The following is a 118581-nucleotide window of genomic DNA, read 5'->3' as shown; positions in this document are numbered from 1 at the left end:
ATTTTCCACTTATAAAAATTAAGGATTCAATTAAATGAGTTAAAAAATAATGTGAATAAAAATATCCCTTAACAAATGTATTTAAAATTCATGTTTAAAATGTGGCCAAATTTGACAAAACAAATCACTTAAAGAAACCGTTCACCCAAAAATTTAAATTCTTTAATCTTTTACCAATTCTCATGCCATCTCAGATGTGACTTTCCTTCTGCAGAACACAAATTAAGATTTTTAGAATATCTCAGCTCTGTAGGTCCATACAATGCAAGTGAATGGTGGAAAGAACTTTAAAGCTCCAAAAAGCACATACAGGTAGCATAAAAGTAATCCATAAGAATCCAGTGGTTATTACTAGTTTCTCAACGCCTATGAAAGTGTTTACTTTCCAATTTAATTAAAAGTTGCTGCACGGGAGGCTTGGGTAGCTCAGCAAGTAAAGACGCTGACTACCATCCCTGGAGTCACGAGATTAAATCCAGGGCATGCTGAGTGACTCCAGCCAGGTCTCCCAAGCAACCAAATTGGCCCGGTTGCTAGGGAGGGTAGAGTCAAATGGGGTAACCTCCTCGTGGTCACTATAATGTGGTTCGCTCTCGGTGGGGCGCGTGCGTGGTAGTTGTATGGATGCCGCGGAAAATAGCGTGAAGCCTCCACACGCGCTATGTCTCCCCTGTAACTAGCTCAACAAGCCATTTGATAAGATGCGTGGATTGACAGCCTCAGATGGAGACTGAGATTTGTCCTCCGCCACCCAGATTGAGGTGAGTCCTCCACGAGGACTTAGAAGCGCATTGGAAATTGGTCATTCCAAATTGGGGAGAAAAAACAAAACAAAAAAAAGGTGCTGCACAGAAGACAAGCTGAAATTACCAGTTAAAGTATTATTAATTATACTAAAGGCAATAAAACCACCACATAATTGCTTCATATTAAACAACAGATTTTATTTACATAAAGAACAGAAGTATGTGTGTGGACTGTTGTCATCGCATTAAAAAGCAGTATCTTTTCCTCCTATAGAAAGCAGAAATTTACAAACAGTTATTTTTTTCCCAAATAGTTTAACCAAAGACCAATCATGGTAATTGAGACAAAGCCTTTATTGATCATTTGTGATGTTTTTGCAAACATTACCATCCCTCCCGCTTTTACTAAAATCTCACTATTCATCATTCACCTCCAGCCCCTTTCAGCCGTTTCGAAATAATAGCTTAAAGGAAGAAACAGACAAATGAATATTTATGCACTGGACTGTGACAGACACAAGAAGAAAAAAAAAAAGCACACAATGTTGGAATTTTGAGAGTGCAATTAGTACAGTGATGGCAAGATAGATAAACAAAACTAAAACAGAATATCATACATTTGTATACAAAAAGAAATATTACCCAAAATCTCCCTTCTTTCTAGCTCTACCTTGCCCATAGTCTAAAACATAAATCAAATCTACGTAAGGGTCTCTGTGTTGAACAGTTGAACCATTTCCCTGGTGAAATTACATTTTGAATTTTGGTTAAATCTTGCGTCTTTTCCATTTTAGTGAAACTATATATTCAACTAGGTTTTCTAAGAGGGCAAGTCTGCAGTTTGACAGAAAAGGTGCTCTAAATGGGGGCTAATCTGCTGCTTCTTATTAACAAAGAGCAAAAAAAAAAAAAAAAGGTTAAAAGAAATATAAAAAGTTACCCCCAGAAAAAAAAACAAAACAAATGTGACAAATTACAGTCAGTTTAATGCATGCTTCATAGCAGAAGTCTAAGGCTGCCTTCCCAACCACTGTAAAAGAAAGCCGTAGGAGTCGATCATCTGCCCATGCATCTGAACAGCAGTGAATCTGGACAAAGACGTTTTTTGTACTAATGTGCATTTAAAATCACAAATTGTCTGCAGTTCTCTTTTTACTTTGTTAATATATTCTTTACAGTTTGTTTTATCATAATTGTTTGTTTCCTAAGACTGTGGCAGACTGTTGGAACATGGAGTTGTGTTCACTCTTGACTTCCATTTTTTTTTGTCCCGCATACATTTTTAGACTTCAATATTGTTTCCGGCATAAAGCCTGGTCCATGTTCGGGCTGCAAAAGAAAAACAAAATTCAGGGTTAATAAACTTGCCCTCTACATCAAAGTCATCTGACAATCATTTTGTTCTTGGAAAGCACATAAGGACACCTCAAATTATTCTCTAATGCGTGCCAAGTTTATCACACTTAGCCCCCTGAGGCGATCAATTATTCAGAGTACCTTTGGCATCCTTGCCTAAATCAAACTATGTGATCAATGAGGGTGTGGTTTTTGCACTTGCAAAATCAGTGTGACTAATAAAAATAATTTACTTGGCAGGCAGTTAAACGTGATAAGAACACATTTTTGTGAGGCCAATCCCTCTAAGACTAAGGGGCTGTTTACACAGGACAGAGCACACTGGAACTTAACAAATGGCCCATTTATAGTTCTTTAAATCTACCTTTGCAAATATTAACACACTTTGTTCATAAGTACATATACAGTGAGGAAAATAAGTATTTGAACACCCTGCTATTTTGCAAGTTCTCCCACTTAGAAATCATGGAGGGGTCTGAAATTGTCATCGTAGGTGCATGTCCTACCAGCCGACTACATGATAGCTTTTTCCCCCAAGCAATCAGACTGTTGAACACTTGATCTATCAGGATCAATAATTAGCACTGCACTTTATTAATCTATAATCTCACACTGGACTGTCAACATATTCTCCTCAATATACTACTTCATATATATATATATATATATATATATTTCATATACTCCTTACTTATTGTATTGCATATTGTGTATTCTATATTGTGTGTATTGTATATAATTATCGTGTTGTGTAAGTATGTGTACATTTGATATGTAAATTGTTTTGTGTATGTTGTTTATTGTAACTGGTATATGTCTCGTCACTGTCATGACTGCTATGTTGCTCGAAACTGCACACAAGAATTTGACCTACTGTTGCACTTGTGTACATGGTAGTGTGACAATAAAGTGATTTGATTTGATGTCCACTGTGAGAGACATAATCTAAAAAAAAAAAATCCAGAAATCACAATGTATGATTTTTTTAACTATTTATTTGTATGATACAGCTGCAAATAAGTATTTGAACACCTGAGAAAATCAATGTTAATATTTGGTACAGTAGCCTTTGTTTGCAATAACAGAGGTCAAACGTTTCCTGTAGTTTTTCACCAGGTTTGCACACACTGCAGGAGGGATTTTGGCCCACTCCTCCACACAGATCTTCTCTAGATCAGTCAGGTTTCTGGGCTGTCGCTGAGAAACACGGAGTTTGAGCTCCCTCCAAAGATTCTCTATTGGGTTTAGGTCTGGAGACTGGCTAGGCCACGCCAGAACCTTGATATGCTTCTTACAGAGCCACTCCTTGGTTATCCTGGCTGTGTGCTTCGGGTCATTGTCATGTTGGAAGACCCAGCCTCGACCCATCTTCAATGCTCTAACTGAGGGAAGGAGGTTGTTCCCCAAAATCTCACAATACATGGCCCCGGTCATCCTCTCCTTAATACAGTGCAGTCGCCCTGTCCCATGTGCAGAAAAACACCCCCAAAGCATGATGCTAGCACCCCCATGCTTCACAGTAGGGTTGGTGTTCTTGGGATGGTACTCATCATTCTTCTTCCTCCAAACACGGTTAGTGGAATTATGACCAAAAAGTTCTATTTTGGTCTCATCTGACCACATGACTTTCTCCCATGACTCCTCTGGATCATCCAAATGGTCATTGGCAAACTTAAGACGGGCCTTGACATGTGCTGGTTTAAGCAGGGGAACCTTCCGTGCCATGCATGATTTCAAACCATGACGTCTTAGTGTATTACCAACAGTAACCTTGGAAACGGTGGTCCCAGCTCTTTTCAGGTCATTGACCAGCTCCTCCAGTGTAGTTCTGGGCTGATTTCTCACCTTTTTAGGATCATTGAGACCCCACGAGGTGAGATCTTGCATGGAGCCCCAGTCCGAGGGAGATTGACAGTCATGTTTAGCTTCTTCCATTTTCTAATGATTGCTCCAACAGTTGACCTTTTTTCACCAAGCTGCTTGGCAATTTCCCGTAGCCCTTTCCAGCCTTGTGGAGGTGTACAATTTTGTCTCTAGTGTCTTTGGACAGCTCTTTGGTCTTGGCCATGTTAGTAGTTGGATTCTTACTGATTGTATGGGGTGGACAGGTGTCTTTATGCAGCTAACTGACCTCAAACAGGTGCATCTAATTTAGGATAATAAATGGAGTGGAGATGGACATTTTAAAGGCAGACTAACAGGTCTTTGAGGGTCAGAATTCTAGCTGATAGACAGGTGTTCAAATACTTATTTGCAGCTGTATCATACAAATAAATAGTTAAAAAATCATACATTGTGATTTCTGGATTTTTTTTTTTTAGATTATGTCTCTCACAGTGGACATGCACCTACGATGACAATTTCAGACCCCTCCACAATTTCCAAGTGGGAGAACTTGCAAAATAGCAGGGTGTTCAAATACTTATTTTCCTCACTGTACTTACACAACCCCCTGATTCTTCTGATTGGTCCATTGTTTAAAAAACTGACATCACATTAAAAAGCTGAACTATTTTTAATCTGACTGGTCTTAAAAAACAATGCTTATTGGCTTGAGTTGCTAAAAATACATCAAACAGGTGCAGGTGCCAAAGACTTAAATTTACATCGACCAAAACTGTAAAAAAACTAAATTCAGACGGAACAAAAGAATGCAATGAGTGACTGTCAACAGATTCTTTCTTAGTACTACTGACTGGGCTCTTCAGACCTGGACAATCCATAGACAGTGAATTTAGATCAGTGTCTAATTCGATATCAATTCATATGGGTCTATTTCAGTTAAAATGTCTCTTTTTGTTTACATATTAAAGTCCCCATAAAGTGCCTTGAAAAGCACCGCTTACTTTACACTGTTGACGTATTTCCTACTGAAACATGAAGTTGGAGCAGGACTTGTTGAACGGCTCATGAGATTTTTTTTAAATAGCCAATAAGTGCAGTCATAGACACATTCTTCTGTCCACCATGCTGCTGTGCTGTTAGAGGGTGACATTTTACAGAAACTGAGTGATCTCAACCTAGTTTGGCCATTTTCCACCGACTTGAGATCCGAACAATGATCAAACTGACCCGTTAACCAACAAAAACAGCGCATCGGGGACTTCACGAATGACAAGGCAGGAGCTGCAGTGCAAGTCATGAAGATGAATCATAAACAAGCAAATAAAACATTACAACAAATCAAAGTTTTGAATCACACTACACTAAATAGAAAAGAAAAGATACTTGAGATGTACATCCCAAAAAACCTCTGAAACACAGCTGAATTAAATATAAACTCAAGACACTTTCGTCGAGTCAAACTCTTGCAAGCGCATTCCAATCAGTTGGGATAGTCCCTATGCCCTATTCCCTTCAAAGACAATTACCCTCCACTCTGAGGGCTTCACAGGGGTTAAAAGGTGATAACGGTCAGTCACAACTCAATTATACAGTGATTATTATTGGCAATTCTATTTGGAAAGACCCCACAACATGGATTGTGCTCTCTTTGAAGTGCCCTGCGAAGAAATCATCAGCGCAGGTGAGAACACAGCCATGTACGGAGAGCAGATTAAGGGGGCGGGTGCCTTCTCGTTCTAGAACGCAGTTGATTAGACAGATCTCTAGTACACTTTGGCCATCATAACTTTACTATGTCTTTCTGGATGGAAGAATGAGACTGCAGAATTTAAATGCTTTTATCTTCTGAAAATGCATTTTGTCAACCTTTAGAAGTGTACTGGCAAATAGATGACCCACAATAGATATGGACTAAAAGCAGCAAAGCCTTAATTTTCTTTAAAGACATTCTCTGCCAGCTAATGTTGTTATACATAGGCCCTTCAAACTAGGTACACTGCGATAATAAAATATTTAGTAATGATATTTTATTAGTTTCTCATCATTTGTCACATTTCAGCTTTTTAAAAAAGAACAAATCCATGTATTAGATCAATAAATATTAATATGCATATATATTCAAAAAAAATTGTTACATGTTTATTGTTTAATTGCATAACTTATGCTATTTTCGAAGTCTTTATATTGATTTGTTAAACATGTGCTAAAAATCAGTACCGTTTCTTTAAGAAAACGGTCTATTCTGTAAAGTGTGTTTGTAAATGAGCGCATTAAGAGCGCCTCGAATGCCTTTAATCTCATCCGTGCTATACGTGATAAGAATGAAATGTTTCTGATCAACAACTGACTGTAAAGAGCAGAAAGGGTATTAAAAGAGGATACACATTATACAGAACAACTTTTGCTCTCAACACCCAGTGAAAGGATTTTGCTGCTGAATCCTCCACCACTATTCTACACAATCACTGGTTATAGAAATCGGAACATTTAAAAGTTATTTGCTAAATATATACATTTAGTCATCAAATTTGTTTGCAAATGTGTGTGATTTCTTCTAATTGTGGTTGATGGTTGCGCAGAGAGAAAAAGATTGATCTTGAGATTAAAGAAATTATATTTAGATTGTTCAAATGAAGATCAAAAATAATTGTAAAATCAATATATTTACCTACCCCTACTACTAGTACCTTCTTGTTATATATTCTTCATGGCACCGTATAACAGTAGTAGCAGGCAGAGTAGGAAGTATGCAATGTGTTGGTAAAATGCATTTAACCAGCACCCACCTGTCTCTATGGCTTGAGCTTCATTAGACTTCCATTGTTCTGCGACATCATTTGCTAGAGGATCATCAGGGTTGGGAGCACTTAGTAATGCCTGGATTGATAGCAGCACTGTGCGGATCTGCAAGGCTGGAGACCACTTATCTGAATGACATCATGCCATCGAGAGGGATGAATAAGACAAAGAGCATAAGGAGAAAAGTAGCTGGTAGCTTCCTACTAGCGGTCCAGCACAGTAAAGTAGCATAGAGAGAGATCATTCTGAGGGGTCAAAAGTTTAATCTGAGATCCTCTTGATCTTTTAAAAGAGATTAAAAGGGCAAATCTCATATTATATACATGCCAGCAATAACAGGGAGCTATACAATTTAAGAGACAACTCCTATTAACATTCATTCCTCGAGATAAAGACATTACACACCTTTCCCAATAGTAGAAAACAAAAGAAGCATTCATAGAATATTTATTGTATAACGCTATTATTTAGCATATTGAAGGGTGCATTATAAAAGATTCAGAGCATAAACACATCTGACATATATGTCCAGCCAACAACATTTTAAATCAGTATAATCTTTAACTTCGAAAGGTATTCCCTTTGTGAATTTAAAGGGTGTTGGTTTTACAAGCCGTAACTCTGAGGATGGAATGAGATGGTCTCTCACCTTTCAAAATATCTAGACATATTCTTCCCAGCTTGTCTACATTAGGGTGATATATTTTGGTCATGAAGCGTACTTTCGGAGCTGCCATTGGATATTCTTCAGGAAGAAAGAGTTCAAGTTTAAAAGTTCCTCCCTCAAATGGGGAGTCTTGAGGTCCGGCAATGACCACGTGGAAGTAGCGAGCATTCCCCTCATCTGGCTCTGCCTTTATACCTGGCACTGGCTCTGCCAACAAACGCTGTGTTTCCTAAACACACATGGAAACAGGATCAATCAGGTTGGAACATGAGGCATCTCTATGCATTCAGCTAATTAGTTAGTGCAAAGCACTGGTACGTCTCAGAGGCAACATGTAATGCACAACAGGAAAAAAAAAAATTCTTCTTTTAAATAACATTTTAACAATCATTATTGGCCCGAGTACAATGCTTATGTTTTAGTTTAGCCTAATTCTTCTGGATCAGCAAAAACCAACCAGCAGAGCAAGGTGATACATTCACAGACAGGTCATGAATATTCAGGTTACTCCAGGAGGATCATTCCTGTAACTGAAAGTCACTTTGCTATCAGGGCGCAAAAACAAGGATTTTTTTCTGATGGTTCAGCAGTTCTGATTGATACTTACATTCCCAAAATTTTTACTAAGCCCCAATAAAATTAATATCAATGGAAACCTATTTTGGCAACCTATTTGTAAAAAACAACAACAAAAAACATACATGCATACATATATATACACATACACACCGATCAGCCACAACATTAAAACCACCTGCCTAATATTGTGTAGGCCCCCTTCGTGCCGCCAAAACTGAGCCAATCTGCATCTCAGAATAGCATTCGAAACAGGTAGTCAAGTATCTATATCCACAGTTAAACGAGTCCTATTTCGACATAATTTGAAAGGTTGCCCAGCAAGGAAGAAGCCACTGCTCCAAAACTGCCATAAAAAAAGACAGACTACAGTTTGCAAGTGCACATGGGGACAAAGATCTTACTTTTTGGAGAAATGTCCTCTGGTCTAATGAAACAAACATTTAACTGTTTGGCCATAATGACCATCGTTATGTTTGGATGATATAAAAGGGTGCGGCTTGCAACCGAAGAACACCATCCCAACCGTGAAGCATGGGGGTGAGAGCATCATGTTGTGGGGGTGCTTTGCTGCAGGAGGGTCTGGTGCACTTCACAAAATAGATCATCATGAGGAAGGTAAACTATGTGGATATATTGAAGCAACATCTCAAGATTTCAGCCAGGAAGTTAAAGCTCGTCGCAAATGGGTATTCCAAATGGACAATGACCACAAGTATACCTCCAAATTTGTGGAAAAATGGCTTAAAGGCAACAAAGTCAAGGTGTTTGAGTGGCCATCACAAAGCCCTGACCTCAATCTGATAGAAAATTTGTGGGCAGAACTTAAAAAAGTGTGTTGCTCGCACACGCCTGACTAAACACCTGACTAAACTTGTGGAAGGCTACCCAAAATGTTTTATCCAAGTGAAACAATTTAAAGACAATGCTAACAAATACTAAAAAAAGTGTATGTAAACTTCTGACCCACTGGGAATGTGATGAAAGAAAGAAATAATACTCTCTGAACAATTCTTCTGATATTTCACATTCTTAAAATAAAGTTGTGATCCTAATTGTCCTAAGACTGGGAATGTTTTCTACGATTAAATGTCAGGAATTGTGAAAAATTTTGTTTAAATTTATTTGGCTAAGGCGTATGTAAACCTCTGACATAAACTGTATATATATACACAGTTTTCAATAAGCATTTTCTTTCACAATTGTTTTTAATTTGGAATAATGACAAATCTGTCTACTTGCCTGAAACACTTCCACACTTTTTCCATGCAGGCCATCTCTATAACTATCTACTTAATTTTCATTTACAGGGAGATTTTATGAAGACCACCATGTAAAGTTTTGTGAAAAGATAATGATCTCAAATGATACACAAAGTTTTTCTTATTCTAAACATCAGCCAAGTTCATGCATGTTTAAAAATAGTTAATAATGTCACAGGATTACAATTTTTACAACAACCACAAAGATAATCAATACGCTTAACCATGTAAAACTTTTGTAAAGTTTGTGCTATATAATCACTGGAAAGGCACTAGAAAAGTTTCAGTAAACACTCTCTGCACTACATTCAAGACAGACAATACCACACACATTTGGATGGCATTTATCCTTTTAAGTATTTGAACTCATTATACCTAAAAGCCAGGAGTGCATTACTCAAAAATAGAACAAAAGAGACATGTTCCATTAAAATAAAAATGACAACCATTCAAATACATTGCACCACTCAAGTCTCTTTGTGTAGAAGAGTAAGAGAGACACAGGGCTGAACTGTAAGGCCCTTTGTAAACACACACCCATATGACTAATGAGAGAGAATCTGATATCACCTGTGAAATGCCTGTGTCTGGAAATGCTGTACATCTGAGAACTGCTGTAAAAAGCAACAATGGATTTCTATGAAGCCACTCACACCAGGAGCAAAGATCAGTGCATCGACAAACCAAGTTTGTTTGTTTTTTTTTAACGGTGTGCCAATTTTTTATTCCCGCGTGGCGATGAAATGCACTGAACAACAAAATATGGGCTTTGTATCACATGCCAGTAGCCGCTGCATTACCAAAACCAGCACAACCAGTGATACTAAAGCACAGAAATTTGTTTTGACTCCCAACATTAAACTTTAGGAAGAAATCCTGAAACAGCAGTGAGGATGTGCATTTCATTTCCATTAAATTATTATTTTCTTCATCTTTTACATCTATATGATATTACTGTAGAGCGCCAACATTTAATAAAAAAAAAAAAATTATAAAACAGGTAATTATGGATAATGAAAATCCTCGACAACAAATTTAATTATTGATTAATTGGGATATATGCGGTGAGCATACACTGTAACAAAAGACAATACAGTCGTTTTTACAATAAAATGTTTAAGATGTAAAAAGTATGATTTTCCTTTATAATTAATAGTAAAATTTACATTGTTTAACAAGAGAGTACATGTTCTTTTTATGGTAAATTTTTGTTAAAATTACAGTAAAACAATAATCAGACATTCCCACAATTCTCTGCATGACCCATCATATTTCATTATAGTTTATGGGAATAGTTATGTTTCTTCATATTTTTTATCTCAGTTACGCAAAATGGGGTGTTCTGTGTTATATTTAATGTAGTTTAGTTCATGTTTATTGCATAATTTTATTTCATGTGTTACCCGAATGGTGTTTAGCGTTTGTGTGAGTGCAAAGGAGCACTGCCTCTACAGGTTTATTGGTCATAGCTCCTGGAAGAATCATTATTGGTAAACTTCAAGTCATCATGTGCTCTTCTGTCATTTTTATACATTTACATTACATTTACATTTATGCATTTGGCAGACGCTTTTATCCAAAGTGACTTACAGTGCAATTATTACAGGGACAATCCCCCCGGAGCAACCTGGAGTTAAGTGCCTTGCTCAAGGACACAATGGTGGTGGCTGTGGGGCTCGAACCAGCGTCCTTCTGATTACCAGATTACCAGTTATGTGCTTAGACCACTACACCACCACCACAAGTTTAGGACTTTTTTTACTGTATATTCAACAGATTTATTTTTTTCAGTGCCAGCATGATCATGTAAATTACAACAGTTTTAAACTGTAAAATGTACAGGTTGTTCTGTAAATTTGTTTACATTTTTACTGTAATCATTCTAGCAACAGCAGCTTTTTTTTATTTTCTTTTTTTTACAGTGTAGAGAAGATCCATCTTTACAGCCCAGTAAAAAATACGTTGCATGATGAAACACATTTAGCAAACACTGAAAATTCTGTATCGCACATATGTTCTTAAAAGGCATCAAATACTGCAAAAAACATTAATAATAGGTGCTTGTGTTCCATTGCATGTATGTGACTTCACTCACTTCCTGAAGTCATAACCATCATTTCTAAAACATTTCTTCTTTGCCCTAGTGACAATTGGTTGTACATGACAGATTAAGAATGTCAATGTTATAATATGTTTTACAAGATATGATGCAAAGGGAACACAGTAAATAGCCTAAACATCCTCATCAAAAACTTAATTACACACAGTCGGTTATAGGCTTTGAATAAAAATAAAAAAAAACTGATAGCCTATTAATGATAATATCTAGGTTTTAGACATAGGCTATTTATATTGCACAAGAGTAAAACTCTTCTTCTGACAGTTATTTTAACACTGCAAGCATCATTCTCTTGCTGTCTTCAATACCTTTTTCTTAAATTATTTAATGCTCCGTTCCACAGTCATTATTGCTTAGTGATTTTTGTGTAGCTTCCCATCTGCAGCAGTTGCTTAAAGTCCATATTATTTTGTTTCTATACCACATCTGTAAACTCCTTTAAGGACAACAAGGGAAAACACCCACCTGTCTTTAGTTCTAACTCACATCCAGAGCAGAGATGTCTGCAGTTATATTGGAGGAATGGGCATAAGGCAAATACATGGTTAAGTCAAACAGGGAATTAGATGCAGCTTCTAATTATTTGCAGAGTAAAGTGAGTAACATAAGAAGAAAGCTTTTCTGGCATATGTTTTAGATACAAAGCAAAAACGGCAATTATAGATTTTGGTGACACTCACTTTCTCAGCCTTTCTACGCTTCTTCAGAACGCAATGACTAACGCTCTTTGCATGCACAGAAGTTCGGTTCAGAATACATGTGAAGCACATGTAAGGAAACATTTGTATCAAAATGCAACGTTTTGGGAACATATGAACAGTACATTCGGAATCTGCAATCAGAATTTCATTCGGATTATTCTGATTGACGTAAATTAGTGCATGTAAACAAAGCTAATGATGTCTCGTATTGCTTTTTAAATAGTTTTAGATGGTTTCTCTCCTCATCATGTAAGGGCATGTAATAAGCAGCGGGATGCAACTTTTTAGCATGATTGTACCATTAAAGTGTATATAACGCAGAATAAAATGTGTGGAAGTTACTCCAAATCTTCACTGTTTTTTGAATACATTAAAAAAAAGCCTTTTTTTTTGAGAGTCAGATAAACAGTGGGTGAGGAATTATACAAATTAATACAAAATTCTATTTGATATTATTTATATTTAACATTAATAATTTGTAATTGAAAAGATGGACACTGTCTGAGTGATGGTCACAATATACAGCTCTGCAAAAGACCACTGCAAAATTATCAGTTTCTCTGTATTAACTATTTATAGGTACATGTTTGAGCAAAATGATTTTTTTTGTTTTATTCTATAAAGTACTGACAACATTTCTCCTAAATTCCAAATAAAAATATTTTCATTTAGAGAATTTAGTTGCAGAAAATGACAATGGGACAAAATATAAAAAAGATGCAGTGTTTTCAGATCTCGTATAATGCAAAGAAAACTAGTTCAATATTCAGAAATCAATATTTGGAGGAATAACACCGATTTTCAATCACAGCTTATATGCATCTTGGCATGCTCTCTACCAGCCTTTCACATTGCTGTTGTGTGATTTTATTCCACTCCTGGTGCAAGTGGTGCAAATCCACACATTGATTGAACTGGCTGTGTGGCATGGAGCATTGTCCGGCTGGAAAAATCGATTCTCAGAGTTGGGTAACATTGTCAGATTTTCTTCCAGGATAACCTTGTAGGTGGCTTGATTCATGCATCCTTCACAAAGACATATCTGCCCAATCCCAGCCTTGCTGAAACACCCCCAGCTCATCACCGATCCTCCACCTGGTCGTCTAATGGTTAGACGGAGACTTGGAGATGCATTCAAACCACAGTATCACGCACCCACTGAGAAATTTGTTGGCGGATCAGTTTGGGTGTAATACGGTGGTGGATGCTCCGAAGCCTGTGAGTTAATGCGGCCCAGACTATTCCCTTCAAAGTCTTTACCATCCACTTGTAAAGTTGTGGGGCTCCAAAATAAGTCATTCAGAACACACTTTTTTTGAAACCAGCATGACTATCGTGATTGTTCATTAGTGCCCTTCGGGGAGGCTGATTTATCTTGATTAAAATGCAAGGTGTGATTTCAAGTAGTTCTTCTCATCCGTGATGGGCGAAGGGCAGACCAGCAGAAAGGGGCTTTGCGCCACCTAACGTACCGGGGTAAAATTGCTTGTCAATTAGCACCACCTATTGTATAGAGCTTGATTGTGCAAACAGCGATCTTTTGCCACATGTTTAATGTGAAGGGATATTCGTTTCACACATACTACGTTTACATGGACACCAGAAAGCGGCTTATTAGCAGCTTGAGAAAGCAGTTTTCCAGTTTACATACACTGTATAAGCAGTGTACTCTTTAATCCCGTATACATGTGGCTCCGTCAGTAAGCAGCTTTCTCCACAGCAACATCATTTTCCCTCGATGCTTGTGGAAAGAACACACATGGCATCCAAGAAAGACTTCATTATTTTAATCTCAGTTGATTCGCTACATTTCCAGAAATTCCAGAGTTGTTCCTGTGTTTGTTTCATTAACTTTCTACCGCAACCTTCAGCTGAATTGCGATGCAATGGCGGGGGTTTCTCTATTACACAAAACTCTGGGATTCACCCAAAGTACCAGTGCATATATGCGGATGTTAGGGACAGTGGCTATTTTACATTTGTGTGTATAAATGGGTATAGTTAACAGTATATGTGATCTTTCCTCTGTACTCCCAGAATGGTTGAATTATTTCTGCTGTGTTGACATGTTGTTGGGCTCCATTCAATGATGTCTGTTACCCCGGTCTGTTCCACGCATGCGCACTCTTCAAACACCCATCAGAATGGCACTTATGTGTTTACATGACAACAGTAATCTGCATTCTCAGAGAGAAACCTAGGTGTGTTAAACCACTTTCTCGTAATCCCTTAAACAGTGTAAGGAATTCAGCATTCTTGTTTACATGATGGTTCAGAATGGCACTTTCTGCTAAAACCCTGGAATAAACTGTTTTCTTAAGTCCATGTAAACGTGCTCATTATTGTGTCGACCTCTGGTGTGCAAGGCCTTAAAATTCCCTACTTGCCATCAAAGAACAAAATCTTTTGCCAAAAAAAGCATTTTACAATCTCGTATCGAACTGCAACAAACCTATATCAAAAAGCGGTCAAGTTATGGAACCACAGTTCAAAGGATGAATTAGGCCATTCATTGGCCAGAAGTACGGACATAATTAAGTTCAAACAATTTTACATCTTCAGTATTTATATACTGAATTTTGGTCCATATACAATGAAAACATAAACAATTCTAATCTACAACAAATTGAAACATTGTAGTCCAACTAAAGCGATTAAAAATGCCTGATTAGTTTTGCTTAACTCGAGAACTTTTTGCCAATAAATGGGTCTATTAAGTTTTTTGGCTATTTTATCTGTGGCCTCTCTGGGGTATCATCACATAGAGCTAAGACACATCGGAGTAATTATTGTCTTTTTGAGCAGCAGAACTCTCAACACTACATGTTGACCACAGAACGAAATTCCTGACATGTTTCAGAAAACCCACGGACAAAAACATTCAGAGAAATATGCATTCTGTCTGAAATATGCGGAGAGATGTGCATTCAAAGCAGTGATTGTATCAGGAAGAAACGTCTTCTGTCATGTCACGTGCCATAAACCAGTTCCCAGGCTAATTCAACGTTGTAAACGTGAAATCTTTCTTTGAGAAAGGTTAGAGGTTGTTATTTTATAAACGGCCGACCTAATCGTTACAAGTCATTTGATTTGACATCTCTGCTGTTTGGGGCCTGCTGTCATTAGCTCGTCCGGCAGCACAAAAAACTGCTTCCCTAGCGAAGAGGAAGCGAGCGAGTCTAATTATTTGGCTCATAATCGAGTCCGTAATGGCTAATCACCCAAAATGAACTAATAACATTTATCCTCATCTATATGCGAGTTGAGAGAAAATAGTATTTTTTTTACCACATGAAAGAGATGATTTGGTTTAGTGGTTCGACTGGTTGAGTTAGCTGGCCGTTTCTAGAGCAGTTAGCGCGTGAGCTCACACACAACAGCTCGCGCTCAATCAATGAATGACCGCAAGCGAACTCTACACTTTCGTTTTAGATGGTGGACTTCTGTCATTTCGAGTCGTCTTTAATTTGTTTCCGTTCAAAAAGTAATGAATTGGAGACAGGCCCACCGCCATCTTTCACTCACACCACAACGGTGGGTGTAATTTTAACCCACCCATAATCGGGATTCGAGCGATTGTACTGAAACGGATGTGGCTAACAACACAGCGCTCAACTATCGCTTCTCTTTGCCTGAACATTTCAATTATATTCGAGGACTGCATGGTGTTATGGTTTCAAAGGATAGACTAAACATGTGCAAATGAATCTAACTTCACGGTTACCTTAATGATCCTGCGGGGCAACCCTGCCATCTTGTCTTGAATGCGGTTTTGAGCTGGGACTCTGTGCCTCTTACTTCGTTTGCATTGACGGCGAAGACGCAGTGCAACACGCCTTCCGGCGCCTTGCGTCAGAACGGCCTGACCTCGACGCACGCGGAAACGTTTTGAAGTGAGGGAAGATTGTTTACATTGCAAACTATACATCCCCGAAACTGCATAGTATGTTGTCTTCGTCCTTCATCAAATGCAGTGCATTAGACTTTTATGCAGTGTTTATATTGCGAGTCTAATACAAAGAAATTGCTTTATAAAACTTTCTTACATTGCTTAAATATATTTATATTGAGTATTTTAAAAAAAAAAAAAACGTTTTATGCATGTTGGGCCATTTTTATGAAGTATTAAAGGTGCACTCAGTAACTTTTTGCTCGCGTCATCTTGGACTTACAGTGATGATGATGATAATAATAATAATAATAATAAAACATTATTTTCTTTTTGCGCCTTTAAAAGTTGCATCTCAAAGCGCTTTTCAAGAGAAACATAAAAACACATTAGAATAACTTAAAAATAATACAATAATAATCACAGAAAGCAACCCTAAAAAAAGTGAGTTTTAAGAGATTCAGGGGAAGAGATTTCCACAGTTTTGGTGCAAAAGAAGAGAAGGCCCTGTCTCCCATAGAACCCAGACAAGTAGGAGGAATAAAAAACACGTGCGGAGATCACGCATTGGAGTGTAGGGGGTTAAATGTGTTGAGGGTCAAAGCCTCATAGGTAAGCATGAGAAGTCTACACGAAACCTGACAGTGAACCAATGCAAGGATTATAAGATAGGAGTGATGTGATCACTTGTCCTGGTCCTAGTTAAGATTCTAGCAGCAGATTTTTGTACATACTAAACATTTAAATTATATTCGAGGGCTGCATGGTGTTATGGTTTCAAAGGAAAGACTAAACGTGCAAATGTGGATGCAGCATCATTCAAAATAAAAAGTTTTCAGTTACAGGTGCCATTGTAGAAATTCACTATTCACAATTAGCCATGATTTAGTTAATCCAAGCGTGAAAGTGTCCAATAACAAGATGGTTACTGAGATTAAGACAGTAGTATTCAGCTGGTCATGTGTTTCAAAAATGGCAGCCCCCATAAGGGCGCCCCTCCCCCGTGTAGAATAGTACCGCTTTTATAAGGATTTTGATATGACTGAAGTTCTTATCTGAGTGAGTGTTCTCTGTCTGTCTGTCTGTCTCTATCTATCTGTCTGTCTGTCTGTCTATCTATCCCTCATGGTCAGACAGAAATAAAGATTTATTCTCAATGAAAGAGGAAGAAACAGTAAAACTTTACAAATAATAACAAAATGACACTAAATGTCATTGGCACAGATCATAAAGACATTCTGACATATTAAAGACAACTTCAAATCAAACCATTTGGCATAGGCTGAAAATTCTCTCTCTCTCTCTCTCTCTATCTCTCTCTCTCTCTCTCTCTCTCTCTCCCTCTCTCTCTCTCTGAACATTGAAAATGGGGGCACTGTAGTTTTCGGTGAGAGTAGAGCCACACAGAAATTTGGACAGCTTCACAGAGTTGTGAAAACTGCGTCTACTAGCGGCTTACAGGACAGAAATAGGCTGTCCATCACAGATATGAACTTTCTGCAGACATTTACACCAGGTAAAAACTGTGTTTGTGCTAAAGAAAACTCTTTGTTTAATCACTATGATTAATTATCAGACATTTTGTTACAACAACTGTAGACCATATAACATTACTCTTTTGTTTGAATTAATATCCAGTAGATGCATTTCATTTATATTGAGTAATATCGTACATTGAGCAGTGAAAAATGTATTTTGTGAATATACAGTACTGTTGCATAACTGATCTTGAATCCAGATACTGAATGTTAGTCAAACAGGCCATTCAGAAAGGTTTTTTATTTGGCATTCAGTTGTCCATTTTGTGTATTGCATTAATGAATATTTGGGATCTGAGACAAGACATTAGTAAATGAAATCAAATATCAGAAAACTCAATATCAGAAATCTTGAAGCGTGATCCTGGGTATTTAAGATATTCATAGATGAGTTACAGTATATGCTGATTTAAAAACCCTGTTTTTAAATCAGCATATATTCCTTTAATCAATATAAAAAACCCTGTTTTTAAATTATCATTGATTTTGAAAGGGATTATATGGGTTCAATACATGTTAAATCGACTGCAAAAATACAACAACTTGAGTGTTATTTTTTGTCGTTTTTACAGCCGTTTTAGTGTTTAGAGTGTAACGTTGTCATGGCAACAAAGTTTTAAAATGTAATATAACTTTACAAAGAAAAGGTTAGTAAATTAATTTATCACACTAAAATCATGTTAACACAAATATTATTTACGTCCTGTGGCTATAATTTTGAAACTGATTGCTGGGCCCTTTCACTGATTTTTATTTTTTTATTTTGTTTTTTAAAGGAGGGACATTTTAGAAATTAAAAATGACATTTTGTGGCAATCAATATTATGCCACAATTGTGGTCGATTGAGCTTAAATTTGATTGAACAAAGCATATTCCTTTAATCAATATAAAAAAGCAAAAATATATAAGGTAGGTACGGAGGGTAGCCAATGTCACAATGTAATAACACAGTAGTTGTAGGAATTCTTGACTTAACATTTTATGATTGTCCATATGGGTCATTTGACACTATTTAAAAAAGAAAGTAAATACTACCAGTGACCCCTTGTTTACCGGTCTCCGGTTTTCTCTTCATCTTTTACTTACTGACTGGGTCTAACTTGACCATAAAGTCTCCCATGGATCTGCATCCATGACATGTTTCAGTCCTCTCTCCCAAATATGCCTTTGTTCCAGCACATAGGAGCAGATGAACCAATGTCTAATCTATTACCTTTAGCTAGTGCACATTGTGAACAGAAAAAGGCAGCTGAATTAGAGGGACTACTGCTCCTCTGAGCACTTGATATGAAAGGCAAAATCCATTCTGACAGGTCTAAACCTAACTTCCTAGCACGGTTTTATGCCATTTAACCAGTTCATTGCACATTACCAGATGCCAGGGGTGCAGGACATTGAGGCTTTGAAGTTTTTATAAAAATAAGTGAGTGACAAAGTGTGAGAAAAGATCAAATTAAAAGATAAAACTAAATATTAGTAGCAATCAGATAGTTAGAGGATGAAAAATATGGATTTGTCTTACACGTCCCACTGTAATACTTCATTCTGATTGGTCAATAACAGTATTCTGTGTTCAAATACTGTATGTATGATAATGCCTGCTAAATAGTATATTTGGCAGATTTAAAAGTTTCATGTCTTTTTTGTCATTTAATTCAGTAAGCAGCCATGTCAATAAGGAAGATAATGTACAGTCAGCGGGTCATTTTGCGAATTAAACCCCTTTAGGATGATACAAAATGTTGTCAGATTTTATTTGATAATGAATGGCTGATTGTACATTATCTCTTACTAATTGCACTACACAAAAATTAAACTGATCAATGTTGTCTCTGAAGGGCAAAACTTAATATTTGCTATTAGAAAAACCCTCTCACAATAGTAACACACTCGTGCACTTTTTAAGAGTTTTGATATTTGTTACGTTTTTAATGAAGCCCAAAAATGGCACTTGGTTTCTGACAAAAATGTCACCTAGAAATGAAAATTCTGTCATCCTTTACTCACCCTCATGTTGTTTCAAATCCAAATGACCTTCTTTCCTCCCTGTAACACAAAAAAAAGATGCAATGAAATGGCGACTAACATCACTACCTAATATCTCTTTTTGTGTTTTCTACAAAAGAAAGAAAATCATCCAGGTGTGAATAAATTATGACAGAATTTAATTTTTATTCCTTTAAGCACCTTTGAGCATAACAGTGATTTCTTCTTACTGCAGCTGGTGAGACTTTATGCAGACCATGCAGAAGTGTTTCCTGTTTACTGGGGCTGCTCTGCTATCTGGATTGCATGACTGCCTTAAACATTACTCCAATGATGTCAGGCCTGCGCTCGTCCTTCTCTGCCACTCATAGTACCAGTGTCTTGGGTGGCTCTCACCAAGCTGTTACCTTTGACCATCTCCTAGTCAATGTTGGTGAAGACTTCAACCCCGATACAGGCCATTTTCGATGCCGCTTGCCTGGCACATACTGCTTCTCATTTACAGTGAGAAAGTTCCCATGGAAGATGCTGTTGGTAATGCTGATGAAAAATGGGATGGAGGTTCAGGCCATAGCATATGATGAATCCAGGAACCAAGGCTGCAAGGTGCAGAGTCAGAGTGTGATGATCAGTCTGAAACCCTTGGAAACAGTCTACCTGCTGCTTCAGGAGAGCCCAGACTATGACATCTACAGCAACGTCGGACCCCACATCACATTTAGTGGTTATCTCGTCTACCCAGATTCCACTTCCTCAATTGAGTATCTCAATAATCACTTGTCTCCTCCAGAGGTCCATCTCCCAGGTTGTCCTCCGCCTATAGACCCTCACTATGATTGGAAAAGAAGAACAGCCAATGACGAACCAAGGTCTGCTTTTTCAGTGGCAAGGACATCATCGGCACTGGGAGAACGCAGAGGACATCATGAGAGAGAAGCTCTCATGTTTGACGTGGAGTACGTCAACATAGGTGGCCATTTCAACATAACATCCGGACGTTTCACCTGCCACTTTCCCGGTGCGTACTATTTCGCATTTACTGTGGGCAAGCACCCTCGCCGGGCGGTCTCGGTGAAACTGATGAAGGGCAGAGCGGAGGTTCAAGCCATGGTTTTCAATGAGAACATGTCTCGGAGGAGAGAGATGCAGAGTCAGAGTCTACTGTTGTCACTGAAGAGAGGAGACAGCATTTGGCTGTACAGTCAACAGGATGAGGGCTATGCTGTTTACAGCAATCAGGGACGCTACACAACCTTCTCTGGTTTCCTTGTCTACCCTGATGGTGAATCCATGAACACAGACAGAACTTTCTATTGAGAGCTGAAGCCAGCTTAAGATAATTTTTCTTAACATAGTGTTGATGCCAAATGCAGTACCTTTATATACTGTTCCAGCTAAAATGTGAATATTTATCATCTTATTCAGGTCAAGATCTTATACTCAAATCATAATGTAAATATTTATAGCTTTATCTCGGTATATTATTAATGGCTTACAGGTGATTACTAGTTAATGTACAATTGAATAAAAATGAGAAGACAATTCTGAGACGCTGTTCTTCTCACCACAATTGTACAGAGTGGTTATCTGAGTTACTAAGTTAGTTCGAATCAGTTTGGCCATTCTCTGTTGACCTCTCTCATCAACAAGGCATTTCTGTCCACAGAACTGACACTCACTGGATGTTTTAGATTTTTGGCACATTTGGAATTAATTCTAGAGACTGTTGTGTGTAAAAATCCCAGGAGATCAGAAATGCCTTGTTGATGAGAGAGGTCATCAGAGAATGGCCAGACTAGTTCGAACTGACAAAGTCTATGGTATCTCAGATAACCGCTCTGTGCAATTGTGGTGAGAAGAATATAATCTCAGAATGCTATTCTGAGATGCAGGTTAGCGCTATTTTGGCAGCACAAGGGGGACCTACACAATATTAGGCAGATGGTTTTAATGTTGTAGCTGATTGGTGTATATGTATATATGTGTGTGTGTGTGTGTGTGTGTGTGTGTGTGTGTGTGTGAGCGTGTATTTATCACTTTGTGGGTACCAAATGTCCCCATAAGGATAGTAAAACCCGAAATGTTTGACCTTGTGGGGACATTTTGTCGGTCCCCATGAGGAAAACAGCTTATAAATCATACTAAATTATGTTTTTTGAAAATGTAAAAATGCAGAATGTTTTCTGTGAGGGTTAGGTTTAGGGGTAGGGTTAGGTTTAGGGGATAGAATATAAAGTTTGTACAGTATAAAAACCATTATATCTATGGAAAGTCCCCATAAAACATGGAAACACAACGTGTGTGTGTGTGTGTGTGTGTGTGTGTGTGTGTGTGTGTGTGTGTGTGTGTGTGTGTGTGTGTGTGTGTGTGACTTAAAATCTAACTTGAAAGTTAAAATGGAAGTCATCGTATAGGGTGCTTACTTCTTGTAAACAATTGTTTCAGGGTCTGTAAGTGTGACTTTCTCTTATTGTTAGAGCCAAAGTAACATTAGGTTACTCACCTAAAAATAAATTGCGGACAGATGTAATTGTAGAAACAAGTTTTCCTTTTAGGTTATTAAAGGGTCGCTTAACTCAAAAATCTAAATTCTGTCAAATTTACTTACCCTCATCTTGTTCCAAACCAGTATGAATTTATTTTATCCATGGAATACTAAAGGAGATGTTAGACAGAATGACAGCCTTTGTCACCCTTCACTTTTATTGCTTGGAAAACATTTACATTTACATTTATGCATTTGGCAGACGCTTTTTATCCAAAGCGACTTACAGTGCAATTATTACAGGGACAATCCCCCCAGAGCAACCTGGAGTTAAGTGCCTTGCTCAAGGACACAATGGTGGTGGCTGTGGGGTTAGAACCAGCAACCATCTGATTAACAGCCCAGTGCTTTAGCCACTACGCCACCACCACTTCAAAAAAAGATAGAAGTCAACGCTGACTGAGACTAACATTCTGCCTAACATCTCATGTCATAGGTTTGGAACAACATGAGGGTGAATATTTTTTTTTTAGCATAGTCATTTGCATGCCTTCATTTTTAACATCTTTGAATGCTTCATCAAAATAAATGTGGAATTCAAACTCAGCATGATTGGGTTTGTTGGCCTTTGGCCTGTATTTATCAAGCCTGTTAGTAAAATAAATATTATTGCTATTACAAATCGGTTGAAACAAGTTGTGTAATATAGTCTATGTTTACTGAACCTGAACATAGAGATGATTATCTTCATAATTTCATCATAAGTCTCATGCCACATTGTTGCACACAAAAACACTCAAGAAAATACTCGATTAAAATACATTTGTATAAAGTGACCCACTAAAGCCATTTCAAATTATAGGTGATGTGTGACATTTTTTTATGTTCTTGTATCCCAGCTTAATGTGCAGAGTCAACTACAGACTAAATAAGCCATTGGTATGTTGATTTCACCTAAAAGTTTGTTCGAGCATCCGTCCAACCCCACACAACAATTGAGTGAGTTAAGGGCGTGACCAATTAGTTTGTACAACCAAAGAGTGAAGGGGTGAGTTTTTACAACCTGTCTGAAAATGGTGATTATTTTTGCAATTTCTTTTAGTGACGAAAAAGTGTACAATTCTTTGGTCGAACAAGCTGTAACTCTTACCGTTTCTTCTTGATTCTCTTTCTGATCTCGAAATGGGTGTTCAACAACAAAGACTACTCCAGAAATGCCCATTCATACATTTGTCACACAAACAAATCTTGGGTTCTTTCTAATCAATGGATCCTCAGGTACTGGATATAAACTGAACTGAGCATGAGTCCCAACCACCAGCTTATAGCAGCAAACATGCCAGTCCATCTGTCTTCATAATAACCGCAACGTTCCTGGCATACAGTGTTCATGTAACATCCATTATCATCAAGTACTTGCAGATGCTATCAGACTTTTGATCGGTCTCTTTGAGACTTCAAGGGCATGACTACATCTGGAACCAAAAACACAGCCAAAACTGCAACTGGCGCCACGTACATGGGCATGACAAAGCTGCGGAACAGGAAATGCCTTTTGCCTGCCACAACCACAAACCAGCGGCACAGGGCAGAGAGTGCAATCTGGACATCCACCAATAAAACAACAATTGATTTGAAGAAAAGTTCCACTGATTTCCAGCTTTGAGACAACAGAACAAGGTCTGACCACAGCTGAAGTAATCACAATTCTCACCAAACTGGAGATGACCTCCAGTTACGGGACTGAGCTATGTCTCTAGAGATGTCAGCTGCACATCAAACAGTGTGCTGTAGTTCTCTCACCAGTTCAGAGAAACAGATGTTTCCCACAACAGCAAGGCAGATTGATATTTTAATCAGAAAGTTTGTTTCTTATGACACCAAAAAACTGATCACAAAAAGGACATAACCAAGGATAAGGAAGGACGATGGAGAATACAGGCAGCATTATAAATTGCTTCCTTTCTCTGGAAAGACACACGTCAACCACTTGGAACACTGTTCAGGATCATCACATTAGTGAAAATGCCAAAGTGTGGCATGGCTACTAATGTTAAAAGGTCAGCTCCCAAAGCTACCAAGAACTAAACAAACAGCACCTATAGTCAGAAATGGTATGGCAGTAATGATTAAACTATACTAAGGCAAAGTTTTGTTCAAAAATGTGCATTTTATTGCTATAAGTTTCTGGTAGTTTTAAATGAACAATTCATCTATGGGTGTTTCTACAACTTTGGGCACCTTCAGCACTGTGGTTCCCCTTCTGTCACTCACTCGACGTTGTGTCAAATGAAGTGACGCAAGGGGTCTTCCTGGAACGGCAAATGTACCTCTGAACCTGAGAAAAGGCCAAGAATTTGCCTGCCCTGCCCCGGACATATGGGTACAAAGGGATGCAGGGCAGCAAGTGCCAGTCAGAATTTTTCTTCGGAGCCGAATGGTTGTGCAACAGCAAGCTGAAGTTCACCACTGTTTCACTCACCTCTGTCAGCGAGAAGCATTGCTGGTGGATCAACGGCGCGTTTCCAGCTGGCGTTCCCTCTCTCTGCAAGCTGTATAGTCTATGCCCCTGGGCGTTTCGACAGCGCTTTTTCACTGCTAAAAGAGTGTTCTCCTCCTAAATAGTTTAATTTCTCTAAAAGAGTTTGAGTTTTCCACTCACAAAGGAGCAATACACAGTGGCGTTGAATGTCCTTTTCAGGACGTGCCTTTTTCAAGATGCCCTACTGCCCCTGTGTTGTTCCTGGATGCGGTCGATTTCTCTCCAAGACCAATGGCCACAGACGCTGCCTCTTGTGCCTGGGCAGCGATCACACTGAGGCGGCATATTTGGATGGCTCATGTACTCGCAATGAGTCGCGGCTCTCCTTCCTCAAGGTGAGTGCCACTACAACCGCCCCACGCATCGCTTCTTCTTCCCACAGGATTGAGGACGACCCAGCTCCTGGGGCATATGGCATGCTCAGCCACGGCCGCGCCACTTGGGTTGATGCATATGAGACTGCTTCAGCACTGGCTACAGACTTGGGTCCCGAGATGGGCATGGCGCCACGGCACATACATTGTGACAATCACCCCTTCTTGCCGTCAGACTTTGAACCCTTGGACAGACCTCTGCTTTCTGCAGACCGGAGTCCCCTTGCAGCAGGTGTCCAGACGTGTCGTGGTGACCACAGACGCCTCTCAACTGGGTTGGGGCGCTGTGTGCAATGGGCACGCTGCCACTGGCCTCTGGACAGGACCCCGGCAGCGTTGGCACATCAACTGCCTAGAGTTGTTGGCTGTATCTCTTGCCCTACGGAGGTTTCTCCCACTAATCCGGGGCAAGGACTTCTTGATCCGTTCAGACAGCACCGCAATGGTAGCGTACATAAATCGGCAAGGCAGCGTGCACTCTTGTCATATGTCACAACTCGCCCGCATTCTCCTCCTTTGGAGTCAGCCGTGACTCAGGTCGCTGTGCGCCACTCCCATCCCTAGCAACCGCAACACGACGGCGGACACGCTAGGGAGGAGTCATCCAGGGATCCGAATGAGTGAGATCTCCTGGGAGAGAAAGTGCACAGTTTTACCTCGGCCGAGGGAAAGGGCTCTAGGTGCAATGATCCACCCGGTCAGTTCATCATCGTGTACTGAGTTCTACTGGCTCGGACCTGAGAAAACACAGGACGATACTGACTCAACCCTGAGATTGTAGAATCTCGCAAAGGTATTAGGTGTTGCCCAACCCGCTGCTCTGCATATGTCTGCCAGGAAGGTGCCTCTGGCCAGTGCCCACGGGTCCTCGAGGGGGTCCGTGAGACGGGGGGGGCGTGTGCTTCCTGTGGGGTGCTCGATGCACAGGCTGAGAGCTGGGCCCAGGTTGAGGCAGAGCAGGGTGTTTCTTAGCCGCAGGAGGACGCCCTCGGCGAGCAGACGGGGCATGGCCCGTGGCGGCAGGTTTGCGGCAGGGCAGGATGTGTGAAATGGCTTCTTCACCGTGGAGAACTGCTGGGTGAAGTCCACCTGGGGAATTGCCGTGTTCCCGTAGTGAGGGTATTGAGAGTGGATGAGCACGTGGCTTTGTGATGAGTGGAGAGGGGTGCCCTCCATGAAGTCGTCAGCTCATCATGCACCTCCGGGAAAAACGGGACCGGGGGGGCACAGCTGTGAGCGGCGCACAGACCCCAGGAACCAGTCATCCAGCCGCGACGGCTGTAGGGATGACGGAGGGTTCCAGTCCAGCCCCACGCTGCAAGCATGTCGGACACCTGCGCAATGTTTTCCTGTTTACTTCGTCAATGTAGTTTAATATGACAGGCAGTTTAATCTTGTTTCAACTAGCTTCAGCACAGCACCTTTAAGAGTCTCATATCAGATGGGTTTATTACATTTATTCACATTTGTTTTTCTCTTCAAAAAAAGGAATGCGGTACCAACCTTGGCCACCAGGTGCCACTATCAGTAATCAGAATAAGGATCCAGTAAACATGTAATCTTATGCTTTTAATGCTTTCTCTGTTGCTATGTGTCATGTGCAGACTTTCATAGTGAAATTTAATTATATAATATATTTTAATATAACAAGTTGTCTATGCTTTTGAAACACATTGTCTACTGCAGAAGTGAAGAGTTCCAGATGAAGAATGTCAAATAAATATCCAAATATTGTTGGTCTGTCTTAACATGAGCTAGGCAGTTACACCAATGTAAAATGATTTTGAAGAGAAAGAAAAAAAATTTGAAGAGAGAAAAAAAAAATTGTTTTGAGGAGAAAAAAAATATTTTGAAAAGAAAAAATTCTTTTTGAAGAGAGAATTATTTTTATTTTTTTCACCATGCGGTTCAGGGCTTCCGTAGTTTGTGTCAAATTCAAATGGGTCAGAATGTGACTCACTGTTGTCCTCGGGACAGCACGCATCATTCGCAGTGCAGATTCATCAGATTTGTGAGACCGGTCCCGCATTAACTCTGGTCTGCCCCGCAAAATGCGCTGCGCAGCTTCAGGTAGCGCCATTTTATCACTCTTGTAGGATTTGCTGACACTAAAGGACCCATCCAACTGTCCAAACAAAATTATACATGCATGCAGACACTCAAAGGAGTTATCAACCGCTTATTTATTTTTGTATTATTGTGTTGTACATAGCATCAAAATTCATTTTTGAATATGAAAAAATGACCGAGGTCCAGACCTCAGTGACCTCTAGTTGGCTACGTCCATGTGTACCCTTACCGCTTTCACTCTATCCGGACGAACGCTCCATCACGCCCCACCTCCACTGGTCCATAATTGTATTGTATTGAGCACACTTTCACAAGTTTGTGCCTCTGTGCACACTCAATGCACAATCAGGGGCGACAATGTCATCAAAATGTTGGGGGGGACAATAAACATAACAATTCTCAAGAGCAATTTTTGAAGGGGACACCAAGGTTTTTTTTTGTTGTTGCCCCGTTTACATTTGTATTATTTTATTTCTTAAACAATTATTTTAAGAATATATCATTATATTATTTACAATACACATATTTTAATGATATTTTGGGGGGGGGCAACCCTCAGATGGGGGGGGGTTTCCGCCCCTATGTGCACAATGTGCGCTCACACACATTTTTTCTATTTTCTATTTTTGTATCTGTGTGTGTGTGTGTGTAAATGTATAATGTTATACTTTGTATTATATTACTTGCATTAATTACAAAAATCTTTCTGGATCCAGTATTTATAAACAGCAGTTCTTTAATGTCTGAAAGTGTACCTGTGTCTCAAACATTTTTTGCACATGAATGTACTATGTACATTTATTTATATACTGTTTTTACAGAATTTCTTATTAACTCCGGCATTCACATAAACATATACTGTCTGTGATCTTTTGATTCTCAAAAAGTGAGAAGAATGAGAAGAACCACAGGTCAGGCAATACATACTTTTAAGTACCTTAAAATATTTAGATTAATTATGCAATGCACAAATAGACAAGTGTAAAAAGCCATGCAATTTTAAGATGAACAGTAGATTTTTAGACAAACCAAGGTGCCAAGTTGCAAAGTCCAGGAAAACATTAACAAAGGCATTAAAATATCAATATTCATGTGTCCATCAAATGTCTCCCCATGAAAAGCTGGCAGTGTCTTCGAGAATTGATGAACAAAGATGAACAATGTTCTACTTGAAGCTTGACAAGACAGCATGTTAAGTTTAAGTCCTTTCAAAAGTGTAAACTCCTCTCTTTGGCAGCTTTGGCATTAAAAGTCAATAAACGTTTTTGGCCCACCCATTAACCCGTTATTTGTTCCTCCCTCAGAGTCACTGAACATCCCAGATCTCACAAAGAAGGGGGGTGAACTTGTGGTCACTCATGCGCCATGACTCCAGCATCTCAGCATGGTGATGGTTGAGAGTGCGTAGTTCAGTCAGACGTCCCAGTAGCCGTGCAAAATGCTGGGGCTCCTGAGGGTGCTGTAGCTTACAGAACTTCCTCAGCACCTCCAACATGGGCTCCTGTAGACTTTCCACTGCTGGCTGGTCCTTTACATATGGCCTGTCTGCAGTGGGATACAACACTGCCTCAGTTATCTGAAACAAACAGCCTTATCTATCCCAATATACTGTAGTAAAAATGTATGCCAATGGCCTCCTGAAGTATAAATACTGGTCTCATAGTGAAAATGTGACTCTATATACTATATACAGATGTATCAAATAGATTTGGATCTCTATAGATATAGTGCATGAGTCGTATCACTTTTAGTGTGGTTTTATGGTGGTTTTTTTCCCTTTTGACATAGGGTTTGACAGACACTTGACAGTCAATCAATATTCACTTTCATTAGATGGCAAAGAAACCCTGTGAAGCCTTTTTAAAAATTCACCATTTGTGATCCACAGAAAAAAGAAATGAGAGGGGTGAACAATTCCTTTTAAAGCATAATATTCAAGTCACCATATGCATTAGGACAAGTCTATTATCATACAGTATATGAATCCTTTGATGTGTACTACTTAATTAGCTGTGAATTATATATATATATATACATACAGGGTTAAGGAGTAACAGAATACATGTAACGGAATTACATATTTAAAATACAAAATATAAGTAACAGTATTCCATTACAGTTACAATTTAAATAATTGGTATTTAGAATACAGTTACATTCAAAAAGTATTTTGATAACTGAAGAGATTACTTTGCATTTTATTGTCATTTGTTTCATTTAATATTTAGTCGTTTCAGATGGAAAACATTTATACATATAAATGATCTGATCCATGAAGTGCATTTGAACAGCGGTGAAACACTTTCTTATGATGTGTTACATTCATACGAGCAGACAGAGTAGTTTGAAGTGAGTATGGAGCAGAAGAAATAGAAATAAACCTTGTGAAAATTGTTAGCTTTACGCTAAGGTAAAATTCTATTTCTAGCCATTTTACATGCACCTGTTACCAGACACGATCATATTTATTTTATCAAGAAAATTCATGTTAAATCATATTTTTTTTTTCTAAGACCTTTGATATTAGGGCAAAATCATGTTCTTGGTAATAATTTTTTTATTGTTTTCCTGTAAAAATATCTAAAAATCCTTAAACAAGATCAAGAAACAACACTGCATAAGATATTTGGTTTTTCAGAGAATGTATTTTTAACATGTGTATTTTGTCTTACTGTAGCCTACTTGCAGAATTTTATAGTCAAAACAAGTGAAACAAAACCTACCAGTGCTGAAGAAGTAATCCAAAATATTTAGAATACATTACTGACCTTGAGTAATCTAACGGAATATGTTACAAATGACATTAACAGCATGTATTCTGTAATCTGTAGTGGAATACATTTAAAAAGTAACCCTCCCAAAGCTGCATGTATATATATATATATATATATATATATATATATATATATATATATATATATATATATATATATATGTATGTGTGTGTGTATGTGTGTGTGTATTATAATATATTTATCATATTTATATATTTTGCCTAAAATTATGAAAATCAAATCTATTGATTTGTATTTATTTATTGTTTACAGTATGTATAAACTGACATCAATCTGCCATCTGCAAATTTTTACATTTAAAACGTGTGAGAGACAGCTGTCAGCTCACCTGGTGAAAGGATTGTGATGGCAGTGAGCAATGCATGTTCCTCTTGCATCATTTGCAGCTCTCCAATGCTTTTATAGAAGTTAAACATGGGGGTGATAAACTCCTCAGATATCCCTGTGGAGGAAATAAAACAATGGATGTAATTACCTCAGTAATTACCTCAACAACTTGGAACCTTGCCAAGGAAAACCAAAGTTTTTACCAAATTTACATTATGGCTGACATCGAAAGTTAAATGAAGGTCCTTCCTTCTTTACTGGAATAAAGATTGCACGAGGTACATCCTATGCTGAGCCATGGCACTGTAAACTTTCTCAAATATGTCTGTAGCTCAGATCTTCAGTAAATAAATATTGTCTTCACTTTCAGTAATAGGCCTGAAAACATATAGCTTCATTCTGTGGCCTTAGGGAGGCAGTATTGCCTTTCTGTACAAAAATAGCCTGACAACTAACAGTTAGTGTTGATCTATCTGTCTGTCTGTCTGTCTGTCTGTCTGTCTGTCTATGTTGTGCTAGTTAAGGCAACATCACTAGTATTAGTCCTGCACAATTAGAGCACAAACTGTAACATTTGTTGGAAAAATGTGTGCTATCACAATTTTTGCCTGGTGTACCATAAAATAAATTAAAAAATCCTATAGACACATGTTGATGGAGGGTCCTAATGTAAGACATGTAGTATAATTACATTTAGTTACATTTCAATTTAACATCTGCCTGAGTTTAGAGTCGGAACTTATAAATTCTGCTTTCAAGAGCACTTTCTAAATCTTCCTCAGCATGCAATGGCAGATCAATGGGGGCCAGGAACTTATTGCTTTTCAATGGCATTGAGGTTAGTGCTGATTTGAATGTGGCCTCCAAACCTTATGTACAGCTCTGTTTTTCCACATTCAGTGGGATTCTAGGTAACAGCAGTTCATTTGAGGTCTGTCTTTGAAGAGCTTCCCTGTTTTGAATGAGGTCTTTGTCTTTATCATTATCATTGAAATAATTATCATACTTTGTTGGCTATGAGAGCTCTTTTCTGATGTAAAGCATTCAGTTTGAAGAGCCATGAGGGTTTGGTTTACAGACCAGCCAATCAGGGCAGACCTCAGTGGGAGCTAACACATTGTAATTGACAAATTGATGCTGCTGGGGCATAAAAACCATGACTTAAAAATGCAGCTTACCAAGATTCTAATATAAAGACTGCAAAGATAATATTCAGTAGTTTTTCATTTTTCCAGTAAAAGTGTCCAAACATTGTCAAAACTTAATACATTTTCTTGAAAAGCTAAATTGCAAAAGTTATTGTGACTTTGTTTTCTTCAGAGAGTCCATCTTGAATTTAGCCCTCATTATTTAGATAGATTTATGCTTAAAACAAGAAAATGATTTGCCAATGACATAAGAAAAATCAAAATCAAATCACATTTGTTGCAGACGACAGCGTAAAAAACAGGAAAGGGTGGCATAATGACTTATGAATTATGTTTCATTGTCTTAAAACTTGACGTAACAAAAATATGATTCTAATCATATTTCAAATATTGGATTTCTTGTGTTTTTTTTTCCTGTTCAGATTATAAAAAACTGAACAGATTTAAAAAAAATATAAATATATAAAAATATTAGTTTGCTGCCTGTCTGAGCATGGACATGGAACTGCAAATATAATGATTCCCAATGGTTTCACAAACACTCCCCCATCTTGGTTGGCCAAACAGATAGTCCCGCCCCAATCTCACGCCATTGGCTGAGCCAATGTGTCTGGATCGTTGGGATGCTCAAACAAAAAGCAGTGTTTTGATAGCACCCCAAAGCCTCAGTTTACCAACCTACAAATCAATCTACAATTGGCTTATTTATGGCTATCTCTGCATATTACAGTAAGCTGGGATAAAAAGTATTTTAACATTGAACATATTACATGATTCTCCTTTAATCTTATGCAATTTTACTTCTCAAGAAAATGTATCTTGATTTGACTAGAAAACAAGACCAAAATACTGATTAAGAGAATTATTTCTTGCACTGAAAGAAAAACAGCTTTGTGCTAGCCAGGAAATGTTAAAAACAGATTGAAGCGCAAGCACAAAAATGCCTGAATTCTGCATACATTAGAGAAAACAGTCATTAACCCTGAGAGATGAAATGATCACAACATGTAGACTCCCTTCACAGTTTCATTCATTTCCCTTCAGATGAAAGGATAACCTTTGTCATAACTTTCCAAAAAAAAAGGAGGAAGCAAAAAAACTAAACAAAAAAACGCATATCAAGCATCACAAAGGCTTCACACCAGAAAAATGTCACAGGCGCTGAGAGGCAGGGAGTGGGACAATAGACCTCTCGATGTTTAGATAGAGAACAATAGTCTCTTTAGACAATGTCTCTCTCTCTACCCCAGCTGGCCTTTTGCGTGAATTTTCCTGAGCCCTCACTGTGGGGAAAAAGACTGACGGACTCAAACAATCTCTCTGTTTAAAAATATTACAAACTAACTGGACAAAGATGACAGCGGTCCATCTCTGCTTTTCGGGGGTGATAACCACACGGTGCGTATGCCCATGAGCCTCTGGAAAAGTTTTAAAGGGACTGCTGTGCCCGGCCTGAACGTGGCGAGGTATTTCAGAACTGACTGCACGTGGTCATTGGTGAGGTGCGCTGACATTGAGACTGAGTCTAACTCCATGCCGAGAAAAGAGATGCTCTGAACCGGGGTGAGCTTGCTCTTTTCACAGTTGACCTGAAGCCCTAAATGGCTGAGGTGCCTGAGCACCTGGTCCCTGTGGGCGCATAGTAACTCTCTGGAGTGAGTAAGAGGGTCACGATTTCCGCGGGTAGGGATTTGGCATCTTCACCATATACTTAAAATTGCATAACTGAGTCAAATGGTCCTGGCCAGCCAGCGTGATGGATTGGGAAGTGAGAGCCACGCGTCCAAACTCTGAGCTAGGGGCACTAAGGGGCGATTATTCTTGACGTACCTGGCGGGGGACGGAGTGGTCTTCTTACCAGCTCCGAAGCGAATGTCTTTGTCTCTGGGTCGTCCGTCTCAGGACCGCTTGGGAGCCTTCCAGGTTCTCGATGGGGTCCGCGAGACGGGGGGCGTGCACTTCCTGCGGGGTGCTCGACGCAGGGGCTGAGAGCTGGGCCCGGGTTGAGGCTGAGCTGCGCGTTTTTTGGAAGCCACAGGAGGACGCCCTCGGCGAGCAGACGGAGCGTGGCCCGTGGTGGCAGGTTTGCGGCGGGGCAGGATGTAAGATATGGCCACCGTCTGCTTCTTCACCACTGAGAACTGCTGAGCGAACTGGGAGACAGGTGCGTCAAGGAAGCATCTCGACCAGGTTCAGCCATAGATGGTGTTCCTGAACCACGAGAGTCGGGGGGCGGTTGGAGTGGCGTTCCTTCTGAAGAAGGACAGCCGCGACTGCAACGTTGCCATCTCGCAGTGAGAACAAGAGCATCCACAAATGCTGCCTCGGTGTGATCGCTGCCCAAACACACAAGACAGCGCCTGTGGCCGTCAGGAACGGAGCGCACTCTACCGCATCCAGGAACTACACAGGGGCGGAAGGGCATCTTTATAAAGACGCGTCCTGAAAAGGACGTTCAACGAAGGCTGTGTCTATACTCTTTTAGAGAAAATAACTCTTTTATAGAAATAAACTCTTTTACTGCGCTGTTGAAGCGGCCAGGGGCAAAGCTGCACTGCTGTGCAGAGAAGGGAGAAAGCCGCTGATATGTGCCGTAGATCCAGCAGCAATCGCTATTCAGAGATGGCAGGAACAGGGTGTGACTCGCAGCTCGCTGCATACACAACCAGTCGGCTCCGAAGAAAATTCGGAATTAAACAGATGCATTTCAGAAATGTATACCTTTATGGAGTGGTGGAGTGGTGGTGTAGTGGTCTAAGCACATAACTGGTAATCTGGTAATCAGAAGGATGCTAGTTCGAGCCCCACTGCCACCACCATTGTGTCCTTGAGCAAGGCACTTAACTCCAGGTTGCTCCAGGGGGATTGTCCCTGTAATAATTGCACTGTAAGTCGCTTTGGATAAAAGCGTCTGCCAAATGCATAAATGTAAATGTAAATGTAAATGTACTAGTATGCCCGGGACATGCAAATTCTGTCTGCCAATATCTCATTGGCCTTTTCTCATAGATCAGAGATGCGAAAGGCTCTCAAGATTACCATAGTGTCGCTTCTTCAACACAACGTCGAAGTGAGCGACAGACGGGGAAAGGCCTTTAATCTGCTTCAAATGTGCTGTAAGCTACTTTAGCGTTCTAAAGCTATCGTTCTATAAAGCTGTGACTGAGCTGTTAAATTAGCCACACCCCCTCATTCCAAAACCCTGCCCCCCAAAGATCATTTTGAGACAAAAACAAGCAAAAAAGCAGCATTGTTGGTTCCTGTGGCTGTCAAATTCAACAGTGACAAAATAGCACCCTCAACTGACAAACATTATGAATCATGACCTCAATCATCCACTTCAAATACAACACTATGAGAAAGAGCAGGTGAAAAACGTCAATACCCGTGGTCTGCGGACACATTTTTGTTTGTTGTTTACAAAGTCAACAGCTGTCACAGAGTCCAGTGAGATATCTCATGAATCTTAATTCATTAATATCTTTAAGGGAATAGGAACATTTTTTGCATACTTTCCATGAAAGAAATCACTTACAGCACGTTTAAGTTACTCTCTCCTGCTCTCTCTTTTTCTCTCTATCTAGCTATCTGTCTATCTGACATTTTAACTGAATATCTATGTGACAGTCTGTCTGACTATTTCCAGCTAGTTGGCTGTTTGTCTTACTGTAATGCCTGTTTATCAATCAAACTTCAAACTTTTAAAACTAGTTTAAAAAATCAGACAAGGTTTTGTCAAGCCAACATCAAAGCTTGACTTGATAGACTTTGCAGATCTAGAAGGTTTATTGGTACCTTACCATGTATGGTCTGGTTTTAGAGGTTAACCGTATTATTTACCTTATAGTTAGTGGTAAAAATGTATGTTATGGGTAACAAGACAATATATGTTCTATGGTAAACTACTGTTCGAATTACGGTGAAAACCAATAATTGAGTGTTTAGACCATAGATTTAGCAGTGTAGCTTTTCCTGAAAGCCTCCCTTGGTCAAACAGCTTCATCAGAAAGAGGATGCTAAACAGCAAAACAGCATTTGCTAATGAACACCATGGCTGAGCTGGTCTGCCAGTTAGACCAGCACCAGACCAGTACTAATTAGCATGAACCAACCAAAGCTTTTTTATTTATTTTTATTATTTTTGCACCAGTAAAATATATGTTACGGATTATATTCATGTAGAGCGCATGCTATATCAGCGCTTTCCTCTTTGTACAGTTCCTGGCAATCAGCTAGTGCTTAGACTTCTGTGAAACTGAAACCAGTTGGTGTAATGTACACTGCTGGATTATCAAGATGGCAAATTTCCTGTTGTTATTTAGGGCAGACAGATGCATTATTTATGTTAGTTAGGCCTTCCAGTAGAACAATGGCTGATGAGCTCTATGAACTTTGTCCTGGCCTTTAAGCTATGTGTGCTCAGAGGCGCTCAACAGGTACACTTTATAAGCCAAATAAACCAAAAATATCCTCCACAAACTGTTGCCACAAAGTTGAAATCAAACAGTTCTCTAGAATGACATTATATGCCATAGCGGTAGGATTTGCATGATTACATGCTTGGTTTTATGTTTGTAATGGGTGTATCTGAAATCGGCAAACTCGTTAATTAGAAGGGAGTGTCCACATATTTGGCCATGTAGTGTGTGTGGAATAGTTTGAAACCCAAACAAAGGAGAAACCAAATAAAATTCTCCACAAAGGTTTCAAAGCCTGTGTCATATTTCCTCTGAACACTCCAAAGATTACAAAACCAGAAGTCAGCTAAAGGTCATGAATCAGCTTTAGAATCATTCTGTATTCCTCTGGACAAATGAATGAACTCACCACTCTTTCTAATCCTGTCCTCTAGCACCTCTGTGCGTCCGTAAGGCAGTTTCTTGGTAAAGACCTGAGCTGAGCGGAGGAACATTGCCTCAACAGCAGAACCTTTCAATAAAGCGATCTGATCTTCATGATCCAGAGATTGAAAACCTGCTCAGAGAACAAAAAGACGACAAATCCATTTGCTTGGAACTGTTGGAAATGTTTTACATTATATATATTGTATTACATAGAATATATTGTTACACAAAGAGTGTGATATGACCTTTCTTGAATTATGATATCTTACATTTTATAGAAATAGCTGCTCTTTAATGTAGCAGTATTGGAACAATATTCTGACCTGGTATCGTTTTTGTGAACTCAACCAGCACCTGGACGTGACTAGTTGCCATTTCTGTTAGCAGAAGGAAGTTTTCCTCTTCATTGAAATGCTCTTGTAGCTGTAAACAAAGAAGTAAAAGGAAAAATACTGTTTCAGCATGCAAATAAGGCACTGTTTTATAACATAGGGGTGGAGATAACTGAGGTTACATAACAGTAATTTAACAGTGATAAGAACAAGCAGAACTGTTTTTTGATTTTAACAGTAGCACTGTTAAAATCGTGCATTAAATAATCCACAGATAAAGGTGATATTTGTTTTGTGTCTAAAATGAAATACAAAGCAAAACATATATATATATATATATATATATATATATATATATATATATATATATATATATATATATATATATAGACATTTGATCATTCTAAAGAACATCGGAAGACATACCAGTTTTTTAGCCATATCCTGAGGGATGCGATGTTTATTGTAAGCATCAACAATGTAACTTATTAAAGCCTGCTGGTCTCGACTCAGTTCTATGTTTTCCTATAATGAGAAAATGAGAATTCCTTTTCTGTTTGTCACGTGGATCATGGGGAACACAGTAATCCAGCTATGCATACTGGAAGAAAGATTGGTGCCATTTTTTGATTACAAGCAATCTTTTGACCCCATAAAGATCTTACATATCAATTTTACAACCCTTCAGCATAATATGATCCTTAAGAAGCAATAGTATATGTGAGCAAAAGTGAGAATAAGACCTTATTGTCTTGCCAAAGAGAACCATTGTGGTTGCCCTTGAACCTTTTGATAGTACTTCAATATAAGTTGTCAAAGAACATCCTTAACTATAGTTTGAAATTATACCTGAATAGTTATACTGTAACAACTATGGTGGCACAAAAAAGATGCCATAAAATGCTGGCAAAAAAAGGTGCAATATGCTGGAAGCTGGTCACAACACAAACACAAATTTGTACTAATTTCAATTTAAATAAATTAGCTTTTTTTGCCAGTGTTTGTTACAGTAAACCATTTTTCAAGGAGTATATACAGTATACTGTATATATTATTATTATTATTATTATTTTCAAATATATATTGTAATAAAAGCCTAGTCACATGTACAGTTTAAAAGACACAAGGTGAATATCCTAGGTCATTTATGCCCTAAAAATATATAGGATAGAGGGAAATAAAACTGTGGGTTTTTCTAAAACAATTACCTCAGCTAATTATGCGAACTGTTGTTCACTGATTTCACTATAATATAATAACCCAATCAGACAGCTCCAGTGGTCTTACCTTGGATGGTCTTGTGGTAGATACAACCTGTTTCACATCTCTGCTATCACTAACATCATCTCCTATGCTTTCGTCAGATGAGGCCTTTGTATTTTTCCTCAGCCGTTTGGATTTGCACTGGATTTCGGTTAACAAGCCTGGCAGTACAAATACAATATAGGTACAACTTAAATGAAAGTTGATTACACAAACAGTGTATTTGCCTATTTTCTCAAATTCCACAGTGTACTGTATGTCCAATGTAAGCAGTCCCAGGTCAGATTAGTTTACTTTATTTTTTGTTATAAGAAAATACTTCTATTTTAGTTGAGATGCAATGAGTTGTTTTTTTTTCTTCCATATTTAGTGCACAATATCAGGAAAGAAAAAAGCATAAACCTTGGAAATAGTCCAAAAGAATTAAAAAAATGCAACTGTCATCGGTTGTGGAAAATAATCTGAAATATTTATGAAAAAACAAAACAAAACAATATACTATTAAAGGAATAGTTCACCCCAAAATGTAAATTCTGTCATTGTTTACTCACCCTCATACAGATATGTATGACTTTCTTTCTTCTGTAGAACAAAAATTAAGATTTTTAGAAGAATATCTCAGCTCTGTTGGTCCAAACAATGCAAGTGAGTGGAGGCCCAAACTTTGAAGCTCCAAAAAGCACATAAAGGCAGCACAGACACAATCTATATGACTCCAGTGGTTTCTGATGTGAAACCAAAACATTTTTCACTGTACACCTTCACAGCAGTCTCCTTGGAGATTGTGATTTCAAGCTTGATTACACTTCCTATTGCGCCATCTAGTGCTCTGCACATACTTCGAGCACTAGGAAGTGTAATTGAGCATGAAATCATGATCATGCCAAGAGACTGCAGTGACAAGATGTACAGTGAAAAATGAGTTACGTTTTGGTCTGTTCTCATCTAAAATCAACTGGATAACTTCAGAATACATTGATTAAACCAATGGAGTCATATGGATTTTTAATGCTGCCTTTATCTCCTTTTTTGGAGTTTCAAAGGTCCTGGTCACAATTCACCTGCATTTTATGGATCTACAGATCTGAGATATTCTTCTAAAAAACTCTGTTCCTGTTCATCAGAAGAAAGAAAGTAATCCACATCTGGGATGGCATGAGAGTGAGTAAATGATGAGAGAATTTAAATGTTTTGGTGAACCATCCATTTAATAAGTGCCAAGAGCTTATCAAACCTTATTTAATTGTTTCCCAAATGGAAAAAAATTACCATTATTGATGCTCTCTCTTTTAAAAATGTTGCTTTTGACCATGTTACACTCTGCAGAAAAGTTAGAAGCTTTTAACTGAAAACTGCTTGACATGCTGTCTGAAAGCTGAATGCTAAACGTTAGCAACTGAATTCATTTGCTTGACTTTGTACTTGATGCAGGGATTGAACAGCAAGTTTTACAATGTTGACAGTGCACTTACATTCCGCAAGCATGCCCATTTCTTTGCACTTCCTGAGTCGACACTCTTGGCATTTCCTGCGCATGTACATGTCCATCTCACAGTTTCCTCCGCTCTTACACTTATATACAGCATTCTTTGTGATACTTCTTCTGAAGAAACCTGCAAGACATAGTATAAAGAAATGAGCAACTAAAAAATTCTATATGCCAACTCATATATACTACTACAATTTATTTTTATGAGTATATTTTACAAGTCCCCCCACCCCCCCACAACCCTCCTCCCTCAAACATTTATATGACATTTACAAATGGAATGTGTATCAGAGGGCAAGAATTGCCATACAAGAAGGCCCTTCAAGTGCAAATTGAAGAAGTGTCTTATTCTCCTAAAAGCAGAACAGCAGTGGCTTAGGAGGGTAACCTGAGCAGGAATGTGACCTAAATTCATATTTTGAATAATTTTCTCTATTACCTCTTGCTTCTTTTTTCATGAGAAAACTATTTTCTTAATCAGAATTCTGTCTTGTTTCCGCAGTAAAAATATACAAACATCCTTAAAACAAGATACACTGACTTGAGAAGAAACATTACGTCTTGTTTTTGACCAAAACTCACACTGGTATCAAAATTTTATAAGATTATGCTTAAAAAACTAAACAATTGAAAAACAAGACCTAAAAAAAAAAAAAAGATTAAGAATATTTGTGTAAATATCGTAGTGCATCAGTCAGCGGCACTGCAAATCTTGGTGTAAAACTATTTGGAGAAAAAATAAGGCTGCTTTGTAAACAAAGTCCTAAGAATAGGTTCATTGCAGCCAATAGTATGTAACGTATTGTGTAATGTTTAAGACATTACGGTCTGTACTGTAATACAGATATTCTTGGATACTCGATTTTCCGTTCTAAGCAGCAGACAAACATGTGCAGTTGTTTTTGGAACAGGTAATTATTCTAGCATGAACCGATGAGCACAATGACACACATTAACTTTGCATGGTGCCGTGTGGGTCTGGTTGCCTGCATCATTATTCAGCAGAAAGCCGAGAGGGAACCCAATCCAGACTGAGCATGAAGGAGCACCAAACCCAGCCAAGCCTGTGGGACTGGGGACACATAGTCCAGCATCTGTCCTTTGGGCATTGTCCATGCACAGGTGGAATTACACTTGTAGTCATTCACCCAATGATTTTCCAAAGAGCTAAAATTGGTGCATGGGGTTCTGTGACATTTATTACGTCTTTCATAAACTGTAGCCATAGTTACGCTGTGAGACCAGGCCCACTGTGAAATTATAGAAAGTTCAAGTGTTCTCAAAGAGGTCACTGTGCAACAGAAATTCTGTTTCAGTTAAGTCATATTTGTTTACAGTATGTTTGGGACTGTGGTCCTACTGTACTTTTGTACTAGGGATAGTTCACCCAAAAACATTATCTGTGGGAAAATGTTGTCAGAGGTGACCAGAAATCATGAATTATTAAAAAAAATGTAAAGTCATGTTTCATATTCTTAGAAATGTAAACTGTTTATGTTGGTTTCATACATTTCTGATTTTTTTTTATAGCATTTTTAACAACAACAACAAAAATATATTTAATTATTTTAAAATGTCATGTGGTGTTACCATTAAGTAAAATATAAATACTTTCCTTGCACTTACATGAGTACACAACTTAATCATTAAGTTTAAAATAGTTTAAAAAAAAAATTCAATGTTACAAATATCATAAATTTAAATTTCAAGTCAATCAAGTTTTCTCAGTGTTATTCCATGATCAGAACAAAATGTGACATTTCATAAATATTTGAAAATATTAAAAATACCAATTTTTATTTTTTTTGGTTTTGTATTTTACTCACACACTTGAGGATCTGAAAGAGTCTCTCTGGGATTTTTCATTGTTTTGTTTTGTTTTTCACATATAACATTGCTTATTTTCAGCTTATTACACTGTTTATTTTCACTGTTCCCTTTACAAAAGGCTTCACTACGATGTTGCGCTGCTAAGCGCTACGGGGGAACAGCTTTCGCTGTGAGCCGAGCTGAAATATTGTGTGAAACACGTCAATGAACATTGACCGGAATTTATAGCCTCGGCTGATGTAATCATTAGATGCACCTGAGGCCGGGCTATAAATGGATACGTCACCAGGTGTCGTCAGAAACTCTTTTTTCAGAGCGATTCTGTTTCTGTGTGTTTCACACACACTGTCAAAACTTTCTTTCCTCTGTTTGGAGTTAGAATCAGTTAGACAGTGTGCAGTGAACTTTGTTCTTTGTTCTCTTTTCTCTTCTGTTTAGAAAATATTATATATATATATTTCTAAAAAAGAGAGAATGACTGAAAGCAAACAGTGCGTGTTCCCCTCTTCTCGCTCTATAGCTGAAGAGGACACACATCAGTTTTTGCTGTTTGTTTGGGAGCACGCTGCTCTCGCGTTGCAGCAGGGCGGGTGCGAGCACTGCGATTTGCTTTAACAGGCAGAGTGCGTCGTGCTCGCCTCGCTTGCTTCCGGGAGTCAGCACTCTCGAAAAGAAGATCGTTCGTGGGGCTCATGCATGGTTTTGGCTGAGGAGCAAGAGACGGGTTGATCCCTTTCTCGCACTCTCTCCCCTAACCCAGCTGTTTCTTCACATGATCTCGACGCTTCTCGGATCATGAGGTGGATCGCTATTCTCTTCCCGCCTCTGAGCTTTCCGTCCACGATAAAAAATCTACGGAGGAATTGCTCGATGTTATTACTCGTGCGGTTGCCAGATTGGTCTGGCCACGCGAAAAAGAGACCCCCAAACGCTCCAAATTAGGGGATAGATTTTATCTTTCAGTCTAAGAAAGGGAACACCTCATGGGTTCCTTCCCTTCTTTGATAAACCTCCATTAAGAGCTTTTTCGCTCATGGAGAACCCCTAAAAAAAAAAAATATATATATATATATATATATATATATATATATATATATATTTTTTTTTCTTCCGTATTCACATACCCTCGGCGTCATTATATTCGACTGTCGTGGGTGCTGAGGCACGGCGGTATTCAGTGATGCCGCCGGTCGAAGAGACGCTTGCGGCTATCTCTCGCCGGGCTCGGCATCTTCACTTAGAAGCCCTCTCTCCCTCAAAGCCTTGTAGGACAACCTCCACTTTAGTGGGAAGGGCTTATCAAGCAGCAGGTCAGGCTGGTGCTGCTCTGCACACTATGCTGCTCTGCACACTATGCTGTTCCTCCCAGTTGGGTGTTTTCAGCTGTTCCTGCATTTTATTCAGGACTCGAAACACTCGACAACCCCTCAACAGGAAGTGTTAAAATATAATACCCATCTCAGAGATCCTGGCAGCGTGGGAACTTCTGCCGGATATATTATTTTCTGTGGGTCTTATAAGGGCGTCAGGATTTAATTCACTCGCCGCTTTTCCGTGTTTCAACGGCATGTTCTCACTACCGTGAACCGGATTTCTTTTTATGTAAAAAATATATAACTCAATCTCCTGGTTAAAGGGGCCATGGTATGTGTTCCCCTTCCAGAGAGAGAGTTAGGTTATTACACTAAATACTTCCCGTTTCCCATGGAGGGTGAGGGGTGGCGTCTGGCTTAGATCTTAAAGCTTGAACTACCCGTGGGTGTTCAAGTCCAAGATGATGCCTGTCAAGACGGTCGTGTCTCAAGCCCTACAACTCGTTTGGCTGGTCACCATCGATCTTATGACGCACTTCTATACTTCATTTAGAAGTTCTGCCACAACATGGAAAGTTCCTGAGGTTCACTTCCGGGGGCAAAGTCTTCCAGGGTCAGGTTCTTTCTCTCAGCCTAGCCCTTTTTACCCGCACATTCACAATGCATGATGTAGCGCTGGCTCCTTGCGACTCCGGGACATCTGCATTCTGAATTATGTAGACGACTGGCTGATCCTAGCGCAGTTCCAGGAACTGGCAGTTCAGCACAGGGACATCGTCTCAGCTCATCTGTTTCTCTGGGGTTGAGGCTCAACGCCAAGAAAAGCGTCCTCTCTCCCACTCAGAACACTGTCTATCGGGGCATCATATGGAGTTCAATCTCAATGCGGGCACAACTGTCTCCCGCTAGTATTGAGTCCATTTAGATCACCCTGAGCAAAGTCAGGCTAGGTCAAGGTTGCACTGTTATCAGTATCAATGATTTCCAGGTCTCAGGGCGAAGGCTTCCACAGTGATCCCTCTGGACCTTCTGCTCATGAGACCGTTTTTGTTGTGGCCAAAAGCCAGGGGATTTCTTCCAAGGGCCAAAACCCCTAGGCTAAATAGGGTTACGCGCCTCAGGCTTCGTTCCCTTTCTGTGTGGTTCAGACCCCGGTTCTCTGCCTTGGGTCCCACTCTAGGTGCGTCTTGTTGTCGCAGGCTGCTAACGACAGACGCCTCCCTGATGGGCGGGGTAGCGGCCTTAAGTGGTCGTCCAGCTTAAGGGGATAGGAGGGTCGTCAGCTCGGTTGTCACAGTCACTGTCTCGGGTTGATGGCTGTATTTCTGGCCCTGAAATACCTCCTCCTGAGGCTGCCATGTCTTGGTGTGGGTGGACAACGCAGCGGTAGCCTCTTACATAAATAATCAAGGAGACCCACGTTCTTGTCAGCTGTATTTCTGACACGTTGGGTTCTCCTTAGGGCCCAGGGCAAGCTCCTGTCACTCAGGTCAGTTATATCCCTGGATGCCCGTATATGGGAGCAGATTTACGGTCCAGACAGAAAATACCAACGGGGGAGTTAAGAACTCCACCCTAAGGTAGTAGTTGCCCTGAGTTCGCCAGCAAGGGTTTTTGCCTCTTACTGATAGCACCGCGCTGGCCGAACAGGGCTTGGTTCTCGGAGCTAATCTCTTCCCTCGACGGCTCGCATTTGGTGGTGCCGAACAGGAAGGATCTTCTGTCTCAGGCACAGGGCAATATTTCATCCCTGCCCCAAATTGTGGAATCTTTCATGTTTGGCCCCTAAGGGTACCAACTGAGGGACACAGGGCTCTCTCCTGAGGTTATCGAGACCTTTTTAAATGCCGGGCTTTTTCCACTTGGAATAAGTTTGGGTGAGATCTTAGGGCAGAAGAGGACCTCTTCAGCCTCTATGAATAGCGCAATGTCTCCTCTACTTCTCCCTGAAATCACCCAGCCCCCTTGGGTCTGGACGTTAAAACACATACATGACCCAGAATGCGTCTGTATGCGTTTCTTTCCCGGTTTCTCTGCTCCGGGAGTCTTGGCAATGTTCACCAGCAAGGGTCTTGCCTCCTATTAATGGCGCTGCGCTGGCTAAACAGGATATGGTTCTCGGAGTTAATATCTCTCCTCGACGGCTCGCCTTGGGCGATTCCAAACAGGTAGGACCTTCTTTCTCAGGCTCAGGGGCATATTCATCCCGGCCCGAATTGTGAAACCTTTCATGCTTGGCCCCTGTAGGGTACCAACTGAGGTTCACAGGGCTTTCTCCTGAAGTTATCGAGACCATTGCAAGCGCTAGGGCTCCCTCCCTTGGAACTGATCTGGGTAGATTTTACAGGGCAGAAGAGGACCTCTTCGCCTCTGTTGATAGCGCAATGTCTCCTCTACTTCTCCCCGAGTCACCCAGTCCCCCCCCTCGGGGGTGCTGATCGTGGTGTAGCATACATGGCACAAATGCGCCTGCATGCGTTTCCTTCTAATAAGTTCAAATTACAGAACCAGCTAACTGCCAGTTTGCTTCAGTTCTGGATTTTCTGTGGAAAGAACTGTCAGCGGGCACTTGCCTCGCCACTGCCAGGTTCTATGTGGCTTCCACTTCGGTTTGCCACGCCTTGGTGGGCGGGGTGCCCTCTAAGAGGCATCCTTGCTAGGACCTCTTCATAGGGTAAGACCCCCCTTTTTAAAACCTCTAGAGTCAGCGTTTGGTAGACTTCTGACTCTCAAGATGGTTTTTCATATGGCAATTACGTCTCTAAGGAGACTTGGGTACCTACAGGCTCTGTCTCTTTTGCCGGCCTGTTTTGAGTTGCCCCAGGTAGGACCAAGAGCATTCTTTGCACCCTCACCCTGACTACCTGCCCAAGGTGCCTTTCTCGACCCTTGGCCAGTCATTCTCTAAGCCTTCTGCTCCCTGCCGTTTGTAATGCTGGAGCAGCTAAAGACTACTCAGACTTTGTCCAGTCTGTGCCCTTCAGAATTATGTCCACCGCATTTGCTAGTGGCGTAAAGTCAGGGCAGCAGTTCTTCACTTTGAAGCCGTGACCGGGTTGTCACTTTGGGTGAGGGACCTTACTGCCCGGGCCTACGAGGCGCGCGTTCAAGCTTCGCCAGTAGGTTTTAGGGCACACTCTTCCAGAGGGCTCTCCTCCTCTAAAGCCTTGGCTAGAGGTCTCCCTCTGCAGCAAGTTTGTGGTGCGGCAGGTTGGTCCTCTCCGCGCACATTCATTAAACTTTTATAGTTTGGATGTTCTTGCCACTCTCTCGCGTTTTTGTGAGTACACTGCACAACCGTAGGGGTCCGGACAGCCCCAAGTGCGGCGGCGTGGGTATTGCGTTCCCCGTAGCGCTTAGCAGCGCAACATCGTAGTGAAGCCTTTTGTAAAGGGAACGTCTCGGGTTACATGTGTAACCCTTGTTCCCTGAAAAAGGCGGAACGAGATGTTGCGCTGCTTTGCCGCACTGGGACGTCCCAGGACTGCTCTTCAAAAAGAAGTATCTGACGACACCTGGTGACGTATCCATTTATAGCCCGGCCTCAGGTGCATCTAATGATTACATCAGCCGAGGCTATAAATTCCGGTCAATGTTCATTGACGTGTTTCACACAATATTTCAGCTCGGCTCACAGCTTAGCAGCGCAACATCTCGTTCCGCCTTTTTCAGGGAACAAGGGTTACACATGTAACCCGAGACGTTTTTTTAAATAATAATAATATTAAAAGATTATTCTGCACTAGTTATACCAAAGAATATTTTCAAGAATTGTCACTTTTATTTACTGTCTCCAGACAATTTCACTACAATACATTTTTTACTTTAAGCCTCAGAACAAAATATTAAAATTACTTACAATTTTTCATCATAGAAGAGGTGTTTTGAAGAAAATATATTGTATATGTGTGAATGGCATTTTTAATGTAATTTTTAAATAGCTTAATAGAAAAATTTGCATCATAACATTGACCCCTATATTACTTTCTTTTTTTCCATATAATGAAAGTGAATTATGACTGAGGCTTTATTTTTTGAAGAAAGAAAAATACACCGGTTTGTTACAATATGAGGCTGAGTATGTAATGAAGGGAGAATTTTCATTTTTGGGTGAACCATCACTTTAAAAAGCAATGCTAAACCAACTAGATGGGCACTACTAATCAGCATAAACCAGTCTGGACCAGCATGCAATTCATGCGTAAAATATATCGTAAAATGACAAAGCTACATTTGGGCTTATTATAGCAAACTCAAAACATAACATATAGGTAAGTATTCAAAAAATACCTACTTTGTTTCAATTAATGGCAACAAAAAACGTAATGTTTGGGATTCACCTTTGCAGCCCTCACATGTGAGAGCATTGTAGTGATACCCTGAGGCCTTATCTCCACACACCACACACAGTTCCTCGCCTTTGCTCCTTCCTGAGTGGGCAGCATGTCTGGACCTTTTGCACACAGTTGGGACGATGGGGAAAGACTCTTCCATTTCATTATCATAGCCACCCTCCAATGGTCCTTTCCTCATCTCAAACACTGTGGATGGAGAGTACCACTCCTCCCCACTGTACTGTGGGTAGCAGTGCTGACTGGAGTAGTATGGTGGTGATGATATGGATGGCTCCACAGAGGTGTACTGCATGCTAGGACAGCTGGTGAAGGGCAGGACCTCCTGATCCTGAAGCAAAGGACTGTTTTGTTCTGCCAGAATATCTAAGGAGAAAATGGCAGGAGTGAGTGATGGTTGTTGGTTTATAGCTGTAATGGAGAAGTTAACTCTTTTAGCCGTGCACAGAGCACCTATAGCTAAAAGCTATGCCAACACGACAATTAGTGAAACGACAACACAGTGAGGTACTGTTACCTTTCAGCTGCCAATAGAGTTATCAAGATTTCAGTGATCACTTTTATCTGTTTCCTGATCATTAAATGGCATCTAGAAGCATGGCCATAATCCATCTAACTAGTAGCTGTAGACCTCTATCTGATTTTAATCTCAGAAATATGCCTGCCCTCCCCAATACAGGAGTCCAACATACCCAGAAATACTGTATAACAAGAAATCATTAACCATAGATTCTTGGGAATTACACAATAGTGCTATCTATGATTTGGTTTTGTATTTGATAGGTGGGTTTTGTTCATTTCTGTGATAGTTTGACAGCTAAATATACTTTGTTTAGTTTGTGGGTTGTAGGCTTAAAACCATTCATACAAAAAGAAAATCTCTGCACTCTGAAACTGCACTCTGGCTTTAATCATTCAATAACTTCAATGTTTAGGTACATTATATTTCCGCTTTTGGAAAATACTTTAATAAAAAGAAATGTACTGAACAATGTGCATTCAAGCTTTTGTTTTTTGTGAAATATCCATTTCCTGGTAATGGAAACCATAACCTTGTCATGACCAGCACAATGCCCTACGAGTTGAGCTACAGGTCTGTTGTTGTTTTGTTTTGTTTTTGTACAGGTTAGTAGCAATTACAAAAAGACAATTCAGTCTAAATAAAGTCAATTTGCTACCAATGATATAACTGTTTCATAACTGGGAAAGACTGATTGAAATGCCATTGGCAAGTAAATACATTCAAAGTTTAAAAAAAGAAAAGTCTAAAAGTCTGGACTATATCCACACCGTTCACCAATGGCACGTCCACTAAATTGCTCTGCACAAATTCTTAAATAACACGTATGTTCTGATGAATTACTAAATGTAATTTATTTGTACATCCCTTTTCAAAGCAGCTTTACAAAGAATAGTTCAAAGATGACAGTGTCAAAGAAAACCTCTTTAAGATTCTTCCCCTATCGTTCCAGGATTATGAAATGGTACTAACCTGGAGCCTTCCCCTGCACCATGGCCATGTCGGTGTGTCCCAGTAAGGGAACCGATGATCTACAGCTGTATTGATTTCTAACCATACGACTGTGTTGCATCAACTCCTCTACATTACTCCCTGTGTCTATGTGGGCGAAACCGATTTTCACAAAATATTACTCTTCTATAACACCTTCATTCTTGGTTCAAAAGCATTAGTGGGAACAAAGGTTAGTATAGTTGTTCATTAACCTGACAGTCACATTTCCAGTCTCATTACAGCTATGATGGATCTACCTTTAGAAATGTAATCTAGTGCAAAATATGCTGACGTGTGGTTGTTAATTTAAGGGTAACAGTCTCACCTTAAATGCTAATAAGAGAACTCTTAATTAGTAACATTAGATAGATAGAGCACATTGTTTCCGTTTTCATTTCAACATTGGCTTTACATAATTAGCATAGCACAGGAAAGAAGCTTGTTTAAATTTCACATATACTCACCAAAAAAGTGTAAGCTCTCTGATAGGGGGAACACATCACTGGGTGGGATCTGTAAAGTTCCCACCACATTGACGTCATGGCCGACCCACTCATTCATTCAGAACCCTGTGTGTTGATCTTGGCACTCAGAACCGAATATGACTTGATCCCTCAGTCCAGAATGGAAATGATGGAGTATCTTCAACACAATAACAAAAGATTATAGGGGCAGTGATTTCTTAACTTACAGGTGCAGGCAGTTTTATGACAAATAAAATGTATTAAATGAGCTTTTGACGCAATATAGAGAAACACGTCACTTCAATCGTAACCCTCTGATTTAGGTCAAGATAAATGTCTGGAATCAATTTAAAAGTTACCTTTTGTAACCTTATAGAACAGTGGCATCATTCAAATTGAATTGAGATGTCCTTGCTATTACTTGGGACCTTGCGGAAAACCTGTGTCAATGTCATGTTGAAGGAATCACACTGTGAAATTATTAATAAGTCTTTCATATAATTACAGTAGAGTAGTGTTGTACATAATATTCTTTGAAATTATTGTGATTTTTCTCCTCAACAGGAAAGTTTCCCGGTATAATGAACAAATTACAACAGTGGCCTTTGCCCCAGTTCCAGCTCTGGTCATTTTGTTCTCCACACCTGAAACTGACATTGAATATCTTGATAGCTGCTATTATATGCCGATCCAATTCAAGGACCCATGATATCAAATTAGTTTAGTTGCTTTTAGTCTATGACTATTAGCTTCTTTAGACCATCTTTATGCTTATGTACCCCTAAAAGTTGGCAAAATTAAAACGCCGTTTAGCAGATATATGGATTCAAAATGTTCACTCTTTCTCTTTTAGGAAAATATACCAAAATATTCATGACTCATCCTGCACTCAGGGGCATATACACATTTTTGTCCAATAAAATTCTCTCTAGAATGAGAATGTTCACACCCCCTAATGCCGAGTTTACACTACAAGATTTTAGGCCCGATTTTTGTCGCCAACAGTTTTGTGAAGATCACCAACAAAAGCTCGAAATCATTGGCATGATTTCCCATGAGAAATTATCCCATGAGAAATTATCAAAGACGCGATTTGAGAGAAGCGCCGATACGTCGTTGATGTCAGCGAGATATCTAGCACGTTAAATATCTGGACCTGTGTGCGATTCCTAATCGTGCAATGTGAAATGTTTTGACTGAATACAACTGCAGCATTGACCTACAGCCAATGAGAGAGCAAGAAATGGGGCATGAGAAGTTTCAGTGGGTCCTGATGTACCTACAATAGAACATCAACTAGCATGGCTGCGGTATCAAGAAAGTCTCATTTGACCAAAGAAATGTAATATAAATTAGTGGAACATTGGCCTATTTGATATTTCCTCTGAACTGTACCACAACCAGGTGGAGAAAAAGAAGTGTTGGAGAGAAATTGCCAATTCTCTTGGACAGTCAGGTAAGCAAATAGGTAGATTTTTCTATAGAATGTACTTTTTCAAATTGTAACCTATAAAATATATGATGCCTTAAGGCGATTAAAAACATGAACATCATATTCTGAAATACATAACATGCATTTGTTCTCGTATCTCTTATCACTTCTCGTGTTGTGCTCAGTTGTGAAACGTTATTTGGAGTCCAGGCAGAGTCGTCTGTGATTCGTCAATAGTGAAATGTTTTGTAATGTGAAAAATCTACGACTTCAATGACAAGACAGACAGTTGTGTAATATGTATGGTACCACAATCCGACGTCTTTGAATGTTGTGTATTGTGTAGGAGGCATAATGCCACCTGGAAATGAGTAGCAATAGACCTGTCCTATTTCAATAGGAACTCATTGAGCCATTTCATGGGGCCTTTCAATTGGATTTTCATTTTAATTCATGGGGCCTTTCAATTGGACTACATTTTCATTTTAATTCCATTCATCATTACTAATTACTAAACCGCCAACCTTATTCTGCTGGATTGTAAAAACTGTGACAATAATCTCAGATTAGAGAAATGTATCAATATATTTACACTCAGCACTCTGTAGTTTGAGTTTCCAAAACTTCTTTTAATGCTTATGCTTGTCTTCTGAGAGGTGTTGAGAGGGCATGTCAGCATCAGTTTCTGTTTGCCTGTGTGCCAATTGTGGCTAAACGGAAATCTAATATTAGCTTACAGTTCAGACGTTTAACCACACTGGGACGTGAAATTAAGTTTTAATAGTTTTAATTCACAGCATAAGGAAATTAGGTTTTAATTGCTTTACTTTACAGTACTATTACTTTCAGAAACCAGAAACTATAGACATATTAAACTCATCCAGGATGTAAAAACATGGTGCATGTGGAAATATTTTTGGTAACATGAGATTTGAAGCTACAATCCTTCTCGCCATGCAGTGGGAATTGTAATGTCAGACAGATTACAAATACTTATGCAAGTATCATTTAAATTTAGTACAGACTTACATTAATAAATGTTGTGTGTCTAAATCATTGTTAATAAATCATAATTTAAAAAAAATATATTTTTAATCATAGGTATACATAGCATTTCTGAAAGATAATACTCAAAGTTTCTAATAAAATACTAATACCAACATGACTGCTTACATTCATTTGAAACCGAAGCAATTTAGGAAACTGTTAAGTATACTGATGGAAAAACATCAGAAAAGCCAACAATGCCCCTTTTCTATCAACCATGCTGTTCTATTATGTTCTCACATTACTTATAGATAATATAAGAGGAAACCCTGGTTCTTTTTAAGCCATGTGACAGCACTTTGATTTAAGATATGTGGGCAAAGGCAAATTCATTCACCTGAATTACAGTGACACAAACTACTATGGCACCAGGCCTCAACCATACGCGATATTGAATGATATTTTGTCAAAAAAACCAAAAGACTTTCCCATGGGTTCACGTACTAGTCCACGTGGAGAGTCTTCATAAAACAAGAGTCATTTCAGGTCAATAAATTGCCACCTACACAACCCACCCCCGACCACCAAATAATAGTAAGGTATCATGGTTGATTTATCTTGAAGTAAAATATCAGAAAGTGTATTTTCTTACCTTTGGCTTTACTAAAGATGCTGTGTTCTTTCTAGCTTTGTCACAATATTTGAAACCATCAGTATTTGGAAAAAGGCATCTAGCTGTTTCTGTCTGGCGACTAGACAGTTCTCTGAGTGGATGGGGTCATGGGGAAAAGGGACAGTGGTTATTAATTAAACTATCTATCTGTTTCTCCTCATGAGTACTTGCAGTTCCTCCCTCCCTCTCCCATCAGCTCCAAACTTTGGCTGACAGGCCTGCAAATGCAGCATTGCCTCCTTAATAGGGGGAGATAACCAGTACTGCACACCCTTCTTCCCAACGCATTCCCCACAGACACACACACATACACTCATTCTCATGTAAACACAATTATTACTGGATGAGAATAACATGCTTGCCTCTCATGCAATTTCAAACTTGTTTGGACAGAAATACATCAACCCTATTTCGGTTTGTTACTGATAACTGATACTCATCTTTATAAATGAGCGTGATAGATCAAAAAGAGTATCCCTGGTTATTTCCATGAAAAATTGTCATAAATGATTAATTTGGTCATCATACAAATGGGAGTGTATGGAATGGAAAGGAACTTCGGGCCGTTTAGTCTGATAACTAATGACTGCATCTTGTAGCAGTGGCTCATGATTTTATAAAAGGGCATGATGATGCCTTTTGCAACATGCTTTAAGAAATGCATGCTGATACTAATGTCATTTACATGCAATAGCAATGAAGCTAAACGACTGGATTTAAAGGGATAGTTAACCAAAAATGAACATTCTTCAGGTCTCACTTTTACTCAACCTTATGGAATACAAAAGGAGACAGCTGAATGGCAGAAGGCAGAATGTTAGCCTCAGTCACCATTCACTTTCGTTGCTTTTTATTTCACATATATTGAAAGTAAATGGTGACTGAGGCTGGCAGTCCCTAACATTCTGTCTAATATCTCCTTTTGTGTTCCATAGAAGAATGATAATATCATTTCAATGTTGGGGTGAACTCCTTTATAGCTTTAAACTGTCTATTCCATAAGTGCTTTTCATTCCCAAGATCAGTTTTGTTTTATTTTTGTTCACAGTTTAATTTGGGTTTCTAACTTTGAGATTAGGATAGATATAACATGTCAGATATTTAAGTCTTCTCTAAATAAACCTAAATAAATATATTTGCAAAACTTGTTTCTGAAGTAGCTTTGTTATCACAATATCATCACAATACAGTTGCAAAAATGGAATTAATTATGCATCGCATGACTATATTTATTTGAGTCACACCCCACTTGTGAGATGTAATTTTCCCAAAATGTGATGAAGACCAGTGTCTCAGTATAATTGCGAATGGATCTAAAAACAAGCTCTTAATGATTTACCGGCTGTTGCTCCATCCAGAGAGGGCCCTTCTGAGTCAACAGACAGTACTCTGAAATAAACAAAACCTTTGCCATAGGCTGCCGGCTGTTTGTGGAGCAGTCATTCCAAGCATGGAGGGTGGGGGTGTACGGATGGCCTTGTGAGAAGGACATGTTTGTGGCACAATTGAAAATCTCTAACGCTACCATCAAGTACTTCAGCTATTCTATGAGTCACGCTGCACTCGGATGGGGTCCTTTTTACAAAAGTTCACTTTTGTTCATTCTTATTAAAGATTATCATAATGTATTTCATATAATCTGACATTTTCTGTCATTTTTTATTGTGTTTGTCTGTCTGACGTATTGAGGCGTTCAAGGGAGTCACTGGTCATTTAGTTCATCTGTCTGTATTTATGCGGTTTCATAAACCCAAGCCAAAGCAAACCAAAAGTACTGGATGCAAGAATGTGCTATCTATACAAAATTCTCCATAAACACATATGAAACATCCCGTTTCAGAGAACTGGTGTGGTACAATCATGGACAACTTGCAGAATAGCTATCAGTTCTCAAAGCCCCTTTTGTTTGATATCTGTAGTTGATCTCAAATAAAATGCTTACAGCCTACTGTTTTAGAAGCACACACCACATCATAAAAGGCAGATGTAGAGATAAGACCATCAAACAGTACTACAAACCAGTGAGAGCCTTCATATCAACATGTTAAACATGAGCTGTCAAGGACTCTAGAACAAAAATGATACTACAAACCACAACAAGGTCCACAACCTTGAACTCTCCTGAGATAGATTTAAAAGAAGACTCGTTAACACATAATGGTACACTAAAAAACATATTTTAGCCTATTTTTAACATTCATCCATTTCAATTTAATAACAAATTTCCATCAAATTGAATTGAACAGTCTTAAAGAAAATGTAATAAATAAAACTAAGCAAATCAAACCATGGTTGATTAAATTCGAATGCACACTGCTTAAGTTTCATTACTCTCAGCTTTATTCTATAAGCTGCATTGGAGATTCAGAACATCTGGAACTATAACCTCCGTTTCCTGATGGAGGGAACGAGACGTTGTGTCGAAGAAGCGACACTAGGGGTCTCTCTTGAGTGCCGAATATGCCTCTGATCTATGGAAAAATTCCCAATGGGAATTAGGCAGACAGTATTTGCATACCCCGCCCCGGACATATGGGTATAAAAGTGGGCAAATAAGTGAAGTTCATTCAGGAATTTTCTGAGGAGCTGGAATGGTCCGGCCACTACAGTGGCTCGGCTCAGCGATGTGGCCGGAGGACACAACGTCTCGTTCCCTCCATCAGGGAACGGAGGTTACATCCATAACCTGAGCCTAGCCGGGCCTCTTTACTCTCTATGTTTCTTGCATAGGGCCAAAGCGGCTGGGGCCCTTACACACATCATGGGAACGGGTCTTACCCAGTTTCCTATTCTTTCAGGGGGAAAAGACCCTGAAGACCACACTTGCCCAGGAATGGGAGGTATGTGGCGAGATACATCAACACGGAAAATACACACAGGAGGAGTTCACGCTGGAGTCCGGACCTGTGGAGCACCTATACCAGTACGAGTAGATTAAGTACCCGTAGTGGATTGGGTCAGCAAATTCCTCCGCTGAATTGCGGACCCATAGGGCTAGGGAGGAATAGTCCAGGGATCCGAATATATTGAATCTCCTGGGAGAGAAAGCGCACAATTTTACCTCGACCAAGGGAAAGGGCGCTGGGAGCAAGCGATCCACTCGGTCAGTTCATCAGCGTGTTACCGAGTTCCACCAGCTCGGACCGCTGTTGCCTCGAGCACGGACTGGAGTCAACAAGCGTGCCGGGGGGCGGGTGGTCAGAGGGGGCGTTCCCGGCGGAGCTGCACCCGCTGCCATCCCCAGATCGCCTCCATCGCAAGCTGCACCATCCTCAATCCCGTGGGAAGAAGGAGCAATGCCGGGGGCGACTAAAAGCAAGCCGCGACCGCAACGTTGCCATGGTCATGCTCTCGCAGTGAGAACATGAACCATCCACAAACGCTACCTCGGTGTGATCGCAACCCAGAAACACGAGACAACGCCTGTGGCCATCTGAAGCAGAGAGCACTCTACCGCATCCAGGAACTACGCAGGGGCGGAAGGGCATCTTTATAAAGACGCGTCCTGAAAAGGACGTTCAACACCAGCTGCATATTTGCTCTTTTAGAGGAAATAACTCTTTCAGAGAATATCACTCTTTTATAACTCTTTTAAGTTTCTTGCGCTGTCGAAGTGCCCAGGGGCAAACTGCACTGCCATGCAGAGAAGGAGAAAGCCACTGTAATGCGCCGTCGAATCCAACAGGCAAGCTTCAGAGGAAAACAGGAACAGGTGTGTGACTCGCAGCTGACTGCAACACGACCATCGCTCCTAAGAAGATTTCTGAATGAACTTGACGTATTTGCCCGCTTTTATACCCGTCTGTCCGGGGCGGGGTATGCAAATACTGTCTGCCTAATTCCCATTGGCCTTTTTTCATAGATCAGAGGCATATTCAGCGCTCAAGAGAGACCCCTAGTGTCGCTTCTTCGACACAACGTCGAAGTGAGTGACAGACGGGGAACTGTGAGTTTATGGTGACAGCAGGGTTGGAATTGGCCAAGTCCCACAAGATGTGGTATTTAAATTTGAACTGAAAGAACAGAAAAAGGAATTCACTAAATAGCAATTCAAAGGAATTCAATATTACATCATTATTGTTGTGAATTTATTTATTCACTGACATTCCCTGAATGTCAAATACATTTGTCATAAATTGATTTGACATATTTCTCTAAATTACATTTGCCATAAAGCACCACAACACCTCCAACACCTTTTTTCAGATAACATAAATATTTATGAATAAATAATTAGAAAGTTCTAAGAAATGAAGTGTTATTGCATGGTTAAAAAAATTAATCTTATAACATTAATTATATCGCTGGGCTGTCATAAACTGACATGAGCCAGAATGAATACCATACAATGCTATCTATAAAACAAAATATATATATATATATATATATATATATATATAGTATTGAATATAAATGTCGTGGTTGGCAATTCAAATACTAATTATTAATATAAATAGTTGTATATATAAATACCCCATGTGTTCAGTGTATAACAGCATTTTTATGAGTAGCCTACTTCATAAAAACGAAATGTATTATTATAAAACTTCGTTGTGAAACTGTGATTTTTATGGTGGCAGAATAATTTTATTTTTACTCTAGGATAATTGAAATGTTTGCTAAATTTCTTGCCAACTGGGTGATTCTCACGAAATCCAGATTTAGAAGGTGTCCAGCATCAGAATTTTTAAAATGCCCTTAAAGCCAATTTTCTTTTTGCACATATAAGATTAAGGTCTGAACTTACTATAACCATTATTTTTAGAAGATTTAAAAAAATATTTCCTATGTAATTATTTACATTTTTAGATGAAGTCCATAAAAAATTATCATTACCGCAACATGACTTTACATTAAATATATGGTTAAAAATTTGTATTTTTGGCTAATGTTAAAGTAGACTCTTATTACTCGTGCTCAAAACTATGTAAAACTCTGGAGAGATTACTTTTTCATATTTATTATTTTTTGTAATTTCCTTATTTTCTCTCATTACCGAAACATACGTGATGATTTACAATTTATTTTATTTAATTGTTTTACTAAAAGATAACATACACATTTGTTATGTAGCAGACCTTAAATAAGTAGTGTTGTATAATATGTATATACATTTTAAAACAAAATATGATTATCTAATTATTACTTAATTTGTAAAAAAGATACATGTTGCGGTAATGAAAATGCCATTTCGGTAATGAGGATCAATGTTTCGGAAATGAGAGTTAGCTCACACATTCACTGTTGACAAAGGGGTTTGATGCCTAACCTTATTTTACATATTTAAAACGCATACAATTTTTAAAATAATATTTATTTCATAAACAGAGTTTCATTTTCTCATTTATCATAATCATCACAGTACCATGCCTTGTGTTAACAAGTGTGGTGTATATAAGTTACAATGTTATGCTCATAAAGAATCATGTCATGTAGCCTAAACTGTAGTACTAACAAATATACAACCATTAGTATAAATATTATAATTTGTATTTTTTTTTCTCTCATGCTGTCTACTTGTGAGGTCCTGAGTAGTCTTAATTTTACCATTTTCTTTATGTTTCCGATACCTGGAAAAGGAAAAATGAATGAAAGGTGAAATGCAGTAAGCACGGACATAAATACAAACTTTGGACTATGATAAAAATTGTTTAATTGTGTTTGTGTGTGCATGCGTATGTGAGTGATGTGTGTGAAAGAGAGTGTGTGTATGTAAAATGTAGTGTATACTGTACAATTATGTCAGCCTTCACGTTTGCATGTCAGCATCAGTGTGTATGTACATGAGTGTGTGTGTGTGTGTGTGTACGCACACACATGGGCATGTCTGTATGTGATGTGTGTGAAAGAGAGTGTGTGTGTATACAATATATACTGTACAATTATGTCAGCCTTCACGTTTTCGTGTGTGTGTGTGTGTGTGTACTTATGTTTCTGTGCGTGTGTCTATGTGGGAGTGAGTGCAAGTGTTGGTCAAACCAATGAATCCAAGTTATATTTTTCTAGAGATGCACCGATCGACCGGCCAGGGACCGGAATTAGCCGATTTTCCACATGCTCGGCCGGATCGGTGACCGGCCGGTCAGCCTCACGTCTTTACAATTCCAAGCCGGTCCGTTTTGTTGTCAGCGGCGCAGGCAATGACGTCACAGCTGCACGTAAAAATTTTATTGGCCTGGAAGATCTTCACTGTGAGTGAAGTATACATAAAGTTCGCAATTTGTAATAATTGTAAGGCCAAAGTAAACCGTGGGGGAACCACCACAATAACTTTCGGAACAACAAACCTAATTAGACATTTAAAACACCATCACCCAGCTGAAAATGCCCATTTAAAAAAAAAAAGTGAAAGCCGCTAAAGCTAGCCAGAGCTCAGAGCCAGTCACAAGTCAGCAGCCTCTCTTATCATTCCTTGGTATGAGCAACGAAAAGACCAAAGCAATTACGAGGAAAATTATGGAATTCATGGCCCTGGATGACCAGCCGTTCTCCATAGTTGAGGACAGAGGGATCAGAAATCGGATACATTTCCTCGATACAGAGTTGGAGGTTATTTTCCGACGTCGTGTTGCCCGAGTTGTTTAATCTCGTGTCATGTCACACACGCAGCCTGTTATCTGTCAACATTTGGGTACACAAATCCGGGAGAGGGGAAGTGGGGTGCTGGATGGCAGTGGCAGGCTAAATACTATACAAATTGTGCCGTTGTGATTTAAAGTGCTGAGTAACGTAATTTTCCCACCGTGTCCGATATTAAAATCAGTGCGACACACATTGCAAAAGGCGTGGGCATTGTCGATATGGCTTCGGGAAATGAAACAAAATTTCTTCTTCTCCTCCCATCTACCAGTGATGCTTGATTTAACATCCCGCGTCTCCTGCCTGCGCAGATATCAACAGCGCAAATGGGTTGTAGGTTGCCAGGTTGAGGTCATAAACCTAAATAATTGTTTTGTTAGACCAGTAATAAAGAGAAAAAGGTCCATTTATAAAAATAGTGGAAAATGACATCTGTTATATAAAGCAACTCATTTGCAGTTAATTGTTATTTCTACCTCTTTCCAGTCACAGAGCACTTTATTTTGAGAGTTGTTTAAGTGAGAGAAGATCCTGTAACTTCGTGCAGTTTGGGGGAAATTGTAATGTTTAATAATTAATTTTATTATGAAAATAAAATGTTGCATTGAAGAAAGGTAGATTTTGTTTGTACATGCGGTCAATAATAGTTCTTAGAAAGAAAATTGGAAAAAATCGGTATCGGCAGGTCACACTTCCAAAAAATCGGAATCGGCCAAGAAAATTGCAATCGGTGCATCTCAAATTTTTTCCCTATTATCACCCTGTCCCCTGAATGAATCCAAGTTATATTTTTTTATTGTAATAGCTATTTTGTTTACGCAATCTGTTCAAGAAGTGTTTAAGGCAAATATCAAGTTATATTGAAATGAGCAAGAGTTATAGTGCACGTCCCTCCTTCAGAAGTCTGTTTCTCATTACCGAAACACTGAATATCTCCACCGCAACAGGCCTTCAATTGTTGCGGTGAATGATAATGGTGTTGCGGAGGATGAGCGACCTTAAACATTCTTGCTAACAGTGGAAGCTAAATGAGGGTTAGCTAAACTTTCCCTCTCTTTTTATATTTAGACCATAATGGGGTATATAGTAATCAAAAAATCTAAATGGCAACATTTTTTAAAACTTCACAAACTCATGTTTCAGTAATGAGAACTAAAAAGTTGTGTAGGTACTATGACAAACAAAATTTTAACTTTTATTTGGAGAGAAAAAATAAGAACTGCTTACCTGTTAGCCATCTTGAGTGTCACAGTCAATTACGTCTCTTCCAACAAAATTTCTTGAAAATATTAGTTCCTTGAGGACTTAAACAATGATTGAAAATTGTTGCGGAGAATGAGAAAATTGGTCTTGGACACATTTATATTCCTTATTATTGTCACTACATTTACCAATGATCACCAAATACCACATGTTTCTTTACTGTAAATGTTTATAGTATAACATGCACTGAAGCTTTTTATTTTTTATATTTTTTAATTATAAATATTTCCATCTCAAAGAACACAAATCCAGTCATGGACACGTTGCGGTAATGAAAAATTTCCCCTTAAATGTGGAAAAAACAACAAAATTGGTTTTTATGATGTCATTTGAAATCATGTGCAAAATAGTACATGAAGAGATGTTTATAACTGTATCCTTCTTATTTTGATAGCATTTACTTTTATCATCAAAATGTTTCATGACACCTCATATGTCTAATTTCGCGAGAATCACCCAACTACTGTTGTGCATTGGATTATGACGTTTTGGGTGGTCACGCTAATTTGTAGCACACTGTAAAATTCTGCTGTGAACATAAGTGTTTAAGAATAGCGATAACGCAAAGGATGTTTACTCCCACATGACAGAAACCAGGAGAGTTCTGTTCATTCCCAACAACGGGTTAGTGAGCCAATTAAGCAGCTCAGCATAAACAAGCTGTTTGAAAAGCTTCTATTCTCTCTCAAATAATAGTTCAAGAAAGAACAGGATGTGAGTTGAGAAGTTTTGGTTACGTCTACTTCAATTTCGTTTGTTCCACATTCGGCTCATTAATAGTGGAAAATGCTATTCAAACAGAGGATCAACTGCTGCTGTCTATTGTATGTGACAAAGAGAATAACAATCCATGAGAAGACCCCAAATCAAAATTGGAGTTTAGATTTGCTGGCTTACTAAATTTTACTGATGAATCTTTGTCTGAAGAGGGAAATTACAGTGTAGGCTACTGATCTGAGAAACATTTTCCCTGACTATTGATCTTATTCACAGTAGCGCCATCTTTGGATGGAAATAACAACGAGGCTGTGAGGGATCGACCTTCTCTGCAATTGCACACATGTTGTAAAACTGTATAGAGCTCCAAGATGCATTCTGATCTTGGAAAAGTGTTCTGATTTACCACAAAGTTCCACAAGTTTTTTGTCTACTGAATGTTCCTGGAAAGATATTTTTTCAATATTTTGTCCATGGAACGATCCAAAAACACTTTAAACTGTAGTACAGTGAAGAGAATATACCTCTATCCCATATAGACTCATTGTCATTCCACTCAAAAATCAAAGATGGTGCTGCTGTGAATAAGGTCTGTATTTCAGCAGCAATCATGTCATGTGTCCCATATTTCTGTCAGATAATTAAATCAATGCCCATGCCCGATTAGCAAAGGAATCACTCATTTATGAGTCTGTTCTTTTCAATTAATTGTACGGGTTAGCAAAACTGCCTGAAACATTTTGCAATTCAGTCTAAATCATTTGGATAGTTCAACAAACATCAACAAATCCATTTGATTGTTTGTCAGTGATGAAAAAAGTTGTTAGGGATAGTTCACCCCAAAATAAAAATTCTCTCATTATTTACTTACCCGCATGCAATCCCAGATTTGTATGACTTTCTTTCTTATGCTGAACACAAACAAAGATTTTTAGAAGTATATTTCAGCTCTGTAGTGAATGGTGACCAGAACTTTGAAGCTTCAAAGCACATAAAGGCAGCATAAAAGTAATTCATAAGACTCTAGTGGTTAAATCCATGCCTTCTGAATTATTTCTTCTTTTGATTTTGTCAATTTGCATTCTTTATGCATATCGACACCTACTGGGCAGGGAGGAGAATTTATAGTAAAAAAAGGACTTAACTGTTGATCTGTTTCTCACCCACACCTATCATACCACTTCTGAAGATATGGGTTACTATAAACCCCTGGAATCATATAGAATAATTATATGCTGCACTTATGTGCTTTTTGGAGCTTCAAAGTTCTGTCCAACATTCAGTTATATTGTATGGAGCTGAGAATTTCTTCTAAAAAATCTTTGTGTTCTGCAGAAGAAAGAAAGTCATACACATCTGGGATGGCATGAGAATGAGTAAATTACTAGATCATTTTCTTGTAATTTTTTGGTGTGAACAATCCCTTTAAGTTCAGCAACTTTATGCAGCTTTTAAACAATTCTGTAGTGCAGGTAAAAACATTTTCCAACCAAAAGAATATAAAATTAAACTAACTGAAGATGAAAGCCATAAAGTACATTGCGTTATCATCTTTTTTTAGACATGTACATTGGATTATTATGCAAATTCTTTGGTACAAAATATAATAATTTGGTAACATAGTTTTACTATCTTTTAGAGTCACTGTATCATATGGTACTGCCACAACAAGTTACTTCTTTGAAAGGTAATTTTACATAACATTATTACAATAGTAGACCTACTGAGAAACTATTAAACTGAAAGAATCACCAGAATTAAATGCTGATGCTGTTCTTGAAAATAATAATAAGATAACATATTTACATTTTATTGGAATTTTTAAATGATAAATTTCTCTCTAGTGTGAGAATCCCTTCCTACTAGCACCTGCCAATCGTGGTTCACAGGGTCAAAAATTAGCCCTTATTATGTCCCACCCAAACTTCAATTGAAATATGCCAACATGGGACAGAAAATGGCACTTGTCAAGCCATTTCATAAGGGTTTTTTAAACATTTCTCTGTTTACGTAATTTTTAGCACAGGCACATATTCTGTATAAAGTAAAAGTTCAATTGAAATAATTTTCTTTATTCTCCTAAAAAATAAACATGTAATTAGACATTATGGGTTACAGTGATGCAAAGATACAATAAAGTGCACATTTCAAACAATCATCTTGACATTCATGTCAGCAATGACATGTCTTTTGTGCAAAGAAAAAAACTCAGGCACATTGTGGGTTGTTTTTGTAAGATGTTCTAGCATCTAAATTTTATTTAAAAAGGACTTCAACATTAAATCACTATGAATTCAACCAACATAAACACCAGTCCAAGCTCAGTCTCTCCCACATGAAACATATGTAAACGATAAACTTACTGAACTATGAGATTTTAAAGGTGGACATGCTGTATTTTCAAAGACATTCCACTAAATAAAATATACAGTGCATCCCCTTTTCAGACCACACCATCATTAACCATGATAATACAGCAAATCATATTTTCTTTGACTTTTTAATCAAAGTCAGCAAAGAGGTCTGTGGAGATTGCATGACTGCATGCAAGAAATGCCATGGAGGCACGGAGAGAAGGTTTCTTAAACATTGATTGTGACTTCCTAACCTGTTTAAGCACTATACATCTGCTTTCTTTGCATAGTTGACAACAAAGGAAAAAAAATAATTAAAAAGGTATGAATCATATTCTGCTGTCAGCCTGTAGCACTGTAAATATAAAAAGATTTTGGAGCTAAATTAACTTTTCTTTGCTTTTAGTTATGTTTTCTTTATTTTTTATTTTTTGGCGGTCAAATTCTTCATTCTAAGTTTCTAGGCAGAGTTACAGAATCCCAAAAAGGTATTCTAATATGTTGTCACACTTGAAAATGTATGAATGTCATTGCATTAGATAACAAAGCATCAAACCAAGTAGCATTTACTTTAAAGAAAGACAGCATAAGCACATTATTCAAGCAAAGTAATTCTAAAAAAAAAAATAACAATTCTGGTTTCAAATAATAAAACAATAGATTAGAGACAAAAAGTATTTGGACACAATTTGGTTGTCAAACTTACAGGAACATGTTCATAAATAATGTGTTAAATTATGGTTACTCTGCTAAGACACCTGCGTGAACTTAGAACTCAGTTCCTCTAAAAATGTAATCAGTTGATTAGATTTAAAAAATGCCTAAGAAAAGTCACCTCTTGTCTTATTATTTATCTAATGAATGAAATTCATACATTTGAATACATCTTTTTTGAGCCATTGTATGCAGACTCCAGCGTAAGGCTTAGAATTGCCAATTCAAAATAACTATGCACAGAGCATTGATAGTTCTCGTGTTACAGTTCTTTCATCAGATTTTACAGCAGGGTGAAATTATATAGGAAGCCATTTAAAATACGTCTTCATAAATAAAACATCATTGTGTTAAATGTCAAATGGAATGTTGCAGTCCCAGGGTGGGGTTTCTTTCCAGTTACTTCAATAAATACACCTCACCACTCTTTGGATGAGAGGGCAGTCCTGGGTTTCTGATGTCCAGAATGTCATTGAATCTGGTTTTGATATTCCCCATTTTCATAATGATTTGATCCGTGATCTTCATCGTCTTGCATGGTCACACCTCTCTTCTTCTTCCAGCCTTGCTTGCGCCCTGAGGAGTTATCTGTGGTTCCATAGGTCTTCTTCTTAGTTGCCAGAGCACTGTCACTGCTGGGCTCTGTCTCATCAGCCAGCTCATCTTCCCCAACGATCCCACATTTCTCATCACTAGTGCTCTCAGGATCAGCCCAGTCCTGCTTCTCACCCGAGGCAAAGATGGCATAGAATATCACGCCAGAATAATGCACCATGGAGGCAATCACAAAGACATGCTGCCACTCCAGACGAGTCTGTTGAAGGCAAAGAAACGTAATGAAATGAATTCACACTTAATTTCTGAGCTGCATTGCATTGCATAAAAAATGTCAAACCAAATGACATCGGCAAATAATGCTAGATCTTTCCTCAGAATTATGTTCACTTTTCTATATTTTGCCATATTTTTGTATATTATTCAAAGGGAACCATGCATTTTTAATTGTGGCTAAAGTGTCCAAATGGCAAAGTTTACAGCCTGATCTCATTACATTTATGTGAACATGACAATGTTTTTACAATTAATAATTGACATGCTGTACATCATGTTTGGCTGCAGTTTTCCAGGGAAATCTCCAGCTGCCACCCCAACCCCCCACACCCACACACATTTCCTCTTGCTTAATATGGAGAAACTTATTTCAACATGAAATAAGGAAGCTTTATACAGAGGTGCAAGCTTGTATCTTTAGCTGAGATTAAGAATAATATCAAGTTTTCTAATAGAATGCACAAGCACAAGATCAAAAGTTAAATACCTTGTGTTTGGTGAGTGCCCCAACGATGATGGGGCATACCATACCAGACAGAGTGCCCACTCCATTGGAGATACCCATAAGAATACTGGCATAGCGAGGGGCTATGTCCAGATGGTTAACATTAAAACCTGTGATGCGGAACAGAGATGCATTTCACACCTGTAGACATCTTTGCTGTAATTTCAGATAGCAATATTGCAAAACCAAATAAATGAGTGACCCACATGCCAAATCACACAACTAAGAAGTGAATCCACAATACCACAATATATTTGCAGATATATATTACAAAAAAAATTTCTAGCACATTTTGAGACAATGCTAGAATCAAAATAAGCAGCATATATGGCCTGCATACAGTATCAGCAATGGGGAATTAATTATGTTGGCTTTGTCCGAAAATTTAAATATGCTGCCTTTTAAGGTCATCTAGGCATGTCCATATCCTATGTTTGTGCAACATCTTGTCTATTAAGATCCGTTTTAAAGGCATCTTTTTATATTCTTCCCTACTTATAACACAATACTGTACAAGGGGTTCATGGTAGGAGCAAAAAAAAGAAAGAAAGGCATTTGTTGTCGTGGTTGAAAGAAGTAAATTAATTTATTCCAAAATTTTCATTTGAATCTTCTGTGTCAAAATTCCACAAAATGTTTACAAAGACTTAAGCATTGTTGTCATTTAATATTTGCCTGGCTATGTCTATGTCTCTGGCTTTTTTAAATTTGTTCTAGATAATCACATGTGACATTATGGTGCCTTGGAAGATTGTCTTAAACCAGTTTCCTTAGGAGGTACCTTTACACGGAGACACTGACTTTTAAGTCACCGAAAGACTGGGCAGGGAGCCAGCAAGTATTTGGACACAGCCGTTGAGAATGGCAGCAGTCTGTTGACTGAAATCTGTCTCATGTGTCACCTGATATTGCAAATCCACTGAAGCCCACAGCCAAGATGAGGAATGAGATAGCCACTCCACGTGTGTGCGAGAATCCCACCACCAGCAGTAATGTGGCCTCCATACCAAAACCTGTGGATGATGGCACATTATAAGGAACATTAGCTTAAGCTAGTGGCATAGAAATTAAACTCTTTACCTATACGTTTCTGGGGAACTTTGCTTACCTCCACAGTTCATGATTTTGCGCACATTTGTAGTAGAGAGGATCTTCCGACTCCTCAAGTAGTCAGCCAGCTGGCCTCCTATCGGCACGATGATTGTCATCACCATATGGGGCACAGCTGACAAAATGCCCACCTGAAAGAGCCCATCAACATTAGTTATTTCTGTAGAGAATTGTTCAGCAAAAGGAGAGCAATTTCAATTAAAGATGGCATTGTAGTTTAACACATGGAACAGCCCACCTTACTGATGGGGAACCCAAAGACCTCTTCGAAGTAAGCTGGCTGACTAATGAGCAGGAGGTAAAAGGTCCAGCTGCGGCAGAAGTTAGCCACAATAATGGCATAGACAGGCATGGATGTAAAGAATTCACGCCAGGGAGTTTTGAATTTCTATGGAGAGATTCATTAAAATACTTGGATAAACATCCCTATTTTCATGCAAACCATTTTAACATTTTAACTACAGAACAGCTGAATATAATTAGTACATAAACATGTTAAGAAACTCCAAATTCTTAAAGGGTTAAATAATTTATGCATCAAACATTTTAGACTATACCTCAATTGCACTCATTAAACTGGCTCCCTCCCCTATAGAGGTCTCTATGTATGTCCTCTCTTCATCACTGATGGTTGGGTGTACCGCTGGGCTTTCATAAGCTAAGAGGAGCCAGAATGTATACCATATAATGCCAAACACACCTGGATAAGAGTAAGATGTAAAACTGATCATTTTAACAGCAAAATCGATGGATGGATGATGTGGTACAATTCGATTAAATTCCAAGATTCCTTGGGTATAACATGAAACAATGTTAAACTTACCATATATATAGAACACAGAGGGCCAGCCTACATACTGCACTAATATTCCAGCCAGTGGCATGGCTATCACAGCCCCTGCATAAGAACCTGTCAAGTAGAACACACATACCCAGGAGTATTTAATAAAGTTAAATTAAGGAGGAGAGAATTATTCACCCTGCAACAGATTCCCCTCATTCTAATTCAAACATTTGAAGCCATTGCTTGGGTTGCCTCATAGTTGCCCTTGGAAAACTGACATGTTTTTTTTTTGTTCATATTTGAGAAACCTGAACTGGTTCTGTTCATTTTGATTGTAGTTCATTTTAGTTTAAGCTTCAGACATTGTTATATTTGGGGGAATTCAATAAAATTTGAATGGTGCAACTTCTGTGCCACTACCATCACCAAACGGAACTGCCGAAATAATTCCCCCGTACACTGGCTGAATAAACAGATAGTTCAGCCACAAACTCACTATATAGACCTTATTCACATCAGTGCCATCATTGGTTATTGACTGTTTTTTAAAGTGTTTTTGGATCGTTCCACTGATGAATCATTGAAAAATATATTTTCAAGAAATTTCAGTAGACAAACATCTCCAGACGACAGGCGAGTTGTAGAAAAGAGATTTTTGATAGCTTTATGTCAATGAAGAGAATGTAAGTCTGTCCTCACAGCCTCGTTTCATTCCCCTTAAAAATCAAAGATGGTACTATTGAGAATAAGGTCTATTGATTGAGCAAATTTTCAATGCTCAAATAAACAAGAGTAATGTCAACTTACCAACGGCCTACTTATAGTTTTCTCAGCATAGTAAGTGAGGATAAGATAAAATATTTTACATTAAAACATTTACATGTATCAATACTTTAAAGACAATTCTTACAAATTCACAAAACTGACTTGCTCAGTTACATGTTCAAAAACATTATACCTTAGCTCTCAGCTGAAAGACAGGTTGCCAGCTGCAGGAAATTGGATTTTAATGAAAATGTGTCTTAATGTACACTCCTTGCCAAAAAAACCTCACATACTCTAATATTTCATTTGACACCTTAAGCTTTGATTACGGCGCATTCATTGTGGCATTGTTTTGACAACTTTATGCAACGTCACAACATTTATTTCTATCCAGAGTTGAATTAAGTTTTGTCCAATATATTGTATTGATGATGGGAGAGTCTAACCAATCCATAAAGTCTTCTCCAGCACATCCCAAATATTTTCAATGGGTTAAGGTCAGGACTCTGTGGTGGCCTATTTGCACCCAGTGAATCTTGGCATTGTCACCCTGGAATATGCCCGTGCCGTCAGGGAAGAAAAAAATCCATCGATGGTATAACATGGTCATTCAGTACATTCAGGTTGTCAGCTGACTTCATTTTACTGTGGCATAACATTGCTGAGTCTAGACCTGACCAATTGAAGCAACCCCAAAATATAACACCAGAGGCTTGTACAGTGGGCACTATGGATGACGGGTGCATCGCTTCATGCGCTTCCCTTTTTACACTGACGTGCCCATCGCTTTGGAATAGATCTGGACTAATCAGACCACATTACATATTTACATTGCTCCACAGTCCAATCTTTATGTTCCCTGTGAATTTAAGTAGTTTTTTCGATCAGCCTCATTAACAAGTGGCTTCCTTGTGGCCACACAGCTGTTTAGTCCCAAGTAAATGAGAACACCCCCAAAATTGTTGACCAGGAGTGCCCCCCGCAAGATGCTGCCCTGGGCAACTGCCCATGTCGCCTATGCCTAAATCTGCCACTGTAGGGAAGGATTCTTCAGTGAGCTTTAGAAACTGAGAAGAGGGCACTGCTTAATTTGTGTCAACAAGACAAACTCTTTCCCATACAGAAATTGAAGCTGTGTGCAAACCATCTTCATTTAGTGGCCATGTCAAGAGTTTGAAGCAGAGGTTGTCGTGGCACCAGTTTATTGCGGAAGATGGTGATTTTAATGTATTTCAGGAGTAATGAGTATTTTACCAGCTCCCCAAGCCCTCTGTGACACTGGTCAGTGGCTGGACTCAGATTTCTGAAAATCTGTGTCTTCGTGTGTTTTTTACAGACATATTGGCATACTAAATCATAGTGGTCTTTTAAGCAAAAGCTTTGATAGAGAATGATATGCATTTACTTTAAGGGATGTCAAATCTTCAAACTTTCAACTGCATAGGAGGTTTTCATTTTTTACTTTCTAGGATATAAATAGCATTCTGTTATATTTAGGATTTAATAATGCAATAGCCATTGCCATTCAGAAAGTATATTAATCTGGTCTTTCCAATTGAGGATGTCCCCAAATTGATGTTTTGTTAGATTTAGCTAACTTCTGAGGAATGATTTGCCCCTAAAGTATAGCTAGATAAACACATACCAATGTTTGCTTGTCATTTCTGTTATAGCAAGGGTCTCTTGCACCTTTCTATAAATTGAAACCTACTTACCACAGAAAGAGGTGGTAGCTAGACGGCTTCTCTCCAGTGGAGGAGCCCATTTGCTCCACATACCATGGCAAGCTGGATAAGTGACACCCTATTACAACATCATGCGTTATTATCAGTATCCATTGCTGGGTAGTTACAGATTACATGTTATTTGGATTACATAATCAGATTACAAAAAAATCAAGTACTTGTTATTAAAGTAAATTACATATTAAAATACTTGTAATCAGACTATGGTAACTATGTTCATAATTACACTGAAGATGGAGCAGTAATTTACTCATAAATGCAAAACCAACTATTAGTGCGGTAAAGGTTAGTTTAGTTTTGCAAACTACTTTTGGCTTTTTGAGGATGAGTTTGAGGATGGGATCATGTGATTATTACCTCCACCAGTCCTTGTAATATTCGCACAAACAAGACACAGCCATAGTGGACCCTGGCAGCTGATGGAATAAACATGTTTAACACTGACGTCAAAAAAATTGCTGCCCCAAACACCCTGAGAAAAAATTCAGAGATAAGTAATGTTAATTAATTCAGTTAAAACAAAGTAATACACATGACAATACAGCTTACATCACAGTACAGCCCCAAACCATTTTAGGTTTTAAGGTTTGTTGCAAAAACACACAATAAGTGTGTAAATCTGATTCTAAATAACTGAATTAATTTGTTCTATCCCTAACTCTGCACTTTTGAAATGTAACCATTTTTAAAAGTAGTCATTTTCAGGAGCATTTCTTGCTTTGAAATCATATTACATGTTGAGTGAGTGACACCTAGAGAGTGGCTTTGTCATTTTTGCAACTTGTAAATTCTGTATCTTTAGAAACATGATGTGATAGACCCCTAAATATCGCACAAGACAAGACAATATAAAAAAGCACAAGAGTGGGGGTGAAGTTATGTAGTGGATTGAAGTATTATAGCAACCTCATAGTCTTCTAATGAATATAACAAATGAGAATGAGAATTTGGAGACTTTTGTTGATTCTAAGTCTCAAACACTGCTGTTGAGCTATATCGCTGGATTACTCAAGAGAGAGTCATTTTGGACCTTTCAGTTGTCCTTTATCTCAAATTAATCCATCCATCTGCCTCTTTCTTTTCCAAAACAGTGTGTAAGTGACACTTGTAATATTCCAGAGGCTGGTGTTTCAGCACAAGATCTGCGACGGGATCTTTCATTATTAACTCTGTCAGCCACGCGTCCTCTGTTCCTGTGAGGCTTTTATTACAAGACCGATATCGCCCCTTCTAATCAACACTCGGCATACATTTAACCCTTGCAGCCCTGGCCACTGCACTCGTGAGTTCCCTTGGGTCTTGAAACAACTTTCTGAATGTAATATTTGTGGATATGTGTAATGGAGTACATGTTCATTCAGATGTGACATAGAAGCCCGTCTTTTAGGATGTGGCTCACCTGTTAGCTGCTAGCTTATTGGAGATGAATCCTCCAGGGATTTGAGTGACAATGTAGCCCCAGAAAAAAGAGCCATGTATCAAACCCACTGTCTCTGGATCCCAATTGAACTCAGCTGGCTAAAAGGTGGAAACACCGGAGGAGACCTTGTTATTTAATGTAGAGGATCTTTGGAAATGAAATGAAAATGGATTATTTATTCAACCTCTTGTTGTTCCAAACCTTTATCACTTTTTTCTTTCATGAAACACAAAAGGAGACGTTAGGCAGAATGTTAGCCTCAGTCACCATTCACTTTCATTACATTTTTCTCCATACAATGATAGTGAATGATGACTGAGTCTATCAGTCCCTAACATTCTGGCTAACGTCTCCTCTTGTAATCTATTAAAGAAAGAAAGTCATATGTGTTGGATTGACATGAGGGTGAGTGAATGATAACAGAATTTTCATTTCTGTTCAATTAAAATAAAATAAGACAAATGAGTTATCACAGGACATACGCACTGAAATGACCTTGCAAAAATGTGTGTGTGTATGTGTATGCGTCCCAATATTACGACAGAAAATTACAGGAAATTGTGGCAGCTAACTACTGAAAAATGTATTGATGAGATAGCAAGCCATGAAAAAAGGAGATAATGGTTGGTTCAGTCCTCTGAATAGCTGATGAATTTACAAACATTACCCATTAACACACACTCTTGTGTTAAAGTGGCTTTGATAGTACCTTTTTTTTCTGCAGTACTAAACTAATCATACCTCTGTGATCACAAGATAAATTAACCAGATAGTTCACCCAAAAATAAAAAACTCTGTTATCAATTACTTACCCTCATGTTGTTCCAGGACACATATGACTTTCTTTTATGGAACACAAAAGGAAATGTAGCAGTGACAGCCTCAGTCACCATTCACTTTCATTGTATGGAAAAAAGAGAGTAAATGGTGACTGAGGCTCACATTCTTCCTAACATCTCTTTTTGTGTTTCACAGAAGAAATAAATAAAATGTCATACAGGTTTGGAATGACATGAGGGTGAGAAAATGATGACAGAACTTTCATATTTGAGTGTACTATCCTTTATGATGTGAGCACTTAAGTGTTGAGGATCAGTTTATGTTTCTGATATCACCTGCATGACGGCGGTCCCATTGATGTAGACAGTGTTGTTGTTGACCATTTCCACAATGGCCACACCAAGGTTGCAGCGGATGCCAAATGAGATGCAGAAGCCCAGGCCACTGAGGATGGCGTTGATGTAACGTTTGGGAAGGCCAAAGCAGCCACAATCCAACAAGGGTGGGCTATGTTTAGGGGCAGAGACAGGCCGACCTTCTTCTGTCAGCTCGATGTTGTCCTCTTCATCCACATTAGTTCCATCAATCTTCCTGCGCAGAAGGGAAGAAATGGTTTAGAAATTGAGAAAAATTATCCCAAGAAAAGACAAAAAAGACAAAGTGTGCTTATCGATCAGCTTTCCTCTCCCTAGCTCCCTATGTCGTGAATCAGTATATTTCGGGCACTGGCAAGGGTGTTCATCCACTGAACATTGGGACACATTTGATTCCATCAGCTGCGACATGATTATGAGCCCTGAAAGTGAAGGGAGCGAATGTTTCAGGGCACTGGAACAATTTCGCGATAGTGACAGCCCTAGAAATGGCCGCCTCCATGATCAGTGCCCTGACTACTGAACAGAGAGCTGATTGAGACATACCCATAGACAATTCCTCTCAAAAATCAATGTAGAACCTGTTTGAAGGTAATATACTCATATTTGATAAAGTAAGATCTAAAATGTAAGATCTGACAGCAATGTAAACCAAACGTCATAATAATAGTACGAGATGGTGAAATCGTAAGAAATTGGAGTTGGCTTGTACAAAAAAAACCTAACCCTAAATTGTGTGTAATCCCTAAACAAAACCATACACCAACATCATGATTTTAACAGGAAAATAACGTTTGTCTACCACAGAAGAAAGAAAACATCGAAGGTTTGGATTTAGACGATGCAGCGTACAGGTTTTTGGCATACAATGCATTAGTCATTTGTATTACATAATAAATATGGAATGAGTAACCAAATTTGTTTCCAGACCATTCCTTTCTTAAACTGGAGTGTTTAATAGGAGATTAGCTCAACTTTGATGCCTGTATTGTATCGATTTGAAATTCTGTTTGTTGATTGATTGGAAGTAAAAGTCCTATATGGGCCAAGTTGTACGATATGTACAATTTCGCCATCTCTTACAAGTTGTCTCTAGACTATTTTGACAATTCTTGGAAACATAGGAAATCAAACTGGAGGAATTGTCAATCCAGAATTGATGTTTCAAACAAATCCAGACCACTTATTTGAGTTGGAAATCCCATAGCTGGTCTAGATTCACAGTATTGCTGTATAAAATGATATACTGTATTTATGAATGATGTAACAGAAGACCAGAGTGAAACCTGTTTCCTAACTAATGTATTCTCTGCTTAGTGAACCAGCAAGAGTTGCCAGAGTGTGGCATTGAAAAGGTCACTTTGTGTTTGTTACTCCCTCCCTCTGCTTCCCACTTGCCAGCACACACCTGTTCCATTACTCAACCTCTATCTTCCTCTCATCCTGCACCTCACAGGAATTACTTTCATCTGTCTATTTTGAAATGTACTCTTGAGGTCTTCCACATGCAGAGGAAGGAGCTCACTCAAAGCTGGAGACTGGAGGAGTCTGAATGGAGGATCATGAGGCAACATTGTATTTCAAGAGGCGCAGCAGAGCCTGTCCCTGAGGTTTGTATAGAAGATGAACTGGTGGCATTGTTCATGCACATAAAGCACAATAAGGTCAAGTCGTGGTCTGGTGCAGTCACACAATTTTGTTCCACTGTGAACAACATGTACTTTTATTCAGTTAAGAAAAGCTTTGTCTATACCTTTTATCAATTTTATTTTATTTTATTGGTTGACTATAGTATATTCAGGGTTGGGGAGTAACCCTGTAAAGGGAAAACGTATTTAAAATACAAAATATGAGTAACTGTATTTCACTACAGGGACAATTTAAATAATTGGTCATTAGAATACAGTTACATTAAAAAAGTATTTTGATTACTGAAGAGATTACTTTGCATTTTATTGTCATTTGTTTCATTTAATATTTAGTCCTTTCAGATGGAAAACATTAATACATAAAATTATGCAATCCAAAGTGCATTTGAACAGAGGTGAAACACTTTCTTATGATGTGTTACATTCATACGAGCAGACAGAGAAGTAAGTTTGAAGTAAGTTTGGAGCACAAGAAATAGAAATAAACCTTGTGTAAATTGTTAGCTTTATGCTAAGCTAAAATGCTATTTCTAGCCATTTTACATGCACATGTTACCAGACACGATCATATTTGTTTAGAGGAAAATTCACATTAGATCATAATTTCTTTTCTTTTTTCTAGTAAGACCTTTGCAATAAGGGCACAAATCTTATTCTTGATAACAATTTTTGTATTGTTTTCCTGAAAAAATATCCACAAATCCTTAAAACAAGATCAAATTGATTGATCTTTTTTTAGAAACATCACTGCACAAGATATTTGGTTTTTCAGAGAATGTATTTCTAACATGTGTATTTTGTCTTACTGTACTGGCAGAGTTTTTATAGTCAAAACAAGTGAAAAAAATCTACCAGTGTTGAAGTAATCCAAAGTATTTAGAATACATTACTGACCTTGAGTAATCTAACAGAATACATTACAAATTACATTTTACAGCATGTATTCTGTAATCTGTAGTGGAATACATTTAAAAAGTAACCCTACCAACCCTGAGAATATTGAAATACTTCAAATTATTTCTTATATTCTTGCAAGAGCATAAATTTATTCCCTTGTAGATATTCTCTTTACTCAGGACATGAATAAGAAATCAGGTGGAAAACTATTAAACCAAGTCAAATCTAACCAATGACGTATATGAGAATAGACCTCTCTCTGACATTTTTTTAATTATTTTTTTATTTTTTGGTGTGCAATATTTCAGAAGCTATTCAGGGAACACACATGTGTAAAGACCTACATATAATCTCTATGTACACAGAGTGATGTGGTATTTGCAGAACTCTACAAGGATTGCCTTCAACAGACAGTAACAGTTTACACGTTATAAGGACACAATGTCACATTAACATGTTATTTACTTCAACAGTCAGAATACTCTCAAAAATTGTAGCAAAGGGAAATTTCAAGAAAAAAATGCAAACAAACAAACAAACAAAGGCAGCTAAAGACAACTGCAAAATAATTATTGAAAATACTGAAAACACCTGCTTCTCTTGAGATCACATGACAGATCCCTGAGTCTGACAGCAATGTAAAGATTCAGAAAAATTATTTAAGTGGGTTTTCTCCAAATAAACTGTAAAAAAAAAAAAAAGCTGTCAATCTGTCATAATCCAGAAAAAACATGTGACAAACAATTACTTACAATTATATTTTCTTATCATGGACACACTTTTCATTAGTACCATGTTTCATGGTATAGTCAAAAGCAGGTATTGTAAAACATATTGATGCTGTTAGGGAAAAGCCTGTTTTTATATTCATTGCTATTTTATGAATAAAATAAAAAAGCAATAATATTCATTGCTATTTTTATTTTTTATAATAAAATGTAATATGTGTTGCTTTTGGAAATGGAAAAGGAATTTTGTTGCTATACTCTCCATTTATATAAGGTATATAGCATTTTAAATGCTTAGTGTGTACCCTGTTTATACACAAATCTAAATGAAGTTCATTACAGTTTAAACTCTTTAAAAAATTAAGTACATTTTGAGTAGGACTGAAACTAAATATTAAATGACTTGTTGAATTATTAAGTGTGTGCATTCCGTTTTAACAAACCATTCTCTCTCTCCCTATCTTTCTCTCTCTCTCTCTCTCTCTCTTTACATATAAAGAATATCTACTTTTTTATAATATGATGGCCCTATCTTGTCATTACTCTCCGTTATTTGTAGTTCTGTATCACACTACCTCTAAAAGATGTTCTGTCAATATAACACAGCACAGGAAATTGTTTACATTATCTGACATATCAAGCTGTCTAATATGCAAGAAATATAAAACAGACATATATCTAGCTCTAATGTGGAACCTTAAGGTTTTTAATTTCTGGAGATGTGCAAGATATTAGATACACCTTGAATGCCTATGAAACTGCATAACGTTTTAAATGTGGGGAAGGTATTTTAGTAAATATATTTAGTTTGTGAGAAACAATGCAATAATAATGTTACTGTTAGATGCCTTGACAGTAGAAGCAAAGACAACTTGTTGCAACATTTTATATTAACACATGAACAGTTTAATAAGTTTGAATTTAATGCCACTCATTTGAAACATTTGTGTATTATGAGAAACAACAAGGATATTACAAATACTTTGAACAGCTTTTCAAATAGTACATTATGATGTCATAATGCTTATGCAAAAACATTTTTAAGTTGAAACATTCTAGAACTCTGTATAGTTCTATACTGTATATTCTAGGATCTCTCTCCTTAGTTAGTCATATTAAATCATGAAACACATTTTTACTATGTATTCTTTTGTCATTGCTTTTTATATGGCATGATGATTCACTGTTCTTTTATAAAAAGTATTATTGCACTTAAAAATTAACCATATATGCAAAAATCTATGTTACATACACATCATTTCATTTTAAAACTAAATCAATCTGTGATAACATAAGCAGTTCTCTGCAGCTTACATCTTCCTCTCAGTGTTTAGATTCTGATTCTACTGTCATCTCACTTACTTCTGTAGGTTCCCAAGAGAGTCGCCCACATTGTTCTTCAACTCCTCCTTCCCTGGTTTGAGCTTCTCCTTTAGACCCGCAAACCCCCCCAGTGGCATCTCTCCTTCCCTCTCACTTCTCGCCCACAAACACTTGTCTTTCTCTTGCAGAAAAGAGAGCCAGATATCCACTATGCACTGATGCACATGCTCTCCTGTGCTGGACTGAGATGGTTCACTGGGGCTAGGTTAGGTGCGCTGGAGGGGAGGAGGAGAGATGCTGAGACAGGGAATGGAAGAGAGAAGAGGAGGGACTTGGATTTGATGGTCTCACAAGCTTTTCTCGGCAGTCCAGGGCTCTGGGTACAATCCTTCATGCGGGTAGGCCATAGAACTTCCTAGAGTACAATTCTGTGTGTTTTCGGTTTATGGTGTCAGCATTATGAATGTAGATGTAATGGAAACTCCAGCGGTCCCATTAGCTTATAGAAGGTGATGCTATAAGATCACAAGATCAGGAGAAGATCCTACCCACCTGTTTTCCATCCCCTCCCTCTTTGGCTCCTATGACAACAGGGTGAAAAGAGTGACTAGCGGAGTTCATTAAAGATTGATGGCAAAGTCAAGTATCTCAGGCTCAATGTTCTATGATATGAGCAGGTGTAATAGAACCCTGCGTCCTCTAATCCCAAGCTAAACCTTATCCTGAGAAACAGTTTCAGGGGTTCGTGCCGGTCAAACGCGTCAACGTCAACAACCAAACACTGACATAAAGGTTCCAGCTGTGTGTACCATTGCACTGTAGCCCATGCTCAAAAGTCCTTATTCGCTCTGTAACCAGAGAAAGGTTCAGTTTCTTTTTGTTAGTGAAGAAGTGCACTTTTTTCTCATGAATGTCTGTTTTATGTAATAATCGTCAAAAATGCAGTGGTCTTTAAATATACAGATATTGAGGTCTAAAAAGTTCATTGGTATTCTGTGTGGTGTTGCGTGCGCTAGGTTCTAAGGCTATGTTTCACTGATGCTTGTTGTTGGTCCCTCAATAGTACTGGAATGAATAAAATCTGGACCTGTCTCACTGAAGCAATGGCATTCAGAGCAAAGCTCCTGATGTGTCATGAATAACTGCCAGAAACTTTGATTATTTTCTTTTGCAACCAAAATGTATGAATTGAAAATATGTATGACTCAAGCTCATGATTCTTTACTGGATTCTATGGATTCTTTACCAAAAAATAACAGGACATAGGTAAAGTCATCAATATTAAATTGTTGGTCTGCAGGAGTGTATTCTACACTATGGGTGTTGGTTTTAACAGTGCAGACTTAAAGGGGAGGGGGGTGGGGGGTTTTGGGACCCTGCGTTTTTGTACTTTGGCTACTGCACATTCAGTCCATACTGCACTTTTCATCAAATCATGTGTTCATTTGGCTTTTTGTGTTGTTTGCAAAATGTAGAATGATTTGGAAACAGCATTGTGATTTCTTCAATTGAACACACTTTTTTTATATACAGGTGAAACTCGAAAAATTAGAATATTCGTGCAAAAGTTCATTCATTTCAGTAATTCAACTTAAAAGGTGAAACTAATATATTATATAGACTCATTACAAGCAAAGTAAGATATTTCAAACCTTTATTTGATATAATATTTATGATTATGGCTTACAGCTTATGAAAACCCCAAATTCAGAATCTCAGAAAATTAGAATATTACATGAAATCAATAAAAAAAAAAGGATTTTAAATACAGAAATGTCGGCCCTCTGAAAAGTATAATCATGCATATGTACTCAGTACTTGGTTTGGGCCCCTTTTGCATTAATTACTGCCTCAATGCGGCATGGCATGGATGCTATCAGCCTGTGGCACTGCTGAGGTGTTATGGAAGACCAAGATGCTTCAATAGCGGCCTTCAGCTCTTCTGCATTGTTTGGTCTCATGTCTCTCATCTTCCTCTTAGCAATGCCCCATAGATTCTCTATGGGGTTCAGGTCAGGCGAGTTTGCTGGCCAATCAAGCACAGTAATACCATGGTCATTGAACCAGGTTTTGGTACTTTTGGCAGTGTGGGCAGGTGCCAAGTCCTGCTGGAAAATGAAGTCAGCATCTCCATAAAGCTTGTCTGCTGAAGGAAGCATGAAGTGCTCTAAAATGTCCCGGTAGACGGCTGCGTTGACTCTGGACTTAATAAAGCACAGTGGACCAACACCAGCCGATGACATGGCTCCCCAAACCAACACAGACTGTGGAAACTTCACACTGGACTTCAAGCATCTTGGATTGTGTGCCTCTCCATTCTTCCTCCAGACTCTGGGACCTTGGTTTCCAAATGAGATGCAAAATTTCTCTCATCAGAAAAGAGGACTTTGGACCACTGAGCAACAGACCAGTTCTTTTTTTCTTTAGCCCAGGTAAGACGTTTGACATTTGAAGCCCATGCCCAGGACCCGTCTGTGTGTGGTGGCTCTTGATGCAGTAACTCCAGCCTCAGTCCACTCCTTGTGAAGCTCCCCCACACATTTGAATGGCCTTTTCCTGACAATCCTCTCCAGGCTACGGTCATCCCTGCTGCTTGTGCATTCCCTTCCACTTAACTTTCTATTAATGTGCTTTGATACAGCACTTTGAGAACATCCAACTTCTTTTGCAATTACCTTTTGAGGCTTTCCCTCCTTGTGGAGGGTGTCAATGATGGTTTTCTGCACAACTGTCAGGTCAGCAGTCTTCCCCATGATTGTGAATTCAACTGAACCAGACTGAGAGACCATTTAAAGGCTCAGGAACCCTTTGCAGGTGTTTTGGATTAATTAGCTGATTAGAGTGTGACACTTTGAGCCTACAATACTGAACCTTTTCACAATATTCTAATTTTCTGAGATTCTGAATTTGGGGTTTTCATAAGCTGTAAGCCATAATCATCTAAATTATATCAAATAAAGGCTTGAAATATCTTACTTTGCTTGTAATGAGTCTATATAATATATTAGTTTCACCTTTTAAGTTGAATTACTGAAATTAATGAACTTTTGCACGATATTCTAATTTTTCGAGTTTCACCTGTAAACATATGACCAAAGGAAACTCTGCTCCATGGTGGTCATGTTTAATGGATTGTCCATTTTTAAAGATTACAGTGACATCTAATGGTCTGCAGAAACTATTAGCAGTGCTATGTGCTGTGAGGCAAGAAAACCTTTCTCAAGCATTGACTACAAATTTTGTAACAAACAAACACTTTGCCTATGCTGCCAGCTTTAGACCAGTTTAGAACTATGATCTCTGATTAACAAGTGCTTTACATCATGTAAATAGACTGAAATGAGACACATTTAAAACTTTTCTCCTGTAAATATGCATTTACAGGGCATTAAAACTGCCTGTGCAGTTTCAACAGCTTTTAGTGTCTAAGTTCAGTTAGCTTTCTGTGCTGTAAACTATCAGGTTTTTAATGGTACATTAATTTACATTCGAAGCATCTTGAGGCCTCCTGTGGTTCCTGAGAACTCCAGCTGCTCAACTGGTACACAGAGACTACATACTGAAAAGATGTACTGTATATCTTGACTGCATGCATGTCATATTTTGTCTTTCTCAGCAAAAATGGTGAAAGGGCATTTCCAGTAACCCTGAAATTAAAGAGCTTGTATGATTCTTCCAACCTTTTCCCTCAGCTAGAAGTGGAGTTGCCGATCATCATATCTATTAATGAGATATGCATTATCTGTTCCCTATATTTAAAAGTGCAATCAGTAATTTTTTCCTCCTTAAAAAGGTTTACTCCTAAAGAAATGAATTGTAATTCTGAAACATGTATAAAATTATGACACTTACATTACATGAGATAAAGAATCTAGTCAAATCAATAACCTTATAAAAGCTGTATTATTCTACAGAGGGTCCACTGCCATGTTAGAAGGATCATATGTGCACAGTCAAATGCAACTCAATAACCACCATATTATTGGAAAATTTTAGTCATTGATTAAATTAATCATTATTAATGTGAATAGTGAATTTCTACAAAGGCATCTGTAACTGAACACTATAGTATTTGAGTGATGCTGCTGCTGCATCCACGCTGTTAGGTGTCACTGTCAATCCAAGATGACAAACAAAAATGTTACTGAATTCTTTTAATGATCACTATTTCTGTCATTATCAGACTTTTGGTGTACATGCTGAATAAATACCAGTGTTACCAGATTTTAAAAAAATAATTAAATTGATGCATTAGGCCTACTTATTTTGCAACTGCTTGTGGTACTCAATTAAACAATTAAAGTTTCCTTATTTTAACTAATGTTCTATGTAGCTGTAACAATTATGTCAATGATTTACAAAATATACACACCTCAATTTCAGGGTTCCCACACTTTTTTACCAATGTATTTTCATGACTTTTCCATGAACTTTCCTGTTTATTCATTGTTACTGTATAATGAATTAATAATAATAATCATCATAATAAGAATAATGAGATTTCTGGGGTGAAATTGTTTTATTTCTATATGTAATTTTGTTGCAGCTGCATCTGCAGTATATGTAAGCCTATCTACCTGAGCATATACAGGATCAACAGTGTGTTAAAACGCCGATCATTTTGTCCACTAATCCCTGCTACTGTATATTGAATGAAGACCTATGTTGCTCATCTGAAGTCTGAATTTCAGTCGTTCAAGTGTGCAGCAACAGTAGGCATTTTAATGGTGTGAAAGTTGTGGTCTGAACTGAATCTTTGGTTTCAACCAAAGACATTTGTTTAAGAAAACAGTGCAGCATCTACAGACCTAATCTGTTTTTTTTTTTTTTTTTTGTTTTTTTTCCAGAATGGAGGAATACCTAAACATGCAAGCAAGCCACTATATGTAGCAAGTAAATTAAACTATTATTTACTTTTAATATTTCAGCAACCTTGTTTAGCTAGACATTCAATTCAGAATATTGAATTGACAATAAAGATTTAAGTCAATATGACAACAAGAAATCATGCCACTTTGAGAACTTAAGTCTTTATTTTGATACTAGACAGAAAACAAAACTTACAGTCAGATATACAGTAGTTCCTCATATCCAGAAAAATAAGACAGGATTTATTGAAAAACAAACAAACATACAGAGAGATAGTAAAACGTTCAAAGTAGGGTTAGTATAGTAATAATAAGAAACATTGTAACAATAACATAACAAATATCAAGCCTGCACGTTGTGACGCAACATCACAAGGCAGTTTTATAGAACAGTGTGCACTCTTGTTACTTTTTAAATGTTTTTATTATTGTATGGTATTATTTTACTTATTAAGCCATTAAGCCTGTATAACGAAGTTAATGAATGAGAAAGTGATTGACAAACTTATTTAGCTGTACTATTGCCTCTAATCTAATCTAATACTTCTTTGCTAGGTCTAAAACATAATAAGTGTAAAAAGGTGTTTCATTTGTACACTGTGCATGACCATACTGAGAGTTTGTGACAAAGTATCTTTGGAATTAATTATTTATGAATTAATCTTTGGAAAAAAATAATATATTTCAAGTAGCAGCTATAAAAGAAACCATTTATGTCAAGCCTGGAAAAATGTATTGGCACTTTTAAAGCGCACTGTCTTTGCTGTTTTGGTTATTTATTTATTTGTATTATTTTTACAACTACATACAGTAGGACTACCACATTAAAAGCGCAAATATGTTTCAAGATTTTGATACATTTGAATGTTATATTTTCTCACAAACATAGTTAATTAATCATTAAAGTATTAAAACAGATAAAAAGCCAAACCTGAATCAATCCAGCTTCATATGTTTATATAAAATACAGTATAAACTGTATTTAAATACATAGCATGGTTACAATTATTTAGTGCATTTATCTACTTATGAGATAATTAATAATAATAAGCTAAACATTTTTTAATTATCAAACGTTTACACAAATGTCATCTATCAAGTTTATTAACTTACCCAAAAATAATCATCAAAAAATGTTACGTGAACTCAGCTAATTTAATGCCTTATAAAATAACAGAAAGCACAAAGATAAATAAATAATTAAATACACAACCTCAAGTCTAAAATATAAATACCATCATCTAGAATGATGATCTAGAAAACGTACTTCTATTTCTAATACGATATAGTCTAACTACATTGTTGCAAAGATGAAAGACTATTGCCTGTTCCGTCGCTCGTTCGGTTCAGTACTGCATACCTGCGACATCGCGCCCGTGACCGCATTTTTCTCGGCTTGCATAACATATCGCGTGACTTACTGAGGGACACAAGAGATGATGGTAGGAGGGGATTCAGCATCGGCGTCTTCCGCGTTTTCCCGGATTTCAACCACTGGTCTGATATCATCGTGTCCTCTCCCTTCACGTTTTTATGCTCGGCCCTCCCTGCCAATTCACTTAGTTGTAAAGAAATAAAATATTAAATCAATTATATATACCCCGACCCCCCCTCCCCTCACCTCTTTCTCTCCCCCCTTTGCAAATATCTACCACCGTCTTCCTTCTCCTCATGCAGCATCGGAGACTTGGGTCCCGGAGTACCGGCTCCAGCCATGTCTGCGAGGAATACAGCGGTTGGCAGCGGTGACGGAGCGACGGGGGAAAGGACAGGTAACTCACTGTTTAAAATACATCAAGACGCATCCGCTTGTATATGATGAACGCTTTAAGCGGAGAGAGTTGGTGTAGATCGCGCTGTTCGCCGGGTGGAGGAGAGGGGAGCTCTCGGTGTTCCCCGCTGATTGGTTTGCACACTTTGCGTTCGCAGCGAAACTAGGTCAGTAGTTCAGTAGAGCGAAGTCGGGCAAACCGAGTAGAGGCGCATTGGACGAGCGCTCTGAAAAACTACACGCACAACACTGGCACATTTGGTGCTGTTTACGCTCTAACGCTGCATCGAGATGTCTTTGAAGCTCTTATTGTGACCGAGAAGCATGCTCATTAAATCAAGAATGTTGTGATGTAGTCATTTTCGAGCCCTTGGCAGATTGGCTGCCGTCACATTAAAACAAATCTGTTTTGATGTTTCCATTGTGTTTGTTTACTAGCTTGTGGTGATTCTTTTACCGCTTTTTATATTTGAATGAAATTGATCTTCTTCGTTTTGCCTTTTTTTTTTTATTTATTTAAATCAAACCTTTATGTAGGCCCTACCAAGAACCAAGATTCTTATAGTTCATACTAATTTGTACGGGTCGGACAAGTATCCAGAAAATAGCAAAAAGTAAATAAATAAAAAGTATGCAATCCATTGTTTTTTTTTTTTTGTATGTTTGTATATATACGAATTGGTGTGATTTATACAATAAAGGAGTGGGTCTCAACCAGGGGGTCGGGACCCACTAGGGGGCCTCAGCACACTTCCAGGGGGGCCTCAAGATATCTTTATATGATTTAAAATATGATAGATTATGATATATTTTGTATAACTATTATAATTAAACTTACTGACAATGCTAAAAAAGAAAAATGTAATAACTCCCTTCGACAGTTCAGACATTTCTGGAATCACAAAGTTTTAAGGAAATATCTTATAATATAAATATTGAATAGCCTACATGGGGGCCTTTGAATATTTCTCAGACAATGGGGGGTCAAAAATGTTGAGAACCACTGCATTAGAGGGCACAAGGAAAATGTAAAAATGGTGTCATGCTTTGGATAAATACCCTTAATTTGTTATTATTATTCTAATATTTTTTCATTACATGTTGGCTATTTATTGCACTGATGTTTCATTGACATTTGTCCAAGAGAAATAAACAAAGTTCTGGAACGGAGTCCTAAGAATTGACCATTTTCTAGAATTCCGAGTCACATCTCCGCATAGTGACTGATTTCAAACTGATTTTATCACTGCTTCTTAAAGTTTATTCCATACTTCTCTTTACTTAAGTTAGTGTGTTGCACAGATATATTTTGTAATCAAAATTTGTCTATTTTAAATTTGGCGACAAAATATAATGATATAATTCTTGTTGATCAAATCTAGTGCAAATGCCTTCCCATACTGCATTCAGTCTCCTCTTTAATGAGTGAAGCTGTGCATTGTGACATCAATCGGCATCATTTGCATTATGAGGTCATAGCGATGCCTGATCTAGTCCGATTTCAGAGCGTGTTTGGAACCTTGTAACGTGACGGTTGTGTAATATGTAGGTCAAACTCGGCACGCTTTTAAGCCAAGGCTGTATTGCCATTATCTTCCTCAGGCGCTGCTTTCTCTCTTCAGCCTAACTCAATCAGTGATCCTTTGCACAACTAGGCTACAAACATCTGTAGAAGTGAAGCTGTCCATCGTAAGAGCACAACTGTGCTCTTTATTCTTGTTAAAATGTGTAACCTAAATCTGCTGTCAGTTTGGCTTGTCTCCTGACAGACACTCTCTCCTCTCCCCTCCCTTGCACTGAAAAACGTGACTGGAATTTAGGGTCTCATCTGGAAAGTATGTCTCTTAAGTAACTGGCTTTTTGAGTTACAGATTCCAGTCATTTCTGTGATTTAATTTTTTTTTCATGTCAATACATTTTATAGGGCTATTCGATATATTCTGGCATAGCCGACAAATAAAATACTCTTGCTGGCATTAATTATAAACAGTATTTAGAAAAATATGCATAGAAGTTAGAACAATATGATTTTATTCTTTAAAGTGTCCTAAGTTAACAAAATACGTAGTACTTGGTTAAAAGCCTTGTCAAGCAAAACATTAATATTATATATATATATATATATATATTTTTTTTTTAACCAAACTTAAAGATATTCCTTGCATAGAATAAAAAAAAAACTTTCATCGCATGCAATCGCATGCAATCGCATGCAATCAAATAAAATAAAAATATTTAAAAGTTTAGCCATCTTGAAATGAGAAACAGCTTGGCTGTTTCTGTTATTATTTTATTGTTATTATTATGCTATTATGTCGTGTTTTGCAATTACAGATTGTTTCAGGACAGGGTAATTAAAATTGAACTACTCTAGGACTAATTCATGATTTGTATACATCTTGAAGCAGCATGTGTTTATGCTCTGCATGTTTATTAAACATATGTCAACATAAGTTTAATCATTACTCTCACATCGTACAAATGCATCGTTTAAAGGATGTTTTAAAAGATGCTTTAGTTTCATAAACTGAAGATGTAAAAAACATAAAAAGTCAACAGGCTTTATTTACACGCATTTGTGAGGAAAACGAAGGTCGTAAAGTTAAAGGAGAAGATTTGATTAAAAGTAGGTCAGCAGAAATTGGATTTATATTGCCATGCTTCTGTACATGTGTGTGTTTTAAGCAGCACTTACTGTCTATATATAGAAGCATATGTACAACAGAGGAAATGTGTTGCATGACAGGTTGCTGCACCTGATCCCAAGCTATTTTACTTCTACAATCACATTTGTTGCGACAAATATCAATATTTAAGTACTTTTTAACTGTAAACCATCACTTCTGGTCAGCAGCGGTATACGTATTCACGTGGCCTATCATGTGATGAATTTGAGTTGGTGTGTTACGGATGTCATATCGGTTGAGGCATTGACTATGGTTACATGGACATCGGAAAGTGGCTTATTGCAAGAAAGAGGGTTATTACGAGTAAACAGCATACCTGTTGACATGCACTGTATAAGCAGCATACTCTTTACTCCTGTATACATGTAGCTCCGTCAGTAAGCAGCTTTCACCATAGCAACATAATTTTCCAGTGACGCTTGTGGAAATAACACACATGGCATCCGAGGAAGACTTCACTATTTTACTCTCTGTTGATTTGTTTTATTTACAGATATCCCAGTTGTTGCAATGTTTGTTTCCTTCAATTATCCTGACCTGCTGCAGAATTGCAGTGCAGTGGTGGGGCTTTCCCTCACAAAACTCCAGGATTCTTCTGTACAGCGTTCTTCCTACTCAGGTTTAAACAGTGCTGCTCTTCTGGGTGTGTTGAAAGTGCATCAGTACTCACATGAACATGCCAAAGCATTTACTTCACATGCGCATACCGCTGCTGACCGGAGGCGATGAGTGTGCTCGAACCCGCAAGGGGGCTGGCATGGCCTGGGTCTGGTAGGCCAGAGAGATGGCGTCAACGACCCAGTGAGCTAACCTCTGTTTGGCGACGGCGTTCCCTTTCCGCCGTCAGCCGAAGCAGACAAAGAGCTGCTCAGAACATCTAAAGCTCTGCGTGCAGTCCAAATAGATATGGAAAGCACGTACTGGACACAGCAACGAAAAGGCTGGGTCTGCCTCCTCCTGGGGCAGTGCTTGCAGGTTCACGACCTGGTCCCTGAAGGGGGTCGTAGAACCTTGGGCACGTAGCCCGGTCGCAGTCTTAGGATGACGTGAGTATCTGCCGGACCGAATTAAAGGCAAGTGTCGCTGACAGAGAACGCTTGCAGGTCCCCAACCCTCTTGATGGAAGCGAGCGCTATCAAGAGGGCCATCTTCAAGGAGAAGGCCTTGAGCTCAACTGAGTCAAGCGGCTCGAAGAGGGGTCTCTGAAGGCCCGAGAGGACCACTGAGAGATCCCAGGAGGGGAATAGGCTAGGCCGGAGAGGGTTCAGTCTCCGGGCGCCTTTCAGGAACATGATAATCAAGTCGTGCTTACCTAGGGACCTGCCATCTACTGCGTTGTGGTGGGCTGCGATAGCAGCTACATACACCTTCAAGGTGGAGGGGGACAGCCTCCCCTCCAGCCTCTCTTGCAGGAATGAAAGCACTGACCGAACTGCGCACCTCTGCGGGTCTTCAGACCGGGAAGAACACCAATTTGCGAACAAGCACCACTTTAGAGCGTAAAGCTGCCTGGTAGAGGGAGCTCTGGCTTGGTTTATTGTGTCTATGACTGCAGGTGGTAGGTGACTTAGATCTTCCGCATCCCGTCCAGGGGCCAGATGTGGAGGTTCCAGAGGTCTGGTCGTGAATGCCAGAGGGTGCCCCATCCCTGGGAAAGAAGGTCCTTCCTCATGGGAATTTGCCAGGGAGGGTGCTGTCGCGAGGAGCGTGAGATCTGAGAATCAAATCCGAATGGGCCAGTAAGGAGCCACTAGGGTGAATTGTTCCTCGTACTCCCTGACCTTGCACAGCACCAGTGCAAGAAGGCTCACTGGGGGAAATGCATACTTGCGCAGCCCCCGGGGCCAGCTGTGTGCCTCCACTCTCCCCTGGGTGAAACCTGTCGTGACAGGCGTGCTGTCATTGAGACTGAGTCTTACTCCATGGTGAGAAAAGAGATGCCGCCGTGAATTTTTTTTTATTGCTTCTACCAAAAGCAAGTTTAAAATGTTTTACAGATACATTTTTTTTAAAGGTACAGATTGCTATCAATCAATTATCAGAATTATTACCCCAAATGACCCAATTATCAGAATAGTCACAAGCATTCTCTTGATTGATCTATCAGTTGGACCCCCAAAGGATGAAAACAGCAACAAGGGGGAAATAAAACCCCCAAATACCATTTTTTCTGTTTAAAAGAGAAGTTTTATTCCCAGCCTGACAGCATTTATTTTTATATGTATTTATAAAGTCACAATCAGCCATTGAGTCATGATTTGTGTGAAAGTGAATAAAACGCACATTTGTAGTGCCTCTAGTGTTCATTTTTCCTAGAAACTGCAGGGAATTGTACTTAGAGATACATGAAACAAGATTTGTAAAAATTTATTTAAGTCACTTTTTCACTATGAGACCAGGTTGGTCATTCCAGAGCCGCTAGCAACACAGACAGAAATTAGAAATAATTTAGTATGTTTAAATGCACAGCAATACACTGAAAAAAACCTGCCTATTTAAAAAACAAAAAAATATATTGTAAGAAATGTACTTTTGCATGAGATATGAAATCATCTGGTTTTTCTCTGCTTCTGACGTCAAAACTTAAACAGTTATGCATACAACACTGATTAGGATAATCAGTAAGAACATAAGATATTTAGATTCAACATAAAATTTGGGTAATGGGCACAGACATACATGTGTCAATCTGTTTTCGCTTACACCGTTTAGGACCTTACCCCAATAAAGGAAACCTGTCTGAAGTATTTAGACTTTACAATTTGTTGGCTTATTAAGCATAATCTGATCAGTGTACTTAGTGATTGTTTTCAAACAGGATTCCTGAACAAGCCCCACATCTGAAATTGGTCAGACAGACGAATAGTCCCGGCTAAGCTCATAGCATTTGCTCAATGCTTATACAGCAATGTTTAGATAGACACAGTGTTTGCACTTTTCAACTTACAAACAAGATAAACATAATAGCTGAAGTGTAAACACAATAGTGTATTATATGAATATTTAATGTCACAAATTATAAGAGACTTGTTTTACAATAGCCAAATCGTTACTCACATCTATTGAACATATTGGGGCAACCTTGCTGTGATGCACCATCATGAAGATTAGAGAAAGGATAACATGGAAATGACTGACTTTGTTTACTTGTTTGCTCAGACTTCAACCGGACAATTAATCTAGGTTTTTTGAACACATGAAAGAGGTAGATGGAACAGTGAGATAAGGCTGGATGGAACGCAGGTCTACTAAAATACTACCAAGGTGTGGTGCCAAAAGTGTACCAAAATTCAGTTCACTATTCAATTCAGCGGAATCACTGACCTACTTTCACATACGTTTGTCACGTTTCTTGCACAATGTATGACGTAATTCAATTCAGTTTAGGCATGTATCTCATACAGCTCCATTGTTTTTTCCATTATAAGAGTAGTGCATGCATTGTTGTTTATGTAGTTTTTGTCTTCAGTTGATTATTGTGCAAGTCTATTGCTTTTAATCACATTTAAACTAGATAGCAAGAGTCACGGTGGTTGCTCAAATGTAGTGCTGTAATTCAAATTTCTCTCATCAATATTAAAAGGAAATGCTTCTAATTTGAAATTTTCTAATTTAATACTACTGATTCTAATTTAATTTTTGCTTTTTTTAATTATGAATTATGGTAATTAAGTAACTTAATTTCTTGGTTTAAATTAGATTGTGAATTCCAGATTTCTGTATGGACATTTGAATGACCCTTTTCATGTACCTCTTTTATTAAATAAATTGAAAAAAATTAAATTTGTTCCTTTCCCACACATGCATACACATTACACTTTATGTCACTGTGTGGTTTAATTTAAACCTGTATTTTGTGCAGAGTGTGTTTGAATGGTCCAATGGTTAGTGAAGTCTTAGAAAATCACTCTCACTAGTGTATAAATAGTGAATCAGTGAAATGGGCTTTCTCTCATGCACAGGATTAAAAATCAGGTTGTTGCCAATCTGTTAACGACTATTTAGGTCACAGAGCTTGTGGAGCTGTGTTAAATATAGGAGCCAGGGACGTGAGCTAGTGTTTTGCCTGGCCCAGTCCATTGTCGCTTGAACATCGTGGCAATGTCACAATACATAGAAACACACACACGGCATGTGTACACATGGCCGGTCCAAGGACATGCATTTCAGGGCCAGACCAGGTGGAGCATGTCTGTTGATTTTAGAAGCTTAAGGTAACAGGTGAAGCTGGCGGAAAAACAGACTGCTCTGTGATAGCCTGTTTATGAATAAGATGCTCTACTTGTGTCGAGTTTGTGAATGGATTATGGGATATAGTGCTGAATGGCAGTAACAAATGGCTAGAAGGACTGGTAAAAACAATACAATTGTGGGTACTACTTGTGCTATACTTGCTTTCATGCACAACAGTAACTGAAAAAAAGAAAAAATATATATATATATATATATATATATATATATAATATTATTATATATATTATATTTTCAAACAGGTTTCGTGTACAAGCCCCATATCTGCTCAAAGCATTCAGCTCAATGCTTAAACAATAATGTTTAGATAGACACAGTGTTTGCACTTTTCAACTACAAACAAGCATAAACATAATAGCTGAAGTGTAAACACAATAGTGTATTATATGAATATTTAATGTCACAAATTATATGAGACTTGTTTTACTATAGCCAATAGCACATATACACTTTACAAGCAATATATAAAAAAACTATATATATATATATATATATATATATATATATATATATATATAAGTAATTGTAAAAGTAATTGGAAAGAAATTGCCTTAGAAAAGTGCAGTTAGGCATAAAGAATGGTCTAGCATAATTTGTTTGCAGATACCACTTGATTTAATATTTTGTTATCTATAAAGTTATAGGAATAATTTTTAAGAAAAAATATCTCATTATTACTCAATCTTATGCCATCCCAGATGTGCATGACTTTCTTTCATCTGCTAAACACTAATGAGGATTTTTATAAGATTTTTTCAGCTCTTTTGGTCCATACAATGCAAGTGAATGGGAGCCAACATTTTGAAGCTCCAAAAATCATATAAATCAGCATAAAAGTAATCCAGAAGACTCCAGTGGTTAAATCAATGTTTTCAGAAGTGATATGATAGGTGTGGGTGAGAAACAGATCACTTTCACATTCTTCTTGTATTTTTGGTGATTTACATTCTTCATGCATATCGCTCCCTACTGAACAGGGAGAAGAATTTCAAGCAAAAAAGGCTTAAATATTGATCTGTTTCTCACCCAAACCTATTATATCACTTCTGACAATATGGACTAAAACACTGGAGTCATGTGGATTACTTTTATGATGCCTTTATTTACTTTTTGGATTGTCAACATTTTGGCACCTCATTCACTTGCATTGAATGAACCTACAGAGCTTAAATATTCTTCTAAAAATCATAATTTGTGTTCTGCAAAAGAAAGAAAGTCATACACATCTGTAACGGCATGAGGGTGAGTAAACGATCAGAGAATTTTGGGGTAAACTATACCTTTAAATTAATATACTTTTAAGTTTGACTTATTGTCTAAATATTTTTGGCGTCACTGTAACTATTTTGCTATAAAGGCTCGTCAAGCTTTTTTTTCACAGGAAGCTGTAGACTGTACATTCAATTAAAATCATGTTGGTCTCACTGTCTGTATGGAGAAAAGGACAGAGTGATGCAAGTTGATAGTCTGTGATAAACTAGGTTTTGTGCTCATGGTCACCCAACCTCAATGCGACTGATAATTGTTTATGTGGACCCAGTTGTAAACTGGGTTTCTGGGTTTTAAGATTACACTTTAAAACATTTTTTTTTATTTTTCTCGTGGTGACGACCTGACCCGTTTATTATTTAAGCCATTGGTCAGACAAAAAGTATTACTCTGAATTCACAACAAATTCCTTTTGATTGTTTGTGCGTCAATTACAGATGGTCTTATTCTTTCAATGTCTGTTATGAAATCTATTCCACAGTGTCCTGGTTTCACATAGTTATGTAGCACATAGTTGGACAGTGGAGCGCACTCAAGTTAAAGTTGTGTTTTGGCTTGTTTCTGTTTGTCTCCACAATACAGTGACATTAAAACATGTCTGTCAGTAAGACGTGTCGCCCACTTAATCTTGTAAACTGCATAATTTTTGTTTTGTTACCATACATATAAAGTGCCTATTATATACAGATATCTGTAATTGAGAGGTTTACATTAGAACACGAGTAAAAAAAAAAAAATTGTGTCAAAATACATTTTCTACATGGTAATATGAGTTTTATATCAAGCCAATTTATTCAGATCTAATATGTTTTATCATGATATTGTATATGTATATATATATATATATATATATATATATATATATATATATATATGCATCCATGCAAAAGATAAAAGATTAGTTATGAATTATTAAATCAAAGTATGGTATGATAGCTGTATAAAGTGTCTGATGCTTTGGGGTAAGTTGTGTCAGTGGCTTAAATAACAGTACTTGTAAACTTCAAATGCAGTAATATGATTACAAATCTATTTATGTATACTTGATAGAATGATCACATGCACATTTGAAAAATCTTACATAGATTTTACATTTAGTTTTGTCTAATTTTCCTGTATGAAGATTATTTGCATTTTTCTTTGCATTATTTATGTTAACATAAGTTTCTATTTGTTAACAATAGTAAATACATTAAACATGTATCATGACCTAACAATGAGCGAGTGTTTATCTAGGTTCATGTTTATTTCTAAAAATACAATAGTTCATTGTTAGTTCATGTTAGTCAATAATGCATTTTAAACATTTGCATTTAAAGATGTATTCGTATTTTCTCTAAATTAATATTACTCAAGATTTTTGAGTGCTAAAAAGTTTTGCTCATTGTTACTTACTTCATGTTAACTAATGTTAACAAATACTACATTGTTGTATTTATCCTTATATTCATTTTATTTTAAATGTTTTTCTTTGAAAAGTAAATCATTCACATCAACTTTGTGACTCAACTGACTGATGACTGATTACCAGTAAAGTGGCATCACTGGACAACTTTTGTTTGATGAGTTGTTATTTCTTTTGTGCTGTTATACACACATTTTTCTGATTTCAGTGTATAGCTGACAGACACAATGAAATATCGTTAGTTGTTTTAGTTTTATCAATCTTCTCAAGTCCCAATGCAAAGAGGACAACCTAAGTAAAAAGTGTCACAATTTATCTTCCCTATGGCAGGAGATGCACTAGAGGAAGAACCCCAGGGACTCTCTGCCTCTCTGTCTTGTCTGATGACCCCCTTTTCAGCCGCTGGTATGGCCTCAGGCATGGAGTTGCCCAGGAAAAGGAAAGGCAGCATGGACCTGTAAGTGTATTTATAAATGAGTTGGCCACAACTGTGTCTAGAAAGAGTATGCGTGTGGGTGTGCAAGTATAAATGTTTGAAATTTACTTATATAGATTTTATTGCTGCTTAGTATGACTAGTATCCTTTTGTTTTGCCTGTCCCCCCATGTCCTGCTTATCTGAATGAGCCGAGATGCATGAGAAGGGTAATGCTGTACTGTCCTCTCCGAGTCACGGCAACATTTCATGAGTCACTTTAATTATCTCACCACTTTGTTTCCAGGGAAACTAAATCTGCTTTAAATCTAGATGAGGATATGGAGGACGATCAGGGCAGGTATTGTACCAATTACCAACACTTGGTTACAATTTATGTGTTAGTTGACACAAAATGGTGCATCTTTATTCCCGATTTTAATAAAAAATTTTATCATCACGATTTTATTAAATTATTTTTTATATTATTTGTTGTAGATCGGAAGGAGATGACCTGCATTTAAAAATTAAGTGTGTCAGGTACTTATCGTATCTAACTATTGATTAGTATAATTATACTTTTTGTTTGGCAATTATTCGTTTTCACAATCATGCAGACTCGTACATGAAAGCTGAGTGTGTAAATTTGTTATGTTAAGTTACTAAAGTATTACGAATAAGAAATGTGGAAATTTCTTCCCAAAAGTTTAAACACTGTCTCTGTGGTGTTATCAAAACAAATGGATCAGCCCTGGTACAGCAACATTGGCTAAACCAATGATTTGAGTTTAGGGCGGAACTATCTGTTTGCTCAGCCAATGGCAAACAGGGAGCATTTAAGAAAGAAATCTGCATTCTTGCAATTTCGCTTGTTGGCGCAGAAATTACACACTCAGCTTTAAAGTAGCTTGTTACTTAGTGAAATTAAGTTCAGTAGAGTTCAGTTTGATAGATCTTTGTCAGTGGTACTTATAACATTAAATACATTGTTGACTTTTAGGGAACCTCACAGTCAAATTGAGAAACGACGGCGAGATAAGATGAATAACCTGATTGATGAATTGGCAGCGATGATTCCCACCTGTAACCCCATGTCTCGAAAGCTTGACAAACTCACTGTGTTACGAATGGCTGTCCAGCACCTCAAATCACTCAAAGGTACCTAAAAGGATGTAAAAGGAATGTCTTCACAATTTATGTTTTGTCTATGACCAATATTAAGCTTGAAAAACGCAATGTTATACAGTGATGTATGTTCTTGAATCCCTCAGCTCAACGTAAAGTGGTGTAATGCAGTGCTCTTTTTCAGGTGCCACCAGTTTCTTTGCAGAAGCCAATTACAAACCTGCATTCCTCCCAGATGATGAGCTTAAACACCTTGTCCTAAGGGTAAATCCTGCAATTTATAGAGCAATGTTGTAGAAAAGCTATTATTGATAAATGTGTGTGTAAAAGATTACAGAAATAGGTTTTGTTCAAACAGTGTGTTTTGACTGTTTGCCATTGCGAAATTTACAATTTTCAACATCAACCCAAATGACTCCTCTTTTGTCCAGGCTGCCGACGGATTTCTCTTTGTGGTTGGCTGTGACCGTGGAAAAATAGTCTTCGTCTCAGAGTCTGTTTTAAAAATACTTAACTACAGTCGGGTATGAGAGCTGACTATAATTAAGGAATTGTTTTTTTTGAGTGCTGTTCATTTATTATCTATAGAATTATTGTAAAAACCCCATGAAATGGATTGACTTGCACCGTTTTTTTTTTTTTTTTTGCCTGTGTTGATGTGTTTCCTATTGAAACAGGAAGTTTGGGGTGACGAATCGAAGGGCTCATCCATTTTTTTGAATAGCCAATAGTCTTTAGTTCACAGCCATGAACATTATTATTTGGCGAACATTATGGGGGCATGCTTACCTGGAGACCATTTGATTGGACAAAATGAATGAGTGAAAGATGAGTCATCAATGACCACGTTTACATGCATGTAAGAAAATGGTTTATTCCAGGGTTTTATTCCAGGCACAAAGCAGTGTTCTGAACTGTCATGAAAATGAGAACTGGGACCGGTTGCATAAAACTGTTTTAGACTAGTCTTACTAGTTAGTCGTCTAAAATGTTGGTCTTAATTTTTTCAGTCAGTTGCATAAAAACTTAGATCAGTCTAATTAAAGACCAAAATGTAAGACAGCACACCTCAGGCTAACTTTTGTTTACATTCCATTTTGCCATTGAAAATAACTGTCAGCTGAGCCAGTGGGGGCTGAAAGCGGCTTGAGTTGAGACTTGGTTGAAGACTTTGACTTAAAAAAATTTAACAAAATGTTGTGTTTTTAATTATTTGGGTTAAATCAATAAATGTGTTCATTAAAATACATTTTGAAGCACTGTAGTCCTCTAATAAGCAAATATTCTCAGCGAATAAAAAACTGATTGAGCGTCCACTGTCGGCCATTTTTTTTAACTGTTCAGGTCTTATTTTTCCCACAATGCAATGCAAATTAGACTGTCTTACTAAAGACAACTGTGAGCTTGTTTTATGCAACAGGCTTTCTATGGCATCTTTAGCTAGTCAAACTAACTGTTAGATACAGTCTTAAGTTAATGGCTATGTTTATGCAACCGGCCCCTGATTTTCCTTACGCCGTTTAAGGGATGAAGTGAAAGTGATTGAACACACCTAGTTTTCTCTCGTAGAACACGTCCCATTGTGGCCATGTAAACGCATGAGCAATGTTCTAACAGGTTTTTGAGGAGTGTGCATGTGCAAGAACAGACCGAATAACAAACATCATAGGATGGAGCCCAACAAAATTTCAACACAGCGGAAATAATTCAACATTTCTGGGAGTACAGTGGAAAATCACATACACTATGAAATATACCCATTTTTACACACCAATGTAAAATAGTGACTGTCCTTAATGTCCGTGTATATGCACTCAAGTACTTTGGAGGAATCTCAGAATTTTGCATTACATTTACATGCATTTGGCAGACGCTTTTATCTAGGGCTGGGCGATAAAACGATATTGATATATATAAGCTTTTGAGGAATATATTTTTATATCGATATTTATTTATTTGCGTGTTGCTAAAACACAAGCACTATGGCGCTAAATCTTGGACAAAACAGCACAAGTAAATTACAACAGTGTGAGCATCATGACACTGTTCGCACTTAAAATGTAAACCTGCAGAATTTGCGCGCTAATCATTTTCTGCACACACGCGCAGCTGAAATCCCAATCCTTTCTGTTAACAAATGCTATTGGCTGCTGACCAAATCCTGTATTGATTGGCTGCATCTCTTCGAATCTCTCCTGATTGGCTGTTGTTGGACGAGGACAGACAGAAAGCGGGAACTATATTTTTTATTTTTTTGGACAAGAAAAAAACATACAAAACTCTCTTAGGGGAGAAATAAGAAATATACATCAATAGGAACAATACAAATATTGTCAGTGTAAATGAAAGAAAAGCGTCCCCTACACAATACTAAACAACAAAAAGCAAACAACAAGCTGGTATTAGTTAAAAAAAAAAAAAAAAAGGTCTCGAGAGCAGAAGGCTAGAGAAAAAATTTTAAATATTAAATAAAAAATACAAATAAATGCATCCTTTATACGAAGCATACAAGTGGGAATTTATCAAAACAATTGTCTGGATATATCACCACACATCTTTCTTGCAATTTAAGACATTTTATCGTCAATTTATAATCGTTCATAAACCATGAAAAAGAAGGCTTCGAATATCTCCACTTACTACAATGAATATGATATTTACCCACGAGAACAATCATATTAACCATATCAGATAGGGATGAATCTACATTATTCATATAAAAGAGAATTTGTGATAAGTCAAACATCAGGATGTCATCAATCTTAAATGACAGCCAATTATGTAAATCAGACCAGAAGCTTTTGCCCATAGGACATAAAAAGAACAAGTGTTCCAGAGTCTCATCAGCTGCCTTACAAAATACACAGGGATCTACTTCAAATTTAAACCTCTTTCTAAGAAAGTCAGCTACCAGATATATTTTATAAATTATTTTAAAGTGAGTCTCTTTGACTTTAGAGGAAATTCATATTTGGAACTTGTACACACAATCCTCTATTATAATCCAAAAACATTCTAGATTTCAAAAAATCATTAATACATTTGTTATTACATTTACTGTAATGTAAATTACATTTCATTAATTACTAGATTTGGTAAGGTTGGTGAAAGTCTTATTATCACATACATCAATGTGTTTTGGATCAACTGTAATAATGGTAACGTATTGATTTACACATTTTATTATATTCTCTATAAGTGCGGTTAAGATTATACTTGAGCAAAATGGCAATATGTTCCAAGAAGTTACCATTATCATCTAATATATCATTCACAAACACAATACCTGTCTCATACCAATCACTTTTAAACAATGATTTCCTATTAATTGTAATGACCCTGTTATTCCATAGGGTGGATCCATGGGGAGCAAAGTTATGGGTAAATGTAATTTTACAGTATTGGAGAAGTTGTTTGTGGAAGTTTGATAATTTAATAGGAATCTTAGTTACCTCAAAATCACATTTTAAAAGAAATTCAAGCCCACCTATTATATTAAATAGAGATCTAGGTATGTGAAACCACATAGAGTAAGGTTGTGATAAGTATGATTTCAACCATTTACTCTTAAATGCCCCAGACATTGATTGAAAGTCTAAGGCATTGATACCACCCTTATCATACTCTTTCACTAACTAATATAATGGGTTTTATTAGACAGTAAAGAGGTTATGGTTTAATCTAAATTTCTCCTTAATTTCTTGTAGCTGTAAGATGTTTTGTGCATTTATTTATATATATATATATATATATATATATATATATATATATGACAGAAAACATATATATATGTTTTCTGTCTTTGATAATAACTGAAAATAGGTGGAAATACAGAACACAGCAAGGCGTTTAGTGAACCTGTTGAGAGGTCCATCTAACATTAATGTTGAAGGGAATGTTAGTGTTTCACAAAATGGTAAGTGTAGATAGCTAGATGTCAGATAGTTCCCAGCTTGTTAGTGTGGTACTGCAAGGACCATCCACTACTCATCAGCCTCTAAATGAATTCACTATGGAGATGAAATGCAGGCTCAGAGAGGAAGCCAGTCAGGCCCTGGGACCCTTGGGGCTGGGAAAGCACAGCAGGTGCAGCAGAATATGGCCAGGTTAGGAAAACAATTGAACATTAAGATTCTTATTACACGGCTATCTGAAATGTTTGATTCTGATTTGTCAGTCGCAACATTTTATGACCGATAATGATCGTCGTCAGTAGCAAGGCTTTATAATGACCGCTCATCCGGCCCTTCTTTCATGTCTCTTATCACACTTCGGATGGATGAGCTCTCGTTTTATTTAAACTCAGCTAGTGTCATCTTGCCTCTCACATATATATATATATATATATATATATATATATATATATATACATACAGGTGAAACTTCGAAAAATTAGAATATCGTGCAAAAGTTCATTAATTTCAGTAATTCAACTTAAAAGGTGAAACTAATATATTATATAGACTCATTACAAGCAAAGTAAGATATTTCAAGCCTTTATTTGATATAATTTTGATGATTATGGTTTACAGCTTATGAAATCTCAGAAAATTAGAATATTACATGAAATCAATAAAAAAAAAGGATTTTAAATACAGAAATGTCGGCCCTCTGAAAAGTATAATCATGCATATGTACTCAGTACTTGGTTTGGGCCCCTTTTGCATTAATTACTGCCTCAATGCGGCGTGGCATGGATGCTATCAGCCTGTGACACTGCTGAGGTGTTATGGAAGACCAAGATTCTTCAATAGCGGCCTTCAGCTCTTCTGCATTGTTTGGTCTCATGTCTCTCATCTTCCTCTTGGCAATGCCCCATAGATTCTCTATGGGGTTCAGGTCAGGCGAGTTTGCTGGCCAATCAAGCACAGTAATACCATGGTCATTGAACCAGGTTTTGGTACTTTTGGCAGTGTGGGCAGGTGCCAAGTCCTGATGGAAAATGAAGTCAGCATCTCCATAAAGCTTGTCTGCTGAAGGAAGCATGAAGTGCTCTAAAATGTCCCGTGAGACGGCTGCGTTGACTCTGGACTTAATAAAGCACAGTGGACCAACACCAGCCGATGACATGGCTCCCCAAACCAACACAGACTGTGGAAACTTCACACTGGACTTCAAGCATCTTGGATTGTGTGCCTCTCCATTCTTCCTCCAGACTCTGGGACCTTGGTTTCCAAATGAGATGCAAAATTTGCTCTCATCAGAAAAGAGGACTTTGGACCACTGAGCAACAGACCAGTTCTTTTTTTCTTTAGCCCAGGTAAGACGTTTGACATTTGAAGCCCATGTCCAGGACCCGTCTGTGTGTGGTGGCTCTTGATGCAGTAACTCCAGCCTCAGTCCACTCCTTGTGAAGCTCCCCACACATTTGAATGGCCTTTTCCTGACAATCCTCTCCAGGCTACGGTCATCCCTGCTGCTTGTGCACCTTTTTCTTCCACACTTTTCCCTTCCACTTAACTTTCTATTAATGTGCTTTGATACAGCACTTTGAGAACATCCAACTTCTTTTGCAATTACCTTTTGAGGCTTTCCCTCCTTGTGGAGGGTGTCAATGATGGTTTTCTGCACAACTGTCAGGTCAGCAGTCTTCCCCATGATTGTGAATTCAACTGAACCAGACTGAGAGACCATTTAAAGGCTCAGGAACCCTTTGCAGGTGTTTAGCTGATTAGAGTGTGACACTTTGAGCCTACAATACTGAACCTTTTCACAATATTCTAATTTTCTGAGATTCTGAATTTGGGGTTTTCATAAGCTGTAAGACATAATCATCAAAATGATATCAAATAATGGCTTGAAATATCTTACTTTGCTTGTAATGAGTCTATATAATATATTAGTTTCACCTTTTAAGTTGAATTACTGAAATTAATGAACTTTTGCACGATATTCTAATTTTTCGAGTTTCACCTGTATACACACACACACAAAACATCTTACAGCTACAAGAAATTAAGGAGGAAACCATAACCTCTTTACTGTCTGCCATCATCCGCTTCCCAATCGTCCCGGTTTCTGTCTGTCTTCATCCATCAACAGCCAATCAGGAGAGATTCGACGAGATGCAGCCAATCAATACAGAATTTGGTCAGCAGCCAATATCATTTGTTAACAGAGAGGATTGGGCCCCACCCCACAACAGTTGCGCCCTCTCATCGTCTCTAGTGAAGAGCGCGACAGAACAACAGTGATGTGGACAACAGCTCTGATCTTTTTGCCCTGTAATCTTGAATATTGTTCTCTAGCACCAAACATGCATAGCGTCTGCCCTGTCCCGCTCCGCACGCGTTGCCTCTTTTCCCTGCATGTGTGTAGACATGAAGCGCCGCAGGAGTTAACGTGGTTTCAAAGCACCTTTTAGACCATAATGTTTTTTCCCTTCTAAATGTATCTTTATTAATCAGCATGTTACGAGCTTTAATAATAAAAAAATCGAATAAACAAACCGATTTCTGTTCAAATTTTGTGAAAATGAATTAGATGTCTGGAATGGATAAGGAAAGACAAAAATTACTAGTTGGTAGCCTAGTCTCTCACTTCAATGAAAATATACAAAGGTTTTTAAAAAAAAATTAAAAACTTTTTCAACATTTTCTCTCGGGACACCCCTGAACCCACATTCATCATCATTACACAGTCACAAGGACTTCTATGCCCCATACTTGTGTATCTGAATCTAAAGAAATATAAAAAATATTTCATTTTAATGTAAAGATATTTCAACAAATACTGGACTGCTATCACTATTCTTCAGAACAAACAGATGGTAAAATTATAAAAATATAAACAGATAAATGGTAAAATTGGTAAAAGATCCCACAGACCCCTCTTCTTTGGCCGTCTCTGGATCCCCTGTGCAGTTTTGTAGAGACTATTTTGACTTTTTATAATTCATTTTTTCTTCTTTTCTTCAGTCAACTTTGAAATTAAAACAAGAAAGTGCAATGTGTAAATGTATATCGTGATAACAATTTTGGCCATATTGCTTTTTATGGCCCAAAAGGCATATTTAGGCAGCATAGAAGTAATCCAATCGACTCCAGTCAATCAACTAATGTCTTCTCAACCGATATCAATATGTTCATGTAAATTTTTTTATAATTAAATAAATTGATAATTAATATTTAGATAAAATAAAAGATCATTTATTAACTTTTAAAATTCACTTCCTGCCAGCAGTCCACGCATCATGTTACTGTTGCGTGACTTAAGCACAGTGAAAAGTAGGAAGCATGTGTTTTAATTGCAACAGAGGAACGAACGTCACATGAGAGAGGATTACTTGTATGCTGCCTAAATATGTCTTTTGGACTGTCAAATAGCCAGCAGCCTGATGGCACCCATTTACTTGCATTGTATCGTCAAGAGCTGAAACAGGCTTATAAAATTGTTCATTTTGGTTCTGCTGAAGAAGAAAAGTCATACACATATCATAAAATCAGACATTTCCTGATCACGTCACTCCACTCTTGATTTCAATCCACTGGCTGCCAGTAGCTGCCCGTACCATATTCAAGGCTTTGACTCAGGCCTTCAGGACAGCCAATGGAACAGCCTCCCTTTTCAATTCACTTCTCCAGCTCTATGTCCCAACTCGAGTAAAAAAAATGTATAATAATAAAAATATCCCTATCCGACTCTTTGTCCTGCTCTAGCGTCTTTACTACTCCAGCCACTGTGAGAACTTAGCAGTGCGATACTGCAGATATTGTTAACTTCTGTATGACAAATTGCTGACAAGTCGCTTTGGATAAAAGCATCTGCTAAATTACTAAATGTAATGTAAATGAAAAAATAGCTAAGTCTTCCTCTGATCCCAGGTTTATTATTGTTTTTACACAAACAATGTAGGAAGAAAGCTACCTACTGACCAAGCTGCATGTATACAGGAATAAAGAGTATGCCACTTATACAGTGCATGTAAACCGGAATGCCACTTTCTCGCGATAATCCACTTTCTGGTGTCCATGTAAACGTAGTCAATATATTTGTTTTGTTTTACTATAAGAGAGGCTGCACATTTTTTATTTGTGTATCTGCTAGAAGTAGATTTTTGGCAACTTTTAGGGAGTACACTGGCACATAGATAATCTCAAAGCTAACAGTCATGGACAAAAAGCCACAAAACTCCAATTTAGATTTGTATGGGGTGTTTAAGGGCTGTTTTAGAAACTAATTTAGATTTATTTACCTTATGATAAACCATTGAGCTGATTATGTTGAGACTGTTTGCAAAATATTAGTCAGACCATGACACATTTGAACATTTTCTTCCACAGTCGGAGTTAATTGGGCAGAGCCTATTCGATTACGTACATCCCAAGGACATCGGTAAAGTGAAGGAACAGTTGTCTGCATCTGAACTCTACCCGCGGGAGCGCCTCATAGATGCCAAAAGTAAATATACATAGACCGTATGTGGCAGGGTGGAGGGTGGGGCCGGGTCGTGATCCTACACACCCTGTCCCGTATTAGGCTAATTATGCCTCTGTAAACTATCTCTCTCTCCCGCACGATCCCCTGCAGTCGACCTTTATCCCTCACAGAGGCATAATTAGCCTAATATGGGACCGGGTGTGTAGGATCACGACCTGGCCCCGCCCTCCGCCCTGCCACATTGTAATAAAGGATTGTTGTCTGTATGATGTTTGTCTGCGTGCTTCTCTAATGTTTTTCTTCAAGTGCTTGTACAGTTTTATGTCTGTGTGCATTTTGTGTTTCCAAAAGTCTGTTTCCACTTGTGAAAACTACTATTATGTGTGTTTTAATGGAAAACCTCATGGTTACTGTTGTAACCTCTGTTCCCTGATGGAGGGAACGAGACATTGTGTCAAATGTAGTGACAAAAGGGGTCTTTCTTGAGAGTCTCGCATACCTCTGAACTTGAGAAAAGGCCAATGAGAAATTGGCAGACAGAATTTGCATGTCCCGCCCACAGACATACGGGTATAATTGGAAGCGGGCGTGCGTCTGTCAGTTAGGTTTTTGCACTGAAGTGCCTAGAATAAGGTACGGCCAATCACAGTGGTAGGTCTAATGTTGTGGCAAAGGGGACGATCGTTTTTTATGTACCGGGTGGGGTTTCGCAGCGGGGGGAGCAGGTAATAACACGTAAGGAAAAAGCACGTCCCGAGGCTTGGGTGCTGAGAAAAGACTCAAAGCACTTACCTTGCTTCACACACCCGGCAGGGGGTGGGTCAGAGACTGAGTAGGAGGTCCTGTGAAGACATCCTTGGAACTCGTCAGCGCCGGCCCACCGGGGATGGGCAGTCACGGGACCAGAGGCGAAGTAACTGCGTCAGGGGAGCCGGGACTGTGGTTTTTGGTCAAGTCAAGTCAAGTCAAGTGGTTTTTATTGTCGTTTCAACCATATACAGTTAGTACAGTACACAGCAAAACGAGACAACGTTCCTCCAGGACCATGGTGCTACATAAAAACAACAAAGGACCAACACAGGACCACATGAGACAACACAGTGAAATAAAATACCTATATAAAAAACCTATATATACCTATATAAAGTGCACGTGCAAACATGTGCAAAAAGTACAGGACAGTACAACAAATTTCTGACAATGAACAGGACAATAGACAGTGCAGCCAACCAGTACTCAGTGCAAAAAGATGACAGTTTCTAAAATGTAAACATAACATACTATGAGATAATGTTCTATGCACATAGCAGTTATTGAGGTAGCAGACAGTTATAAAGTGACAGTAATTAAAGTGCAACTCAGGACACGTGTGTGTCAAACCAGTCTCTGAGTATTGAGGAGTCTGATGGCTTGGGGAAGAAGCTGTTACACAGTCTGGCCGTGAGGGCCCGAATGCTTCGGTACCTCTTGCCAGACGGGAGGAGGGTAAAGAGTTTGTGTGAGGGGTGTGTGGGGTCAGTCCACATGGTTGCTTTATGGATACAGTGTTTTTTGTAAATGTCTTTGATGGAGGGAAGAGAGACCCCAATGATCTTCTCAGCTGTCCTTACTATCCTCTGCAGGGCTTTGCGGTCCGAAACGGTGCAAGTCCCAAACCAGGCAGTGATGCAGCTGCTCAGGATGCTCTCAATAGTCCCTCTATAGAATGTAGTGAGGATGGGGGTTGGGAGATGTGCTTTCCTCAGCCTTCGAAGAAAGTAGAGACGCTGCTGGGCTTTCTTGGTGATAGAGCTGGTGTTGAGGGACCAGGTGAGTTTCTCCGCCAAGTGAACACCAAGGAATTTGGTGCTTTTGACGATCTCCACAGAGGAGCCGTCGATGTTCAGCGGAGTGTGTTCACCTTGTGCTCTCCTAAAGTCAACAAACATCTCTTTTGTTTTGTCGACATTCAGGGACAGGTTGTTGGCTCTACACCAGTTCGTCAGCCGCTGCACCTCCTCTCTGTATGCTGACTCATCGTTCTTGCTGATGAGACCCACCACGGTCGTGTCATCAGCGAACTTGATGATGTGATTCGAGCTGTGCATTGCTGCACAGTCATGAGTCAGCAGAGTGAACAGCAGTGGACTGAGCACACAGCCCTGGGGGGCCCCAGTGCTCAGTGTGGTGGTGGTGGAGATGCTGTTCCCGATCCGACTGACTGAGGTCTCCCAGTCAGGAAGTCCAGGATCCAGTTGCAGAGGGAGGTGTCCAGGCCCAGCAGGTTCAGCTTTCCAATCAGGTGCTGGGGAATGATTGTGTTGAATGCTGAGCTGAAATCTATGAACAGCATTCGAACGTATGAGTCCTTATTGTCTAGGTGGGTGAGGGCCAGATGGAGGGTTGTGGTGATGGCATCGTCCGCTGAACGGTTTGAACGATCACGCAAACTGCAGTGGGTCTAGTGAGGGGGCAGCTGGGTCTTAATCTGCCTCATGACGAGTCTCTCGAAGCACTTCATGATGATGGGTGTAAGTGCGACGGGACGGTAGTCGTTGAGGCAGGACACTGAAGACTTCTTTGGCATGGGGATGATGGTGGTGGCCTTGTAGCACGTTGGAACTACGGCGCTTCTCAGAGAGATGTTGAAGATGTCGGTAAGAACATCTGCTAGCTGGTCTGCACATCCTCTGAGCACTCTGCCAGGAATGTTGTCTGGTCCAGCAGCCTTCCGTGGGTTGACTCTACGTAGAGTTTTCCTCACATCTGCCGTGGTAAGATAGAGCACCTGGTCGTTGGGAGGAGGGGTGGACTTCCTCGCCATCACGTCGTTCTGCACTTCAAACCGAGCGTAGAAGTCGTTCAGCGCATCTGGAAGGGAGGCATCTGTGTCACAGGCAACTGATGTTGTCCTGTAGTTGGTGATGGCCTGGATGTCCTGCCACATGCGCCGCGTGTCACTGCTGTCCTGGAAGTGACTGTGGATTCTCTGGGCGTTTGCGCGATTTGCCTCTCTGATTGCCAGTGACAGTTTGGCCCTAGCTGTTCTTAGGGCTGCCTTATCGCCTGCTCTGAAGGCGGAGTCTCGGGACCTCAGCAGCGTCGCGACCTCCACGAGTCATCCACGGCTTCTGGTTGGAGCGTGTGGTGATGGTCTTGGAGAAAGTGACATCATCAATGCACTTGCTGATGTAGCTGGTCACTGATGCTGTATATTCCTCCAAGTTGGTAGAATCGCCATATGTTGCAGCCTCCCTGAACATGTGCCAGTCAGTACACTCAAAACAGTCCTGAAGAGCAGAGATGGCTCCTGCTGGCCAGGTTTTCACCTGCTTCTGAAGCGGTTTTGTGCGTCTGACTAGCGGTCTGTATGCTGGAATTAACATAACAGAGATGTGGTCTGAGTAGCCGAGGTGGGGGCGGGGCTCCACCGTGCACGCCTGGGATGTTTGTGTAAACAAGATCAAGCCGTTCAGCCTCTCGTTGCAAAGTCCACATACTGATGGAATTTAGGGAGCACTGTCTTGAGATTTGCATGGTTGAAATCTCCGGCGACAATAAACAGTCCATCGGGGTGAGCGTTCTGCAGTTCGCTCATAGCCCCATACAGTTCACTGGTGCCAGGTGCCGTGAGAACTCTTTTATTAACAATGTGGGAAAACAAGGTGAGGTGCTCGACGCTGGGGCTGAGAGCAGGGCCCGGGTTGAGGCGGAGCTGCCTGTTGTTTGGACGCAGGGGGACACCCACGGCTGCTGGGCGAAGAGGCCAAGCTGGGAGACGGGGGTGTTGAGAATGTGAGCCTTGTCAACGTCGCGCATCTCAACCATGTTCCTGGACCACGAGGGTGGCCATCGCCTGTCCGAGTGCCTGCGCTGTGAGCTTCGTGGCTCGGTCAGTGGCAGAGCGCAGTTCATGCAGCACGTCGGGGTCACCCTCAGACTGGGCAAGCAGACCCGAAAGTGGAAGCCCAGAGTAATTAGCACCAGACGCCGTTGTGATGCTCTCTGATGCAGCAGCGCAATCATCATCCAGCTTGCGGGGTCCGAATAAAGCCGTGAGGCAAGCCGGTCTTGCATCGGACCTGGACAGATGCAAACAAGCGTGCTGGAGCGTGCATTTTCCCTGCGAAACAGAGCCCGTTGCTCTACCCAAATCGCCTTCATCGCTGGGCGCACCGGCCTTAATCCCATAGGAAAAAGGCACAGAGCGGGGGGTGGATGAAGTGGCTTTCCCACAGAAGGGAGAAAGCCATGAGAACATAAACTATTCACAAATGCTGCCTCCGTGTGATCACAGCCCAGACACGCGAGGCAGTGCTTATGACCATCAGGAGCGGAGAGAAAACAACCGCATCCAGGAACTACCCAGAGGCAGAAAGACCCTTTATTCCCGTATGTCTGGGGGCAGGACATGCAAATTCTGTCTGTCAATTTCTCATTGGCCTTTTCTCAAGTACTCAAGAAAGACCCCTTGTGTAACTACATTCGACACAACGTCAAGTGAGTGACAGAAGGGGAACTGATTTTATTTCAAATTTATTTTTTCAGCAAGTGATAAGTTGAATAATAAAATACATTTCATGAATTTCAGAATTTACTTTAATGACATGCTTTCGAGCTGGCGTGGATTACATTTTTATGCAAAACATTATCCATGTTATCCAGCATGATTTGAAAATGTTTCAAAGAGTGTCTTGTGTGCTGCAATGGAAGTAAATCTGACCTTATGTACAAAGGAGTTTCTTTGATAACAAATTTTTTTAAATAGCAAATCCTCGATTTTCAGTGTGCACTTTTCAACCCCACTGGTGTTTACCCAACTCCATTGTCTCTGTTTGTTTGTAGCGGGGTTGCAGGTGCAGGCTGAGCTTCCTGTCGGAGCGGCTCGGCTTTGCTCTGGCGCCCGGCGATCCTTCTTCTGCCGAATGAAGTACAACAAAGTAACCGTCAAAGAGGAGAAGGACTTCCAAGCTGGTGCCTCAAAAAAGAAAGGTCAGCAGCCGTGTCAGAAATAAACTTTTCAATTAAGGGGCAATATTTGCCCTCTGGATGTGATATTCATGGACATTCTTTACCCTTATAAGACCTGTTTGTTGTTTTATGTGACGTACTTATATTAATGTATAAATGTAAATGTTCATTAACATAAATTATCTGAATAATTATATCACATTTCACTCAGTAACATGCATACCTAGGCTTGGAATCAGATGTGTGGAAATAAACAGAGACATTCAGAGGGAAATTTTTTCCCGCCTCATTTTTTATTCTGGGGGCATTTTTGTCACTTTTGTTGCCATTTTTGCCTAGAGCCCTTGTTAATTTCCCTTTGTAAACTTCCCTATTAAATAAATTTTTTGCCCCGAGACCTTGCTAATTTCCTTTGTAAATGTCCCTAATAAAAAAAGAATTCTTGTTAGAGGTTTACAATTTGTTGAATGTTGACCAGCCAATAGTTCTCAAAGCAGCTTGTGGCATTTGCCACATTTGGCTCAATTCTGGATGAATGGCTTTTCATAATTATATGCCAAATGTTTTTCCCTATGCTTCATTTTTGTGTTTTAAATTTACTTAAGCAAATCTAAAAAGGATGGTCATGCATTTGGCTCACAACTCACCTGTAAATTGACTGCCCCAACAGAGTCACAACGGTATTGCACTGTGCACTGTACGGGCTACATGCGCACCTGGCCCACGCGCCAGCTGGGCACTGAAGGGGAGGCAGACGCAGATAAAGAGAGCTCCCACTTCAGCTGCCTGGTAGCAGTGGGCCGTGTGCACCCCCATACCCTCCCCCAGACCAATGGAGAGATCACGGTCAAGCCCACCGAATTTGTCACCCGCTACGCCATGGATGGCAAATTCACCTTTGTGGATCAACGGTAAGCTGAATCTTGTTTCAAGATCACTATGAGGTGAGGTGATCACAGTTGATTTTTTTTTGTGATTTACAGCAAATGCTTGTGCATTTTGGACTGAATATGTTACTCATGATCATTAAAAACCTTTTGATTTAAAGGTATATGCTGAAATGCTTGTTTTATAGACAAATCAGTAATTGAGCCTTTTGTATAAATTTATTTTGAAAACGATAAATATTTGAATATTTTTAGAGCAGACATTAAAGGAAAAGCAGCTAACAACCACCCAACATGCATGGGAACTTCTTCAATACTCTATTAAATATCATCACATGTGGCACCTCATGAAATTAGTTTGAGAGCTGTCATCTAGGCAAAAGGTGACTATGAAGAACCAAACATACATCATTAAAACTACATAATTAAAATGTTTCTGTAAATGTTATTTCATACAGTAGTTTTGATGACTGAACTAATACTTTAGAACAGTAATTAAGCATATGTGTCTCCAAACTTGACTGGTAATGTATTGTATGTATATGATAATGGGAATCTTTAAACACAAATATATAGTTTAAAACAATCACTATAGTATGTAATTACACTCATGACCCCGTCTCTATCGTCAAGTATCATTCACTGATATTAGTAACAACAGACCAAAAGAACTGGCTTTTGCATTTGCGCACTGCATGATGTCACCAGAGGGCAGTAAGTGTTTTCGTTGAACACTTTGTATGTGTTTTTGTTTTGCAAATAACACTCAGGGGAATTTGGGGGAAATCAGGCTATGAATAACTTGATTATTTTTGCCTCTGCATATTTAGCTGGGGTAGAAGAAAGTATTTTATTACTGAAAAAAATCATACATGTAAGCTTCAAATATTGCGAGAAAACAGTAAAAACCACTCTTGTTCCACACAGAGCCACTACTATTCTGGGTTACTTGCCCCAGGAGCTGCTAGGGACATCCTGCTACGAATACTTTCATCAGGACGACCTGCCACATTTGGCTGATAGACACAGAAAAGGTACGCTTTCACATTTGACTATTAAAGGGATTGTTTGTCCATCAGTTCTGAACCTGAATTAATTTCTTCCATGGAACACAAAAGAAGATTTCAGGCAGAATGTCAGTTCCCTTTCATTGTATGGGAAAAGAGCAACATCCTTCCAAATTTCTCCTCTTGTGATCCACGGGCAAAAGAAAGACACACAGAAGACACACAGGAGTTTCTTGAGAGTATATTCCAAGAAAACTGGGCAGGTTGCCTTAGAGATCTGTACAGAGAAGGACACAACTAGCCAAACCCTCATCAGACACCATTAATCATTAGTCTTCTTTCTAAAGAACATAAGAACAGCTTTCATTGGCAGGCATACACACAAGGCCATAATCTCTCTGGGAGAGTCTTAAGTTTATATTGGATTACTTGGCAAATACTAATAAATCTCTCAACGTTTCATGTATTGTTCGCTTTGGGAACTGCAGCAACTCCTGACACGTGGTTCAAATCTAAAATGTTATTGGTTGTGGCGTTTCTTCACCAGACGAAGAAAAACAATTCGACACACTCACCGTTAAAAAAAAAAAGCTTCACTTTGTTGGTGCGACCATTCGTTCCAGGTGTAGAAGGGTTCATTAGATATCCATAGTTCCCTTAAAATTTTTAATCGTGGCGAGAAATCACATCGAAGGTTTGCGTTTGGTGTGAAAAGGCCTTTATTGCATGCTTTTTCCTATGCAGACAACTATTAACGTATCATCGCTTTCCCCTCTCTTTTCAGTGCTGAGGAGTAAAGAGAAGATTGAGACAAATTGCTATAAGTTCAAAACTAAATTCGGCTCTTTTGTCACCTTACAAAGTCAGTGGTTTAGTTTTAGAAATCCCTGGACCAAAGAAGTAGAATACATAGTGTCAACCAACACGGTTATATCGTAAGTACCTGCATTTCATCCTTTTTACGAACAAGGCATTTATGTTATTACTCTACATCAATGTTATGAATCAACCCCAATTTTGAGATGGTTGAGATAACCGATTCTGTTGTGACTGTTTGTCCATCTGACTCAGCATTAAAAGTAATCCAGGTGGATCAGGGGATAAAGCCGAGCAGCCGAGCAGTTCCAAGGCCTCAGAGGGTGAGTGTTGAGATCAAGAGATGTTGTAAATATGTTTTTTTTCTAGTAGTGTACCTAGCATTTGTTTATCATCTAAGTAGATGTCAGCCATTTCCTAATAGTCAGAAAAGTGCATGTTAATATAATTATTTATAATAAGCAAAGTGTTGTCGCCTCATATATTTAATTGTAATTAAATTTGCATTGGAATTATCAAAATAATTTTTCCGCTGTTTTTAACAGACATTTGTTATCATTAGTGATGCGCCAAAATGAAAATTCTGAATACAGTGGCCAGAAAAAGCTAATTTTAAATGAGCCTTTGTTTGGAATAACTAACATTTCTATTAAAGTTATAATATTTTTTAAGTGATTACAGTAATTTACACTAAATTGGGTGACTATAAAATAGTGTAAAGGCTCCAACAATTTTAAAAATATTGTTGAAATAAAATGAAAACAGTGTAGTTATGCATGTGTCTGTGTTTATTAATGTAATATTAACATTTTAATAGAATATGTAAAGATATATTGCTTATTTTGACACACACTATTATGGTGTGCTGAAAAAATAACACCATGACCTCAAAAATAACTCTTAAACTCAATTTGCATTTATATGAAAATTTTGACCTCATTATGCTTTCATAGTTTTCATTGATGTTGTTGTGCAGATGCATTTGTCCATCTGGTTTTCATCCTTTGAAACTCTTTTCTGGCAAGATACACTCAAAACATTTACCCTTGTCAGTTTTACTGAATCCTCCCTTGTTCGTATTCCCACCAACAACAACAAAAATCATGTAAGCCAAGTGAACTTAAATTAAGTTGTTACAATGCTTTTAAGCTTTTTTTTAAGAAATCTTTTTACGTTGGGTCAACATGAATATGAATCTTTTTGTGTTGTGACAGTAATTTTTTTGGTTAACTGAGCACGGGATTTCTAATTCCCTGCATGCTTCGCATGGCACTCAATATTAAGAGAAAATGTCAAAAGTAAACGTTGATTAATGTGTATTTGTGCAAGATGAATGTAAAGGTGGAGACTTGTAGTGTTTAATGTTTTGTTGTGTTGAGATTTAGAAGAGATTCTGTTATGTTGGAGTTTTGAGGGTTCGTTCCTGACTTGGAGGAGCTTGCTCTAATATGTCGATCGATCACTGCCATAGTGATGAAATTCACTGAGATGGTTACAAGAGTGGGGTATGTCGAGAAGGGAATTAGCTGCTAATTTGCTATCGACCAAGGCGGATTTCAAAATCAAATCAAATCAAATCACTTTATTGTCACACTACCATGTACATAAGTGCAACAGTAGGTGAAATTCTTGTGTGCAGTTCCGAGCAACATAGCAGTCATGACAGTGACGAGACATATACCAATTACAGTAAACAACATACTTACACAACACAATTTACATATCAAATGTACACATACTTACACAACACAATAATTATGTACAATACACACAATATAGAATACACAATATCCAATACAATAAGTAAGGAGTATATGAAATATATATATATATATATATATATATATATATATATATATATATATATATATATATATATATATATATGAAGTAGTATATTGAGGAGAATATGTTGACAGTCCAGTGTGAGATTATAGATTAATAAAGTGCAGTGCTAATTATTGATCCTGATAGATCAAGTGTTCAACAGTCTGATTGCTTGGGGGAAAAAGCTATCATGTAGTCGGCTGGTGCGGGTCCTGATGCTGCGATACCGCCTGCCTGATGGTAGCAGTGAGAACAGACCATGACTCGGGTGGCTGGAGTCTCTGATGATCCTCCGAGCTTTTTTCACACACAGCCTAGTGTATATGTCCTGGAGGGAGGGAAGCTCACCTCCGATGATGTTCCTGGCAGTTCGCACCACCCTTTGCAGGGCTTTGCAGTTGTGGGCGGTGCTATTGCCATACCAGGCAGTGATGCAGCCAGTCAGGATGCTCTCTACAGTGCTGGTGTAGAACCGTGTGAGGATGTGGTGGTTCATTCCAAACTTCCTCAGCCGTCTCAGGAAGAAGAGGCGCTGGTGAGCCTTCTTCACAACGGCCTCAGTGTGGACGGACCATGTGAGTTCCTCAGTAATGTGGACACCGAGGAACTTGAAGCTGCTGACTCTCTCCACCGGTGCTCCATTGATGGTGATGGGGCTGTGTTCTCTGTCTTTCTTCCTGAAGTCCACCACAAGCTCCTTGATTTTACTGACGTTGAGGGAGAGGTTGTGCTCTTGACACCAGCGTGTCAGAGTGTGCACCTCCTCTCTGTAGGCTCTTTCATCATTGTCAGTGATCAGACCTACCACCGTCGTATCGTCAGCAAACTTAATGATGGTATTGGAGCTATGTGTTGCCACACAGTCATGTGTGTACAGGGAATACAGGAGTGGGCTGAGAACACAGCCCTGCGGGGCTCCAGTGTTGAGGGTCAGTGATGAGGAGGTGTTGCTGCCCATTCTAACCACCTGACGTCTGCCTGACAGAATTCTAATTTGGAGCGTGTCTCGGAGAAGCTGGAAGATTTGGAGAACTGTAACCAGCCAGACGCACTGAACATTCACTTGACCGTCCGAGGAACTGAGCGCTTTTTTGTTTCTTTTTGTGCTGGTTCTGCCTAGCGGCTGGAGTTTGTTTTGTGGAATAACACTCCTTTGGGACAGTGTTGTGGATGAATCTGCACATTCTTTGTGCTTATGCCTCCTTTTGGTTGTAGCTTGTTTTGTGGAGTATTTCTTGCAGGACATTAGAGTGACTGGGACATTTGTTGCACCGGCTGGCTCACTGAAAATTAGTTTGACTGCCAGAGGAAACTGAATGGCTTATTTCAGTTATTTATTTATTTTTTGTGCTTGTTTTGTGAAGGAACACACCTTCGGGACAGTTATGTGGATGAATCTATACGTTCTGTGTTTTTAGTCCACCTATTGGCTGCAGTTTGTTTTATAGATTATCTTCTGTCGTGTAATTCTGTCTCACAAAATGTGTATAGAAATATTGGACCTGAGCAATCCGATGGCAAAGTTGTTGCGAGGGCTTTCGTAGGCTTACATGGACTGTTTGAGTTTAGAAGGATGGACACCAGCTGGTGCTGTTGTTGCGCGGGGTTAATGCGCACGTTTTTTCTTTTTTATTTGTTTCCTTGTTTATTTATGGGGAAAGTTTGGGGTTTGATTGTTGCACTAATGTTGGAATGTGGTCTTTATAATTTTATTTTTGACACACAATCTATTTTTTCGAATATGTCAAATGTTAATATGAGTGGATTGTCTCTCTCCATGTGGAATGTGAATGAGTTGGGGCACCCCATAAAAAATCCTCATTTACCAAAAAATCCAAAGCACGAGAACTCGTGGAGTGGGAAGGGAACATTAAAAGTGCTGAGGCAGAGCTGAAACGCTGAATGTTGTGTGATGGCCTCAGAGAATTGACCCGATTGAAATACAGATATAATACTATTTTGTTTCGGAAGGAGTAGTTTTGGCTATTCAGGGCAAGACTTTGAGTCGGGGGACAAAGCAGGGAAGGGTTTGGCTAGATATATAAAGTAGAGAGAGAGTCTTTTTCTATCATTCCCTCAGTGAAATTTGCTGTTTGTAAAATAGTTACTTTGGCCATTGATATTAATAATGCTTTTAAAGAATTCTTTCTTGTTCTCTATAGTTCCAAGCCTTTGTCTACTGATGAAAATAATAGAAACTTTGTGGAACCATTAGAACTCGCTAAACTGACGACTGAGCAAAAAAAAACTTCTTGATTCTGAGATAACTTTGGAGGAGCTTGATGAGGTAATTAAGGCCTTTCCTATAGACAAGGCTCAGGGCCAGACAGCTTTGCCACTGCATTTTTATATCTTATGCTACAGAACTGGCTCCAGTTTTGTTAAAAGTTTATACCGAATCATTCAAGAATGGAAAGCTTCCGCCAATCATGAAACAAGCCTGGATCAGTCTGTTTCTTAAAAGGGACAGAAATCCAAGCAATTGTAAGAGTTACCATCCAATTTCCCTGATCCGGCTTGACGTAAAAATATTGTCAAACATTTTGACTAACCGTTTAAGTAAAGTTATGACATCTCTTATACATATAGATCCGGTGGGGGTTAATTCGGGCCGTAGCTCTCAGGATACAGAGACAATTGGTCTAAATCTGAAGCTTTGGCTCTGACAGCGTACTGCCCAGCGACGGCTTTTCAGCCTGCGTCTTCCAACCTAACCCTAAACAGGGCATTAAATATTTGGGCATTTTATTCCCAGCAAGTTTGTGTGATTTAGTTAGAGTTAATTTTGACCCCTTAATAAAAAGGTTTTCAAACGTTGTGGGCAGGTGGGCTTCATTACATTTATCTATGATTGGGAAGGTTAATGTTTTTAAAATGAATTGTATTTCAAAATTCAACTACCTACTACAGTCTCTCCCTGTAGATGTCCTGCTCTCTTATGTCAAGAAATTTGATAGCATAGCGAAGTCCGTCATTTGGAATGTTAAGTGACCCAGATTACATTTCAATAAGTTACATAGGCCGATTGACAAATGTGGGCTAGGCCTACCCAAGATTTTGTTTTATTATTATGCATTAGGTCTCAGACATTTGGCTCATTGGTCGCTTCCACCTGAGAGAGCCCCTCCCTGGTTTTGAATTGAACAGGAAGTTCTTGCCCCTATTTTGCCATTGCAAAGCCTTTCTATTAAATTAACCAAAATGAAGTTACACCCCATTATCTCACATTTGCACGTATGGACAAAAGTGTCCATTGTGTTTAATTCGAACATTTATTTAAACGTTGCCTCAAGCATATGGCTGAACCCAAACTTATGTAGTAATAAGTCTCCTTTCTGCTGGTCAGAGTGGATTGTGAGGGAGGTTAATACACTCAGTCACCTATATAAGAGTTGAGTGTTGAAAGTATGGTTTAACATTTTAGGATTCCCAGATCTCAGTTCTTTATGTATTTACAGCTGCGCAACCTGATCTGTACTATGTTTGGGAGTAGCATACGGCCCCTTAAAACAGCAGATACTCTGGAAGTGGTGTTTACTGCTTTTGGAAAAGGTCATGAGGCATTAGTGTATTACTCCCTGCTAATTCAGAGTCTGGGAGATGGATCTTCAACTTCTCTTAAGAGATAATGGGAGAAAGATTTAAACTTGGTATTGGAGGAGGGAGTGTGGGATAGCATTCTAAAAAACAACAAGGCTACATCTAGAGATGCAAGGGTGCGTCTGACACAATTTAAGATTTGAAATCGAGTCTATTGGTCCCCCTCTAGATTGTTTAGGCTTGGTCTTAAAGACACACCGACCTGCTGGTGATGCCAATCAGAAGACAGGGACATTGATTTGTGGGGATGTGTTAAGATCCAAGAATTTTGGTTGAGGGTTCAGAGATTTATGTGTGATGTATTGGGCACTCAATATTAATTTAGCCTCAGACTCTGTATCTTGCGATCTATGCAATGGGGCAGTTATTAATATTGTATATAATTAATTCTGTATTTTACGTTGTGCATGTGCCTTATGAATGGAATCAATAAAAATTGTTAGTAACAAAATAAAAAAACTCCTGTGGAACCACTGTCTATGATTGAATTAACTTTTTTCAGGCTGCGTTTTCATTAAATACGATTAAAACAGGATCATTTCATTTGCATCCTGCTTTATCTCAATGTCAAAGTATCTATTATTAGATTTGTACTTGTTTTTATTTATATTTTTGTCCTATATACAGTGACTCAGATTTCAGTGAATACCCAGTTCTCATTACCTGTAAAAACATCAGAGTTTATCTTATTAGTAATTTTGTGTGTTTTGTTTTGTAGATGATGCCAAGAAGTCTCAGCAAGTTCCAATCATCCCAGGGATCTCCAGTGCATCAGGCACCATATTTTACGCTGGGACCATCGGTATCCAAATTGCTAATGAGATAATGGACTACAACAGGTAAACCAATTATCTGGTTACCTTTCCATTTTTTGTATGGGCCTTGTTTTATAGCTTGTAATATTTAATTGTAAAAAACATATTGTAATTATAATATCATACTGTTTTCTTAAGGATGAACTCCTCACCATCTAGTGGCAATACAAGTCCGTTCAGTGTACTGCAGGACAAGTCTCCACTGGCCCTTCCACAGGCCAGGAGCAACGTGAGTCCGCCATAGTGCATCGCCTGTTTACGAATGATCAGTGTCATGTTTGTTGCAGCATTTTAACAACACAGTTATTCCTCACGCTTAAAGGTGCCAAATGGGGAAGCAACAGATGTGGAGATGCCCAGCAAGTCAAGCTCAGAGGAGGAACCACGGGGCGGAGCCTTTACAGCACGTGAAAATCTCATGGGTAGATGTTACAGCATTTTTTACATTGAGTTGGAGGATTTGGAAGATTGGCCATATGGTGATATATGTGGGTGAATCTTGCCCATGGTTTCTAACCAACAAAACCTGGGGGGTTTCTATTTATAAATAACTGGAAATTCAAATTTGCATAAATGGCATTTTTTTTTTTTGTCCTTTTAATATTTTTTTAATTCTGACATTATTTTCATGACAGTACATTTCCTTCCCAATTCTCATTTGGATGGATTATTTTGGGTTTGTTTTTAATTCTCATTATTCTCATTTAGAATTATCATTAGATTCACATAATACAGTAATACATGTCACTGTCTAAATACAGAAGATGAGACTTGTCTTAGTAGACGGGTCACTGGTATACCTATGAATGGGAGAAACTGTAACTCTAAATATTGCAGCTGTTGAAATGTATGGCCCGCCTTACAGTTAAAAAGGCAAATAAACTTTTTAATGGCAACATCGTCAGTTTACTTGAGAACACGCAAGTGCATTAGCTAGAACAGTCAAAAAATTTTTTGATTTTAGCTCAATTTATGACACCATTGTTGAGTTGAAATGTTATTTGATCGTAATCTTCTTGACCAACCATTTTTGCTGATTTCTGTCTTTCCCCATTCAAGTTGATTGGAGCTGTACTTGTATCCTACTTGTATCCAATAGAGAAAAAGAAAATAGCTGCCCTGGAGGGTTACAAACATGGCCACAAAGTGCCCTGAATTTTTTATAATTGGGCGGATACAAATTGGTAAAATATCTATGAAATAATTAAAAATTATTACAAATGACTGGTAATCTTGGATCTAATATAGGGGTTTTCAATCTGGTGTCAGATTTTTTCTTAAAAATCTACAAATACATTTCTATTGAATTTAAAATTTCAATAAAAATTTTCTTCAGGTTTGTATACCTAACATTACTTTAACAGTGGTACTCTAACTTAATACAAAGTATTTTACAGATAATATTTTAATGATTTATTTTGGCTTTAGTACAATGATAATATGAAAGCCAACTATTAAATTTTGTAGACAAAATGTTGTCTTTATAATATCATGCTTTCTACTTTTCACACATAGTATAAATTAGTCTTATACATGAAAATATATAACTACATTTATATTTTGGTAAAGTCATTAGGCAGTCATTATATTTGGGGGTCCTTGGCATCAAAAAGTTTGAATTTTGAATGAGAGAATGAGTGAGAATTTTTGCTTTCCATTTTTTGTATCCATGTGGAACTAAAGATACTACACATATTTCGTTAGTTTGCTTGTTTTTGACCAAACTTTAATTATTTAAAAAAAATGGTACTCACTCCTCTCCACTCTGCCTCTGTTTGTGTTCTCTAGAGGGGAGCTCTCAGCTGGATCTAGAGGGGGTTCCGGGGTTGAGCGCTCTGAGCACTGACGAGGCAGCCATGGCGGTCATCTTGAGCTTATTGGAGACCGATGCCAACCTGGGTGAGGCTGTGGACTTTGACGAGATGCACTGGTCTCTGTGAACACAGCTCCAACTCCAACCTTTTTTTCTCCGTATTTAAAGTCCCATCTTATCTGGAGCTTTTGAAAACCATCCATTCATTTTCACTGGGCAGCAGGCTTTTGACAATTCTCTGGCTATTTATGTTTTAATTTATTAGTTTTTTTGCATCTGAAGCGACATGGCAGATCAACTTGATGAGCTACCCTTGAAGGAGAACAGAATGGAAAAAAAAGGTGAACAGAACCCTTCTCTCTGTCTCTCTGTTTCTGAGTACCTTAAGCAACGGGACTTAAGGTACTCAGCTAAGTTTTTTTTTTTCTTGTTTGCATTTGT

General features: G+C 38.6%; 5 protein-coding genes across 6 annotated transcripts; 2 read left to right on the top strand and 3 right to left on the bottom strand.

Annotated features, from left to right (window-relative positions):
* Nucleotides 1-1081: 1081 nt before the first annotated feature.
* ube2na (ubiquitin-conjugating enzyme E2Na) lies at nt 1082-15936 on the bottom strand. The gene is made up of 4 exons (XM_052096774.1): nt 15796-15936; nt 7396-7642; nt 6734-6874; nt 1082-2075 (listed from the first exon to the last, which is right to left on the bottom strand). The coding sequence occupies exons 1-4, from the start codon at nt 15823-15825 to the stop codon at nt 2029-2031; spliced, it is 465 nt and encodes a 154-aa protein (XP_051952734.1). The 5' UTR covers nt 15826-15936; the 3' UTR covers nt 1082-2028.
* Nucleotides 15937-17353: 1417 nt separating this feature from the next.
* Nucleotides 17354-21157, top strand: c1qtnf13 (C1q and TNF related 13). The gene is made up of 2 exons (XM_052096772.1): nt 17354-17476; nt 19721-21157. The coding sequence occupies exons 1-2, from the start codon at nt 17449-17451 to the stop codon at nt 20800-20802; spliced, it is 1110 nt and encodes a 369-aa protein (XP_051952732.1). The 5' UTR covers nt 17354-17448; the 3' UTR covers nt 20803-21157.
* Nucleotides 21158-27532: 6375 nt separating this feature from the next.
* On the bottom strand, nt 27533-51842 carry nr1h4 (nuclear receptor subfamily 1, group H, member 4). Of its 2 annotated transcripts, XM_052096771.1 has the most exons (10): nt 51698-51842; nt 48627-48804; nt 46638-47015; nt 39138-39278; nt 37690-37826; nt 36829-36927; nt 36394-36493; nt 36054-36200; nt 30080-30193; nt 27533-28501 (listed from the first exon to the last, which is right to left on the bottom strand). In XM_052096771.1, exons 2-10 carry the CDS (start codon nt 48721-48723, stop codon nt 28263-28265), a joined length of 1452 nt encoding a protein of 483 aa, XP_051952731.1. In that variant the 5' UTR covers nt 48724-48804; nt 51698-51842; the 3' UTR covers nt 27533-28262. The 2 variants fall into 2 exon arrangements, with proteins under 2 accessions (XP_051952731.1, XP_051952730.1); XM_052096770.1 differs by lacking the exons at nt 48627-48804; nt 51698-51842 and adding an exon at nt 48142-48297 and having other exon boundaries at nt 27534-28501.
* An 11972-nt stretch (nt 51843-63814) lies between these two features.
* Nucleotides 63815-76434, bottom strand: slc17a8 (solute carrier family 17 member 8). Its single transcript, XM_052096769.1, has 12 exons — nt 76296-76434; nt 71621-71876; nt 70485-70603; nt 69443-69557; nt 69056-69143; nt 66615-66701; nt 66349-66491; nt 66030-66179; nt 65790-65922; nt 65584-65694; nt 64664-64791; nt 63815-64159 (listed from the first exon to the last, which is right to left on the bottom strand). Exons 1-12 carry the CDS (start codon nt 76391-76393, stop codon nt 63815-63817), a joined length of 1773 nt encoding a protein of 590 aa, XP_051952729.1. The 5' UTR covers nt 76394-76434.
* Nucleotides 76435-82838: 6404 nt separating this feature from the next.
* Nucleotides 82839-118279, top strand: bmal2 (basic helix-loop-helix ARNT like 2). The gene is made up of 17 exons (XM_052096768.1): nt 82839-82896; nt 92838-92964; nt 93229-93282; nt 93420-93461; nt 93922-94079; nt 94231-94310; nt 94478-94570; nt 102329-102446; nt 107250-107396; nt 108046-108286; nt 109190-109296; nt 110054-110204; nt 110341-110408; nt 116231-116351; nt 116466-116556; nt 116650-116749; nt 118116-118279. Exons 1-17 carry the CDS (start codon nt 82839-82841, stop codon nt 118265-118267), a joined length of 1908 nt encoding a protein of 635 aa, XP_051952728.1. The 3' UTR covers nt 118268-118279.
* The last annotated feature ends 302 nt before the right edge of the window (nt 118280-118581 follow it).

Source organism: Xyrauchen texanus, chromosome 29 (assembly GCF_025860055.1).
Source record: "Xyrauchen texanus isolate HMW12.3.18 chromosome 29, RBS_HiC_50CHRs, whole genome shotgun sequence".
Classification (NCBI taxonomy): domain Eukaryota; kingdom Metazoa; phylum Chordata; class Actinopteri; order Cypriniformes; family Catostomidae; genus Xyrauchen; species Xyrauchen texanus.
Note: the sequence above shows the minus strand (reverse complement) of the source record. Positions and strands in the feature narration are given on the sequence as shown.

Bases quoted from the DNA above. Each gene is read 5' to 3' on its own strand.
- ube2na (XM_052096774.1), bottom strand. From the start codon at position 15,825: ATGGCAGGGTTGCCCCGCAGGATCATTAAG. The intron at 7,643-15,795 runs GTAACCGTGAAG...ATGTGTGTTTAG, and splicing joins TGCCCCGCAGGATCATTAAG to GAAACACAGCGTTTGTTGGC. The intron at 2,076-6,733 runs GTGGGTGCTGGT...TTTCTTTTGCAG, and splicing joins AGCTCAAGCCATAGAGACAG to CCCGAACATGGACCAGGCTT.
- c1qtnf13 (XM_052096772.1), top strand. From the start codon at position 17,449: ATGAACTTTCTGCAGACATTTACACCAG. The intron at 17,477-19,720 runs GTAAAAACTGTG...TTCTTACTGCAG, and splicing joins TCTGCAGACATTTACACCAG to CTGGTGAGACTTTATGCAGA.
- nr1h4 (XM_052096770.1), bottom strand. From the start codon at position 48,241: ATGCAACACAGTCGTATGGTTAGAAATCAATACAGCTGTAGATCATCG. The intron at 37,827-39,137 runs GTAAGTGCACTG...TTGTACTGCCAG, and splicing joins AATGGGCATGCTTGCGGAAT to GCTTGTTAACCGAAATCCAG. The intron at 36,201-36,393 runs GTCAGAATATTG...TTCTCTGAGCAG, and splicing joins GTTCACAAAAACGATACCAG to GTTTTCAATCTCTGGATCAT.
- slc17a8 (XM_052096769.1), bottom strand. From the start codon at position 76,393: ATGCCACTGGGGGGGTTTGCGGGTCTAAAGGAGAAGCTCAAACCAGGG. The intron at 69,558-70,484 runs GTGAGCCACATC...ATTTTTTCTCAG, and splicing joins AATAAGCTAGCAGCTAACAG to GGTGTTTGGGGCAGCAATTT. The intron at 65,923-66,029 runs GTGGGCTGTTCC...GGGCTCTTTCAG, and splicing joins TTGGGTTCCCCATCAGTAAG to GTGGGCATTTTGTCAGCTGT.
- bmal2 (XM_052096768.1), top strand. From the start codon at position 82,839: ATGTCTGCGAGGAATACAGCGGTTGGCAGCGGTGACGGAGCGACGGGG. The intron at 92,965-93,228 runs GTAAGTGTATTT...CTTTGTTTCCAG, and splicing joins AGGAAAGGCAGCATGGACCT to GGAAACTAAATCTGCTTTAA. The intron at 93,283-93,419 runs GTATTGTACCAA...TATTTGTTGTAG, and splicing joins ATGGAGGACGATCAGGGCAG to ATCGGAAGGAGATGACCTGC.